The sequence below is a fragment of the Coregonus clupeaformis genome, chromosome 31 (assembly GCF_020615455.1).
Source record: "Coregonus clupeaformis isolate EN_2021a chromosome 31, ASM2061545v1, whole genome shotgun sequence".
Classification (NCBI taxonomy): Eukaryota; Metazoa; Chordata; class Actinopteri; order Salmoniformes; family Salmonidae; genus Coregonus; species Coregonus clupeaformis.
Window position 1 is genome coordinate 5,634,414 of NC_059222.1, and position 144,179 is coordinate 5,778,592.

The following is a 144,179-nucleotide window of genomic DNA, read 5'->3' on the forward strand; positions in this document are numbered from 1 at the left end:
TGGGTTAAATGCGGGAGACACCTTTCGGTTGAATGCATTCAGTTGTGCAACTGACTAGGTATCCCCTTTCCCTTCCCTACATACACACACACTTTAACAGTCATTTAAACATTATGCAAATGTCGGTACATCCCCATTTGTGGTCTGTGATGATTGTGGAGAGATAGATAGCCCAGTTATTCAAATAAGATGTGGTTACCACATTGAGATTAGCCTTGGTGTGTTTGTCTGTCTGTGAGATAAGCGATTGGACTGAAGATGCAGCAGCCAAACTAAAATAAACTACAGAGGGTGCATAACAAGTCACTCTGACCTTACACAGCACCTAGCCCAGGGGTCAGTGTGCTGACAGGGATTTGGGAGACCTGAGTAAGCCAATTCTGGCATGCATTTAAATTTGACACTTGGTGATAACATCAGGTTTTGGTCTAGGGGTCAGTGTGCCAACTGGTTTTGTGAGCCAACTCTGGCATCAATCTCCCCCATTGTAAACATAACCCATACTTTATAACAGCTGCTTTTCCTGGGTCAGGGTTCGGAGGTCAATTTTGGGACTAGTATGAATAGAGTGCATGTACAGTGAGGGAAAAAAGTATTTGATCCCCTGCTGATTTTGTATGTTTGCCCACTGACAAAGAAATGATCAGTCTATAATTTTAATGGTAGGTTTATTTGAACAGTGAGAGACAGAATAACAACAACAAAATCCAGAAAAACGCATGTCAAAAATGTTATAAATGTATTTGCATTTTAATGAGGGAAATAAGTATTTGACCCCCTCTCAATCAGAAAGATTTCTGGCTCCCAGGTGTCTTTTATACAGGTAACGAGCTGAGATTAGGAGTGCTCCTAATCTCAGCTTGTTACCTGTATAAAAGACACCTGTCCACAGAAGCAATCAATCAATCAGATTCCAAACTCTCCACCATGGCCAAGACCAAAGAGCTCTCCAAGGATGTCAGGGACAAGATTGTAGACCTACACAAGGCTGGAATGGGCTACAAGACCATCGCCAAGCAGCTTGGTGAGAAGGTGACAACAGTTGGTGTGATTATTTGCAAATGGAAGAAACACAAAAGCACTGTCAATCTCCCTCGGCCTGGGGCTCCATGCAAGATCTCACCTCGTGGAGTTTCAATGATCATGAGAACGGTGAGGAATCAGCCCAGAACTACACTGGAGGATCTTGTCAATGATCTCAAGGCAGCTGGGACCATAGTCACCAAGAAAACAATTGGTAACACACTACGCCGTGAAGGACTGAAATCCTGCAGCGCCCGCAAGGTCCCCCTGCTCAAGAAAGCACATATACATGCCCGTCGGAAGTTTGCCAATGAACATCTGAAAGATTCAGAGGAGAACTGGGTGAAAGTGTTGTGGTCAGTTGAGACCAAAATGCAGCTCTTTGGCATCAACTCAACTCGCTGTGTTTGGAGGAGGAGGAATGTTACCTATGACCCCAAGAACACCATCCCCACCGTCAAACATGGAGGTGAAAACATTATGCTTTGGGGGTGTTTTTCTGCTAAGGGGACAGGACAACTTCACAGCATCAAAGGGACGATGGACTGGGCCATGTACCGTCAAATCTTGGGTGAGAACCTCCTTCCCTCAGCCAGGGCATTGAACATGGGTCGTGGATGGGTATTCCAGCATGACAATGACCCAAAACACACGGCCAAGGCAACAAAGGAGCGGCTCAAGAAGAAGCACATTAAGGTCCTGGAGTGGCCTAGCCAGTCTCCAGACCTTAATCCCATAGAAAATCTGTGGAGGGAGCTGAAGGTTCGAGTTGCCAAACGTCAGCCTCGAAACCTTAATGACTTGGAGAAGATCTGCAAAGAGGAGTGGGACAAAATCCCTCCTGAGATGTGTGCAAACCTGGTGGCCAACTACAAAAACGTCTGACCTCTGTAATTGCCAACCAAGGGTTTTGCCACCAAGTAATAAGTCATGTTTTGCAGAGGGGTCAAATACTTATTTCCCTCATTAAAATGCAAATCAATTTATAACATTTTTGACATGTGTTTTTCTGGTTTTTTTTTGTTTGTTATTCTGTCTCTCACTGTTCAAATAAACCTACCATTAAAATTATAGACTGATCATTTCTTTGTCAGTGGGCAAACGTACAAAATCAGCAGGGGATCAAATACTTTTTTCCCTCACTGTAGCATACCTAGCCTTTAGCGAAACAGGATAGTATCATATTGAGCAGATGATCCGGGTTTGGAACCCGGTCATTTAGATTCCACATTGGCTCCATATTCTGTTGCCGTTCCGTATTCAGTGCCTGTTATATGAATTTCTCTCTGTCCTAGTAGCTGCTGCTGTTGTTCAGATCTGAAAGATTTGGATGGGTGTAGAGAATATGGTAGTAGCTTCACCTTTGCCCTCTGATAGGGTAGGTGGAATTTTGCCATATTGCTTAAACAATATACATTCCTTTGAGATCTACAAGAGTGCCTAAAGGATAGGGCCTATGGGGTTGTTTCTGAACCAGCCTAGTTTGTGGACCTCTTGTAATTTTCTATGATGCCATAGACATGGAGGCTTACCTTGTAGCTGCTGCTGTAGATGCTGCTGTTCCAGGGCCAGAGTTGACAGGGTGTAAGTGCAGAATTCCAGGTTCTCCAGGGTCTGCAGACAGGCCGTCTCCTCCTCCTCCTCCTCCTCCAGCATGGCCCTCAGCTCCGCGGCTGTGTGAGCGTACGCCTCCATGTCCTTCTCCATCTCCTGCAGCCGCAGCAGCAGCCTGTACTCCTCCTCTTGCTGCATCTCTCTTTGCCTCTCAATCTTGATCTCCCTGTCCATCTCCATCTCAAGGTGCTGCTCTATCTCCTTCTCTTGCTCCAGAGCCAGGTCACCGAAGGCAGGTTCAGACTCTTCTCTCCTCTCATCAGTCTCTGTCGCAGACCCCTCCCCCTCCTCGCGGGTGTAGAAGAGGGGTCCAAAGGGCTGGAGGTTGTTAAGGGGAGGGGATGGTTGCCGGGGGCAGTGTGGGGGTGGGCGAGGCGCAGGGCGTGCCGGTTTGTAGGGAGCTCGAACTGGGGGGTGGAGGATTCTTGGACGAGGGGGAGGGGGGCGAAGGGTCTTGCATCTCTCCAGGGAGGAAGAGGGTTGGAGGAGGGTCAGTTGGGAGTGGGAGGAGCCTCGCATGATGTCGCTCTCGCTACTGAAGTCCAGTATGGAAAAGTGACGGGAGATGTTGGATTGTCGGCTTGCATTATCCCCGGCAGCAGCCCCGACAACATCCCTAGCAGCAGCCCCGACAACATTGGCCCCTCCGTGCCCCGGCAGGCTCTTCTCAAATTGCAAGAGCTGCTGGGATAACTTGGTCTCCAGGTCGCCGGCTGATGTTGCCAGGGAATCCAACGTGAGGGAAGCGGGCAGGAGACCATTGGAGCCCTGTCCCTTCTGCTGGGACAGCGCCCTGCGCTCACCGCGGCAACCCAGTAGCAAGTCGGCGTCGTTGACGCTGGAGTGGCGGGTCAGCTTTTTCTGCCTGTGGCCCTCCACCACTAGACTTAACAATGCCTTGCCCAGACTAGGACCTTTGTCATTTCTAGTGGTGCCCTCTGGTGCTCCGAGGTAGTGGCCATTATCTTTGGACCAGGCAGACTGGGTGCTAGGTGTAGCTAGGCTAAGGGCTCTGTTGAGTAGTGGTGGTAGGGTCGTATCAGGGTGGCTAGTCCTGCTACCATTATTGGTGGCGGTAGGGCTGATGTGATGCCTGTGGCCCAGAGCTGGCACACTAGGCCGAGGGGGAAGCCTGGGCCTTGCCGGAGGGACAGAGCTGGGTCTCTGGGGCCCATGGTGGGCTGTAGGCCTGTGAGTTTGCGGTTCAGCCCTATCTCTTCTCTCCCCCCTGTCCTGGGTCCGCTCCCCTGCACTCTCCTGGGAAAGCATCTCGCTGACAGAGTCCCCCTGCCATCTCCTTTCTTCCGCCCTATCAAAGTAATCCAGGTCCCACACAGTGTGGTCCTCTTGGGGTCTCCACTCAGAACCGTACTTCGTCTTGCTATGGTCCTGTTGACCGGAGCTGCAGTCCAAGGTGTAGCTGCTATACTCCTCCACCCCTTCTCTTTTTACAGCTTCCATGTCTTCCCTCACGTTTTGCCCATCGTCCTCAATCTTGACAAAGCGATGTGGAAAGACACCACATCGCCCTCTCAGCTCGCCCTCCAGCCAACCGTCCTCCAGGGTGTTCAGCACCCGGATACGGTCCCCCACGTCAAATTCCAACTCTCCTGGCTCCATGGCCCGAAAGTCGTGCAGTGCTACCCCATACACCCCATCCTCCTCCTCTTCTTCAACCTCCCCGGAAAACACCTCCTCAATCCCTTCCCCACTACTGTAGGGCTCATAGGTCAAAGGTTCAGTCTTGTAGCTCATGGGGTCAGCCTCTGTATCATGTGGGGACCTCAGGGGCCCCAGAAGCTCCACGAATCCCTCGGGAAACACCCCCCTGCGTCCGACCAGCTCTCCCTGGAACCAGCCAGACTCAGGAAGGCCGATGATTGTGATAAGGTCCCCCTTGCGGAAGTCTAACTCCTCATGGAGCTGTGCGTGGAGGTCCATGAGGGCCCTGGCCTGGCCGAAGGCATATGGGGGGAGCTCGGAAGCCTGGGCCTGGGCGCTGCGCTCCGACAGCTGCCTGGAGCGACCCGACAGGTGGAGCTCTTTCACGCAGGACACAGGGAAGAGGCCACGAGCTCCCCAGGCATTACGCCCCCTCTGCCAGGCTGTCCCTGGGTCCACGCTGCTCTCGGCTGCCACCACATCACCTAACAAGAAAGAGAGGGAGGGGAGAGCAAATGAGAAGAGACGAGAGGAGGAAGATGAAGGTGACAGTAGTAAGACAGAAAGAGAGGGAAGAATGAGGAAGGGCAAGAAGAGGGGAGTCAGATTAGATATTGTATGGCTTGAGAATTTTATCACAGCAGGTGGTGAAAATGTAACTTGACTGGGCCTCATTCATCAATAATGAGCAGCAGAAATGTGAAATTCGTTCATATATGCAAGGTTTTCAAAAACATTTCCAAGGTGTAAGGTACATTTGAATAATCTCTATGTTTCGTGCATGTTTTTTATGAGAACAGATATACATATTTCTATGTACACTGAGTATACCAAACATTAGGAACACCTTCCTAATATTGAGTTGCACCCCCCTCCCCTTTTGTCCTCAGAACAGCCTCAATTTGTTGGGGCATGGACTCTACAAGGTGTCGATAGCGTTCCACAGGGATGCTGGCCCATGTTGACTGCAATGCTTCCCACAGTTGTGTCTAGTTGGCTGGATGTCCTTTGGGTGGTGGACCATTCTTGATACACATGGGAAACTGAGTGTGAAAAACCCAGCAGCGTTGCAGTTCTTGACACAAACCGGTGCGCCTGACATCTACTACCATACCCCATTCAAAGGCACTTAAATAGTTTGTCTTGCCCATTCACCCTCTGAATGGCACACATACAGTCCATGTCTCAATTGTCTCAAGGCTTAAAAATCCTTCTTTAACCTGTCTCCTCCCCTTCATCTACACTGGTTGAAGTGGATTTAACAAGTTACATCAATAAGGGATCATAGCTTTCACCTGGATTCACCTGGTCAGTCTATGTCATTAAAAGAGCAGGTGTTCTTAGTGTTTTGTATACTCAGTGTATATGTTGATAAATTAGGCCCATGAATTATCAATAGAAGAGCCCTGAGTAACTATAATTCGAGGTGCCAGTGCAGTGCTATATTCATTAGTGCAAACCATAGCAAAATGAGCATTTCTTATTGAACAAGTTCAGGGTAGTCCCTGCCTGTTTTGCGCGTGTTTGCTTCTGATTGGTTCCTGGTGAATACACCCCTGGTAATTAAAAGTGTGGTTGCAACACTCACTACCGAGCTCCAAACTGCCTCTGGACGCAATGTCAGCACAATAACTGTTCATTGGGAGCTTCATGGAATGGGTTTCCATGGCCGAGCAGCCGCACACAAGCCTAAGATCAGTATGCGCAATGCCAAGCATCCGCTGGAGTGGTGTAAAGCTCGCCGCCATTGGACTTCATCCGAAGGACGAATCTGGTTTTGACGGATGCCAGGATAACTCTACCTGCCCCAATGCATAGTGCAGACTGTAAAGTTTGGTGGAGGAGGAATAATAGTCTGGGGCTGTTTTTCATGGTTCGGGCTAGACCCCTTAGTTTCAGTGAAGGGAAATCTTAACGCTACAGCATACAATGACATTCTAGACAATTCTGTGCTTCCAACTTTGTGGCAACAGTTTGGGGCAGGCCCTTTCCTGTTTCAGCATGACAATGCCCCTGTGCACAAAGCGAGGTCCATAGAGAAATGGTTTGTCAAATTCGGTGTGGAAGAACTTGACTGGCATGCACAGAGCCCTGACCTCAACCCCATTGAACACCTTTGGGATGAATTGGAACGCCAACTGCGAGCCAGGCCTAATCACCCAACATCATTGCCTGACCTCACTAATGCTCTTGGCAGAATGGAAGCAAGTCCCCACAGCAATGTTCGAACATCTAGTGGAAAGCCTTCCCAGAAGAGTGGAGGCTGTTATAGCAGCAAAGGGGCAACCAACTCCATAGTAATGCCCATGATTTTGGAATGAGATGTTCGACAAGCAGGTGTAACACATACCTTTGGTAATGTAGTGTATCTGTTTCCAAACATTCTGAACTGTCACATTGGCCGTGTCCTGAATGGGCCCCTAGCATCTTTACAGAGTGGTCACTAGTGACATCTAGTGAAGCCCTTGGGGATTGGCCTAAACATTTTCTGGTGGTGGGTTGCTACAGTTCAGTACATAAAATACAGTATGCAGACAGAATCCATTGAACAAGCAATAAGGATTATTCAATTAAACCAATTGTCACAGATAGCTCATGAATAAATGAGCACCATAAAGTCATATGGAGTATGGAAGGGTTGTTCAAATACAATCCTGGAGGTTTACAGCACTTCTAAGTTCATTGAATTTGTACGAAATTATTTTAAGAAAATAAATATAATATATGCCATTTAGGAGACGCTTTTATCCAAAGCGACTTAGTCATACGTGCATACCTTTTTGTTGTTGTATGGGTGGCCCCAGTGGTAATCAAATCCACAATCCTTGGTGTAGCAAGCGCCATGCTCAACCAACTGTGTCACACAGGACCACATAAAATCTTTGCATGAGCAATTGTTATGATTTCAGCATTTACCACTGTTTTAGTAGCTCGAAAACCAAAACAATACAATGAATAATATATAGAAGAGGATAGGCCATCCCACTGTGCCAGGTTCCTATCAAAGTTTCTTCCTAGGTTCCTAGGGAATTTTTTCCTGGCCACTGTGCTTTTGCTTCTGCTTTGCTTGCTCTTTGGGGTGAAGGCCAGGAATATGTAAAGCACTTTGTGAAATATACTTAAGTATCAAAAGTAAAAGTACAAGTATAAATAATTTCAAATTCCTTAAAGTAAGCAAACCAGACGGCACAATTTTCAAGTTTTTTAAATTTATGGATAGCCAGGGGCACGCTCCAACACTCAGACATAATTTACAAATGAAGCATTTGTGTTTAGTGAGTCCTCCAGATCAGAGGCAGTAGGGATGTTCAGGGATGTTCTCTTGATAAGTGCATGAATTGGACCATTTTCCTGTTCTGCTAAGCATTCAAAATGTAACGAGTACTTTTGGGTGTCATGGAAAATGTATGGATTAAAAGTACATAATTTTGTTTAGGAATGTAGTGAAGTAAAAGTAAAAGATGACAAAAATATAAATAGTAAAGTAAAGTACAGATACCCCAAAAAACAACTTAAGTAAAAATTATTTAAAGTACTACTTAAGTACTTTACACCACTGGTGTTGTCCATCCTGCCCTGCTGGATTCCCTTGATGCCTACCATACTACATGCCCTGCCTGGTGTCCTGCATCCCGTGTCTTTCCCATGTTCAGTCTTCCCTTTACCCATTTCTGCCCCATTTGATGACTATTTGCACTGCCCCCCACCCCCACCCCATCTTTTTACGCTGCTGCTACTTTGTTAATGACTTATTACATAGGATAAAGTAATCCTTCTACCCCCCTAAAAAAAAAAAAAAAAAAAAAAAAGATATTGTAAAGTGGTTATCCCACTGGCTATAGGGTGAATGCACCTATTTGTAAGTCGCTCTGGATAAGAGCGTCTGCTAAATGACGTAAATGTAATGTAAATGTTATGCATAGTCAGTTTAACTCTACCCACATGTACATATTACTTCAACTTCCTCAACTAGCCGGTGGCCCCGCACATTGACTCTGCACCGGTACCCCCCTGTATATATAGCCTCCCTACTGTTATTTAGTTTTACTTCTGCTCTTTTTTTCTCAACACTTTTTTTTGTTGTTGTTTTATTTTACTTTTTTTTATAAAAAATAAATGCACTGTTGGTTAAGGGCTGTAAGTAAGCATTTCACTGTAATGTCTGCACCTGTTGTATTCGGCGCATGTGGCCAATACAATTAGATTTGATTTGATAAATGCACTTTAAAATGCTACGCTGAGTGTTACAGTGTTGCTTCTGAACCAGGGACCCTCTGAACACATTGACAACTGTCACCCACAAAGCATCATTCCCTGTCACTCCACAAAAGCTGCGGTCCTTGCGGAGCAAGGGAAACAACTACTTCAAGGTCTTAGAGCGAGTGACGTCACCAATTGAACGCTACTAGCGCACACCGCTAACTAGCTACCAACTGGGCACACCGCGTCACTTCAACGTGGATAATTGGGTAATATTTGGTTGACACGTTGATCAATGAGATTACAATCAGTGTTGGCTCCTCAGAGAGGAAGGAGAGGACCATCCTAATCTCTGAATTTCAGAAGACAAAACAATTGTGGAACACTAAAAAAGTGAACAGATTGTTTTTGCAATGAAAGTCTACAGCAGGGGTACTCAACTTCTATTTGAGAAGGTCCAGTGACACACATTTCCTAGGTGGCAAAGGTCCGGATGGATATTGTCCTTTATTGGCGCTGTGGTACAGCGTAGTAACAAACATAGTCGTTTTCGACTTGGGAAATATGTGGTTATATAAAATGTACATTAAATACATTAAATTAGACTAGGAATTAGAATTAATTACAACTTCTTTCAAATGTAAACGTGCAAAATTGCATAAACATTGCTGAAGAACAAAAGTGGTTGCATAATTGTCTCTGCAAAAAGTGCACTGTGAACCATTGTACATGGCCTTGAATACATGTTTTCTATTTTTTATAAAATAAAGTGCATGTTTTCTGGAGAACAAAGGAGAGTTGAACAAAATTAATAATCTGAATGCACAGAATGTCACTGTGGGCCATGCAATATTCATGTACAAGTCAGTCTGGGCCTTGCCCTGCATTAATGACAAAAATTACACTCTCCTGCCAATGCTTTGAACTTTGGCACAAATGGTGTGAGAGAAACTCTGCAGGCACCATCTTTCCCCAGAAAGTGACAGGGTCACAATCACCAGCCTGCTCCTTCAAAGCCCCATTTTCTTGCAGCTCAATCAACTCCATTTGCAGTGATGCAACATCTTCCCATCTGAAGATCTGTTTTGCTTCTTCTGACAGCTTTGTCACATTAGTGACCAAGAAGGGGTTCTGGATAAGCAGCAGCTGTTCTCTTCCAACAGTGAAGTCATAAAAGCGAGCCTTGAAGTTCTCCATCAGCTTCTGGATGAAATCAACATGGTTGGGAACATCTTTGTCTCCCTGCGTTAGCACCAGAAGATTGGGGAGGTGGACAAGCTCTTCTTGAAAAGCTCCACAATTTCTTCTGGAAAGGCCGGACTGCTGTTATCATATCACATACTGGCGTTGTCCCGTGCCTGCAGCTCACCATTCAGTTGATTAAAGGTGTGATGTAATGTCTGTCAAAAATGCAACTGTTTCCATCTTCTCCTCATCTTCCAAAAACTCAGAAAAAACTGAGTTGCCTTGTCACTCTTTTGCTCTGATAAGAAAGCTTTGATTTCCTCCTGAATGGCCCAAAAGCGTTCAGTTTCAACATCGTTGTCATGACCTCAGAACACTATTTTCCCAGACTGGCACACAGGACAGATTGATGGATGATGCAGTGATATGATGTCAGGGTGGTCCTCTTTCAAACATGCAACCAGTCCCCTCCCTCTTCCTATCATGGCTGGAGCTCCATCTGTGGTGATGGAGACCACTGACTTCAGATCTATCCCCCTTTTTGTCAGCATCCCTTTGATGGCCTCATGGATATCCTCTCCCCTATGTGTGCTTCTAGATTTGTTAAGCCCAACAGCTCCTCACAGAATTCCTTATTTGTTTCGTTATAAAATCTGACAAACACCAGAAGCTGCCCATTATCAGTGTTATCTGTTGATTCATCCACAGCTAATGAAATGCATGATGCATTCTGAATGGCCTCATCAAGTGGATTCTTCTCATTGCTGTGGAATCTGACAGTGGGATCTGTTTGATCTTTTCCTTCAGCTCATCTTTTTGTTTACAATCAAGCAAGGTCTCAGCAACTTCACTCATGCATTCTTTAACCATCTCTGCGTCAGTAAATGGCTTTTTGCGTTTTCCCAAAACCCAAGCTATTCTCAGTGAGTACTCCATTGCACGTTCTTGGGCTTTCAGGGAATGCACAAGAACTTTGGTGGACCTCACAAATTGGGCTTTGAGCTGATTTATCACCTGTGTTTTGGGGATACGTTTGCTCGAAATTACTTTGTTTTGTGTCATAGTGGCATTTCACATTGGCACTTTTCACGAGCGCTACGGACTCTAAGCATATCAGGCACATTGGTTTTGAACTTGTTGCGGGGAGAATGAATGCGTACTTGTCTGTTCACTCGTCTTTGAAAATGTGATTTCCGCTATCAACTTTAATTTTCTTTGAACAAGCCATCCTCACATTCACAATGTCTATCGATGGACATACTTCCGTGTGTGTCTGCCTGCTGCTTGCTCCCAGTCCCAACACAGTCTTTCAGTGTCGAAGATATTTGCATATATTTATGCGATTGGATGAGATGTGTCTCTCTTCATGAGACTAATTTGTATAAATGCACGCGATTGGACAGGACGCGGCCCCAGGCTGGTGTTTCTTCACCACTACTAGAGACAGAGAGAGGCTGCGCTGCACTTGGGAAACGGTGCCCGGTCGATCATGTTTGAAAGCTGTCTGAAATTAATTTACTGACTTCGATATCGTTTGTTGCTGTTCGGTCCGTATTGACCCTTTGCTGGGTCCGGACACGGACCGCGGTCCGTCATTTGAGTATGACTGGTCTACAGTATCCTCAACAGCACTCTCTAGGGTAACACCATGGTATAGCCGGAGGACAGTCATTTTCCATCCTCCTCTGGGTACATTGACTACAATACAAATCCTAGGAGGCTCATGGTTCTCACCCCCTTCCATAGACTTACACAGTAATTATGATGACTACCGGAGGATGTCCTCCAACCTATCAGAGCTCTTACAGCATGAACTGACATGTTGTCCATCCAACCAAAGATTCAGAGAATGGATCTAGTACTGAAAGCATAAGCTACAGCTAGCTAGCATAAAGTGTGGTGAGTAGTTGACTCAAAGAGAGAGGAAGAGAATAATTGAACAGTTTAACATGTATTTATTCCAAAAAATAAGGAGAAGCAGCAGAGAGATAGAGAGCTACCTCTATTACATTTTTGTTTTCCTTCTTCCTAGTTTACCTTTCACTTACTTAGCTAGCTAATGCAGCTAATTTAGCCTACTCAACAATCTGACAGAGAGGAACGCTATTTATGTTAGCTCGCTGGCTAAGGCTATCCAACTCTTCTCAGTCAAGGTGTCACGAATTCTGCCGAGACTGCTCCTCCTCCTTGCTCGGGCAGGCTTCGGCGTTCGTCGTCCCCGGAGTACTAGCTGCCACCGTTGAATGTTTCGATGTTCGTTTGGTTGGGTCTGTCTGTTACACCTGTGTCCGTTTGGGTCTGATTATGTGCCCTATAAGTTTCCTGTGTTGTTTTCGTTAGTTTGTGTGTTATTTTCCGCCTGTCCGTTTGGTGTCACCTGTGCAGTACTCTGGACTTTATTTATTTTGACGCACTGTGTTGCGTTGTCGCTCGCCTCCTGGCTTTGAGGTCCTTTATTTTGTATTTGTTTAAACAGTGAGTAAAGTCTTGTGTGACTCAGCCTATGCGTCCTGCGTCTGACTCCTCAACCGCATCCACATCAACACTGACACAAGGTAAGCTTTTGGTTTTATTAATTTATCACCACCGGGGCCCGCCGGTGAAACTGTTGTCATGACTCTCTCTCCTTGGTGAGGATCAAAGGTGCCAGATCAGCTTGGCAAATGGCTGACAGATAGCCAGAACCCCCCCCACCCTCTCTCCCACAGGAGAGGAGAGGGGGGAGTTGTGACGGTTTTATGACTTAACAGCCGGTCATAAATAGTTTGCAGAAACTCTCCCTCTGGCTCTCTAGTATGGTAAGACTGAAATGTCTTTGTTATAGAGAGACTTTTGCCGTCAAAACCTTTTTCTCCAAAAGATTGGACATTGGAACCCTGTGTATGTTACCAGCCTCGAAAGTGTATTGCTGATTTGTGTATTGCTGATTCATCAATAAGGTTAGGGTACTTGCAGTTTCAAGGATTATGTGACGTTCAGAATGAGACTGATGAGGTAATGATTTAACACGTGACTGTTATCGATATAACATATATATATATATATATACAGTGGGGAAAAAAAGTATTTAGTCAGCCACCAATTGTGCAAGTTCTCCCACTTAAAAAGATGAGAGAGGCCTGTAATTTTCATTATAGGTACACGTCAACTATAACAGACAAAATTAGAAAAAAAATCCAGAAAATCACATTGTAGGATTTTTAATGAATTTATTTGCAAATTATGGTGGAAAATAAGTATTTGGTCAATAACAAAAGTTTCTCAATACTTTGTTATATACCCTTTGTTGGCAATGACACAGGTCAAACGTTTTCTGTAAGTCTTCACAAGGTTTTCACACACTGTTGCTGGTATTTTGGCCCATTCCTCCATGCAGATCTCCTCTAGAGCAGTGATGTTTTGGAGCTGTCGCTGGGCAACACAGACTTTCAACTCCCTCCAAAGATTTTCTATGGGCTTGAGATCTGGAGACTGGCTAGGCCACTCCAGGACCTTGAAATGCTTCTTACGAAGCCACTCCTTCGTTGCCCGGGCGGTGTGTTTGGGATCATTGTCATGCTGAAAGACCCAGCCACGTTTCATCTTCAATGCCCTTGCTGATGGAAGGAGGTTTTCACTCAAAATCTCACGATACATGGCCCCATTCATTCTTTCCTTTACACGGATCAGTCGTCCTGGTCCCTTTGCAGAAAAAAGCCCCAAAGCATGATGTTTCCACCCCCATGCTTCACAGTAGGTATGGTGTTCTTTGAATGCAACTCAGCATTCTTTGTCCTCCAAACACGACGAGTTGAGTTTTTACCAAAAAGTTATATTTTGGTTTCATCTGACCATATGACATTCTCCCAATCCTCTTCTGGATCATCCAAATGCACTCTAGCAAACTTCCGACGGGCCTGGACATGTACTGGCTTAAGCAGGGGGACACATCTGGCACTGCAGGATTTGAGTCCCTGGCGGCGTAGTGTGTTACTGATGGTAGGCTTTGTTACTTTGGTCCCAACTCTCTGCAGGTCATTCACTAGGTCCCCCCGTGTGGCTCTGGGATTTTTGCTCACCGTTCTTGTGATCATTTTGACCCCACGGGGTGAGATCTTGCGTGGAGCCCCAGATCGAGGGAGATTATCAGTGGTCTTGTATGTCTTCCATTTCCTAATAATTGCTCCCACAGTTGATTTCTTCAAACCAAGCTGCTTACCTATTGCATATTCAGTCTTCCCAGCCTGGTGCAGGTCTACAATTTTGTTTCTGGTGTCCTTTGACAGCTCTTTGGTCTTGGCCATAGTGGAGTTTGGAGTGTGACTGTTTGAGGTTGTGGACAGGTGTCTTTTATACTGATAACAAGTTCAAACAGGTGCCATTAATACAGGTAACGAGTGGAGGACAGAGGAGCCTCTTAAAGAAGAAGTTACAGGTCTGTGAGAGCCAGAAATCTTGCTTGTTTGTAGGTGACCAAATACTTATTTTCCACCATAATTTGCAAATAAATTCATTAAAAATCCTACAATGTGATTTTCTGGATTTTGTTTTCTCAATTTGTCTGTCATAGTTGACGTGTACCTATGATGAAAATTACAGGCCTCTCTCATCTTTTTAAGTGGGAGAACTTGCACAATTGGTGGCTGACTAAATACTTTTTTTCCCCACTGTATATATATATCTCTTCTAAGAGTTTAATTTGGGAGATGGTAACTCGTTAAACAACTTCTTCCGTGGTGCCCCAAATTCCTAATGAGTTAATTGCTACATTATTAATTTAATTGTGACAATTAAACATAGTTAGTTGATTCGATAGATAACAGTCATCACATTAATGCAAGTCACGTCACGACATATTGGAGCCCCCGTGCGAGGAATCTAAGACAGAATTAGGCCTTACTGTTGAATTCAGTCTATATGAATTGTGCAGAACTTTACGTTATACACCCAGGTTACGTTATACACCAGTAGAGCCGTAGGCAGGATTTGTTGTTGAGGTGTGTGTGTGTTTCCATTTGAACAAGATACTAGAGGTTGCCTCCGGTGTTGTTTTTCTGACGAAGTCAGCGTGTAGGATGAATTACTGAATGCTACGAGCCAGGACATATGGGCCGGCCGATTTAGGTATTCTGAGAAATAGACTTGGCCAAAACGTAGTACTATTTCTGTCTCTCGCGTTTCAGTAGCAAGTAGACTCGGTCATTATTAATTTCTAGAGCGAGGACATATGGGCCGGCCGATTATAGAAATTTGAGTAGATATATTAGCTTGACCGAAGCGAGTAATTATCTCTCCATCTCTCGCGTTTCAGTAGCGTGAGTAGATCAAGGTGCATTTCTTAATGTTTCCGCACGTTCCGGTAAACATCGCGAAAAATAACGTTGATTAAGGGTGAACGTGAGACGTCATTAGTAAAACCCCATTCCCTTGTTAAAGGGGACTCTGTTGTGCTGGGAAGTGAGATTCCTGTACAGGTAGGGCTAGTTTTGCACTAGATGCTAAGCTAACAAAGGGAGAGCAGCCATTTTTTCTTTGTTCACAGGGCAACAGTCTGTGCCTTGGAAAACGGAAGTTCCGCCTCCTCGGGACTCCCGTTTGATTTCAGCTTTCTGCGATCAGTGGTATCGGCAGTATCTCTCCAATACCGCAGTGCACAGCAGAAGTACAAGCAAGAAATGGTGGATATGAAAGGAAAAGGGGGAGAGAACCAGGAAACTAAGGGAAAAAGCAGAAGAGGACAACATTCTGCTAGCCGAGGAACTGCGTTTGAAAACGGAACAATTAAAAGTAATTGCAAAAACCTATGACTACGAACGAGCACAAACTCTTCAACAAAATAGTATTCTAAAGGAACAACTTAATTTAGCCAAAACTAAATACGACGAAGTTATCTATAAACAGGAGCGCACAATTTGATAACATGCATGCAGTTTTGATGAACGTTACTCAAAGCAATAATGTTCTAGTCCAAATGCTGCACACCAAAGTCGATCAGTTAATGAACACAATGACCAAGTTGGATGACAAATCAGCTAAACTCACTGAAGTCGCTGACCAAATTAATGATGTGAGAACTCAGGTGATGAAGATGGAAATATTGATTTCTAAGCAAGCGGAGGAAATTTCATCACTGAATCTCGCGCTCCGCACTCAAGACCTCAACCTGCAAACCATGACAGATAAGTATGAGTCTAAAATAAGTACTCTAAGTGTACTCTGCTATGCAGCGGAATACCACTCTTAGGTACCATCCGGAGGAATTCCAGAAGAGTCACGCGCTACAGCATGACTACCCAGTCAAGCAACCAAGCTCGCAACCGGAGCTCGGTACACAAAGGAGTGAAGACGACAGAAGGTTTCAGACGTTGCCTCTCTCAGGTGTCCCTCAGTCTTCTCCTCTCGGCCATTCAGCGCAGAGTAATATGGCACCTCCTCGCCAACAAAGCCAAAGCTTGGTTTCTCCTCTTGGCCTTTCAGCCCACAATTCCCCACAGGATGAAGCCAACCCTCTCTGCGCACTTGGCACGGAACACCTTGACAAACTCGTCAAAAACTTCCACACCTTTGACACCGGTCTGGGTAAGCCAAACGACACTGACACGTTCCTAGCAGACATAGAGGACGCCTTGGATGGCTACCCGAACGCTACGGATTCTGACAGGCTTTACCTGTTGAAGCGAACGTCGAATAGACACGTGACAAGGTTCATACGTCTACAACAGCAACACGTGCAAAATGACTACGCTAAACTTGCCACGGCTTTGAAAATAGAAATCAGTGGTTCTGTGACTCACAAACACGACAGCTCGCTGGCTAACACTGTCAAACAAGCTCGGAATGAACACCCACAAGCTTACTATCATAGGCTTCGTTCAGCTTACTTTGGCCTACTCACTGAAACAGGAATGGAAGAGCAATTACCATTCAAACAAATGTTTCTGTCAAACATATATCTCAACTTCATTACCTACTTGTGCCCTACAGCCCACGTTGGTTTGCCAATCTCAGAACTCAGAGAGCTTGCAAGCAGAGCTTTTGAGGCATCAAAAGTGCGCAATGCTAAGAGCCCTGTAATCTCGGGTTTGAAGACACTCCCGAGTGGCGCAGTGGTCTAAGGCACTGCATCGCAGTGCTAGCTGTGCCACTAGAGATCCTGGTTCGAGTCCAGGCTCTGTCGCAGCCGGGAGACCCATGGGCGGCACAATTGGTCCAGCGTCGTCCAAGGTAGGGGAGGGTTTGGCCGGCAGGGATGTGGGTTCGTTTCCCACGGGGACCAGTATGACACAAAAAAAAAAACATACCAATACTCACACGGTCCAAATAACTGTGAAGTATGTTGCCAGAGAAACGACTACCGCTACAATCAACCTGATCGTTACGTTCCTAAACCCAACCCACACAACGTGTCAGAGCACAAGGGTAACCAGGGTAACAAAGGGTTCAACGACGATCAAAACTTAAACAGATTCTCTCTAGAAGTTCTGCTAAGAGAAATACAGAAGCGCAAACATTTTGAGAAAGGAGAAAAAGATAAGTGACTAGAAGTGGATTTGCCGGACAACCAGTCCGCCAAAATGAACACCATTTGCGAGGATGTAAACGATCAACTTACTCCTGCTCTCACTCGAGACTCTATCCAGGTCCCGCTCGATCTAGAAACAAGCCCACAGGCTTTGTCTATAGTCTGTGATACAAATGTTGCGAAGAAAAAACACATTGCAAGAGCCAATTCCACTCGAAACCCGATAAGTCAATCTGTTTCCACCATGAACAGAAATGACACATCACGTCGTTACGAACGACCACTCCACTTCGTGGGGAATATGACCACAAAATGCGACTCAAACAGCCCATACCTGGAAACAGCTAATTGATTCGTGCTCGACAATATCGCTCATCTCTCAAACGTTGTTCAATGATCTCAAAAGGGCTTTGAACCCAGCTTAAATGTTGGTTAAAAACGGAAAGATGCGATACTAAACTTTGAGGTTTCACTCAGACTACCTCGCCTATCACATTGAGACTCATGCTGAAACTACACTTCCAAGACGTATCGCTTGTTCACCCTGTGTATGTTACCAGCCTCGAAAGTGAACCCCTGCTACTCGGAGCAGACTTGATGGATCGTTTGATCCCACTGATGGATTGGAAAACCAACCAAGTATGGTCACAGGTAACTGTGCGGTCTCCACTGACCACACTGTCTTCTCTGATCGTTAACTGAAAAACAGTCATCCAACGAGGGGTACCTATCGAAAGAACCCCTTGGGAAACAGACGTTTCGACACCTCTTGGGGCAGAATCTGACCCAAGGAGATATTACGATATCTCGTAACATTCAATCAGCAAACCTGATTGACCATTCTTTTCATGATTTCGAGCCAGCAGTCTCTGTGAGTGAGCAACTTCCCTCCTCCTTGGAGTCATGCGATACTGTAGCTGAGATTAACTTATCTTGTCCTTCTGACACTTCTGCAAGCACTGCGGCTGTCTCAGGAATAAAAGCATTGACGTGCAGAGTATACTCTGCTTCCGATGTTACATTTTCCGCTTTGAAGGGGACTGAAACCCCTTACAATGAATCTAACAGCGTCAGTCTCGCAACTGACCCGATGATTCCCACTGGTGAAACGCTGTGCCATATCGCAGAAAGATATCTTTGTCTCAGCTCGCAGGTACTGGAACGTCGCCACACGCAGATGCTGTGGTGACTGACAGGTCACGACAACCACTGAGCGTTTTTCAAGCACAAACGCCAGGAGATTTGGTTGAATGGTTACAGCCAATCTACTAACTACGGGGCTGCTGACAACTCGTACAAAGGGTCCGACCATTTCGTTTGTGCCTCGGACACCAACACCCACCACTGGATGACACAAAGGGAGGGAGAATACTAGCCCAGACCCATGATGAGCCTCGTCGAGGCCGGTGGTGGGGGGGGGGGGTTGAGACTACGTGCAACACTGTACGAGACCGCCAGAGCAGGGAACAAATCTAGTTCTAAACTTCCCCATGAGAACAGAGAGGAGCGGACAAGCCCCTCAATGGGGATAACCTTAAAACACATCTGAGATTTTTTATTTTTTTATTATTATTATTTTTTATTTATTTCACCTTTATTTAACCAGGTAAACCAGTTGAGAACAAGTTCTCATTTACAACTGCGACCTGGCCAAGATAAAGCAAAGCAGTGCGATAAAAACAACAACACAGAGTTACATATGGGGTAAAACAAAACAAAGTCAAAAATACAACAGAAATACATATATATACAGTGTGTGCAAATGTAGCAAGTTATGGAGGTAAGGCAATAAATAGGCTATAGTGCAAAATAATTACAATTAGTATTAACACTGGAATGATAGATGTGCAAGAGATGATGTGCAAATAGAGATACTGGGGTACAAATGAGCAAAATAAATAACAATATAGGGATGAGGTAGTTGGGTGGGCTAATTTCAGATGGGCTGTGTACAGGTGCAGTGATCGGTAAGGTGCTCTGACAACTGATGCTTAAAGTTAGTGAGGGAGATAAGTGTCTCCAGCTTCAGAGATTTTTGCAATTTGTTCCAGTCATTGGCAGCAGAGAACTGGAAGGAATTGCGGCCAAAGGAGGTGTTGGCTTTGGGGATGACCAGTGAGATATACCTGCTGGAGCGCAGACTACGGGTGGGTGTTGCTATGGTGACCAATGAGCTAAGATAAGGCGGGGATTTGCTGATAAGGCGGGAGATATAACTGATGTGTACCACACTGGTCGTAAAAGAAGTCCAGTGGACTTTCCACCTCCAAAACAAATGGCAACGATAATCATTCCTTTCCATGTGTAGTTTCAACTACAATGCAACTAGTAAAATGCTCTAAATCAGGTATTCCGGTAGGATAACATTTCAGAATACATCAGCTGGTCCCCTTGAGTACCAGCACCAATGCCAGCAACAGTCAGTCCAGCCACACTCAGTAAGAAGGTTAGAGACCTAACAAGTCAAATTGCCCTTGATAACAGCGATAGAGGAGTTAGTAGTCACTCAGATTGCAACATGTGGAAGGGAATCTCCAAAGCGCTCTTCTGACGGTTAACACACATGCCACTAATAAATAGAACCCTCCATTCAGGAGGAACGTTATTAGAAGTCATGAGCCATGATCACACTGCGTACGACTGGTTCAGTGCTTATAGAGTACTTCCGTCGTGAGGTTAGCTCCTCTGTGGATAACATAGCTATGAAATAGACTCCTTCATACCTATCGCCACTAAAATGGTGTAAGACACATTTGTCCTCTTGGCATATAGCTTGAGGTCGTCACCGATTCTTACTGACCTCCAGTTATTGACATGGAAATTATCTGATGACGTCAGACTCATTCTGAAAAGGTTGCAGCCTACCAGGATACTTGTTTTTCTTTCCCTTGGCATGTGCGCTTGTGTAAGCATAAACCCACATGTACAACGGAACATTTAATGAGGATTTATGCTAGGATCACTTAAGGGTCCGAGCAAAATACCAGCCTTGGTAAAGTTGAACATTTACCCTGAGGCCTTTGACTCCACAGCTACAGCACTCACCAGTTTCTCCCCAGAGGTCCATAGGTCATCCCTGTAGACTGTCCGAAGCTAGTGCCTTACAGCTGTAGACTTATCATGTAGTTATCAACTTAGAATAGTGCCCAAAGCAACACACCGCTAAGTAGGAACGCTCTAGATATAACTTTGACAATGCCATGATAAGGTCGTTTAGCCAAGACCGTGGACATATATAGAATACAGTCCAATTAGATGATTAAGGTGTGGTAACTGTTTTGTATATATTTTGCTTATGCTTTTATTCATTTTCTTTGACACTTAGGAAGTGATAAAGCCAGAAACAAGTTCCCCATACAACCATCAGTTAGTGCCACAGCGCAGCTCATTTGGGAAAGACATGTAATTATGTATTTTGTGAGTGTTGTGCGTTGTTAACATCTGCCTAAGTTACTGCCTAGATCTACCAGACTGGACAACCGGACGACTGGTCCGGGAACGGCAATCCCCAACCATAATAAAATATTATTCTGTATCTTAGTCCATGCCGCTCTGTCATTGCTTGTCCATATACAGTGGGGAAAAAAAGTATTTAGTCAGCCACCAATTGTGCAAGTTCTCCCACTTAAAAAGATGAGAGATGCCTGTAATTTTCATCATAGGTACACGTCAACTATGACAGACAAATTGAGGAAAAAAAATCCAGAAAATCACATCGTAGGATTTTTTACGAATTTATTTGCAAATTATGGTGGAAAATAAGTATTTGGTCACCTACAAACAAGCAAGATTTCTGGCTCTCACAGACCTGTAACTTCTTCTTTAATAGGCTCCTCTGTCCTCCACTCGTTACCTGTATTAATGGCACCTGTTTGAACTTGTTATCAGTATAAAATACACCTGTCCACAACCTCAAACAGTCACACTCCAAACTCCACTATGGCCAAGACCAAAGAGCTGTCAAAGGACACCAGAAACAAAATTGTAGACCTGCACCAGGCTGGGAAGACTGAATCTGCAATAGGTAAGCAGCTTGGTTTGAAGAAATCAACTGTGGGAGCAATTATTAGGAAATGGAAGACATACAAGACCACTGATAATCTCCCTCGATCTGGGGCTCCACGCAAAATCTCACCCCGTGGGGTCAAAATGATCACAAGAATGGTGAGCAAAAATCCCAGAACCACACGGGGGGACCTAGTGAATGACCTGCAGAGAGCTGGGACCAAAGTAACAAAGCCTACCATCAGTAACACACTACGCCGCCAGGGACTCAAATCCTGCAGTGCAAGACGTGTCCCCCTGCTTAAGCCAGTACATGTCCAGGCCTGTCTGAAGTGCATTTGGATGATCCAGAAGAGGATTGGGAGAATGTCATATGGTCAGATGAAACCAAAATATAACTTTTTGGTAAAAACTCATCTCATCATGTTTGGAGGACAAAGAATGCTGAGTTGCATCCAAAGAACACCATACCTACTGTGAAGCATGGGGGGTGGAAACATCATGCTTTGGGGCTGTTTTTCTGCAAAGGGACCAGGACGACTGATCCGTGTAAAGGAAAGAATGAATGGGGCCATGTATCGTGAGATTTTGAGTGAAAACCTCCTTCCATCAGCAAGGGCATTGAAGATGAAATGTGGCTGAGTCTTTCAGCATGACAATGATCCCAAACACACCGCCCGGGCAACGAAGGAGTGGCTTCGTAAGAAGCATTTCAAGGTCCTGGAGTGGCCTAGCCAGTCTCCAGATCTCAACCCCATAGAAAATCTTTGGAGGGAGTTGAAAGTCCGTGTTGCCCAGCGACAGCCTCAAAACATCACTGCTCTAGAGGAGATCTGCATGGAGGAATGGGCCAAAATACCAGAAACAGTGTGTGAAAACCTTGTGAAGACTTACAGAAAACGTTTGACCTGTGTCATTGCCAACAAAGGGTATATAACAAAGTATTGAGAAACTTTTGTTATTGACCAAATACTTATTTTCCACCATCATTTGCCAATAAATTCATAAAAAATCCTACAATGTGATTTTCTGGATTATTTTTTCTCATTTTGTCTGTCATAGTTGACGTGTACCTATGATGAAAATTACAGGCCTCTCTCATCTTTTTAAGTGGGAGAACTTGCACAATTGGTGGCTGACTAAATACTTTTTTTCCCCACTGTATGTCTATATTCTTAAATCCCATTCCTTACTTTTTTGTGTGTATTGGGTATATGTTGTGAAATTGTTAGATATTACTTGTTAGATATTACTGCACTGTCGGAGCTAGAAGCACAAGCATTTCGCTACACTTTTTATTTTATTTATTTATTTTATTTCACCTTTATTTAACCAGGTAAGCCAGTTGAGAACAGGTTCTCATTTACAACTGCGACCTGGCCAAGATCAAGCAAAGTAGTGCAATAAAAAACAACACAGAGTTACATATGGGGTAAAAAACATAAAGTCAGAAATACAACAGAAAATATATATACAGTGTGTGCAAATGTAGCAAGTTATGGAGGTATGGCAATAAATAGGCTATAGTGCAGAATAATTACAATAGTATTAACACTGGAATGCTAGATGTGCAAGAGATTATGTGCAAATAGAGATACTGGGGTGCAAAAGAGCAAAATAAATAACAATATAGGGATGAGGTAGTTGGGTGGGCTAATTTCAGATGGGCTGTGTACAGGTGCAGTGATCGGTAAGGTGCTCTGACAACTGATGCTTAAAGTTATTGAGGGAGATAAGAGTCTCCAGCTTCAGAGATTTTTGCAATTCGTTCCAGTCATTGGCAGCAGAGAACTGGAAGGAATGGCGGCCAAAGGAGGTGTTGGCTTTGGGAATGACCAGTGAGATATACCTGCTGGAGCGCAGACTACGGGTGGGTGCTGCTATGGTGACCAATGAGCTAAGATAAGGCGGGGATTTGCCTAGCAGTGATTTATAGATGGCCTGGAGCCAGTGGGTTTGACGACGAACATGTAGTGAGGACCAGCCAACAAGAGCGTACAGGTCACAGTGGTGGGTAGTGTATGGGGCTTTGGAGACAAAACGGATGGCACTGTGATAGACTACATCCAATTTGCTGAGTAGAGTGTTGGAGGCTATTTTGTAAATGACATCGCCGAAGTCAAGGATCGGTAGGATAGTCAGTTTTACGAGGGCATGTTTGGCAGCATGAGTGAAGGAGGCTTTGTTGCGAAATAGGAAGCCGATTCTAGATTTAACTTTGGATTGGAGATTCTTTATGTGAGTCTGGAAGTTGAGTTTACAGTCTAACCAGACACCTAGGTATTTGTAGTTGTCCACATACTCTAGGTCAGACCCGTCGAGAGTGGTGATTCTAGTCGGGTGGGCGGGTGTCAGCAGCGTTCACCCGCTACAACATCTGCTAAACACGTGTATGTGACAAATACAATTTGATTTGATTTGATAGAAACATTCTGTAGGATTGTTGAAAATGATGTAGGAGACAAAACACAAATCCTATGATAACCTGAATAGAGACGAGAGAATGGCTCTTAAGGACTTATAGTGGCTTGCGAAAGTATTCACCCCCCTTGGCATTTTTCCTATTTTGTTGCCTTACAACCTGGAATTGAAATGGATTATTTGGGGGCTTGTATCATTTGATTTACACAACATGCCTACCACTTTGAAGATGCAAAATATTTTTTTGGGGTGAAACAAACAAGACAAAAAAACAGAACACTTGAGCGTGCATAACTATTCACCCCCCCCAAAGTCAATACTTTGTAGAGCCACCTTTTGCAGCAATTACAGCTGCAAGTCTCTTGGGGTATGTCTCTATAAACTAATTAATCTTTGAGTCAGACTTTTTCCTTCAAATTCGGGGTGTAGCCATGGGCTCCCCCTTTGCCCCCAACTAAGCAAACCTGTATGTGGGACAATTTGAGGAAGCACTCATTTACAAAACAGAGACACACCCCCTACTTTCTAAAATCCTCCTATGGCAGAGATACATAGATGATGTCTTTGTGCTCTGGGAAGGAAGTCAGCAGGAACTAAAGAATTCCTAACTCTGCTAAACGAGAGCTCTGAATATCTCAAATTCACCATGAAGACTGATGAGAGAAAAATAATCTACCTGGATTTATGGATCATCAAAGAAAATGATGCATTACATACAGACTTATACACAAAGCCCACAGACCGCAATACCTTGCTACGTGCGGATAGTATGCATCCCCTTCCCCTCAAGAATGCAGGGTTAAACGAATCTGTGGCCGCCAGTCATATTTTGACAGCAATGCTAAGAAAATGACAGATACATACAAAATGAGAGGCTACAAGGACAAAACTGTTGATGCTGCAATGATGAAAATATCTCAAAAACCAAGAGAGGAATTGCTAAAAACTAAACCAAAGAAGAAAAACAACGCAACAGACTTTTGCACTACGTACGTCAAGTGTTCGGCGAAAATCAAATCATATTAAATGTATTGGTCACATACACATGGTTAGCAGAAGTTATTGCGAGTGTAGCGAAATGCTTGTGCTTCTAGTTCCGACAGTGCAGCAATATCTAGCAAGTAATATCTAACAGTTCAACAACAAAAACTTAATACACACAAACCTAAGTAAAGGAATGGAATAAGAATATATAAATATATGGATGAGCAATGTCATTATCAGAGTGGCATAGGCTAAGATGCAATAGATAGTATAGAATACAGTATATACATATGAGATGGGTAATTCAAGATATGTAAACATTATTAAAAAGTGGCATTATTAAAGTAGCCAGTGATTTTCAAGTCTGTCTGTAGGCAGCAGCCTCTCTGTGCTAGTGATGGCTGTTTAACAGTCTGATGGCCTTGAGATAGAAGCTGTTTTTCAGTCTCTCGGTCCCAGCTTTGATGCACCTGTACTGACCTCGCCTTCTGGATGATAGCGGGGTGAACAGGCAGTGGCTTGGGTGGTAGTTGTCCTATTATATTATATGTTTGGCCTTCCTGTGACATCGGGTGCTGTAGGTGTACTGGAGGGCAGGTAGTTTGCCCCCGGTGATGCGTTGTGCAGACCACACCACCCTCTGGAGAGCCCTGCGGTTGTGGGTGGTGCAGTTGCTGTACCAGGCGGTGATCCAGCCCGACAGGATGCTCTCAATTGTGCATCTGTAAAGGTTTGTGAGGGTTTTAGGTGACACGCCACATTTCTTCAGCCTCCTGAGGTGATACAGCCCGGCGGTGATACAGCCCGACAGGATGCTCTCAATTGTGCATCTGTAAAAGTTTGTGAGGGTTTTAGGTGACAGGCCAAACTTCTTCAGCCTCCTGAGGTTGAAGAGACGCTGTTGCGCCTTCTTCACCGCACTGTCTGTGTGGGTGGACCATTTCAGTTTGTCAGTGATATGTACGCCGAGGAACTTAAAACGTTCTACCTTCTCCACTGCTGTCCCGTCGATGTGTATAGGGGGTACTCCCTCTGCTTTTTCCTGAAGTCCACAATCATCTCCTTTGGGATTTTTTTACTTTTGAATGAGAGGTTATTTTCCTGACACCACACTCCAAGAACCCTCACCTCCTCCCTGTAGGCTGTCTCATCGTTGTTGGTCATCAAGCCTACCACTGTTGTGTTGTCTGTAAACTTGATGATTGAGTTGGAGGCGTGCTTGGCTACGCAGTCATAGGTGAACAGGGAGTACAGGAGGGGCTGAGCACACACCATTGTGGGCCCCAGTGTTGAGGATCAGCGAAGTGGAGATGTTGTTTCCTACCTTCACCACCTGGGGGCGGCCCGTCAGGGAGTCCAGGACCAATTGCACAGGGCGGGGTTGAGACCCAGGGCCTCAAGCTTGATGATGAGCTTGGAGGGTACTATGGTGTCGAATGCTGAGCTATAGTCAATGAACAGCTTTCTTACATAGGTATTCCTCTTGTCCAGATGGGATTGGGCAGTGTGATGGCAATTGCATCGTCTGTGGACCTATTGGGGCGGTATGCAAATTGAAGTGGGTCTAGGATGACAAGTAAGGTGGAGGTGATATGATCCTTGACTAGTCGTGGGTGATCCAAGATGGCGTAGTAGTGCAGTCCTGTTTTTGTCGTGTGTCTGTAAATAGCCTGTAAATACCCTGTTTTTTTTGTATTTTTCGTCCATATTTTCCTATCAGACTTTTCATCCTTCTACAAAATATACTTTCCTGCAACCCGCCTCACTCAATGTGGAACGGATTCTATTATTGACTTACCTTTTATCAAGAATCTCCAGTTGAAACTAGCTAGCCAGCTAACTAGCTACTTGTGGTCCTCTGTAGCTCAGCTGGTAGAGCACAGCGCTTGTAACGCCAAGGTAGTGGGTTCGATCCCCGGGACCACCCATACACAAAAATGTATGCACACATGACTGTAAGTCGCTTTGGATAAAAGCGTCTGCTAAATGGCATATTATTATTATTATTTACTTGCTATTAGCCATAGTTAGCGGTATTTCACCCAGAACATTGGATTTTTCTGCCGGAATAATTTAACCACTGGACATTAATCACCGGATCGCAACTAGCTAGCCGCAACCGAATGGATGTTGCTGTTTGGCTAATCACCACCGCCCCCGATGCAAGCACCAGTTAGCCTCGAGCTAGCCTAGAGCCAGGCTCATATCCCGGCTATCTACCGGACGGGAGTAGCCAGCTAACTAGCTACTTGCTATCAGCTACCGTTAGCGGTTTTTCACCATTGTCCGTGGCCTGCACCACCTACCAGCCAGCTCTAGTCTGGACTATTATTCGGCCAGTCTGCACTGTCTGCACAGCGCGTTATCGACCCAGAACATATCAGTTTTTCTGACAGAATCACTGAATCACTGGACCTTTAACTCCGGATTCATCGCTACCAGCTAGCTGCAACAAAATGGACGTTGTGGTCTGGCTAATCATCCTGAGCTAGGCCCATCTCCCATCTCCCGGCTATCTACCTCTCTGTCAACCGGACGGGACCACCTAGTGTTGACACGGAGCCCCGCCGATTCTACACGACTGGTCTGCCGACGAAATCGTCTGATGTGGTTACAACAGGCTTCCCGTTACGACGTCGACCACGAAGATTCCATCTGCTAGCCCCGGCCCGCTAGCACACGCTAGCCGTGGCCTCTTGCTCGCTAGTGCTTTAGCAGCCCCCGAACTACCTCCGAACTATCCTATTGCTGTTCACCGGACCTTATGATAACTCAGCTATACAGCTGATGTCTGCTGGACTGTTCCTTTTTACAGTACTGCATCCTGTTTATGTTTAGCCTCAGTCCAAACTGTGTCGTCATTACCAGCTGTTGTTTTAGCTCTCTCAAATTACACCTGTGATTGCTTTATGCCTCTCTCCCTTGTCAATATGGTTAGCTTATTGTTGTTTTGGTTATTTCTAATTGTACTATTTCACTGTAGATCCCCCAGCCCAGCTAAACCTGCCTTAGATAGCTCCTTTGTCCCACCCCCATACACGCGGAGACCAACTCAATTGGTGCCTCCAGTGATGCTATCTCTTTCATTGTTACCCAACGCTTAGGTTTACCTCCACTTTACTCAAATTGCTTTTATTTCAAAAACAAGGACATTTAAGTGAACCCAAACTTTTGAATGGTAGTATATACAGTTGAAGTCAGAAGTATACCTTAGCCAAATACATTTAAACTCAGTTTCACAATTCCTGACATTTAATCCTAGTAAAAATTCCCTGTCTTAGGTCAGTTAGGATCACCACTGTATTTTAAGAATGTGAAATGTCAGAATAATAGTAGAAAGAATGATTTATTTAAGCTTTTATTTCTTTTATCACATTCCCAGTGGGTCAGAAGTTTACATACACTCAATTAGTATTTGGTAGCATTGCCTTTAAATTGTTTAACTTGGGTCAAACGTTTCGGGTAGCCTTCCACAAGCTTCCCACAATAAGTTGGGTGAATTTTGGCCCATTCCTCCTGACAGAGCTGGTGTAACTGAGTCAGGTTTGTAGTCCTCCTTGCTCGCACACGCTTTTTCAGTTCTGCCCACAAATGTTCTATAGGATTGAGCTCAGGGCTTTGTGTTGGCCAGTCCCTCCTGAAGCAAAGCCCCCCCAAGAGCATGATGCTGCCACCCCTGTGCTTCACGGTTGGGATGGTGTTCTTCGGCTTGCAAGCTACCCCCTCCAAATATAACGATGGTCATTATGGCCAAACAGTTCTATTTTTGTTTCATCAGACCAGAGGACATTTCTCCAATAAGTAAGATCTTTGTCCCTTGTGCAGTTGCAAACCATAGTCTGGCTTTTTTATGGTGGTTTTGGAGAAGTGGCTTCTTCCTTGCTGAGCGGCCTTTCAGGTTATGTCGATATAGGACTAGTTTTACTGTGGATATACAGTGGGGAGAACAAGTATTTGATACACTACCGATTTTGCAGGTTTTCCTACTTACAAAGCATGTAGAGGTCTGTAATTTTTATCATAGGTACACTTCAACTGTGAGAGACGGAATCTCAAACAAAAATCCAGAAAATCACATTGTATGATTTTTAAGTAATTAATTTGCATTTTATTGCATGACATAAGTATTTGATACATCAGAAAAGCAGAACTTAATATTTGGTACAGAAACCTTTGTTTGCAATTACAGAGATCATACGTTTCCTGTAGGTCTTGACCAGGTTTGCACACACTGCAGCAGGGATTTTGGCCCACTCCTCCATACAGACCTTCTCCAGATCCTTCAGGTTTCGGGGCTGTCGCTGGGCAATACGGACTTTCAGCTCCATCCAAAGATTTTCTATTGGGTTCAGGTCTGGAGACTGGCTAGGCCACTCCAGGACCTTGACATTTTTTGACATTTTAGTCATTTAGCAGACGCTCTTATCCAGAGCGACTTACATGAGCAATTAGGGTTAAGTGCCTTGCTCAAGGGCACATCGACAGATTTTCCACCTAGTTGGCTCTGGGATTAGAACCAGCGACCTTTCGGTTACTGGCACAATGCTCTTAAACACTAAGCTACCTGCCGCCCACCTTGAGATGCTTCTTACGGAGCCACTCCTTAGTTGCCCTGGCTGTGTGTTTTGGGTCGTTGTCAGGCTGGAAGACCCAGCCACGACCCATCTTCAATGCTCTTACTGAGGGAAGGAGGTTGTTGGCCAAGATCTCGCGATACATAGCCCCATCCATCCTCCCCTCAATACGGTGCAGTCGTCCTGTCCCCTTTACAGAAAAGCATCCCCAAAGAATGATGTTTCCACCTCCATGCTTCACGGTTGGGATGGTGTTCTTGGGGTTGTACTCATCCTTTTTCTTCCTCCAAACACGGCGAGTGGAGTTTAGACCAAAAAGCTCTATTTTTGTCTCATCAGACCACATGACCTTCTCCCATTCCTCCTCTGGATCATCCAGATGGTCATTGGCAAACTTCAGACAGGCCTGGACATGTGCTGGCTTGAGCAGGGGGACTTTGCGTGCGCTGCAGGATTTTAATCCATGACGGCGTAGTGTGTTACTAATGGTTTTCTTTGAGACTGTGGTCCCAGCTCTCTTCAGGTCATTGACCAGGTCCTGCCGTGTAGTTCTGGGCTGATCCCTCACCTTCCTCATGATCATTGATGCCCCACGAGGTGAGATCTTGCATGGAGCCCCAGACCGAGGGTGATTGACCGTCATCTTGAACTTCTTCCATTTTCTAATAATTGCGCCAACAGTTGTTGCCTTCTCACCAAGCTGCTTGCCTATTGTCCTGTAGCCCATCCCAGCCTTGTGCAGGTCTACAATTGTATCCCTGATGTCCTTACACAGCTCTCTGGTCTTGGCCATTGTGGAGAGGTTGGAGTCTGTTTGATTGAGTGTGTGGACAGGTGTCTTTTATACAGGTAACGAGTTCAAACAGGTGCAGTTAATACAGGTAATGAGTGGAGAACAGGAGGGCTTCTTAAAGAAAAACTAACAGGTCTGTGAGAGCTGGAATTCTTACTGGTTGGTAGGTGATCAAATACTTATGTCATGCAATAAAATGCAAATTAATTACTTAAAAATCATACAATGTGATTTTCTGGATTTTGGTTTTAGATTCCGTCTCTCACAGTTGAAGTGTACCTATGATAAAAATGACAGACCTCTACATGCTTTGTAAGTAGGAAAACCTGCAAAATCGGCAGTGTATCAAATACTTGTTCTCCCCACTGTATAAATATATATAAATAAATATGCGAGAAAAAAAAAACATGGGGGATTGGAAGTGATGCAGATAATTACATTGATGGAAGTTACAATCTATCCACAATATTAAAGCTGATATACCCCCTTAGAAAAAAAGAAAAAAAAAGAAAAGTAAAACAAGAGCGAGATATAGGCTTTTGGCAGAAGACGTGTACGTACACGTCGGCCATCACCGGCGAGTGAGCTGCGCATCATTGTGTGAGTCAGTGAAACTGAAAAGCATGTTTAGGACTTTAATTTATTCCTCATATTGTAGCCTACAATATGTGTCGCAACACACCTAGGCCTATGCTATTGATGGATTCAAGGTCATTTTTATTGATCTCAGTTTATCAGTGTCAAAGTCCCTGTCATTTCGATCATTTATGCGGTATTAAAAAATATTCTGCCAAAGTATCCAGTCATGTCTGATGTAGAATTGTATTTATGCGTTCCGGTACCCCAAAGTTCCCCAGGTAACCCCCCTCTCGCGCTCACTTTTTTTTCTGGCACCTCCCAATTTACAAATGAAGCACTGTCTATAAGGAACCTTTTTTTCCCTAAGAGTGCAGAGGAAATTGTTTATATAGTATAGGAGTTATAAAGTATGGTCCCATTTCATTTGCACTGTTAAACCTACCCTTTGGAATGACTTTTGATAACAGTGAATCTATTCAGTTTTAAGATGAGATCTCTCAACAATCATTCTCACGATAGCACATTGGTAATAGTCAGTGACAAATATCATAGCTAGGCTTGGTTAAAATGCTCTATGGGAGACCAAAGGGTAACTAAAGATAGATCAATTCTGAAGTAGGAGGTGCTGCCAGCCTACAGTTTTTTTTCTGATAGTGGATAGAACATTGAAGATCTGACGTTGTTTTAAATGTACAAATTCAACATATTTCATAAAAAGGTTTGTCTATGTTGAAATGTGGTTACCATGATGACATAATGCTGTGGTTGAAATTTTACTCTCAAAACAAGTTTTGTAAATCCAATGCATTTTCCACGTAGATTCCATGTCACAATACGTTGACAAATTACGCTGAAACAACGTTGATTCAACCAGTTTGTGCCCAGTGGATAGCCAGTTCACATCGTCTACACTCACCCCCCTTTGACCTCCTCATTCTCCACAGCAAGCAACCTCAACAGTCAGGCACAACCCAACTGAGTGATCCGGGTAAACAGCACCAATGTCACAGTGTAGCTTCCGTCCCTCTCCTTGCCCCATCCTGGGCTTGAACCAGGGACCCTCAACACATCGACACGTCACCTACAAAGCATCGATAGTAGATGGAAATCCATACCAACCTGGAAATTATATCCGGAGAGTGCTTCATAGTTGATCAATTGATGGACTAAATCAAAACCAGTACCGGTACATTTTTCTATAAGCAAAGATGTATTTCAACCAATCTTGCTCAGTGGGAAAACATAAGTAGGAGGTGCTGCCAGCATACAGTTTTTTTTCTGATAGTGGATAGAACATTGAAGATCTGACGTGGTTTTAAATGTACAAATTCAACATATTTTATACAAGGTTTGTCTGTTGAAATGTGGTTACCATGATGACATAATGCTGTGGTTGAAATCTTACCCTCAAAACAAGAGTTTTTGCAAATCCAATGCATTTTCCACATAGATTCCATGTCACAATACGTTGACAAATTACGTTGAAACAACATTGATTCAACCAGTTTGTGCCCAGTGGGTAACGGAATCGGCTAGATTGCACGCACGGTGAAAACAAAGGCAAGGGGGCAATTTTGTGAACTCTCTGAGATTTGGATCACTTTTGAGGATGTTCCAGTGTTTCAATTCAATGGATTTGACGCGACTGGCACATGGGCTGTACGCCGTGGAAAAACGTTTTGTCCTGGTTCAGTCTCCTCTCTAGCATGGGTATAGGCCTGTTCAATTTTTATTTTATTTTTTATTTCACCTTTATTTAACCAGGTAGGCCAGTTGAGAACAAGTTCTCATTTACAACTGCGACCTGGCCAAGATAAAGCAAAGCAGTGCGATAAAAACAACAACACAGAGTTACATATGGGGTAAAACAAAAAATACAACAGAAAATATATATACAGTGTGTGCAAATGTAGCAAGTTATGGAGGTAAGGCAATAAATAGGCCATAGTGCAAATAAATTACAATTAGTATTAACACTGGAATGATAGATGTGAAAGAGATGATGTGCAAATAGAGATACTGGGGTGCAAATGGGCAAAATAAATAACAATATAGGGATGAGGTAGTTGGGTGGGCTAATTTCAGATGGGCTGTGTATAGGTGCAGTGATCGGTAAGGTGCTTTGACAACTGATGCTTAAAGTTAGTGAGGGACATAAGAGTCTCCAGCTTCAGAGATTTTTGCAATTCGTTCCAGTCATTGGCAGCAGAGAACTGGAAGGAATGGCGGCCAAAGGAAGTGTTGGCTTTGGGGATGACCAGTGAGATATACCTGCTGGAGCGCATACTACGGATGGGTGTTGCTATGGTGACCAATGAGCTAAGATAAGGCGGGGATTTGCCTAGCAGTGATTTATAGATGGCCTGGAGCCAGTGGGTTTGGCGACGAACATGTAGTGAGGACAAGCCAACAAGAGTGTACAGGTCACAGTGGTGGGTAGTATATTGGGCTTTGGTGACAAAACGGATGGCACTGTGATAGACTACATCCAATTTGCTGAGTAGAGTGTTGGAGGCTATTTTGTAAATGACATCGCCAAAGTCAAGGATTGGTAGGATAGTCAGTTTTACGAGGGCATGTTTGGCAGCATGAGTGAAGGAGGCTTTGTTGCGAAATAGGAAGCCGATTCTAGATTTAACTTTGGATTGGAGATGCTTAATGTGATTCTGGAAGGAGAGTTTACAGTCTAACCAGACACCTAGGTATTTGTAGTTGTCCACATACTCTAGGTCAGACCCGTCGAGAGTAGTGATTCTAGTCGGGTGGGCGGGTGCCAGCAGCGTTCGATTGAAGAGCATGCATTTAGTTTTACTAGTGTTTAAGAGCAGTTGGAGGCTACTGAAGGAGTGTTGTATGGCATTGAAGCTCGTTTGGAGGTTTGTTAACACAGTGTCCAATGAAGGGCCAGATGAATACAAAATGGTGTCGTCTGCGTAGAGGTGGATCTGAGAGTCACCAGCAGCAAGCGCGACATCATTGATATACACGGAGAAAAGAGTCGGCCCAAGAATTGAACCCTGTGGTACCCCCATAGAGACTGCCATAGGTCCAGACAACAGGCCCTCCGATTTGACACATTGAACTCTATCTGAGAAGTAGTTGGTGAACCAGGCGAGGCAGTCATTTGAGAAACCAAGGCTATTTAGTCTGCCAATAAGAATGCGGTGGTTGACAGAGTCGAAAGCCTTGGCCAGGTTGATGAAGACGGCTGCACAGTACTGTCTATTATCGATTGCGGTTATAATATCGTTTAGGACCTTGAGCGTGGCTGAGGTGCACCCATGACCAGCTCGGAATAGAATATTTTTGCCAGGCTTTTTTTTCCATACTCTACTTTGAGTGGGTTCTTCCTGTCTTGCGCCCCCTCGGGTTCGTGTGGTGGGGGAGATCTTTGTGGGCTATACTCCGCCACTTGTATCAGGGTAGTAAGTTGGTGGTCTGTTGATATCCCTCTGGTGGTGTGGGGGCTGTGCTTTGGCAAAGTGAGTGGGGTTATATCCTGCCTGGTTGGCCCTGTCCGGGGGTATCGTCTGACGGGGCCACAGTGTCCCTCGACACCCCGTCTCAGTCCACAGTATCTATGCTGTAATAGTATATGTGCCGGGGGGTTAGGGTCAGCCTGTCCTATCTGGTGTCCTGTGTGATCTTAAGTATGCTCCCTCTAATTCCCCAATCTCTCTCTCCTTCACTCTCTCTCTCCCCTCCCGGAGGACCTGATCCCTAGGACCATGCCTCAGGTCTACCTGGCCTGATGACTCCTGGTTTTCCACGCCCCCAGTCCCCCTGGTCATGCTGCTGATCCAGTTTCTGCTGTTCTGACTGCGGCTATGGAACCCCGGACGTGCTACCCAATCTGAATGCTTGGCTATGAAAAGCCAACTGAGGTGCTGACCAGTTGCACCCGCTATAACCACTGTGATTATTATTTGACCAGGATAGGGTAGCCGCCTCGTTCCCCTCAGGAGGCTAAATAGTTAACCAAATAGCTACCCGGAATATCTGCATTGAAGCCCTTTGTACTAACAACAATCGCTGCTGCTGCTGCTTATTATCTATCCTGTTGCCTAGTCACTTTACCCCTACCTACACGGAGTATAAAAACATTAAGAACACCTGCTCTTTCCATGACATAGACTGACCAGGTGAATCCAGTTGAAAGCTATGATCCCTTATTAATGTCACTTGTTAAAGCCACTTCAATCAGTGTAGATGAAGGGGAGGAGACAGGTTAAATAAATATTTCTAAGCCTTGAGACAATTGAGACATGGATTGTGTATGTGTGTCATTCAGAGGGTGAATGGGCAAGAAAAAAGATTTCAGTGCCTTTGGAAGGGGTATGGTAGTTGGTGCCAGGTGTACCGGTTTGTGTCAAGAACTGCAATGCTGCTGGGTTTTTCACACTCAACAGTTTCCCGTGTGTATCAAGAATGGTCCACCACCCAAAGGGCATCCAGCCAACTTGACAAAACTGTGGGAAGCACTGCCGCCTGTAGTACGCTTTCGACACCTTGTAGAGTCCATGCCCCGACAAATTGAGGCAGTTCTGAAGGCAAAAGGGGGGGTGCAACTCAATATTAGGAAGGTGTTCCTAATGTTTGGTATACTCAGTGTATATGTACACACCAAGTATTGATGCTAAATTGTGTGTTAATGGATGCTAGCTTGCAGGTTAGCTACGGCGTCATAGCTAAGCATCGTGGGTTGTTGTGGGTAGTTACTGTGTCCTGGCAGTGCCGGCTGTAGCACGAAGCGAGCTACCTAGCCGTTTTTTCGAACTGAGTTAGAGTCAACACAATAGCCATTGTGTGCCGGGTGTAGCACGAAGCTAGCCAGCTAGCCGTTCTTCAAACAAAGTCAACACAGTGGCCATTGCTAGCTGGATTAGCTACTACCAGCTTAACTGTACGGTAGTAGCTAAATACAATATACTTGTCCTAGCTAGCCAATGTCTAATCATTGCTGTGTCATGAAAGGAACTTGACACAGACACGAATGATCTGTTTAGTGTGTTATCACACTATTGGTGGTTTGTTGTGACCAAGTGTTGGTGCTATACGGTGTGTTATTGTTATTGGATGCTAGCTTGCTAGTTAGCTATGGTGTCATAGTTGAATAAAGTGGGTTGAGTCTATTCCTTTAAACATTGAACCGCTGTGGTTCACAACAATTCTGATTTCTAAAGGTGGAAGTTGGGAGAGTTTTTGTTCGGGTGGTTCAGTGAAACAATTTTAGTTTCTGAGGTAGAAGTTTTGGTGAGGGAGGTCCTGCTCTCTCCGCTCCCAGATGCTCAGCTCATTTCATTCCGATCTCCTCTGCATTTTTGTAGCCATTTGCTACAGCCTGTCAACTATGCCTCTGCCTATCCCTGTTCTCTCCTCTCTGCACAGGCTACACAAACGCACCACACCGCGTGGCTGCTGCCTCTCTAACCTGGTGGTCCCTGCACGCACCACCCACGTGGAGTTCCAGGTCGCAGGCAGCCTCTGGAACTGCCGTTCTGCTGCCAACAAAGCTGACTTCATCCCAGCCTATGCCAACCTCCAGTCCCTCGACTTCCTGGCGCTGACGGAAACATGGATCACCACTGAAAACACTGCTACTCCTACTGCTCTCTCCTCGTCTGACCATGTGTTCTCACATACCCCGAGAGCATCTGGTCAGAGGGGTGGTGGTACAGGAATCCTCATCTCTCCCAAGTGGACATTCTCAATTTTTCCCCTAACCCATCTGTCTATCTCCTCATTTGAATTCCATGCTGTCACAGTCACTAGCCCATTTAAGCTTAATATCCTTGTCATCTATCGCCCTCCAGGTTCCCTTGGAGAGTTCATCAATGAGCTTGACGCCTTGATAAGTTCCTTCCCTGAGGATGGCTCACCCCTCACAGTTTTGGGGGATTTCAACCTCCCTATGTCCACATTTGACTCATTTCTCTCTGCCTCCTTCTTTCCACTCCTCTCCTCTTTTGACCTCACCCTCTCACCGTCCCCCTACTCACAAGGCAGGCAATACGCTTGACCTCATCTTCACTAGATGCTGCTCCTCTACTAATCTCACTGCAACTCCCCTCCAAGTCTCTGACCACTACTTTGTTTCCTTTTCTCTCTCGCTCTCCTCCCACACTACTCACTCTGCCCCTACACAGATGGTAATGCGCCGCCGCAACCTTCGCTCTCTCTCTCCCACTACTCTCTCCTCTTCCATCCTATCATCTCTTCCCTCTGCTCAATCCTTCTCCCTCCAATCTCCTGATTCTGCCTCCTCAACCCTCCTCTCCTCCCTTTCTGCATCCTTTGACTCTCTGTGTCCCCTATCCTCCCGGCCGGCTCGGCCCTCCCCTCCAGCTCCGTGGCTTGATGACTCATTGCGAGCTCACAGAACAGAGCTCCGGGCAGCGGAGCGGAAATGGAAGAAAACTAAACTCCCTGCCGACCTGGCTTCTTTTCACTCCCTCCTCTCTACATTTTCTTCATCTGTTTCTGCTGCTAAGGCCACCTTCTACCACTCTAAATTCCAAGCATCTGCCTCTAACCCTAGGAAGCTCTTTGCCACATTTTCCTCCCTCCTGAATCCTCCTCCCCCCCTCCTCTCTCTCTGTGGATGACTTCGTCAACCACTTTGAAAAGAAGGTTGACGACATCCGATCCTCGTTTGTTAAGTCTAATGACACTGTTGGTCCTGCTCACACTGCCCTACCCTATGCTCTGACTTCTTTCTCCCCTCTCTCTCCAGATAAAATCCTGCGACTTGTGACTGCAGGCCGCCCAACAACCTGCCCGCTTGACCCCATCCCCTCCTCTCTTCTCCAGACCATCTCCGGTGACCTTCTCCCCTACCTCACCTCGCTGATCAACTCATCCTTGACCGCTGGTCATGTCCCTTCCGTCTTCAAGAGAGCGAGAGTTGCTCCCCTTCTCAAAAAACCAACACTCGACCCCACTGATGTCAACAACTACAGACCAGTATCCCTTCTTTCTTTTCTTTCCAAAACTATTGAGCGTGCCGTCTTTAGCCAACTCTCTTGCTATCTCTCTCAGAATGACCTTCTTGATCCAAACCAATCAGGTTTCAGGACTGGTCATTCAACTGAGACTGCTCTTCTCTGTGTCACGGAGACTCTCCGCACTGCTAAAGCTAACTCTCTCTCCTCTGCTCTTGTCCTTCTAGACCTGTCTGCTGCCTTTGATACTGTGAACCATCAGATCCTCCCTCTCCACCCTCTCCGAGCTGGGCATCTCCGGCGCGGCTCACTCCTGGATTGCGTCCTACCTGACCGGTCGCTCCTACCAAGTGGCGTGGCGAGAAGCTGTCTCCGCACCACGCGCTCTCACCACTGGTGTCCCCCAGGGCTCAGTTCTAGGCCCTCTCCTTTTCTCCCTATACACCAAGTCACTTGGCTCTGTCATATCCTCACATGGCCTTTCATATCATTGCTACGCTGACGATACACAACTAATCTTCTCCTTTCCCCCTTCTGATAACCAGGTGGCGAATCGCATCTCTGCATGTCTGGCAGACATATCAGTATGGATGACGGATCACCACCTCAAGCTGAACCCTGGCAAGACGGAGCTGCTCTTCCTCCCGGGGAAGGACTGCCCGTTCCATGATCTCGCCATCACGGTTGACAACTCCGCTGTGTCCTCCTCCCAGAGTGCGAAGAGCCTAGGCGTGACCCTGGACAACACCCTGTCGTTCTCCGCCAACATCAAGGCGGTGACCCGCTCCTGCAGGTTCATGCTCTACAACATTCGGAGAGTACGACCCTGCCTTACACAAGAAGCGGCACAGGTCCTAATCCAGGCACTTGTCATCTCCCCGTCTGGACTACTGCAACTCGCTGTTGGCTGGCCTCCCTGCCTGTGCCATTAAACCCCTACAACTCATCCAGAATGCCGCAGCCCGTCTGGTGTTCAACCTTCCCAAGTTCTCTCACGTCACCCCCCTCCTCCGCACACTCCACTGGCTTCCAGTTGAAGCTCGCATCCGCTACAAGACCATGGTGCTTGCCTATGGAGCAGTGAGGGGAACGGCACCTCTGTACCTTCAGGCTCTGATCAGTCCCTACACCCAAACGAGGGCATTGCGTTCATCCACCTCTGGCCTGCTGGCTCCCTTCCTCTGCGGAAGCATAGCTCCCCCTCAGCCCAGTCAAAACTGTTCGCTGCTCTGGCACCCCAATGGTGGAACAAGCTCCCCTCACGACGCCAGGACAGCGGAGTCACTCACCACCTTCCGGAGACATTTGAAACCCCACCTCTTTAAGGAATACCTGGGATAGGATAAAGTAATCCTTCTAACCCCCCCCAAATTGTAAAGTGGTTATCCCACTGGCTATAGGGTGAACGTACCAATTTGTGAGTCGCTCTGGCTAAGAGCGTCTGCTAAATGACGTTAATGTGCCCTTGAGCAAGGCACTTGACCCTAATTGCTCCTGTAAGTCGCTCTGGTTAAGAGCGTCTGCTAAATGACTAAAATGTAAATGTAAAATGTACATATCTACCTCAATTACCTCGTAACCCTGCACATCGACTCAGTACTGGTACCCGTGTATATAGCCAAGTTATCATTACTCATTGTGTATTTATTCCTTGTGTTATTATTTTTATATTCTTTTTAAATGTTTCACACATTGTTGGGAAGTAAGCATTTCACCGTTAGTCTACACCGGTTGTTTACGAAGCATGTGACAAATACAATTGTATTTTATTTGAAGGCCTGTTTTAGCATAGGCAGTGACATTGAGGACTTTCACCATTTAGAAGTAATCATCTGGGTGGGACTTACTAAGTTTACCAGGACTCAGGAGAAATCAGCCAATGAATTATATTCCTGAGCAAATATTCCATAACTTCAGGTGGCAGTAAATCACCAACCTTGGCTTTATACCTGTTCAGACAACACCCTCCAGGTGGCAGTATGCACCCTTTCAGTTTGTTTACAGATTCATAGAAGTAGTTCAAGAAGAAATAGACTTCTTTAAATTGTAGAAAGCCTGTTTCCTAAAAAGCACCGCAATGGTGGGTTGTGGGAAAAGTCTAATGAGTCACAAGATTTTTCTAGTAATGGTGGGTCACTAAGACAATCTGAAATGCATTAGGTGGGTTAGAACACTATTATGGAGCGTAAAGTGTATGTAACGCTTACCTACAGTATTTGAGTAGCAACACTAACATCAACAAGACAGAAATGACTATCACTAACTCTGACCATCTATTTATAGAGTGTACTAGTAAAGAGGTGTGTGCTTGCACATACCTCTCTGCAGGGGTAGGTTCCCTGGCTTTGCAGTACTGAAGTCGTTGATACACACATACAGTTTATCCTCTGGTTTGGTGCTGGGGATGGTGACTGCTTCCACAAAAGTGCTGGGAAACTGGCCTGGAGAGGGAGATGGAGCAAAAAACTGAGATGAGAAAGAGGAGTAAGGAGGAGACAAAATAAGTCAGAGGCGAAAAGGAGAGATACAGTGGGGAAAAAAAGTATTTAGTCAGCCACCAATTGTGCAAGTTCTCCCACTTAAAAAGATGAGAGAGGCCTGTAATTCTCATCATAGGTACACGTCAACTATGACAGACAAAATTAGGAAAAAAAATCCAGAAAATCACATTGTAGGATTTTTAATGAATTTATTTGCAAATTATGGTGGAAAATAAGTATTTGGTCAATAACAAAAGTTTCTCAATACTTTGTTATATACCCTTTGTTGGCAATGACACAGGTCAAACGTTTTCTGTAAGTCTTCACAAGGTTTTCACACACTGTTGCTGGTATTTTGGCCCATTCCTCCATGCAGATCTCCTCTAGAGCAGTGATGTTTTGGGGCTGTCGCTGGGCAACACAGACTTTCAACTCCCTCCAAAGATTTTCTATGGGGTTGAGATCTGTAGAATGGCTAGGCCACTCCAGGACCTTGAAATGCTTCTTACGAAGCCACTCCTTCGTTGCCCGGGCGGTGTGTTTGGGATCATTGTCATGCTGAAAGACCTAGCCACGTTTCATCTTCAATGCTCTTGCTGATGGAAGGAGGTTTTCACTCAAAATCTCACGATACATGACCCCATTAATTCTTTCCTTTACACGGATCAGTCGTCCTGGTCCCTTTGCAGAAAAACAGCCCCAAAGCATGATGTTTCCACCCCCATGCTTCACAGTAGGTATGGTGTTCTTTGGATGCAACACAGCATTCTTTGTCCTCCAAACACGACGAGTTGAGTTTTTACCAAAAGGTTCTATTTTGGTTTAATTTGACCATATGACATTAACCCAATCCTCTTCTGGATCATCCAAATGCACTCTAGCAAACTTCAGACGGGCCTGGACATGTACTGGCTTAAGCAGGGGGACACGTCTGGCACTGCAGGATTTGAGTCCCTGGCGGCGTAGTGTGTTACTGATGGTAGGCTTTGTTACTTTGGTCCCAGCTCTCTGCAGGTCATTCACTAGGTCCCCCCGTGTGGTTCTGGGATTTTTGCTCACCGTTCTTGTGATCATTTTGACCCCACGGGGTGAGATCTTGCGTGGAGCCCCAGATCGAGGGAGATTATCAGTGGTCTTGTATGTCTTCTATTTCCTAATAATTGCTCCAACAGTTGATTTCTTCAAACCAAGCTGCTTACCTATTGCAGATGCAGTCTTCCCAGCCTGGTGCAGGTCTACAATTTTGTTTCTGGTGTCCTTTGACAGCTCTTTGGTCTTGGCCATAGTGGAGTTTGGAGTGTGACTGTTTGAGGTTGTGGACAGGTGTCTTTTATACTGATAACAAGTTCAAACAGGTGCCATTAATACAGGTAACAAGTGGAGGACAGAGGAGCCTTTTAAAGAATACGTTACAGGTCTGTGAGAGCCAGAAATCTTGCTTGTTTGTAGGTGACCAAATACTTATTTTCCACCATAAATTGCAAATAAATTCATTAAAAATCCTACAATGTGATTTTCTGGAGAAAATTTTTCTCAATTTGTCTGTCATAGTTGACGTGTACCTATGATGAAAATTACAGGCCTCTCTCATCTTTTTAAGTGGGAGAACTTGCACAATGGGTGGCTGACTAAATACTTTTTTTCCCCACTGTCCATGATGCGATTCCTTAATCTGGGCAGAGATGATCTTTTGCGACCTCTAAACTCAAACCCTGACCCCCACCTGTGACTCCGTCCTTGTTGCCGAGCAACCAGAACTCATCCACCACGTTGAGCACCTCGATGACATCGCCAGTGAAGAGGGGCAGCTCCTCAGAGACGCTGGGCAGGAACTCAAACACGGCACGGACCACCGAACCCGGCTCCATCACTCATCGCCTGAACAGAGAGAGAATGATGGATAGTAATTAAGCATATTTTACCATGCGTTGACGCTGAACACTGTCATTTATAGCAACAACTTAGGCAATAGCTGCAGGAGGAATAGAGGGGCTGAATGACCCAACTGGAAGCTGAGGATGATTATGCACTGACTAAGTTGCAAAGAGCATCTGCTATATGACTAAAATGTAAAATGGCCATGATGAGGGGCAAGTTGGGAATTTAAGCCAGGACACCCTTACTCTTGAAATATGTGCTCATGGATCTTTAATGACAACAGAGTCAGAACCTTTGTTTAATATTATTGTATAGCTTGGGATTGCATTTTCCCTGCATATTGCAACAAATAGAGGATGAGGTAAAGGGAGACTATTAGGATCATATCTGGGCAAAAGGACTGTATCTGGCAAATTATTTACAAAGTCGACATACTGCATTAACTCTCTCCCGCATGCACACTTCTTCTGTCGCTGTACTACTCTATTGTTACCACTAGGTGTCTCAATAAACCAGCGATGCTATACTACAACCCTTGATCACCTGGGGCCTCATTTATATAAATGTTGCATTCATACAAAATCCAATTTTATTTGTCACATGCGCCAAATACAACAGGTGTAGACCTTACCATGAAATGCTTACTTACAAGCCCTTAACCAACAATGCAGTTCAATAAATAGTTAAGAAAATATTTACTAAATAAATTAAATAAAAAGTAACAATAAAATAACAATAACGAGGATATATACATGGGGTACCGGTACCAAGTCAATGTATGGTGGTACAGGTTAGTCGAGGTAATATGTACATGTAGGTAGGGATAAAGTGACTATAGATAATAAACAGCGAGTAGCAGCAGTGTAAAAACAAAGGGTTGGGGGGGTCAATGTAAATAGTCCGGGTGGCCATTTGATTATTTGTTCAGCAGTCTTATGGCTTAGGGGTAGAAGCTGTTAAGGAGCCTTTTGGACCTAGACTTGGTGCTCCGGTACCGCTTGCCGTGCGGTAGCAGAGAGAACAGTATGACTTGGGTGACTGGAGTCTTTGACCATTTTTTGGGCCTTCCTCTGACACCACCTAGTATATAGGTCCTGGATGTACTGGGCCGTACGCACTACCCTCTGTAGCGCCTTACGGTCAGATGCCGAGCAGTTGCCATACCAGGTGGTGATGCAACCAGTCACGATGCTCCCGATGGTGCAGCTTTTTGAGGATCTGGGGACCCGTGCCAAATATTTTCAGTCTCCTAAGGGGGAAAAGGTGTTGTCGTTCCCTTTTCATGACTGTTTTGGTGTGTTTGGACCATGATAGTTTGTTGGTGATGTGGACACCAAGGAACTTGATGTCCACAAACTCTTCAGCCCTCCTTTTCCTGTAGTCCAAGATCAGCTCATTTGTCTTGCTCACATTGAGGGAGAGGATGTTGTCCTCACTGCCAGGTCTCTGAACTCCTCCCTATAGGCTGTCTCATCATTGTCGGTGATCAGGCCTACCACTATTGTGTCGGCAGCAAACGTAATGATGGTGTTGGAGTCGTGCTTGGCCACGCAGTCGTGGGTGAACAGGGAGTAGAGGAGGGGACTAAGCACGTACCCCTGAGGGGCCCCAGTGTTGAGCGTGGCAGATATGTTGTTACATTTTAATCATTTAGCAGACGCTCTTATCCAGAGCGACTTACAGTTAGTGAGTGCATACATTTTTTGTCATACTGGCCCCCCGTGGGAATTGAACCCACAACCCTGGTGTTGCAAACGCCATGCTCTACCAACTAAGCTACACAGGACTACATGTTACCTACCCTTACCACCTGGGGGCGGCCCATCAATAAGTCCAGGATCCAGTTGTAGAGGGAGGTGTTTAGTCCCAGGGTCCTTAGCTTAGTGATGAGCTTTGTGGGCACTATGGTGTTGAACGCTGAGCTGTAGTCAATGAACAACATTCTCACATAGGTGTTCCTTTTGTCCAGGTGGGAAAGGGCAGTGTGGAGTGCGATTGAGTCATCTGTGGTTCTGTTGGGGTGGTATGTGAATTGTAGTGGGTCTAGGGTTTCCGGGATGATGGTGTTGATGTGAGTCAAGACCAGCCTTTCAAAGCACTTCATGGCTACCGACATGAGTGCTACGGGGCTGTAGTCATTTAGGCAGGTTACCTTCGCTTTCTTGGGCACATGGACTATGGTGGTCTACTTGAAACATGTAGGTATTACAGATTCGGTCAGGGTGAGGTTGAAAATGTCAGTGAAGACACTTGCCAGTTGGTCCGTGCATGCTCGGAGTACACGTGCTGGTAATCCGTCTTGCCCTGCGGCCTTGTGAATGTTGACCTGTTTAAAGGTCTTGCTCACATCGGCTACGGTGAGAGTGTTCACACAGTCGTCCGGAACAGCTGGTGCTCTCATGCATGCTTCACTGTTGCTTGCCTCAAAGCGATCATAAAAGGCATTTAGCTTATTTGGTAGGCTCGCGTCACTGGGCAGCTCGCCGCTGGGTTTCCCTTCGTAGTCCGTAATAGTTTGCAAGCCCTGCCACATCCGACGAGCATCAGAGCTGTTTGCTGAAGGTGCAAGTGTGCCTCTCCCTGATCAGGTTTTCACCTCCCAACCTCGTTCATTCAGCAGCCATGTGGCCTTAGAGGATTCCTGTAGAACTAACGATGAAGGAAATGATCACTAAGAACCATTTGCCTTTAGAACAGAACACTCAGATTCTTACGAGAGCCTCCTGTTTGATGGTTAGTCTGAAGGCATAGCGGGATTTCTTATAAGCGTCCGAAATAGTGTCCCGCTCCTTCATAGTGGCAGCTCTAGCCTTTAGCTCTGTGAGGATGTTGCCTGTAATCCATGGCTTCTGGTTGGGATAAGTACGCACTGTGGGGATGACGTCGTCGATGCACTTATTGATGAAGCCGGTGACTGAGGTGGTATACTCCTCAATGCCATTGGATGAATCCCAGAACATATTCCAGTCTGTGCTAGCAAAACAGTCCTGTAACGTAGCATCCGCGTCATCTGACCACTTCCATATTGAGCGAGTCACTGGTACTTCCTGCTTTAGTTTTTACTTGTAAGCAGGAATCAGGAGGATAGAATTATGGTCAGATTTGCCAAATGGAGGGCGAGGGAGAGCTTTGTATGCGATTCTATGTGTGGAGTAAAGGTGGTCTAGAGTTGTTGTTTTTTCTTTGGTTGCACATGTGACATGTTGTTAGAAATTAGGTAAAACTATTTTGCCTGCATTAAAGTCCCCGGCCACTAGGAGCGGCGCTTCTGGATGAGCATTTTTTTATTTTTTATTTTTTTATTATTATTATTATAATTTTATTTTTTTAGGGGGTAGATCAGCTTTAATATTGCAGATAGATTGTAACTTTCATCAATATAATTGTCTGCATCACTTCCAATTAACCATATGTTTTTTTTTTCTCGCAAAATACAGTGATGGAAAAAAGTATTTGATTCCCTGCTGATATTGTACGTTTGCCCACTGACAAAGACATGATCAGTCTATAATTTTAATGGTAGGTTTATTTGAACAGTGAGAGACAGAATAACAACAAAATAATCCAGAAAAACGCATGTCAAAAATGTTATAAATTGATTTGCATTTTAATGAGGGAAGTAAGTATTTGACCCCTCTGCAAAACATGACTTAGTACTTGGTGGCAAAACCCTTGTTGGCAATCACAGAGGTCAGACGTTTCTTGTAGTTGGCCACCAGGTTTGCACACATCTCAGGAGGGATTTTGTTCCACTCCTCTTTGCAGATCTTCTCCAAGTCATTAAGGTTTCGAGACTGACGTTTGGCAACTCGAAACTTCAGCTCCCAAAGGGAAAGAGGTTCTCACCCAAGATTGGACGGTACTTGGCCCCGTCCATCGTCCCTTTGATGCGGTGAAGTTGTCCTGTCCCCTTAGCAAAAAAACAAAAACACCCCCAAAGCATTATGTTTCCACCTCCATGTTTGACGGTGGGGATGGTGTTCCTCTACATGCTTTGTAAGTAGGAAAACCTGCAAAATCGCTGTATATATATATATATATATATATGTATATATATATATATGTATATATATGTATATATATATATATATATATATATATATATATATATATATATATATATATATATATATATATATATATATATATATATATATATATATATATATATATACACTGAGGGAAAAAAGTATTTGATCCCCTGCTGATTTTGTACGTTTGCCCACTGACAAAGAAATGATAAGTCTATAATTTTAATGGTAGGTTTATTTGAACAGTGAGAAACAGAATAACTACAAAAAAAATCCAGAAAAACGTATGTCAAAAATGTTATAAATGTATTTGCATTTTAATGAGGGAAATCAGTATTTGACCCCCTCTCAATCAGAAAGATTTCTGGCTCACAGGTGTCTTTTGTACAGGTAACGAGGTGAGATTAGGAGCACACTCTTAAAGGGAGTGCTCCTAATCTCAGTTTGTTACCTGTATATAATATAATATGCCATTTAGCAGACACTTTTATGCAAAACGACTTACAGTCATGTGTGCATACATTTTTACGTATGGGTGGTCCCGGGGATCGAACCCACTACCCTGGCGTTATAAGCGCCATGCTCTACCAATTGAGCTACAGAGCTACAGAGGTGTATAAAAGACACCTGTCCACAGAAGCAATCAATCAATCAGATTCCGAACTCTCCACCATGGCCAAGACCAAAGAGCTCTCCAAGGATGTCAGGGACAAGATTGTAGACCTACACAAGGCTGGAATGGGCTACAAGACCATCGCCAAGCAGCTTGGGGAGAAGGTGACAACAGTTGATGCGATTATTCGCAAATGGAAGAAACACAAAAGAACTGTCAATCTCCCTCGGCCTGGGGCTCCATGCAAGATCTCACCTCGTGGAGTTGCAATGATCATGAGAACGGTGAGGAATCAGCCCAGAACTACACGGGAGGATCTTGTCAATGATGTCAAGGCAGCTGGGACCATAGTCACCAAGAAAACAATTGGTAACACACTACGCCGTGAAGGACTGAAATCCTGCAGCGCCCGCAAGGTCCCCCTACTCAAGAAAGCACATAAACATGCCCGTCTGAAGTTTGCCAATGAACATCTGAATGATTCAGAGGAGAACTGGGTGAAAGTGTTGTGGTCAGATGAGACCAAAATTAAGCTCTTTGGCATCAACTCAACTCGCCGTGTTTGGAGGAGGAGGAATGCTGCCTATGACCCCAAGAACACCATCCCCACCGTCAATCATGGAGGTGGAAACATTATGCTTTGGGGGTGTTTTTCTGCTAAGGGGACAGGACAACTACACCGCATCACAGGGACGATGGACGGGGCCATGTACCGTCAAATCTTGGCTGAGAACCTCCTTCCCTCAGCCAGGGCATTGAAAATGGGTCGTGGATGGGTATTCCAGCATGACAATGACCCAAAACACACGGCCAAGGCAACAAAGGAGTGGCTCAAGAAGAAGCACATTAAGGTTCTGGAGTGGCCTAGCCAGTCTCCAGACCTTAATCCCATAGAAAATCTGTGGAGGGAGCTGAAGGTTCGAGTTGCCAAACGTCAGCCTCGAAACCGTAATGACTTGGAGAAGATCTGCAAAGAGGAGTGGGACAAAATCCCTCCTGAGATGTGTGCAAACCTGGTGGCCAACTACAAGAAACGTCTGACCTCTGTGATTGTCAACAAGGGTTTTGCCACCAAGTACTAAGTCATGTTTTGCAGAGGGGTCAAATACTTATTTCTCTCATTAAAATGCAAATCAATTTATAACATTTTTGACATGCGTTTTTCTGGATTTTTTTGTTGTTATTCTGTCTCTCACTGTTCAAATAAACCTACCATTAAAATTATAGACTGATCATGTCTTTGTCAGTGGGCAAACGTACAAAATCAGCAGGGGATCAAATACTTTTTTCCCTCACTGTATATACACACACACACACACACACACATACACCATACAGTGGGGGAAAAAAGTATTTAGTCAGCCACCAATTGTGCAAGTTCTCCCACTTAAAAAGATGAGCGAGGCCTGTAGTTTTCATCATAGGTACACGTCAACTATGACAGAAAATGAGAAGATAAAAAAATCCAGAACATCACATTGTAGGATTTTTTATTACATTTACATTTTAGTCATTTAGCAGACGCTCTTATCCAGAGCGACTTACAGTTAGTGATTTTTTTTATTTATCTTTTTATACTGGCCCCCCGTGGGAATCGAACCCACAACCCTGGCGTTGCAAACACCATGCTCTATCAACAGAGCTACATCCCTGCCGGCCATTCCCTCCCCTACCCTGGACGACGCTGGGCCAATTGTGCGCCGCCCATGAGTCTCCCGGTGGCGGCCGGCTGCGACAGAGCCTGGATTCGAACCAGGATCTCTAGTGGCACAGTTAGCACTGCGATGCAGTGCCTTAGACCACTGCGCCACTCAGGAGTCTAAATTATGAATTTATTTGCAAATTATGGTGGAAAATAAGTATTTGGTCAATAACAAAAGTTTCTCAATACTTTGTTATATACCCTTTGTTGGTAATGACACAGGTCAAACGTTTTCTGTAAGTCTTCACAAGGTTTTCACACACTGTTGCTGGTATTTTGGCCCATTCCTCCATGCAGATCTCCTCTAGAGCAGTGATGTTTTGGGGCTGTCGCTGGGCAACACGGACTTTCAACTCCCTCCAAAGATTTTCTATGGGGTTGAGATCTGGAGACTGGCTAGGCCACTCCAGGACCTTGAAATGCTTCTTACGAAGCCACTCCTTCGTTTCCCGGGCGATGTGTTTGGGATCATTGTCATGCTGAAAGACCCAGCCACGTTTCATCTTCAATGCCCTTGCTGATGGAAGGAGGTTTTCACTCAAAATCTCACGATACATGGCCCCATTCATTCTTTCCTTTACACGGATCAGTCGTCCTGGTCCCTTTGCAGAAAAACAGCCCCAAAGCATGATGTTTCCACCCCCATGCTTCACATTAGCTATGGTGTTCTTTGGATGCAACTCAGCATTCTTTGTCCTCCAAACACGACGAGTTGAGTTTTTACCAAAAAGTTCTATTTTGGTTTCATCTGACCATATGACATTCTCCCAATCCTCTTCTGGATCATCCAAATGCACTCTAGCAAACTTCAGACGGGCCTGGACATGTACTGGCATAAGCAGGGGGACACGTCTGGCACTGCAGGATTTGAGTCCCTGGCGGCGTAGTGTGTTACTGATGGTAGGCTTTGTTACTTTGGTCCCAGCTCTCTGCAGGTCATTCACTAGGTGGTTCTGGGATTTTTGCTCACCGTTCTTGTGATCATTTTGACCCCACGGGGTGAGATACTTTTTTCCCCCACTGTATATACAGAAGTATGTGCACACCCTTTCAAATTAGTGGATTTGGCTATTGCTGACAGGCGTATAAAATCGAGCACACAGCCATGCAATCTCCATAGACAAACATTGGCAGTAGAATAGCCCATACTGAAGTGCTCAGTGACTTTCAACGTGGCACCATCATAGGATGCCACCTTCTAACTAACAAGTCAGTTCGTCACATTTCTGCCATGCTAGAGCAGCCTCGGTCAACTGTAAGTGCTGTTATTGTGAAGTGGAAACATCTAGGAGAAACAACGGCTCAGTCACGAAGTGGTAGGCCACACAAGCTCACAGGACGGGACTGCCAAGTGCTGAAGCCCATCTCGCACAAAAATAGTCTGTCCTCGGTTGCAACACTCACTACCGAGTTCCAAACTGCCTCGAAGCAACGTCAGCACAAGAACTGTTAGTCGGGAGCTTCTTGAAATGTGTTTCCATGGCCGAGCAGCCGCACACAAGCCTAAGATCACCATGCGCAATGCCAAGCGGCTGCAGTGGTGTAAAGCTTGCCGCCATTGGAGTGATGAATCACGCATCACCATCTGGCAATCCGACGGATGAATCTGGGTTTGGCGGATGCCAGGAAAACACTACCTGCCCCAATGCAGAGTGCCAACTGTAAAGTTTGGTGGAGGAGGAATAACGGTCTGAGCTGTTTTTCATGGTTCGGGCTAGGCCCCTTATTTCCAGTGAAGGGAAATCTTAACGCTACATATGACATTGTAGACGATTCTGTGCTTCCAACTTTGTGGTAACAGTTTGGGGAAGGCCCTTTCCTGTTTCAGCATGAAAATGACCCCGTGCAACAAGCGAGGTCCATACAGAAATGGTTTGTCGAGACCAGGGTGAAAGAACTTGACTGGGCTGCACAGAGCGCTGACCTCAACCCCATTGAACACCTTTGGGATGAATTGGAATGCCGACTGCGAGCCAGGCCTAATCCCCCAACATCAGTGCCCGACCTCACTAATGCTTGAGGCTGAATGGAAGCAAGTCACCGCAGCAATGTTCCAACATCTACTAGAAAAAGCCTTCCTAGAAGAGTGGAGGCTGTTATAGCAGACTCCATATTAATGACCATGATTTTGGAATGAGATGTTCGACGAGCAGGTGTCCACATTTTATTTAACCTTTATTTAACCAGGTAAGACCCATTGAGGTTAAAATCCTCTTTTGCGAGGGCGACTTGGCAAGAAGGCAAAAGTGAAATAGCAGCGTGTACAGTACATAAAATATTACAGAAAAATACAAAATACACAGCTTTTCATCTAACCAAATCCCAAGATACTTATAGGAGGTGACCCTATCAATTTGCTGGCCTTTTATAGTTAACATCTGCAAGTGACTCCTTCTGTTTACTTTCAGGGAAGAGACAACCATACATTTTGTTTTCCTTGCATTAAGCACAAGTTTAAATTCAAAAAGCTGCCTTTGAATAACATCAAAAGCCAACTGTAAGTCCTGAAAAGCTTTCTCAATATTAGATGCGCTAGAATAAATAATTGTGTCATCAGCATACAGATGGAGATTTGCAGTCAGTCTTCCCTATATCATTTATATACAGTGTAAAAAGGGTTGGACCTAAAATTGAGCCCTGGGGAACTCCTTTTGTAAGCCTTCGAAACACAGATTTCATACCCTCCTGTGCTAAACACTGTTCTGTCAGAAAGGTAGTTTTGGAACCAATCCAATGCATGAAAACTTAAACCAACCTTTTTCAGTCTATACAACAGCAGGGCATGGTCAACAGTGTCTAAGGCCTGTTGACCTGACCATCTAGAATATCACATACTTTTGGTCGTGTAGTGTATAATAACCATCATATCGAAGTAAACTTGGAGTCACGCAATGATATGGTATGTGGTCCTCCCACTACGACTCGGGAAACCATGTAGTTTATTAGGCTATACATGAAATAAGTTATGAACTTTACAGGGTGGTGAAAATGCACGGTGATCTTGACGTTCCTTTCCAATAAATATCGAGGGTCTTATTCTGGTGACATAATGATCAATGCTTGACTGCCGTTTACAAATAAAAAATATTCTCTCTTATCCATAATAATCTCATGTAGACTAGCCTACCCACACTGTATCTGCCAGCTGTTGGCTACAGCACATGTGCCAAGACCAGAGTAGACACATTTGCTATTTAATGCAATAGTTTGTGACAAACATCGTTTGAGTTGAAAACACATTGAACTTTAGCGAAAAAGTAAATTGTGTGCGCACTGTCATCACGCACACATTTTTTCTCCGCAACAAGTCAGTTTGGTGGAAAATGCGCACATTTTCTTTATGCAGATTCTAGAATATTCGCATGAAAATCTGTCGCCAATTGGATCAAATCAAATCAAATTCTATTGGCCACATGCGCCGAATACAACAGGTGCAGACATTACAGTGAAATGCTTACTTACAGCCCTTAACCAACAGTGCATTTATTTTAAATAAAAAAGTAAAATAAAACAACAACAAAAAAGTGTTGAGAAAAAAAAGAGCAGAAGTAAAATATAATAACAGTAGGGAGGCTATATATACAGGGGGGTACCGGTGCAGAGTCAATGTGCGGGGGCACCGGCTAGTTGAGGTAGTTGAAGTAATATGTACATGTGGGTAGAGTTAAACTGACTATGCATAAATAATTAACAGAGTAGCAGCAGCGTAAAAAGATGGGGTGGGGGGCAGTGCAAATAGTCTGGGTAGCCATGATTAGCTGTTCAGGAGTCTTATGGCTTGGGGGTAGAAGCTGTTGAGAAGTTTTTTGGACCTAGACTTGGCACTCCGGTACCGCTTGCCATGCGGTAGCAGAGAGAACAGTCTATGACTAGGGTGGCTGGAGTCTTTGACAATTTTGAGGGCCTTCCTCTGACACCGCCTAGTATAGAGGTCCTGGATGGCAGGAAGCTTGGCCCCAGTGATGTACTGGGCCGTACGCACTACCCTCTGTAGTGCCTTGTGGTCGGAGGCCAAGCAGTTGCCATACCAGGCGGTGATGCAACCAGTCACATGCTCTCGATGGTGCAGCTGTAGAATATTTTGAGGATCTGAGGACCCATGTCAAAACTTTTCAGTCTCCTGAGGGGGAATAGGCTTTGCCATGCCCTCTTCACGACTGTCTTGGTGTGTTTGGACCATGATAGTTCGTTGGTGATGTGGACACCAAGGAACTTGAAGCTCTCAACCTGTTCCACTACAGCCCCGTCGATGAGAATGGGGACGTGCTCAGTCCTCTTTTTTTTCCTGTAGTCCACAATCATCTCCTTTGTCTTGGTCACGTTGAGGGAGAGGTTGTTATCCTGGCACCACACGGCCAGGTCTCTGACCTCCTCCCTATAGGTTGTCTCATTGTTGTCGGTGATCAGGCCTACCACTGTTGTGTCGTCGGCAAACTTAATGATGGTGTTGGAGTCGTGCCTGGCCATGCAGTCATGGGTGAACAGGGAGTACAGGAGGGGACTGAGCACGCACCCGAGGGGCCCCCGTGTTGAGGATCAGTGTGGCAGATGTGTTGTTACCTACCCTTACCACCTGGGGGCGGCCCGTCACGATGTCCAGGATCCAGTTGCAGAGGGAGGTGTTTAGTCCCAGGATCCTTAGCTTAGTGATGAGCTTTGAGGGCACTATGGTGTTGAATGCTGAGCTGTAGTCAATGAATAGCATTCTCACGTAGGTGTTCCTCTTGTCCAGGTGGGAAATGGCAGTGTGGAGTGCAATAGAGATTGCATCATCTGTGGATCTGTTGGGGCGGTATGCAAATTGGAGTGGGTCTAGGGTTTCTGGGATAATGGTGTTGATGTGAGCCATGACCAGCCTTTCAAAGCACTTCATGGCTACAGACGTCAGTGCTACGGGTTGGTAGTCATTTAGGCAGGTTATCTTAGAGTCCTTGGACACGGGGACTATGGTGGTCTGCTTGAAGCATGTTGGTTTTACAGACTCAGTCAGGGACATGTTGAAAATGTCAGTGAAGACACTTGCCAGTTGGTCAGCACATGCTCGGAGTACACGTCCTGGTAATCCGTCTGGCCCTGCGGCCTTGTGAATGTTGACCTGCTTAAAAGTCTTACTCACATCGGCTACGGAGAGCGTGATCAAATAGTCATCCGGAACAGCTGGTGCTCTCATGCATGCTTCAGTGTTGCTTGCCTCGAAGCGAGCATAGAAGTGGTTTAGCTCGTCTGGAAGTATTGTGTCACTGGGCAGCTTGCGGCTGTGCTTCCCTTTGTAGTCTGTAATAGTTTTCAAGCCCTGCCACATCCGACGAGCGTCAGAGCCGGTGTAGTACGATTCAATCTTAGTCCTGTATTGACTCTTTGCCTGTTTGATGGTTCGTCGGAGGGCATAGCGGGATTTCTTATAAGCGTCCAGGTTAGAGTCCCGCTCCTTGAAAGTGGCAGATCTACCCTTTAGCTCAGTGCGGATGTTTCCTGTAATCCATGGCTTCTGGTTGGGGTATGTACGTACGGTCACTGTGGGGACGACATCATCGATGCACGTATTGATGAAGCCACTGACTGATGTGGTGTACTCCTCAATGCTATCTGAAGAATCCCGGAACATGTTCCAGTCTGTGCTAGCAAAACAGTCCTGTAGCTTAGCATCTGCGTCATCTGACCACTTTTTTATGAGTCACTGGTGCTTCCTGCTTTAGTTTTTGCTTATAAGCAGGAATCAGGAGGATAGAGTTATGGTCAGATTTGCCAAATGGAGGGCGAGGGAGAGCTTTGTATGTGTCTCTGTGTGTGGAGTAAAGGTGGTCTAGAGTTTTTTTTTCCTCTGGTTGCACATTTAACATGATGGTAGAAATTAGGTAGAACGGATTTAAGTTTCCCTGTATTAAAGTCCCCGGCCACTAGGAGCGCTGCCTCTGGATGAGCTTTTTCCTGTTGACTTATGGCCTTATACAGCTCATTCAGTGCAATCTTAATGCCAGCATTGGTTTGTGGTGGTAAATAGACAGCTATGAAAAATATAGATGAAAACTCTCTTGGTAAATAGTGTGGTCTACCGCTTATCATAAGATACTCTACCTCAGGCGAGCAAAACCAGGAGACTTCCTTAGTATTTGATTTTGTGCACCAGCTGTTGTTTACAAATATACACAGACCGCCACCCCTTGTGTTACCGGAGTCAGCCGTTCTATCCTGCCGATGTAGCGTATGTTAGCTGTATGTTGTCCATGTCGTCGTTCAGCCACGACTCGGTGAAACATAAGATATTACAGTTTTTAATGTCCCGTTGGTAGGATAACCGTAATCTTAGGTCATCCAATTTATTCTCCAATGATTGAAGATTGGCTAATAGGATTGATGGGAGCGGCAGTTTACTCGCTCGCCGTCGGATCCTTACAAGGCACCCCGACCTACGTCCATGATATCTCCGTCTCTTCCTCATGCGAATGACAGGGATTTGGGCCTTGTCGCGTGTCTGTAGGATATCCTTCGCGGCCGCCTCGTTGAAGAAAAAATATTAGTCCAATACGAGGTGAGTAATCGCTGTCCTGATATCCAGAAGCTCTTTTTGGTTATAAGAGACGATGGCAGAAACATTATGTACAAAATAAATTACAAATAGCGTGGAAAAACACACATAATAGTACAATTGATTAGAGGGCTGTAAAACGGCAGCCATCTTCTCCGGCGCCATGTAAACCTAGCTAGTGATGGTTTGTATAAACCGTATAAAACCTAGCCTGTCCAACCTTGGAAACAATGTTTCACTTTTGATCAATCTCAGGGCCTCCCAAGTGGCGCAGCGTTGTAAGGCACTGCAGTGCTTGAGGCGTTACTACAGATCCGGGTTCGATCCGCGACCGGGAGACCCATGAGGCGACGCACATTTGGCCCAGCGTTGTCCGGGTTAGGGGAGGGCTTGGCTGGCCGGGATGTCCTTGTCCCATTGCGCTCTAGCGACTCCTGTGGCGGGCTGGGCGCATGCACGGTGACACGGTCGCCAGTTGTACGGGTGTTTCCTCCGACACATTGGTGCGGCTGGCTTCCGGGTTAAGTGAGCAGTGTGTCAAGAAGCAGTGCTGCTTGTATGGGTGCTTCAGAGGACGCATGGCTCTCGACCTTCGCCTCTCCCGAGTCCGTACGGGAGTTGCAGCGATGGGACAAGACTAACTACTAATTGGATATAACGAAATTGGGGAGAAAAAGGGGTTAAAAAAGTATTTACAAAATACAATAAAAATCGATCTCGCACCTGTACAGAGAATGCTGTGAATGAACGAGACAAGCTTTTCTGATCCTAAGAGAAATCATGCAACAATATTATCAAATGTCAATAGAAAAGCTATGAAAACAGACAAAAATGGAGCAGTCGCTGCCCTTCTAGCTGTAGAGTTTGTAACTTTAGCTGGCTAAGTGAGAAGTTAGCCAGCCTGCATAGCAACCATTTTTGTTAGGCATCGCAACCAATGTTTTTGCACGGATTAAAGTATGTTGTTTTTTGTCCTCAGATGGAAGGATGCAATAGTATGAATTTACTTATCAAAATAATGTGCAGAATGCATTACAGTCATCACAAACAGATGTAAATTAAGGGACAGTGCAGCTTTTGTGATTGGACAATGAGCATTCTAGGCGTTGTTCTTAAACCCGTTTCACACTGGCTATTTTGGCACCATGTTTCTGGGGCTAACCCCGAAAAGCTGGTGCAACCCTGTTCCGGAGCAGGGCCAGCTATCCCTGGGCTTAGGTTGGTGCTAGCCCACTTTAGAATGTGCAAGTGTGAACACTAAGAAGGCTCTTAGCCCTGGGCTAAGGTGCAGCATGAGCGTGACTATTGTGTACTGTAGTCAGGATTTTGATTCTTTCATTAGCTTAACGCTACAGTCTGCGATTGGTGCATCATTATTTGGGATATGTACAGCCATTGATTCTTACACATGGTTAAAACTTCTAAATGATTTTGATCTCATGGATGGTCAGTCTATTAATCTATGAATTTTAGTGGGGTTTCATTTCTTAATGTTTAATATTTCCATTATGATTGCCCAAGTTCAGCCTTTTCTTTACTAACAGGCCTGAAGGATAATCCACACAATCTTCTAACAAGCCTGAAGGATAATCCACACAAATCCTATACATTTGCTTTGCTTGTAACTTCAAGTAGATTCAAATTAAACTCTTGACTTGACTTGTGTGTCCCCCTGGGGGCAGAGGTGCCCTGAGGGAAGGGGTTCCCCTCTCCTTCCAGTGGGTCCCTCTTCCCACTGATCCCCCTCCAGGACTTCAAGAACATCCTGCTGTCATCCAAACAGTTGTGATTAAATAAAATAAAACATTTTAAGGGACATTTCTAGATCTTCAGCACAACCCAAACATCAACATATGTGAACATTGTACATTTCTATGTTTTGTAGTAAAGAAGATAGAGGGAGATGTGTTTCCAATGACATCAATGTGCAACGTGTCATTTTAACCAATTGTTTGTATTTATTATGGTATTTACGGATTTCACAATACATTGTGTGTGCCCTCCGGCCACTACTCTACTACAACACACAATCAATTGCCTCCTAATTGGTTGATGATGTATTGTATTGTGAAATCTGTTGTAAAATGTATTTTAATGTTTAAAAATGGTGTTATAATGTATATTCCTGCCAGGAAGAGTAGCTGCTGCCTTGGCAGCAGCTAATGGGGATCCATAATAAATAAAAAATAATTGGTTAAAATGACACGATGCACACCGATGTCATTGGAAACACATCTCCCTCTATCTTGTTTACTACAAAACATAGAAATGCGCCATTTTCACATGGGGTGGTGCTGGAGATGATGAATATGAAGTACAAATCTTTTGAAATGTCCCTTTAAAACGTCATAAATGCCATGGGTCTTCTGTACTCTAGTATGGGTCTCCCGAGTGGCGCAGTGGTCTAAGGCACTGCATCGCAGTGCTAGCTGTGCCACTAGAGATCCTGGTTCGTATCCAGGCTCTGCTGTAGCCGGCCGCAACCGGGAGACCAATGGGGCGGCGCACAATTGGCCCAGCGTCGTCCAGGGTAGGGGAGGGAATGGCTGGCAGGGAGGTAGCTCAGTTGGTAGAGCATGGCGTTTGCAACGCCAGGGTTGTGGGTTCGATTCCAACGGGGGGCCAGTATGAAAAAAAAAGAAGGAAAAAAAATAATGTATGCACTAACTGTAAGTCGCTCTGGATAAGAGCGTCTGCTAAATGACGTAAATGTAATTTTTTAAAAATGTATTACAGTTTTCATTTACTGTGGTATTCTAGTAGGAGAGTGTATAAAAGTGTAGTAGTCCGAGTGTAGTTATTTCTGATGAAATGTGTGATCTACCTGCCCCACAATCCAAAGTTATAAGATTGATATAGTAGTTTATCAAAGTAATCAGAACAATTATTTTACTAAATTTAACTTTTGACTATATTTAACTGCTTCGCTTAAGTAAAACATTTTAAACTTCTTCCACTGCCACAAAAATTATTTTGAAAGAGTTAAAACAAGTCCTAACATTTTTCTTCAAGGAAAATGTACATCTACTTAATCCTTGGTCATTTATTAACCTAAAATGATCTGACAAATGAAAATCAGAAAGCATGTCATATCTTTAGCCATGTACACTCAGAGCACATGGCTAGCCATGCTATATGAGCTCATTTGACAACTGCTGCTCAGACAGAACTCCCTATCACATGTGCTGAAAGACAAGTTGAAAAGAAAAGGACAAATGGCCTCTGTTAATGTCTAGAATGATCCACTGGCCTGCCTGTTTGGCACATTGCTTTTAACTGAATACATTCTAGTGGATGCAGCACTCTGGAAGGCCGCATTGGCCTGAAGTACAATGAGCAGTCAGTAAACAACCTATTAGAAATAAAAAGGCTACAACTGCACCATGCCCAGTCTAGAGGGTTCTACCGCTTGGTGTGTGTGTGTGTGTGTGTGTGTGTGTGTGTGTGTGTGTGTGTGTGTGTGTGTGTGTGTGTTGCTATTGTTCGGTTGGGCAGGGAGAGAGAGTGGCAGAGGCCTCATTGTTGGCATGAGATGGACCCAGTTCAATAAATAACGTGGCCAGTCAGCAGATCAGCTGGCACCCACACTCCACCTCTAGCGCATCAATTGGACACAAACATACACGCCTCAGCAACTACAACTACCACCTCCCACAGAGTTTCATCTCTTGAACTTGCAATATAAAAAAATTACACAAAAAAAAAAAAGGTTTTTGGCAAGTAAGTACTTGTATTGCCCTTTCAAATGTGGCCTTTGCAATACACTATGATGTGTTGACATTATTTTGATTCAGGTTAAGATGTTACTTACATTTTCATGTGTCCTTATTGATCCGCTGACTTTGAACAAACGTATTGCAAATTGAGAAATCATGTGACAAAACTGAATAAAAATAAGAAGAAACAACACTATGAAACAAGCATAAATTACATAAAGAATGATAGTAAAAAGCTTTGGAGCACCTTAAATGAAATTTTTGAGAAAAAGGCAAACTCAGCTCCATCATTCATTGAATCAGATGGCTCATTCATCACAAAACCCACTGATATTACCAACTACTTTAATCATTTTTTCATTGGCAAGATTAGCAAACTTAGGCATGGCATGGCAGCAACAATTGCTGACACTACACATCCAAGTATATCTGACCAAATTATGAAAGACAAGCATTGTAATTTTGAATTCCGTAAAGTGAGTGTGTATTTGAAGAATCTCAAATATAAAATATATTTTGATTCGTTTAACACTTTTTTGGTAACTACATGATTCCATATGTTTTATAGAAAATGTTTTAAAAAATAAAGAAAAACACTTGAATGAGTAGGTGTGTCCAAACATTTGACTGGTACAGGGTCCCCTGTAGCTCAGTTGGTAGAGCATGGCGCTTGCAACGCCAGGATTGTGGGTTCGTTTCCCACAGGGGGCCAGTATGAAAATGTATGCACTCACTAACTGTAAGACGCTCTGGATAAGAGCGTCTGCTAAATGACTAAAATGTAAATGTAAAATGGTACTGTATATTAGCAGAACAGTGCTAATATATAGAAAACTGTATTATGTGAAGGATGGTTTATTCAACATGGAACTGTTACACTTGAAAGTTATCAAAACACTGTTTAATATCTACATAAGTTCAGCAATTGCATTCTTCTCATATTAATCTGTAGGCTCATATTACTCTGTAGGCTACACCGATGGCTTTCCATCTGACTTCTACAAAAAATGTGATCCCCAACTTGCTCCTATTTTGCATGCAATTTACTTCAAATAATTTGAAAACAAATTAGTTCCTCCATCAATGAACCATCCCACTGGGCAGAAACTGGTTGAATCAACGTTGTTTCCACATCGTTTCAACCCAAAAAAAATAAATGTGATGACGTTGAATCAATGTGAAAACCAGATTGTGTTTGCAAACATTCATCAACGTAAGGGTATGTCGTATTTTTTTCACCCAACTTTTAACCTAAATCCAATGGCATAGTGACATTTGTTGTGGATTTCACATTTCATTCACATTAGTTGACAACTCAACCAAATGTACAGTGCATTCGGAAAGTACTCAGACCCCTTCCCTTTATCCACAATGTTACATTACAGCATTATTAAAAAATGTATTAAATAAAACATTTTCCACAATCTACACACAATACCCCATAATGACAAAGTGAAAACAGGTGGAGATATTTTTGCAAATGTATTCAAAATAAAAAACATACCTTATTTACATAAGTATTCAGACCCTTTGCTATGAGACTCGAAATTGAGTTCAGGTGCATTCTGTTTCCATTGATCATCCTTGAGATGTTTCTTCAACTTGATTGGAGTCCACCTGTGGTCAATTAAATTTATTGGACATGATTTGGAAAGGCACACACATGTGGTCCCACAGTTGACAGTGCATGTCAGAGCAAAAACCAAGCCATGAGCTCGAAGACAGGATTGTGTCGAGGCACAGATCTGGGGAAGGGTACTAAAACTTTTTTTGCAGCATTGAAAGTCCCCAAGAACACAGTGGCCACCATCGTTCTTAAAATGGAAGAAGTTTGAACCACCAAGACTCTTCCTAGAGCTGGCCGCCGGGCCAAACTGAGCAATCGGGGGAGAAGGTGACCAAGAACCCGATGGTCACTCTGACAGAGCTCCAGTTACTCTGTGGAGATGGGAGAACCTTCCAGAAGGACAACCATCTCTGCAGCACTCTACCAATCAGGCCATTATGGTAGAGTGGCCAGACGGAAGCCACTCCTCAGTAAACGGCACATGACAGCCCGCTTGGAGTTCGCCAAAAGGCACCTAAAGGACTCTGACCATGAGAAACAAGATTCTGTGGTCTGATGTAACCAAGATTGAACTCTATGGCCTCAATGCCAAGCGTCACAGCTGGAGGAAACCTGCCACCATCCCTATGGTGAAGCATGTTGGTGGCAGAATCATGCTGTGGGGATGTTTGTCAGTGGCAGGGACTGGGAGACTAGTCAGGATCGAGGGAAAGATGAACGGAGCAAAGTACAGAGAGATCCTTGATGAAAACCTGCTCACGACCTCAGACTGGGGCAAAGGTTCACCTTCCAACAGGACAACAACCCCAAGCACACAAGCAAGACAACGCAGGAGTGGCTTCGGGACAAGTCTCTGAATATCCTTGAGTGTCCCAACCAGAGCCCAATCGAACATCTCTGGAGAGACCTGAAAATAGCTGTGCAGCGACTCTCCCCATCCAACCTGGCAGAGCTTGAGAGGATCTGCAGAGAAGAATGGGAGAATCTCCCCAAATACAGGTGTGCCAAGCTTGTAGCATCATACCCAAGAAGACTCGAGGCTGTAATCGCTGCCAAAGGTGCTTCAACAAAGTACTGAGTAAAGGGTCTGAATACTTATGTAAATGCTCTATCCGTTTTTTTTTTTATACATTTGTAAAAATAAAACATAAAACTGTTTTTGCTTTGTCATTATGTGGTATTGTGTGTAGATTGATGAGAAAAAATAAATAAATGTAATCCATTTTAGAATAAGGCTGTAACGTAACAAAATGTGGAAAAAGTCAAGTGGTCTGAATACTTTCCGAATGCACTGTAAATCAAAACTAGACGTTGAACTGACGTCTGTGCCCAGTGGGAAGCATGTGGAAATAAAGACCCACTTGAATGTAGTTGTTATCGCCCCATTTTCTTAATTAAGTTGGACGTAAAGGTCTTAGCTAAAGTCCTATCCCAGCAGTTGGAAACAATTATTCCACAGATAATACCATGGAGCAAACTGGATTTATGCAAAATCGCATGTCTTCCTTCAATCGTAGATGGCTATTTAACCTCAAGTCATATACAGTGGGGGAAAAAAGTATTTAGTCAGCCACCAATTGTGCAAGTTCTCCCACTTAAAAAGATGAGAGAGGCCTGTAATACACGTCAACTATGACAGACAAATTGAGAAAAAAAAATCCAGAACGATTTTTTATGAATTTATTTGCAAATTATGGTGGAAAATAAGTATTTGGTCACCTACAAACAAGCAAGATTTCTGGCTCTCACAGACCTGTAACTTCTCTTTGTGGTCCTCTGTAGCTCAGCTGGTAGAGCACGGCGCTTGTAACGCCAAGGTAGTGGGTTCGATCCCCGGGACCACCCATACACAAAAATGTATGCACGCATGACTGTAAGTCGCTTTGGATAAAAGCGTCTGCTAAATGGCATATTATTATTATTATTATTATTATTCTTTAAGAGGCTCCTCTGTCCTCCACTCGTTACCTGTATTAATGGCACCTGTTTGAACTTGTTATCAGTATAAAAGACACCTGTCCACAACCTCAAACAGTCACACTCCAAACTCCACTATGGCCAAGACCAAAGAGCTGTCAAAGGACACCAGAAACAAAATTGTAGACCTGCACCAGGCTGGGAAGACTGAATCTGCAATAGGTAAGCAGCTTGGTTTGAAGAAATCAACTGTGGGAGCAATTATTAGGAAATGGAAGACATACAAGACCACTGATAATCTCCCTCGATCTGGGGCTCCACGCAAGATCTCACCCCGTGGAGTCAAAATGATCACAAGAACGGTGAGCAAAAATCCCAGAACCACCTAGTGAATGACCTGCAGAGAGCTGGGACCAAAGTAACAAAGCCTACCATCAGTAACACACTACGCCGCCAGGGACTCAAATCCTGCAGTGCCAGATGTGTCCCCCTGCTTAAGCCAGTACATGTCCAGGCCCGTCTGAAGTTTGCTAGAGTGCATTTGGATGATCCAGAAGAGGATTGGGAGAATGTCATATGGTCAGATGAAACCAAAATATAACTTTTTGGTAAAAACTCAACTCGTCATGTTTGGAGGACAAAGAATGCTGAGTTGCATCCAAAGAACACCATACCTACTGTGAAGCATGGGGGTGGAAACATCATGCTTTGGGGCTGTTTTTCTGCAAAGGGACCAGGACGACTGATCCGTGTAAAGGAAAGAATGAATGGGGCCATGTATCGTGAGATTTTGAGTGAAAACCTCCTTCCATCAGCAAGGGCATTGAAGATGAAACGTGGCTGGGTCTTTCAGCATGACAATGATCCCAAACACACCACCCGGGCAACAAAGGAGTGGCTTCGTAAGAAGCATTTCAAGGTCCTGGAGTGGCCTAGCCAGTCTCCAGATCTCACCCCATAGAAAATCTTTGGAGGGAGTTGAAAGTCTGTGTTGCCCAGCGACAGCCCCAAAACATCACTGCTCTAGAGGAGATCTGCATGGAGGAATGGGCCAAAATACCAGCAACAGTGTGTGAAAACCTTGTGAAGACTTACAGAAAACGTTTGACCTGTGTCATTGCCAACAAAGGGTATATAACAAAGTATTGAGAAACTTTTGTTATTGACCAAATACTTATTTTCCACCATAATTTGCAAATAAATTCATTAAAAATCCTACAATGTGATTTTCTGGATTTTTTTTCCTCATTTTGTCTGTCATAGTTGACGTGTACCTATGATGAAAATTACAGGCCTCTCTCATCTTTTTTAAGTGGGAGAACTTGCACAATTGGTGGCTGACTAAATACTTTTTTTTCCCCACTGTAGGTGTTTGGACGACTAACCCCTTTTAAACATTGTGTGCTTGAGTTTCGGACTTGGATTTGTCCATTTCTTCTGCATCTACTGATACCAACCATTAGTATGTGTGATTAACGGGGGCTGATTTAGAGCAGTTTTTGTGAGACAAGGGCGGATCCCGAAGGGGTCTGGGGGCAGTTCGTTTCACAAAAACGTCTGTAGAGTCCGAATGGTTTGAGCAACAAACTATGAAACCATATGAAATGATTAAACAATCTATGAAAATCTGAGACTCTCACGAACATATACAGTGGTTCCTCAATTAAAAGTTTCGAGCTTATGCCGCGACCGTTTGTGGTAGATGGTGGCAGATTGTGGTAAATTGCATAATTCCGTCGTTGCCCCACACTATCACAAGGGGGAGTTGATTATGCTTTTGGTTTCTCTCCCTCTAAAAACAGAAAGAATTCTAAATAACAAACTGGTTTTCTATTTATTATGGATCCCCATTAGCTGCTGCCAAGGCAGCAACTACTCTTCCTGGGGTCCAGCAAAATTAAGGCAGTTATATATTTTAAAAACATGACAATACATTCATAACAGATTTCACAACATATTAAGTGTGTGCCCTCAGGACTCTACTCCACTAACACAAATCTATAACACAAAATCCATGTGTACATGTGTGTATAGTGCGTATGTTATCACGTTTTTGTATGCATGTGTCTATGTTTGTGTTGCTTCACAGTCCCCACTGTTCCATAAGGTGTATTTTTATCTGTTTTTTAAATCAAAAATTTTACTGCTGGCATGAGTTACTTGATGTGGAATAGAGTTCCATGTAGTCATGGCTCTATGTAGTACTGTGCGCCTCCCATAGTCTGTTCTTGACTTGGGTCCTGTGAAGAGACCTCTGGTGGTATGTCTTGTGGGGTATGCAATGGGTGTCCGAGCTGTGTGCCTGTAGTTCAAACAGACAGCTCGGTGCATTCAACATGTCGTTATGATGCATAGGCTTCCATTAAAGAACACCCTCTGTGTTCTGTTAGGCAGGTAACTCTTTATCCAGAATATAGCAAGGGGTGTAAAGCTATAACACATAGATTTTCCCAGCAACAGACTATGATCGATAATGTCAAAAGCCACACTGAAGTCTAACAGCCCCCACAATCTTTGTATCATAAATTTCTCTCAGCCAATCAGTAATTTGTGTAAGTGCTGTGCTTGTTGAATGTCCTTCCCTATAATCGTGCTGAAAGTAAGTGTTCAATTAGTTTACTGTAAAATAGCATTTTATCTGGTCAAACACAATTTTTTCCAAAAGTTTACTAAGGGTTGGTAACAGGCTGATTGGTCGGCTATTTGAGCCAGTAAAGAGGGCTTTACTATTCTTAGGTAGCGGAATTACATTTGCTTCCCTCCAGGCCTGAGGGCAAACACTTTCTCATAGGCTTAAATTGGCAAATAGGAGTGGCAATATCGTCCACTATTATCCTCAGCAATTTTCCATCCAAGTTGTCAGACCCCAGTGGCTTGTCATTGTTGATACACAACAATCATTTTTTCACCTCTTCCACACTTACTTTACGGAATTCAAAATTACAATGCTTGTCTTTCATAATTTGGTCAGATATACTTGGATGTGTAGTGTCACAGTTTGTTGCTGCCATGTCATGCCTAAGTCTGCTAATCTTGCCAATGAAAAAATAATTAAAAGTAGGTGGCAATATCAGTGGGTTTTGTGATGAATGAGCCATCTGATTCAATGAATGATGGAGTGGAGTTTGCCTTTTTGCCTAAAATTTAATTTAAGGTGCTCCAAAGCTTTTTACTATCATTCTTTATGTCATTTATCTTTGTTTCATAGTGTAGTTTCTTCTTTTTATTCAGTTTTGTCACATGATTTCTCACTTTGCAGTACGTTTGCCAATCGGTTGTACAGCCAGACCTATTTGCCATTTATTTTACCTCATCCCTGTCAACTATACAATTACTCATCAATCCACAGGTTTTACAGTCATTTTATTAATGAGTGCATGCTTATTAGTAACTGGGATAAGCAATTGTATAAATGTGTCAAGTGCAGCGTCTGGTTGCTCGTCATTGCACACCACTACAAAACGTATTGTTTGACCTCTTATACACAATATTAGGCCCAGCCTTTGGAACTTTGGTTTTCCTAGATATGGCTACTATATTGTGATCACTACATCTGATGGATACTGCTTTCAAACTAATTTCTGCAGCATTAGTAAAGATATGATCAATACATGTTGATGATTTAATTCCTGTACTGTTTGTGACAATATACCTCTGTTGATATCACATATATTATGAAGCATTTCACACATGTTATCCAGATACTGACTTTTAGCACTTGGTGGTCTGTAGCAGCTTCCCACCAGAATGGGCTTTAGATAAGGCAGATTAACCTGTAGCCATATTACTTCAACAGTATTTAACATGAGATCCTCTCTAAACTTTACAGGAATGTGGTCATCTGTTACTAGCAAATTAACTTGTTTCTTATGCTACATATGTTAACATGAGCACTTTACTGGGAAGCTTAGCAGAAGTAGATATCCTTATGTTATTTATGTTAGTGTAGGGTGAGCTGCACACAGTGGACTTCCTACTAGGGCACACCGCCTCAGTGCTAACAGTATAAATCTGCTTCATAGGCACATGATTACTGCATACAATAGCTGTAGGATCATCAGAGGCATTCAGGGTGTCTACCAATGCCCCTGATAACTCAGCGTCACAACGGTATGGATTAACTGAGCTGGGCTTGGGTCATTGATAAGTAATTGTCTCAACGCAGCCTTATAATGCTGTGAAATGATCCAGGAAACCAAATGATTAGGGTGGATCCCATCCTCCTTATAAAACGTGTTTTGTTTCCAAAAGGTATCGAAATTGTCAAAAGTTACACCCATTGAGCTGCAATAATCACATAGCCACTTGTGAAGAGAAAGAATCCTGCTAAAGCGTTCAATGCCACGATTCAGAGAGGGCACAGGGCCAGATATGATGGGTCTTTTTACCTGGGGACCTCCGGAGGTGGAGGTTGTGTTTTCTCTAGCAGGAGGTAAGCTTGAGGTAAGCTTGGCTTCTTATATGGTGTTGAGTAAAGCTTAAACCATGCATTTGATCGTAGGTAGGTAGTTGTAGTTAGGTATTGTAGGTAGTTTATTTAGGTAGTTATTGTAGGTTTCCGTAGGTAATTATTGTAGGTAAGTATTGTTTACGGCTGAGCCCGGAGAAAGCACGAGGCTAGCTAGCTAGCGGGTAGCTACTGGTAACGTTTAACAACGGTGGAGAGTTGTTTCCAATGTTAATGTGCTAGCTAGCCAACGTTTAATTTTTGCTGCGTTATGAAAGGAACTAGACACGGACACGAATTATCTGTTTAGTGTGTTAACACACTATTGGTAGTTTGTTGTAACCAAGTATTGGTGCTAAACTGTGTGTTATTGGATGCTAGCATGCTAGTTAGCTATGGCGTCATAGTTAGGCATCGTGGGCTGTTGTGGGTAGTTACTGTAGGTTAGCATTGTTTTTCGGCGGTGCCGGGTCTAGCACGAAGCTAGCTAGCTAGCCGTTCTTCAAACAAAGTCAACACAGTGGCCATTGCTAGCTAGCCAACACGACCAGCTAACTGTACTGTAGTAGCTAAATACAATATACTTATGCTAGCTAGCCAACGTTTAATTATTGCTGCGTTATGAAAGGAACTAGACACGGACACGAATTATCTGTTTAGTGTGTTAACACACTATTGGTAGTCTGTTGTAACCAAGTATTGGTGCTAAACTGTGTGTTATTGGATGCTAGCATGCTAGTTAGCTATGGTGTCATAGTTAGGCATCGTGGGCTGTTGTGGCTAGTTACTGTAGGTTGGCATTGTCTTCGGTGTAGCACGAAGCTAGCTAGCTAGCCGTTTTTCGAACAGAGTCAACACAGTAGCCATTGTGTGCTGTACTGTGGCAGCTAAATACAATATATTTGTGCTAAGCTAGCCAACGTTTAATTATTGCTGCGTTATGAAAGGAACTAGACACGGACACTAATTATCTGCTTAGTGTGTTAACACACTATTGGTGGTTTGTTGTGACCAAGTGTTGGTGCTAAACTGTGTGTTATTGGATGCTAGCATGCTAGTTAGCTATGGTGTCATAGTTAGCTAGCTGAATAAAGTGGGTTGAGTCTACTCCTTTAAACATTGAACCGCTGTGGTTCACAACAATTCTGATTTCTAAAGGTGGAAGTTGGGAGAGTTTTTGTTCGGGTGGTTCAGTGAAACAATTATAGTTTCTGAGGTGGAAGTTTTGGTGAGGGAGGCCCTGCTCTCTCCTCTTCCAGATGTTTAGTTCATTTCATTCCGATCTCCTCTGCATTATTGTAGCCATTTGCTACAGCCTGTCAACTATGCCTCTGCCTATCCCTGTTCTCTCCTCTCTGCACAGGCTACACAAACGCCTCACACCGCGTGGCTGCTGCCTCTCTAACCTGGTGGTCCCTGCACGCACCCCACACCTGGAGTTCCAGGTCTCAGGCAGCCTCTGGAACTGCCGTTCTGCTGCCAACAAAGCTGACTTCATCCCAGCCTATGCTAACCTCCAGTCCCTCGACTTCCTGGCGCTGACGGAAACATAGATTACCACTGAAAACACTGCTACTCCTACTGCTCTCTCCTCGTCTGACCATGTGTTCTCGCATACCCCGAGAGCATCTGGTCAGAGGGGTGGTGGCACAGGAATCCTCATCTCTCCCAAGTGGACATTCTCAATTTTTCCCCTAACCCACCTGTCTATCTCCTCATTTGAATTCCATGCTGTCACAGTCACTAGCCCATTTAAGCTTAATATCCTTGTCATCTATCGCCCTCCAGGTTCCCTTGGAGAGTTCATCAATGAGCTTGACCCCTTGATAAGTTCCTTTCCTGAGGATGGCTCACCCCTCACAGTTTTGGGGGATTTCAACCTCCCTATGTCCACATTTGACTCATTTCTCTCTGCCTCCTTCTTTCCACTCCTCTCCTCTTTTGACCTCACCCTCTCACCGTCCCCCTACTCACAAGGCAGGCAATACGCTTGACCTCATCTTTACTAGATGCTGCTCTTCTACTAATCTCACTGCAACTCCCCTCCATGTCTCCGACCACTACTTTGTTTCCTTTTCTCTCTCGCTCTCCTCCAACACTACTCACTCTGCCCCTACACAGATGGTAATGCGCCGCCGCAACCTTCGCTCTCTCTCTCCCACTACTCTCTCCTCTTCCATCCTATCATCTCTTCCCTCTGCTCAATCCTTCTCCCTCCAATCTCCTGATTCTGCCTCCTCAACCCTCCTCTCCTCCCTTTCTGCATCCTTTGACTCTCTGTGTCCCCTATCCTCCCGGCCGGCTCGGTCCTCCCCTCCAGCTCCGTGGCTTGATGACTCATTGCGAGCTCACAGAACAGAGCTCCGGGCAGCAGAGCGGAAATGGAAGAAAACTAAACTCCCTGCCGACCTGGCATCTTTTCACTCCCTCCTCTCTACATTTTCTTCATCTGTTTCTGCTGCTAAGGCCACTTTCTACCACTCTAAATTCCAAGCATCTGCCTCTAACCCTAGGAAGCTCTTTGCCACATTTTCCTCCCTCCTGAATCCTCCCCCCCTCCCCCCCCACTCCTCTCTCTCTGTGGATGACTTCGTCAACCACTTTGAAAAGAAGGTTGACGACATCCGATCCTCGTTTGTTAAGTCTAATGACACTGCTGGTCCTACTCACACTGCCCTACCCTATGCTTTGACTTCTTTCTCCCCTCTCTCTCCAGATAAAATCCTGCAACTTGTGACTGCAGGCCGCCCAACAACCTGCCCGCTTGACCCCATCCCCTCCTCTCTTCTCCAGACCATCTCCGGTGACCTTCTCCCCTACCTCACCTCGCTGATCAACTCATCCTTGACCGCTGGCCATGTCCCTTCCGTCTTCAAGAGAGCGAGAGTTGCTCCCCTTCTCAAAAAACCAACACTCGATCCCACTGATGTCAACAACTACAGACCAGTATCCCTTCTTTCTTTTCTTTCCAAAACTATTGAGCGTGCCGTCTTTAGCCAACTCTCTTGCTATCTCTCTCAGAATGACCTTCTTGATCCAAACCAGTCAGGTTTCAGGACTGGTCATTTAACTGAGACTGCTCTTCTCTGTGTCACGGAGGCTCTCCGCACTGCTAAAGCTAACTCTCTCTCCTCTGCTCTTGTCCTTCTAGACCTGTCTGCTGCCTTTGATACTGTGAACCATCAGATCCTCCTCTCCACCCTCTCCGAGCTGGGCATCTCCGGCGCGGCTCACTCCTGGATTGCGTCCTACCTGACCGGTTGCTCCTACCAAGTGGCGTGGCGAGAAGCTGTCTCCGCACCACGTGCTCTCACCACTGGTGTCCCCCAGGGCTCAGTTCTAGGCCCTCTCCTTTTCTCCCTATACACCAAGTCACTTGGCTCTGTCATATCCTCACATGGCCTCTCCTATCATTGCTACGCTGACGATACACAACTAATCTTCTCCTTTCCCCCTTCTGATAACCAGGTGGTGAATCGCATCTCTGCATGTCTGGCAGACATATCAGTATGGATGACGGATCACCACCTCAAGCTGAACCCTGGCAAGACGGAGCTGCTCTTCCTCCCGGGGAAGGACTGCCCGTTCCATGATCTCGCCATCACGGTTGACAACTCCGTTGTGTCCTCCTCCCAGAGTGCGAAGAGCCTTGGCGTGACCCTGGACAACACCCTGTCGTTCTCCGCTAACATCAAGGCGGTGACCCGCTCCTGCAGGTTTATGCTCTACAACATTCGGAGAGTACGACCCTGCCTTACACAGGAAGCGGCACAGGTCCTAATCCAGGCACTTGTCATCTCCCGTCTGGATTACTGCAACTCGCTGTTGGCTGGCCTCCCTGCCTGTGCCATTAAACCCCTACAACTCATCCAGAACGCCGCAGCCCGTCTGTTGTTCAACCTTCCCAAGTTCTCTCACGTCACCCCCCTCCTCCGCACACTCCACTGGCTTCCAGTTGAAGCTCGCATCCGTTACAAGACCATGGTGCTTGCCTATGGAGCAGTGTGGGGAACGGCACCTCTGTACCTTCGGGCTCTGATCAGTCCCTACACCCAAACGAGGGCATTGCGTTCATCCACCTCTGGCCTGCTGGCTCCCCTTCCTCTGCGGAAGCATAGTTCCCGCTCAGCCCAGTCAAAACTGTTCGCTACTCTGGCACCCCAATGGTGGAACAAGCTCCCTCACGACGCCAGGACAGCGGAGTCACTCACCACCTTCCGGAGACATTTGAAACCCCACCTCTTTAAGGAATACCTGGGATAGGATAAAGTATCCCCCCCAAAAAAAAATTTGTAAAGTGGTTATCCCACTGGCTATAGGGTGAATGCACCAATTTGTGAGTCGCTCTGGATAAGAGCGTCTGCTAAATGACGTAAATGTGCCCTTGAGCAAGGCACTTAACCCTAATTGCTCCTGTAAGTCGCTCTGGATAAGAGCGTCTGCTAAATGACTAAAATGTAAATGTAAATGTTTTATTATTGTCTAGCAGAGTCAATCAGCTCTTTGAAATCCAGTTTCAACTGTTCAGAGCTGCCCTTCACAATGTCATTAAAACCCACATGGACTACGATAGAATCGATTTCCATATCCTGACATAGTACATTCGGGAGAAGCTTAGTAATGTCATTTACTCGAGCTCAGGGATAGGACATTGTTTTTGCACCAGGAACGATCACATTTCTTACCATGGAGCTGCCCAAAATCACAAAATTGAACAAGTTGAGGTGACTAAACTGTTTGGAGTAATCCTGGATTGTAAACTGTCATGGTCAAAACATGTTGATACTACACTAGCTAAGATGGGGAAAAGTCTGTCCATAATGAAGCACTGCTCTGCCTTTTTAACAACACTATCAACAAGGCAGGTCCTACAGGCCCTGGTTGTCACACCTGGACTACTTTTCAGTTGTGTGGTCAGGTGCCACAAAGAGTGACCTCTGAAAAGTACAATTGGCTCAGAACATGGCAGCCAGTACATGGGGAGCTAACATTAATGATATGCATGTCAATCTCTCATGGATCAAAGTGGAGGAGAGATTGACTTCATCACTACTTGTGTTGACGGGCTGAATGTACCGAGCTGTCTGTTTAAACTACTAGCACACAGCTCGGACACCCATGCATACCCCACAAGACATGCCACCAGAGGTCTCTTCACAATCCCTAAGTCCAAAACATACTATGGGAGGTACACAGTACTACATAGAGCCAGGACTACATGGAAAAGTATTCCACATCAGGTAACTGATGCAAGCAGTAGAATCAGATAAATAAATACATAAAAAATACACCTTATGGAACAGCGAGGACTGTGAAGAGACACACACACACACACACACACACAAGCATACGCACACACACACACACACACACGCTAGAACACGCGTTCTACACACACTTACATACATTGTAATATTGTTGTATGGTGGTATTATACATTTTGTATTGTAGATATGTAGTGGTGTAATAATGTTATATAATTTTGTTTTATGTGTGATGTAAGTGCCTCAATGTGTTTGGATCCAAGGAAGAATAGCTGCTGCCTTAGAAGCAGCTAATGGGGATCCCTAATAAATACAAAATACAAATGAGCAGCTCTTTTTGTCTTTTATTAATCGAGGAATATTTCAATTTCTCTGGTCATAGGAACATGAATTTGTGCTTGAGGCAGATGCGGAGCAACTCGAATTTCACCAGAGAGTCTCCTCTCTGGTCAGTCTCACCGGTGGAAAGGAAGGAGAGAGCAGGGACCGTGAGAGGCTGACTCTCTGCTGCGCTCTCCCTTGCTCCGCTGAGACTAATGCTGTGTTCAAAACAACTCGGAACGTTGATATCTCCGACTTCAATACATTCAAGACAATTGGGAATTCTAAATAAAATGAGGTCCGATTGGGAAAAAACTTTTTGAACAGTCACCCAACTCGGAATTCCAAGTTGGAAACTCAGGCATCTTTCCGACCTGAACATCACTGACGTCGTGATTTTAGCTAGTTTCTTTTCCAAGTTCCCAGTTGTCTTGAAAGCACCATGACCATCAGATGCAGGTACCATCAGTCCAGTAAAATAAAAAAGCAAATTATTTGCAAATTATATTCAGCTGTGCCTCGCAGGTGCTACACCAACTGATGATCTAGTTTGTTATCAAAGCTCGAGTTTTCAAATATAATATGGTCTGAGAATAACAATATTGGCAGGACAGGCATATAGCCAATACGCTGTGATAATGTATTAGGCCGGCCTACTGCACGAACCTCATTCCTACAGAACTGTTTTCATTCGGTTAATGTTACATTTTTTAAGTCATGTTAAAAAAAAGAAACTGAGCGGTAGATCTCGACTTCCTTTGACTGCGAAAGTGATCTTTACTCAGAAAAGGTTGGTGACCACTGCTGTAAAACACACAATAAACACCAAAATTCAAGTGTTCAATACATTTTATTAGTAGAGTGCCTTTGTTACAATTACGAAACAGAATTCGTGCGTTGGAACGCGGTAACAGCATCTTTTAATAAACGACACAAAAATACCCCACCCACGGTCAGCAAGACGCACAGTCAAATTATGAAAACATCAGTAGCCTAAACATCATAAGAGCCAAGTGTGCATGATAAATAGTGAACATCAGCACAAAAGCAATACATGGCATTATAATGAATATAAGTGTTGATATGACAGCAGTAAAAAAACTGTCAATTATTTATACATATTTTTCATCAAATTGGAGGTAACGCATGATCTCTCTGATGCGATCCCGTGACATGGTTTCTCCAAAGAAAAGTATCCCGTACATGTCTGATCTAAAGCTCTCCCTATACAGTGCCATCAGAAAGTATTCAGACCCCTTTACTTTTTCCACATTTTGTTAGGTTACAGCCTTATTCTTAAATTGATTCAATTGTTTTCTTTTTTTCCCCTCATTAATCTACACACAATACCCCATAATGAAAAAGCAAAAACATGTTCAGAAATCTTTGCAAATGTATTAAAAATAAAAAAAACTGAAATATCACATTTACATAAGTATTCAGACCCTTTACTCAGTACTTTGTTGAAGCACCTTTGGCAGCAATTACAGCCTCGAGTCTTCTTGGGTATGACGCTACAAGCTTCGCACACCTGTATTTGGGGAGTTTCCATTTTAGAATAAGGCTGTCTCCCAGCAGGGAATGGGAGACTAGTCAGGATCGAGGCAAAGATGAACGGAGCAAAGTACAGAGAGATCATTGATGAAAACCTGTTCCAGTGTGCTCAGGACCTCACACTGGGGCAATGGTTCACCTTCCAACAGGACAATTTTTTTTTTTTTTTTTTTTTACCTTTATTTAACCAGGTAAGCCAATTGAGAACAAGTTCTCATTTACAACTGCGACCTGGCCAAGATAATGACAATGACCCCAAGCACACAGCCAGAGCCCAGACTTGAACCCGATCTAACGCCTCTGGAGACCTGAAAATAACAGTGCAGCGACGCTCCCCATCCAACCTGACAGAGCTTGAGAGGATCTGCAGAGAAGAATGGGAGAAACTTCCCAAATACAGGTGTGCCAACTTTGTAGCGTCATACCAAAGAAGACTCGAGGCTGTAATCGCTCGAGGCTGTAAGGTGCTTCAACAAAGTACTGAGTAAAGGGTCTGAATACTTGCGTAAATGTGATATCCGTTTTTTTATTTTCAATAAATGTGCAAAAATGTCTAAAAAACTGTTTTTTCTTTGTCAGTATGGGGTATTGTGTGTAGATTGATGGGGGAAAACTATTTAATCCATTTTAGAATAAGGCTGTAACATAATAAAATGTGGAAAAAGTCAAGGGGTCTGAATACTTTCCGAATGCATTGTATGCACACACACACACACACACACACACACACACACAAACGTGTGATGGATGTATAGACATTATGGACAGTATGTGGATAAAATATGCAGTATAGAAGAGTATATGTACAGCAATAGTTGAATAGGATGGACTTAACTAGAACACAGTATATACAGTTGAAGTCAGAAGTTTACATACACTTAGGTTGGAGTCATTAAAACTTGTTTTTCAACCACTCCACAAATTTCTTGTTAACAAACTATAGTTTTGGCAAGTTGACAAGTAATTTTTCCAACAATTGTTTACAGATAGATTATTTCACTTATAATTCACTGTATCATAATTCCAGTGGGTCAGAAGTTTACATACACTAAGTTGACTGTGCCTTTAAACAGCGTGGAAAATTCCAGAAAATGATGTCATGGCTTTAGCAGCTTCTGATAGGCTAATTGACATCATTTGAGTCAATTGGAGGTGTACCTGTGGATGTATTTCAAGGCCTACCTTCAAACTCAGTGTCTCTTTGCTTGACATCTTGGGAAAATCAAAAGAAATCAGCCAAGACCACAGAAAAAAAAAACATATTTGGGAGCAATTTCCAAACGCCTGAAGGTACCACGTTCATCTGTACAAACAATAGTACGCAAGTATAAACACCATGGGACCACACAGCCGTCATACCGCTCAGGAAGGAGACGCGTTCTGTCTCTTAGAGATTAACGTACTTTGGTGCGAAAAGTGCAAATAAATCCCAGAACAATAGCAAAGGACCTTTTGAAGATGCTGGAGGAAACCGGTACAAAAGTATCTATATCCACAGTAAAACAAGTCCTATATCGACATAACCTGAAAGGCAGCTCAGCAAGGAAGAAGCCACTGCTCCAAAACCACCATAAAAAAGCCAGATAACGGTTTGCAACTGCACATGGGGACAAAGATCGTACTTTTTGGAGAAATGTCCTCTATTCTGATGAAACAAAAATAGAACTGTTTGGCCATATTGACCATCGTTATGTTTGGAGGAAAAAGGGGATAGCTTGCGAGCCGAAGAACACCATCCCAACCGTGAAGCACAGGGGTGGCAGCATCATCCTGTGGGGGTGCTTTGCTGCAGGAGGGACTGGTGCACTTCACAAAATAGATGGCATCATAAGGAAGGAAAATTATGTGGATATATTGAAGCAACATCACAAGACATCGGTCAGGAAGTTAAAGCTTGGTCGCAAATGGGTCTTCCAAATGGACAATGACCCCAAGCATACTTCCAAAGTTGTGGCAAAATGGCTTAAGGACAACAAAGTCAAGGTATTGGAGTGGCCATCACAAAGCCCTGACCTCAATCCTATAGAAAATATGTGGGCAGAGCTGAAAAAGCGTGTGCGAGCAAGGAGGACTACAAACCTGACTCAGTTACACCAGCTCTGTCAGGAGGAATGTGCCAAAATTCACCCAACTTATTGTGGGAAGCTTGTGGAAGGCTAACCGAAATGTTTGACCCAAGTTAAACAATTTAAAGGCAATGCTACCAAATACTAATTGAGTGTACAGTGAGGGAAAAAAGTATGTGATCCCCTGCTGATTTTGTACGTTTGCCCACTGACAAAGAAATGATCAGTCTATAATTTGAATGGTAGGTTTATTTGAACAGTGAGAGACAGAATAACAACAAAAAAATCCAGAACAACGCAGGTCAAAAATTTTATAAATTGATTTGCATTTTAATGAGGGAAATAAGTGTTTGACCCCCTCTCAATCAGAAATATTTCTGGTTCCCAGGTGTCTTTTATACAGGTAACGAGCTGAGATTAGGAGCACACTCTTAAACCAAAGAGCTCTCCAAGGATGTCAGGGACAAGATTGTAGACCTACACAAGGCTGGAATGGGCTACAAGACCATCACCAAGCAGCTTGGTGAGAAGGTGACAACAGTTGGTGCGATTATTCGCAAATGGAAGAAACACAAAAGTGTCAATCTCCCTCGGCCTGGGGCTCCATGCAAGATCTCACCTCGTGGAGTTGCAATGATCATGAGAACGGTGAGGAATCAGCCCAGAACTATAACATTTTTTTGTTGTGTTTTTCTGGATGTTTTTGTTGTTATTCTGTCTCTCACTGTTCAAATAAACCTACCATTCAAATTATAGACTGATAATTTCTTTGTCAGTGGGCAAACGTACAAAATCAGCAGGGGATCAAATACTTTTTTCCCCTCACTGTATGTAAACTTCTGACCCACTGGGAATGTGATGAAAGAAATAAAAAGCTGAAATAAATCATTCTCTCTGGTGTATGTAAACTTCCGACTTCAACTGTATGAAACGGGTAAAACAGTACGTAAACATTATTAATGACCAGTGTTCCATGTCTATGTACATAGGGCAGCAGCCTCTAAGGTGCAGGGTTGAGTAACCAGGTGGTAGCCGGCTAGTGAGAGTGACTAAGTTCAGGACAGGGTACTGGGTGGAGGCCGGCTAGTGATGGCTATTTAACAGTCTGATGGCCTTGAGATAGAAGCTGTTTTCCAGTCTCTCAGTCCCAGCTTTGATGCTCGTGTACTGACCTCGCCTTCTGGATGATAGCGGGGTGAACAGGCCGTGGCTTGGGTGGCTGAGGTCCTTGATGATCTTCTTGGCCTTCCTGTGACTCTGGGTGCTGTAGATGTCCTGGAGGGCAGGCAGTGTGCCCCCGGTGATGCATTTGGCAGACCGCACCACCCTCTGGAGAGCCCTGCGGTTGCGGACGTTGCAGTTGCCGTACCAGACGGTGAAACAGCGCGACAGGATGCCGTCAATGGTGCATTTGTAAAAGTTTGTGAGGGTCTTAAGGGCCAAGACAAAGTTCTTCAGCCTCCTGAGGTTGAAGAGGCCCTGTTGCGCCTTCTTCACCAGACTGTCTGTGTAGGTGGAACATTTCAAATTGTCAGTGATGTTTACGGCGAGGAACTTGAAGCTTTTAACCTTCTCCACTGCGGCCCTGTCAATGTGGATGGGGGCGTGCTCCCTCTGCTGTCTCCTGAAGTCCATGATCAGCTCCTTTGTTTTGTTGACGTTGAGGTTATTTTCTTGGCACCACTCTGCCAGGGCCCTCACCTCCTCCCTGTAGGTTGTCTCGTCATTGTTGGTAATCAGGCCTACCACTGTCGTGTCGTATGCAAACTTGATGATTGAGTTGGAGGCGTGCTTGGCCACGCAGTCATGGGTGAACAGGGAGTACAGGAGGGGGCTGAGAACGCACCATTGTGGGACCCCTGGGGCAGCCCATCAGGAAGTCCAGGACCCAGTTGCAGAGGGTGGGGTTCAGACCTAGGGCCCCGAGCTTAATGATGAGCTTGGAGGGTACTATGGTGTTGAAAGCTGAGCTGTAGTCAATGAACAGCATTCTTACAAATTGCAGTGGATCTAGGGTGTCGGGTAAGTTGGAGGTGATATGATCCTTAACTAGCCTCTCAAAGCACTTTATGATGGCAGAAGTGAGTGCAACGAGGCGATAGTCATTTAGTTCAATTACCTTCGCTTTCCTGGGTACAGGAACAATGGTGGCCCTCTTGAAGCAAGTGGGGACATCTTGAAGCAAAACACTCCAGCCAGCTGGTCTGCGCATGCTCTGAGGACGCGGCTAGGGATGCAGTCTAGGCTGGCAGCCTTGCGAGGGTTAACACGTTTAATAGTCTTACGTCGGCCATGGAGAAAGAGAGCACACAGTCCTCGGGATCGGCCCACACTGTGTTATCCTCAAAGCGGGCTAAGGTGTTTAGCTTGTCCGGGAGTAAGACGTCGGTGTCCGCGACGTGGCTGGTTTTCCCTTTGTAATCCGTGATTGTCTGGAGTCCCTGCCACATACGTCTCGTGCCTGAGCCATTGAATTGCGACTCCACTTTGTCTATGTACTGACCAAAAAGACAGTGAATGTTCCTGAGTGGCCGAGTTATAGTTTTGACTTAAATCTGCTTGAGAATCTATGGCAAGACCTGAAAATTGTTGTCTAGCAATGATCAACAACCAATTTGACAGAGCGTGAATAATTTTGAAAAGTATAAATGGGCAAATGTTGCACAATCCAGGTGTGGAAAGCTCTTAAAAACGTACCCAGAAAGACTCACAGCTGCCAAAGGTAATTCCAACATGTATTGACTCGGGGGGTTGACTACTTATCTTATCAAGATTTGTTTTATTTTTCATATTATTATTTTTTACAAATGTTAGAATTTTTGTTCCACTTTGACAGAGTTTTGTGTAGATCATTGACAAAAAATGACATACATTTTTATCCCACTTTGTAACAAAAGAATGTGGAAAAGTCAAGGGGTGTTAATACTTTCTGAAGGCACTGTAGAAGGTGGCTAAATTCAATTAGAATGGTACCACAGAGCACATGTCATCAAATGCTTTATAAATTGTGTATTTGTGTTTCATAAATTACAGTAATCATCTTCAATAAACTGTCATCATGGATTCCGAGTATAGTCTTCACATTTTGCTGCCTTAAATCAAAAAGGGAATCAATTGGATTTGTTTCCTATCGATGTACACAACCTACTCCACATTTTCACAGTGAATGAAAAATTATAGAACATTTTCCAAATTAATAAGAAATGAACATGTATTGATTGCGTATGTCTTCATACCCCAGAGTTAATACTTGGTAGAATCTTATTAAAAATGTTTCACAGCTATAATGGCTGCCAAAGGTGCTTCCACCAACCTTGCACAACTCTTAGGGCAACATATATCCATCATTGTTGTCAAAATTGCTCAAGCTCAGTACAATTAGTTGGGAATCATTGATGGATAGAAAATTCAAACCTTGTCCCTGATTTTCAAGCAGACTTAAGTCAGGAAGAATCAAAACTTCTTGGGGAAAACCATTCTGGTGTGTCTTTGGCATGAACATTTGTGTAATTGTCCCACTGAAAAATACAACTCTATCCCAGGATTTGGTTTTCAGAAGGCTACCGCGGGTTTCCCCTCAACTTTTTACCTGTGCTTTGCTCCTTTCATATTTATTTTTATCCTGACAAAGTCCCCAGTCCCTGCCGGTGACAAGCATACCCATAACATGATGCTGCCACAACAATAATTGAAAATACAGAGGATCAACAACATTGCATTCACTCCACATTACTGGCCTGTACGACAAAGTGAAAATAAGGAAGCCTGTGTAAAAAATAATAATAATCTAATAATGTTGGCCTAAATTAAAAACTACAGGTTTGAGTCAAATCCAATACAACAACACAGACTGAAACCCCCTGTATTTTCAAGTATTGTGGAACGCCACACACACTCTCCTGGGTTACAGTATGTTTGATCAGTCACACATAAAGAGTGACTTTCAGGGCACATTCCCCCAGTCTCAGACACTGTTGTTGCTTTATATCCATCAGCTGTGAGGTGCTCTCTGGGCTGTGTGTGTGTGTGTGCGTACGTGTGTGCATGTGAGAGAGAGAGACTGCTGTTAAACTTAGCCGTCTGTCGTAATGCTGCTACTTTCACCAGGATGGTGCCAAGTGGCACACACCCTTACACTCACTCTCGCTAAGTCCATCCATCGCTCTCTTCTCTCATTCTCTTTCTTAGTATTAGTCATTTTCTCAGCTGATGTGCTAACTGAGTGTGTGTTCTGTAGGCCATTGAGTAAATTACGATAGGCAGAACAAAAAAAACAATTTATACAGCCGTTTTGGCCTCTAAAATGTGTTTATTATGATCAAATCTGATCCCCACATTGATTTATTTTAAAGACGCACTATGCAGAAATCGCTCCACCATTTCTGGTTGCTCAAATTCTAATAGTTAGCGTAATTTCGGTTCGTGACAAAAGCAGTCATTGTGTAGAGAATCATTGTACCATCCAAACTGCTGTGTAATATATTTTCCATAAACAAAAATATTGTATATTCAGCTGTTTGAAGCTGGTATACAAAACCGAAAGTAAAAGACATTTAATCCTAGTAAAAATTCAGTCTTCGGTCAGTTAGAATCACCACTTTATTTTAAGAATGTGAAATGTCAGAATAATAGCAGAGAGAATGATTTATTTCAGCTTTTATTTCTTTCATCACATTCCCACTGGGTCAGAAGTTTACATACACTCAATTAGTATTTGGTAGCATTGCCTTTAAAATTGTTTAACTTGGGTCAAACATTTTGGGTAGCCTTCCACAAGCTTCCCACAATAAGGTGGGTGAATTTTGGCCGATTCCTCCTGACAGAGCTGGTGTAACTGAGTCAGGTTTGTAGGCCTCCTTGCTCGCACACACTTTCAGTTCTGCCCACAAATGTTCTATAGGATTGAGGTCAGGGCTTTGTGATGGCCACTCCAATACCTTGACTTTGTTGTCCTTAAGCCATTTTGCCACAACTTTGGAAGTATGCTTGGGGTCATTGTCCATTTGGAAGACCCATTTGTGACCAAGCTTTAACTTCCTGACTGATGTCTTGAGATGTTGCTTCAATATATCCACATAATTTTCCTTCCTCATGATGCCATCTATTTTGTGAAGTGCACCAGTCCCTCCTGCAGCAAAGCACCCCCACAACATGATGCTGCCATCCCCGTGCTTCACGGTTGGGATGGTGGTCTTCGGCTTGCAAGCAGCCCCCTTTTTCCTCCAAACATAACGATGGTCATTATGGCCAAACAGTTTTATTTTTGTTTCATCAGACCAGAGGACATTTCTCCAAAAAGTACGATCTTTGTCCCTTGTGCAGTTGCAAACCGTTATCTGGCTTTTTTATGGCGGTTTTGGAGTAGTGGCATCTTCCTTGCTAAGCGGCCTTTCAGGTTATGTCGATATAGGACTCGTTTTACTGTGGATATAGATACTTTTGTACCTGTTTCATCCAGCATCCAAGGTCCTTTGCTGTTGTTCTGGGATTGATTTGCACCAAAGTACCTTAATCTCTAGTCTCCTTCCTGAGCAATATGACGGCTGCGTGGTCCCATGGTGTTTATACTTGCGTACTATTGTTTGTACAGATGAACGTGTTACCTTCAGGCTTTGGAAATTTCTCCCAAGGATGAACCAGACTTGTTGAGGTCTACAATTTTATCTCTTGGCTGATATCTTTTGATTTTCCCATGATGTCAAGCAAAGAGGCACTGAGTTTGAAGGTAGGCCTTGAAATACATCCTCCAATTGACTCAAATTATGTCAATTAGCCTATCAGAAGCTTCTAAAGCCATGACATCATTTTCTGGAATTTTCCAAGCTGTTTAAAGGCACAGTCAACTTAGTGTATGTAAACTTCTGACCCACTGGAATTGTGATACAATTAATTATAAGTGAAATAATCTGTAAACAATTGTTGGAAAAATTACTTGTGTCATTCACAAAGTATATGTCCTAACAGACTTGCCAAAACTATAGTTTGTTAACAAGAAATGTGTGGAGTGGTTGAAAAACGAGTTTTAATGACTCCAACCTAAGTGTATGTAAACTTCCGACTTCAACTGTATACTTGATACCTAGTCGTATGGATAGAGTGCACGTAATTTCAATGCGTAGGCTACTACTTGTCAATTTGAAATGAGAAGAGAACACATAAATAAGTCCCCTCTTTAGCTCTCTCTCCCTCCCTAAGGTGTGACACAATCCTTCAGAACTTAACTGACCGCTACACCTTCACACACCATCTGACTGGGGCCACCTTTGCAGACTATACCAAGGCCTTCCCGACTGAAGCGTTGAAGACAACAGTGGAGGCCTATCCCATGTTGAACTACAGAAAGAGCTCTCTCTGATCTATGACAACCCTGACTTCAGATGCTCCAAGAGTGCACTACCTCTGTTCAAGTTCATCCTTGATAAAAATCTACAGGAGGTGTTCTGAGACTTTGGCGCTGCTCCGCATTCTCCTTACCACACCTATGACAACTGCAGAGACCGAGCAATATTTCTCCACCCTCAAAATAATAAAATACCTTTCTAAAAGAACACCATGTCGCAGGACAGACTGAATGCCCTGGCAATACTGTCTATGGAAAAGAAAAGCACTTGAGAAATAGCCGAATTTAACAAAAAAGTCAGAAGTTTGCACTCCTCAAAAACCAAAGAGCTAAGTTTCTGTACAAGTGAGTAGACCAGCTAGAAGCATATTATTGTATGGTTATTATTTGTTCCTTAATATTGGTTATTATTATTAATATTTTAGTCTGGAGTTGTGTTGTTCCAATCCATAGGCTAATCAGTACTTTAGCTATATCAGGCCTGTGAGTAGATGTGCTGAATTTGCGATGTGAGAGATTTCCTGTGACTGACTATTTGCCAATTATCTTCGCCTTAGATCCTAATTTACTACAACTTTCGTTTCCCTCCATCTTTTCAAAATCGAAATAATTATCAATACCTAAATTAAAAACGTCAATGTTTATTTGTCCTTAAATAATTGTTTTACTTCGCCTAGGGAGAGCATTTAATTAGGCAGCCTAATATGGCCGCGTTATTTGATGTCATGTTAATCAGGTGAGGCCTTTTGATTTTAACATTTGGAATGTTTTGGTTTTGTAGGCTAGGCTACCAATTTAAATATTGAATTCATGGATCAAGCCTTCTTTTAATAAGGAGTAATTATGTTCTTGTTCCCAATGATCAGTGCTTTAGTTTATTATGTGGCTGTCCAGCGGTCCCGGTTATGAATTTGCAATGCAAACGACTGTCCACGTTTTTCTGTGAAATATCCTTTTGATTTGAAAAGTTTTGGTGTGTACTAGGCTATATGATTTAATTTATGGATGTTACAGCACTTTGGTTTCACTAATAAATATGTTGAAATTACAGCTGACCCCATTTGGTCGACTGGTCGATTGTTTGGTCGATAGGCTGTTTGTTGGTCAAGCAAGATTTTTTTGGTAGCGCAGTAGCAAATATACAGTGGGGAGAACAAGTATTTGATACAATGCCGATTTTGCAGGTTTTCCTACTTACAAAGCATGTAGAGGTCTGTAATTTTTTATCATAGGTACACTTCAACTGTGAGCGACGGAATCTAAAACAAAAATCCAGAAAATCACATTGTATGATTTTCAAGTAATTCATTTGCATTTTATTGCATGGCATAAGTATTTGATACATCAGAAAAGCAGAACTTAATATTTGGTACAGAAACCTTTGTTTGCAATTACAGAGATCATACGTTTCCTGTAGGTCTTGACCAGGTTTGCACACACTGCAGCAGGGATTTTGGCCCACTCCTCCATACAGACCTTCTCCAGATCCTTCAGGTTTCGGGGCTGTCGCTGGGCAATACGGACTTTCAGCTCCCTCCAAAGATTTTCTATTGGGTTCAGGTCTGGAGACTGGCTAGGCCACTCCAGGACCTTGAGATGCTTCTTACGGAGCCACTCCTTAGTTGCCCTGGCTGTGTGTTTCGGGTCGTTGTCATGCTGGAAGACCCAGCCACGACCCATCTTCAATGCTCTTACTGAGGGAAGGAGGTTGTTGGCCAAGATCTCGCGATACATGGCCCCTTCCATCCTCCCCTCAATACGGTGCAGTCGTCCTGTTCCCTTTGCAGAAAAGCATCCCCAAAGAATGTTGTTTCCACCTCCATGCTTCACGGTTGGGATGGTGTTCTTGGGGTTGTACTCATCCTTTTTCTTCCTACAAACACGGCGAGTGGAGTTTAGACCAAAAAGCTATATTTATGTCTCATCAGACCACATGACCTTCTCCCATTCCTCCTCTGGATCATCCAGATGGTCATTGGCAAACTTCAGACGGGCCTGGACATGCGCTGGCTTGAGCAGGGGGACCTTGCGTGCGCTGCAGGATTTTAATCCATGACGGCGTAGTGTGTTACTAATGGTTTTCTTTGAGACTGTGGTCCCAGCTCTCTTCAGGTCATTGACCAGGTCCTGCCGTGTAGTTCTGGGCTGATCCCTCACCTTCCTCATGATCATTGATGCCCCACGAGGTGAGATCTTGCATGGAGCCCCAGACCGAGGGTGATTGACCGTCATCTTGAACTTCTTCCATTTTCTAATAATTGCGCCAACAGTTGTCGCCTTCTCACCAAGCTGCTTGCCTATTGTCCTGTAGCCCATTCCAGCCTTGTGCAGGTCTACAATTTTAACCCTGATGTCCTTACACAGCGCTCTGGTCTTGGCCATTGTGGAGAGGTTGGAGTCTGTTTGATTGAGTGTGTGGACAGGTGTCTTTTATACAGGTAACGAGTTCAAACAGATGCAGTTAATACAGGTAATGAGTGGAGAACAGGAGGGCTTCTTAAAGACAAACTAACAGGTCTGTGAGAGCCGGAATTCTTACTGGTTGGTAGGTGATCAAATACTTATGTCATGCAATAAAATGCAAATTAATTACTTAAAAATCATACAATGTGATTTTCTGGATTTTTGTTTTAGATTCCGTCTCTCACAGTTTAAGTGTACCTATGATAAAGATTACAGACCTCTACATGCTTTGTAAGTAGGAAAACCTGCAAAATCGGCAGTGTATCAAATACTTGTTCTCCCCACTGTATTTTTCACCAGACACGTTGGCGGGTGGTCAGGGCTCCACAGTGCGAGCATTTCACTCGCATTTGTGAATAAAAAGTCAAGTATGATCACATTTATAGTGAATATCAATGCTGCAGTAGCTGTTTTAAAGCATTTCTGCAGTTTTGTTTCATAGCTGGTAAATTAATCGCACAAAGTCAAAGAACTATGAATCCTCTATAGCCTATTCCACCTCGTGTTGCAACTCGCCCTGGCTGGGGGCTGTGTGCACGTGAAGAGCTGAGTGAAAGATACATTTTTAGAAGTGCTGCACACAGTGCTGCACACACTAATTTACTAAAGTCTACTGAAGTGAGACTTTGTCCTTGTGTTTCTTGGCTACTTATATTGTTTTGTTCACAATCTAGGTTGTTTTTCTATGTTTGAGTTTCAACTGCTAGGGAAGAGAAGTAAACGCTTCTACTAGTCAGACTCAATCTCACAGGCACAAACATGACTCGAGTTGCATTACCACGGTAACGTCCAGCCCTTAAAGGGCCAGGTGAACATTTGTCTCATCTATGATATTTTGGTAAAAGACAGGTCACAAAAAATGAAATTAAACAATATACCACATTACTTCTTACTACTAATACATGTATTGTTATAGAAACATTACAAAGCATGCAAAAAAAATTGTGTTTTGTTGGTGTAATTTTTGCAGCTAAAAAATATTTTTGCTGGTAAAAGAATCTGAGTGGCTGGTGGACCAAAAATAAAATGTAATGCCCTGTAAAGTTTGTGTATATTTTAGAGTGTGCATGTTGTTTATATTGTATAAGTGCCAGCACTGTCTTAATTGCATGAGTATTTGCACAGTAGATTATATTGTTTAGAGATGGTTAGTTGTATGAGCACACTACCACTGCGCTTTCATAGTTCACGCAACTGTTGTGCCATGGTGAGTTCTAGAACCTGCTAGAAGTCTTGGAGACAGTCCTCTGAGCTCTGCATGCACAGTAAGATTTACGACTCTGTGGCACCAGAAACAGATCAGATCTCCACCAAGTTGGAGAGAGAGAGGGCCATAGATCTAGCCCAGGGATGGGCAACCGGTGGCCCGCGGGCCGGCACCCCCTTTTGTCGGCCCACGGACCAATTTTCGTTGATGTGTATATGCTGCTATGTGAATATACTTTTCATTCCTGTTGTATATTACTATTGCATGTACAACTATATTAATACTGTCATATGTACAGTCAGGGAAAAAAGTATTTGATCTCCTGCTGATTTTGTACGTTTGCCCACTGACAAAGAAATGATCAGACTATAATTTTAATGGTAGGTTTATTTGAACAGTGAGAGACAGAATAACAACAAAAAAATCCAGAAAAACGCATGTCAAAAATGTTATAAATTGATTTGCATTTTAATGAGGGAAATAAGTATTTGACCCCCTCTCAATCAGAAAGATTTCTGGCTCCCAGGTGTCTTTTATACAGGTAACAAGCTGAGATTAGGCGCACACTCTTAAAGGGAGTGCTCCTAATCTCAGCTTGTTACCTGTATAAAAGACACCTGTCCACAGAAGCAATCAATCAATCAGATTCCAAACTCTCCACCATGGCCAAGACCAAAGAGCTCTCCAAGGATGTCAGGGACAAGATTGTAGACCTACACAAGGCTGGAATGGGCTACAAGACCATCGCCAAGCAGCTTGGTGAGAAGGTGACAACAGTTGGTGCGATTATTCGCAAATGGAAGAAACACAAAAGACTGTCAATCTCCCTCGGCCTGGGGCGCCATGCAAGATCTCACCTTGTGGAGTTGCAATGATCGTGAGAACGGTGAGGAATCTGCCCAGAACTACATGGGAGGATCTTGTCAATGATCTCAAGGCAGCTGGGACCATAGTCACCAAGAAAACAATTGGTAACACACTACGCCGTGAAGGACTGAAATCCTGCAGCGCCCGCAAGAAAGCACATATACATGCCCATCTGAAGATTGCCAATGAACATCTGAATGATTCAGAGGAGAACTGGGTGAAAGTGTTGTGGTCAGATGAGACTAAAATCGAGCTCTTTGGCATCAACTCAACTCGCTGTGTTTGGAGGAGGAGGAATGCTGCCTATGACCCCAAGAACACCATCCCCACCGTCAAACATGGAGGTGGAATCATTATGCTTTGGGGGTGTTTTTCTGCTAAGGGGACAGGACAACTTCACCGCATCAAAGGGACGATGGACGGGGCCATGTACCGTCAAATCATGGGTGAGAACCTCCTTCCCTCAGCCAGGGCAGTGAAATGGGTCGTGGATGGGTATTCCAGCATGACAATGAACCAAAACACACGGCCAAGGCAACAAAGGAGTGGCTCAAGAAGAAGCACATTAAGGTCCTGGAGTGGCCTAGCCAGTCTCCAGACCTTAATCCCATAGAAAATCTGTGGAGGGAGCTGAAGGTTCGAGTTGCCAAACGTCAGCCTCGAAACCTTAATGACTTGGAGAAGATCTGCAAAGAGGAGTGGGACAAAATCCCTCCTAAGATGTGTGCAAACCTGGTGGCCAACTACAAGAAACGTCTGACCTCTGTTATTGCCAACAAGGGTTTTGCCACCAAGTACTAAGTCATGTTTTTCAGAGGGGTCAAATACTTATTTCCCTCATTAAAATGCAAATCAATTCATAACATTGTTGACATGCGTTTTCTGGATTTTTTTGTTGTTATTCTGTCTCTCACTGTTCAAATAAACCTACCATTAAAATTATAGACTGATCATGTCTTTGTCAGTGGGCAAACGTACAAAATCAGCAGGGGATCAAATACTTTTTTCCCTCACTGTATATGTTTATTCCCTTTAGAACCACAAGTCCATCCTATGTATACTAAATATTTCTGTGTGAGTGTGAATACTATGGTGTGTGGTAGTGGAGAAGATAATAAAAGTCCTGGACTGAGAAGCATCCATACTGTTCTTGCTGGACAGCCTGTAGCGTGTCAGAACGAAGTATATCAGCATTCAGTCACTAACGGGTAAGAGCTCAAAAGCCAAGCGCTCAGACGACAACAGCAAGCAGTTTTTACACTGACACTGCCATTCCAAAATGGCTGCAGTGGCTAATGCTAGCTAGCATGAGGACGAAAAGGGCAGTTTTCTAGAAAAACTTGCAGTATTTCAATCTTCTCGATGTATCAGTGTGGATAAAGGTAAAATGTGAAGTACAGTGGCATATCCCATCCCTGCATTGAGGTATGTTTTCCGACCCATATCTCACGCCGGCTCCACAGTGTCTTAATGTAACCATGATTGCATTCCGACCCCAGTGCAGCTTAGGCTGTTTCACAATTGGTGCCTTTCAGGCCATTTTTGTGAACTCAGTGCGGTTCGCTTAATTTCTTGTGCAGTGTGAACACGCCAAAGGAACTCAGACCCCTCAAAAGATTCCCCCCGAGCGAACCAAACTGAGACCATCTCGAGAGGTGGTCCGAGTTTAGTTCACTTAAATTCCGCGGTCCGGTTCCCTTTTTTAGGGCAATGTGAACTAGTGCTGAGCGATTAACAGAAATGTTAGTATTTATTTTGGTTATTAAACAACTAATTGACCTACGTAGGTTCAATTACTTTAATTCCATTTAGTTTGTTTTCTGTGAGCCCGATTCACCATTTCTCTAGAGAGAAATCAAATCATTCACGAGATAAATCAAGTCAAGAACTATGGGCTGAAGGGAGTTGTAGTTTTCTTAAAGCAAATATTAAACCTAGTTCAGTGCAGAAACGTGGTAATTACCTACAATGACCATAATCCATTGCGCCTGTTTTTTCCATCTCAGATAGAGATAGATACACTTACGCCTGCTACGTTAGGTTAGATACCCACAGACCGCATAGACCGAATGAGACAGGAATGTACACAACACAACTATGAGAGAGGGATAGTATGCCTTATCTACTTTGAATAACTAGTAAAATGATTTCGTCAGACAGCTCTGCAGCATGCTTAGGCAGGCTAGCCTAGCTAAATAGGATGACTAAAGACAATATGGGGATCACAGAGATTGTTGTCTGGCTTTTTGCCTGCTACTGCCTGAGTGGAGATGAGATGATGACTAAGGAATGAAAAATAAAGTCATCAAATAAAAACTAAGTAATATACACAACTGAAATATTTTAGAAATAAAGAAAGAAACGGAAATGTTTCATAATTGAACTGAAACTGAACCGACCTCAAAAAGCACTAATGTGAACAAAGCTCCCCAGGTTCGCATGTCATTTTTCCCGCACCACACAAACTTGACTACTGCAACACTGTTTCCCCCTTACATTGGCGCCACAAGAGAGAAGATGATGGAAGTGCAGGTTTGCGGAAAAACGTCTGCTGTTTTTGGATATTGATTAGCGATTGTCAAGGATGCACAGAAATTCCGAAATATGTTTTTAGTTCAATATTATTTGTTTGCAATACGTGATCTATAGGCTAAGATCTTCATATGCCGTTTATTCGATTGTGGGGTTTGAATAGTGTGAGAAGAAAACATATTTGGTAAGAATCACAACAAAGTGTTCAAAATCAATTCTAACTCTGTACAATTTTCAATTACAGCATTATTTAGTACGGAGATAGTTATTACTTTGCTATTTGTTCAGTTACCAATAATATTTACATGTTAATATTATCTTCTGATGAATTATCATGTCTCATATTTTAATGCAATCTATTAACTTCCAAAATGTAAATTGGTATATCTAGCTGTCCGATAACACCATTCTGATAGAATGGCTTGTCCTGCACTTTGTAAAAACCCAGAGTGCATTGAGTGAATGTTGGAAAAAGATATTGGGTGCTTTCTAAACATAGCAATGTGAATGCAAAGAGGATTCAGACCACAAAATAGGTGAAGTACACTGGCAAAATAATTGAGACCTCATTAAAATGCAAGGGCGGTGTGAATACAAAGAGCTGAGCTTTAGCTCCCCCCATGGGTTATTCCAACGTTACCCCGCAGGCCTAGGTTTCAGCCTAGGCCTGCGGGCATCATATTTTGTCAATGTTTTCTCTAGCCTCACACACCTTGACACCCTGACAACGACAAGGCTACGTGTGTCAGGTAGACTGGCAATGTGATCCACTGACTAGTTCTCAACCTATACGCATCAGTCCTGCTAGTGGTACACAACCATCATCTATAATTTAGGTATTCCGTTCACGTCCCTCCAGGCGATTAAGTAGCCCTAATAACTTTTGTGTTCTGTTGCCGTGGTTGAGTAGCCTATAGTCCTACAATATGTATAGTTGGGAAGAGTAATTGATAGCTTTTCATATATTAAGCAATAATATAAAACCTGTTAATTGTACATGCGTTTTGTAGAACGCATAAACAATTTGCAACAGGTTTCATGATCACTTATGGGAGATGAAATACATATGTAGAGGTAACAATATCGCCTTAGCTGCAACACTTAAAATACAATGTAGCAGCCTATATTCGTGGTAAGTGTGTGACTGTTACAAAGTAGCCTACAAAGTGACTCAACTCATCGGCTTTGTATGGACATATGTCGCTCATCATGTGATCGTTGATGCGTTCTGCTTGCATGATGAGAAAATAGATCTGCTGTAAAAGCATAATAAAAGCAAAATGTGCCTCCTGATAGCTTACCTGTAGCAGCCGTGATGAAGTTACCGAAGTGGTCAAATCAAGTCGTTACATTTCAGTCTGGCAAGTTATTTAATTTTCGGTCCGTGTTGTTGCCTTTCGTTTTTATACCCAGGCGATAAATGTTGTGGCCACATCCACCGCCTACTGCAAGTAAGATGAAAGGTCCTTTACAAAACAGACATTCACGGTCTACAAATCACTTCAAAGCTAATTGATTACACACACTACAAAAAGTCGCTTGCCAACATTCGTGTCATAGTCTTGAAATCAGCTGTCAGGGTTGTTCCCCGTTCACTTAGAAAAATATATAATGACGAGATGCTCATGTCTCCACCCTAACAATGGGAGTCGTTGTCCCAAAGGCGGGAAGGCAGGCGACAAGCTTAGGTCAAAAACAAGCCCATAGAAACGCATTGGGTTTATTTTGGCAGATTTTGTCGAGAGTGAAACCTCTCACTTCGCCTCTTCCTCTCTGACATCAAAATGACCTCCCCTTTCATGAGAGGGACCTAATGGCTACCCTTGCAATGCCTGAATGAAAATAAGGCAGGTTTTTACTATTGCAGAATGCTGTGGAAGATACCTAGAATAGGGGTTAAGCGTCCATTTAGCGATAATAAAGCGGTAATAACAGACATATGCACAAGTGCTTCAATTCCGCAATTATGTTTTTGTTAAAGGTGCTACACATAGGAATTTGTATTAGTTTTGCTTTGTAATTTCAGAAAATGTCCATACTATATGTGCAGTAATAGTGGAATGATAGTGTTTCACAGTATTACCTACCCGCCAGTGTTGTGATATTCGCCTGTTGATTTCTCCCGCTGGAGCAGCATCTGTTGTCAAAATTGGAAAGCTGTTCTGATTTTGTGGCTGTGTTGTCTAGTGGACATCGCTGTCATTTCATGGTTGCAAAGATTCTACACTGTTTGCTCAATTTCAGTTTATGTACCCTCTAAATCACTGTAAAATATATTTTCTATAGACCAAAACCGCTGGTTGAAGCTGGTGGACCAAAAGCAAAAGTAACTTGTAACTTTCAGTTTTGGTCCACCAACTTCAAAACAGCTGTAAAAAGCGATTTAGATGGTACAATGATTCCCTTGTTCCCTCACATAACCTGAAATTGAGCGAACAGATTGTAGAATTTTAGCAACCAGGAAAAGACAGAGCTATTTCCACTAGATAACACAGCCACAAAGTCAGAACATTTTGACAACATGCCTCTGGCTGAAGAAATCAACAAGCGAATATCACAGTCAATCACAACACTGGCGGGTAAGCAATACTGTGAAACACTATCATTCCATTATTAGCACCAGATATATTATGAAAATGTTCTGAAATTGCAATGCAAAAATAAAAATACATCCTATGTGTAGCACCTTTAAATAACAAAGCGGTAAACAGCAGAGGGATGGTGCTGGATAATAGTAGCCAAGCTCAAATTCACAGAAGGAGCTAGGACTGACCATCCATGACATGAATTGTTTTAGCCCATGGGCCAGACCGAAAATCGGTACCACCTGAGGTTGCAAAGGTTTGATGGTATTAAATTGTAGTCCACAAAGGCCAGATTAAATTGATATATGATAACCTCTAATAAAAAAAATAGGCTAGCTTTCTATGTTTTTCACACCTTTATATCTTTCTGTTTTGGACTCTATGCAATAGAATGTTCACTGGCTGATAAAGGAATTTTGAGGCAATGTTACATGCTCATTGAAAATGACTGTATCAAACAATAATTGAACACTATTGGGTTGATCTCCTCTTTAAATCCATGGGCCAATTGCAACCATCGATGACCATTATCGCCAGCTGATCGCTCTGTAAACCATCAATATGTGCTAAAATCACCCTTCACAGCTGATCTCCATTGCATCCAAATAGGCCACCGATTGATTTACCTCTCCCTAGTAATAGACCAGCCAACCTGGAAAAAGTGCTTAAATGTTAAAGGCTGTCCATTTGACGATTTACATGCTATAAAATCATGTTTGAGTCTATTTCCATAAACCTCGTACAGGACTGGTAGGAGATGTCTGTTAAAATGAAAGAAGACACTAGTTTGTGTGTACCAACCATGAAATATATTTTAAAATATTAAAAAATGTACCTGATATAAAATCATGTTTGAGTCAATTTCTACCATAAAACTCCCTGCGAAGGTAAGGGTGTTGTAAAGCCTCCTCTTACCCACAGAAGTAACATGCCTACTAGGGAGACCTAACAGCAAAGAAACTGGGTCCAATTCTAGGCCGACCACTAGGATTTTTTCAATTTCTTGAAGAACATTAGACCAGTATCTTTGTAATTTGGAACGTGACCGTAAACAATGTGTTTGGGTGCCTGTCTCTGTTTTACATTTAAGACACAGAGGAGAGGAGGAGGAGGAGGAGGAGGAGAAGGAGGGACTAAAAGCATGTCTGCAATTTGGGGATATATGCAATCTGTGTATTATTCTGAACTGGATTGCTCCAGTACGATTACAGGTAGATATGTCCTCCCACATCTCCTCGTCAATAGTAACAGACAATTCTTTCCCCCACACTCGCTTGACCCTCTGTGTTTCAACAGTAGAATATGACCTCAAAGCATCATAAAATAAACGTACAGACATTTTCCTTTGTGAGAAAAAAAGCATTATTTCAATGACAGACACATCAGGGTTTCCAATCAAGGTGTTGCTCTTCAAAATAGAATGTCTTAGTTGTAGAAAGTGGAAAAAGTCCTGCTTTGGGAGTCGATATTTCTCCACCATCTGCTCAAATGACAATACAATTTTATCATTCAATCTCCAATGTCTTGATGGATTGGGTGCCAATTTGAGTTTATGTTCAGGATCACCTCAGCATGATCAGATATGACTATGCTTCCTATATTAGCAGATAAAACAGACTGCAAAGACATCCTGGGCATAAAAAGGTAATCTATTCTTGTCTGACACCCATGAGGTGCAGAGAAAAAGGTGAACTCTCTGTTGGAGGGATTAAAGGTTCTCCAGACATCAGCATACCCCAGATCATCACAAATAGCTTTAAGCGACCTAGCTTGAGGAGAGGGTGAAGCTATGCCGCTGGGAAACTTGTCAATAAGGGGGTTCAAAAAACAATTACATCTCCTCCAACCACTGCAGTGTCTGAGTTTAATTCTGAGAAGTCTAGAAATACATTAGTGATGAAATCAGGGTTGTGGACAGGGGGAAGTAAATATTCATTATGGAAATGTTCTGCCTTTGTAAAGTACCTTAAATTATAACAAAATGACCAAATGTATGTTTCACACAATTTAACGCCTTAAGTGGTAGGTTCTTTTTCACAAGAATTGCCACACCTCTACTTCTGGAAGTAAAATATGAAAATAACACTTGACCAAACCCCCCTTGTTGCAATTTCAGATGCTCCTAATCATCCAAATGAGTTTCTTGCAACAGAGCAACATAAAGATTGTATTTTTTCAAAAAAGATAGTACTCTTTTCCTTTTAATGGGGTTATGGCTCCATCTAATGTTCCATGTACATAAACGCAGTCTGTTACCTGCCGTTGCTCTTTGACCAACCAATATGCAGACTGAATCCTACTGTAAATATATGTTGGTACCTTTCCCCATGTGTTGACCTCTCCCCATGTTGAACTCTCCACATTCTCACAGTGCCTAAACAAACCATATAAACCCTGAACCCAAACTATTCTACACCCGAAAAATAAACATGTAAAGTTCCAAAAGGGTTTTTTCCCGCTATCTAACATGCAGGGGATTTCAACTCTCCAATGTAGACTCTTAAGTCTGCATTATAACTCTATAGCATTGTCACCTAAAACCAAGTCTGGGCACCAATATAGATTCTGTAACGATCCCGGCAGTCTGAGTCGGGTCCTGTCTGTGGACTAGTTTTTCGGCTCGTGATCTCCAGTTTCCCAAGGGTTCTGGAACGCTCCGGGGAGCTCTCTTGATTTCCGCACCTGCATCCCATCAGCAATCTGCACACCTGGTCCTGATCATCACCCTTCTTAGGCTCTGGCCTAACATCCATTCCCTGCCGGATCGTTAGCCATGAACATCACTCGTCCGAACCTTCATCCAACCTCTGCCTGGTGGTCGGCGGCTGCCGAGCCATGATTGGATCAACCACTGCACCCCCAACAACTAATCAACGCCGCCCGCTCTGTTCCCTGGATTATTCAGCATCACTCTTGAACTTGTAAATAAACACTCACCTTCGTTTCAACTTACCTTGTCCTGGTCTGCTTCTGGGTTCTGGCTTTGTAACTCGTGACAGAACGATCCGGCCAGTAATGAACCCAGCGGACCTGGACTCTGTTCGCCATGCCATTACCCATCAGGAGAAGATGTTGGGCCATCATAGCACGGAGCTACAGGAGATCGCGTTGGCAGTTCGGAACCTTTCTACCGGTCTGACGGAGGTCCAGAACCAGCGCGAGTTTCCGGTGGAGGATCCACTACCGGTTTCACCCATCTCGCCTGCCGCGTCTGGAGCGGTGTCCTTCCGTGAGCCCAAGGTTCCGACGCCGGATAAATATGAGGGGGAGCTGGGAAGATGCCGTTCTTTCCTTATGCAGTGTGGGTTAGTGTTCGATCTACAGCCCTACTCTTATGCCACAGACAAGGCTAGGATAGCCTTTGTGATTGAGTTGCTGCGTGGTCGAGCGCTGGAGTGGGCTTCAGCCGTTTGGGAACGACAAGACCCCTGCATGGCTTCATACCCGGGGTTCACGGCCGAGCTGAGGAAGCTTTTCGACCATTCCGTCCGAGGGAGGGACGCAGCTAGGCGCCTGTTTTCGCTTCACCAAGGAACTCGCAGCGTGGCCGACTTCGTGATCGAGTTCAAGACGTTGGCTGTGGAGAGTGGGTGGAATGAGGAGTCTCTGCAAGCGGCCTTCTACCAGGGTCTGTCGGAGCAGCTCAAGGATGAGTTGATCTCCTATCCGGAGCCTAGTGACCTGGACAGCTTGGTAGCCTTGTCTATTCGGGTGGATAATCGAGTCCGAGAGCGAAGGAGGGAGAAGCAATGGGGTCCGTCCAATCGATCAGCTTCTCAGGTTTCAGTCGGGTCGGGGATTGGACCAGAATACGTCGATCATCGTCCACCACACAGGATTAGTGGAGAGGTCCTGTCTCCCGATTCGGAACCAATGCAAGTAGGGCGGCACGGGTTAACCAAGGAGGAACGCCAACTCAGACGTAGGACTAACTGTTGCCTCTACTGTGGTGGTTCGGGACATTACCTCGCCACCTGTTCCCGGCGGTCGTCAAACTGCGCGGCTCGCTAAAGCTGGGAGGACTTTTAGCGAGCCAGTTTCGACCTCTCAATACCTCTGTCAGACCCCGTTTCCCGGCTACCCTTGTGAACAGGAATCAGAGCTTAGCGATTAACGCTTTTATCGATTCAGGTGCCGATGGAAGCTTTCTTGATGCCGAGTTGGTGGAACAGCTGGGGCTTTCCAAGGAGCAATTGCCGGAAGCCATTGAAGCGACCACTCTGAACGGCAGTAGGCTGGCACGTATCACGATGAGGACTGAACCGGTTAAGATGCTGTTGTCGGGGAATCATTCGGAGATGATTTCATTCTTCATTCTGCCGTCTTCCCATGTTCCTCTGGTCCTTGGATACCCCTGGCTGAAGGAACACAATCCCACGTTCGATTGGGTGACGGGCAAGGTAACGAGTTGGAGCCTTGATTGTCATGCTAACTGTCTCAAGACTGCCTGTCCCCATTCGGTTCCCAGTCAGGTGATTGAGGCTAAACCCCCAGATTTGTCCCTGGTTCCCGAGACATATCACGATTTGGGGGAAGTGTTCAGTAAGCAGAAGGCTCTGTCACTCCCTCCCCACCGACCATATGATTGTGCCATCAACCTGTTCCCTGGAGCTGTCTACCCCAAGGGAAGGTTATACAGTATCTCCCGCCCTGAACGTGAGGCTTTGGAGACCTACATCAAGGAGTCCCTAGCTGCTGGTCTCGTTCGTCCCTCGTCATCACCCCTGGGGGCAGGATTCTTCTTTGTGGGTAAGAAGGATGGCTCTCTTCGACCGTGTATTGATTATCGGGGTTGAATGACATCACGGTCAAGAACAAGTATCCCCTGCCCTTGATGAGTTCTGCCTTCGACTCCTTACAGGGTGCTACGGTGTTCACCAAGCTAGACCTACGCAATGCGTATCACATGGTCCGGATCAGAGAGGGAGACGAGTGGTTGACGGGTTTCAATACACCGATGGGTCACTTGAGTATCAGGTGATGCCGTTTGGACTGACCAATGCTCCAGCGGTATTCCAGAGTATGGTGAACGACGTCCTGAGAGATATGATCGGTCTCTTTGTGTTTGTTTATCTGGATGACATTCTGATCTTCTCGAAGGAACCTTCCGACCACGTCCAGCATGTCCGGCAGGTTCTGCAGCGATTGTTGGAGAATCGCCTGTTCGTGAAGGCCGAGAATTGCGAGTTTCACGCCCACACGACATCCTTTCTCGGGTACATCATCTCCAGGGGAGAGATTAGGATGGACCAGGAGAAGGTTAGAGCGGTTCTGGAATGGGCCCAGCCCGGTACGAGATTGCAGCTCCAGAGATTTTTGGGGTTTGCGAATTTCTACCGCAGATTCATCCGGGATTACAGCCGTGTGGCCGCTCCGTTAACTGCCTTGACTTCCAGTATCAGGAGCTTCAAGTGGAATCCGGAGGCGGATCGAGCGTTTCTGGATTTGAAGAGGCGATTCACCAACGCACCGATTCTCTCTCAACCGGACACGGCCCGTCAGTTCGTCGTTGAAGTGGACCGCGTCTGATGTGGGAGTTGGCGCCATCCTGTCGCAGCGATGCTCCACGGACAGTAAACTCCATCCCTGCGCCTACTACTCTCGTCGCCTTTCGCCTGCGGAGAGGAATTACGATGTGGGTAACCGGGAGCTTCTCGCGGTGAAACTTGCCTTGGAGGAGTGGCGCCACTGGTTGGAGGGGGCGGAGCAACCGTTTATTGTCTGGACTGACCACAAGAATCTTGCTTACGTGCAATCGGCTAGACGTCTCAACTCCCGTCAGGCCAGGTGGTCGTTGTTTTTCGGACGATTCAATTTTTCCCTGACGTTCCGACCTGGATCTAAGAACGGCAAGGCGGACGCCTTGTCTCGGATGTTCTCCAAGACGGAGGAGAGTGGGTCCAAGACCGAGACAATTCTCCCCCGGAACTGCGTCGTGGGAGCTGTTAGGTGGAAGATTGAGGAGGAGGTGATGGCGGCCCTTCGGACGCAGCCCGGTCCCGGTAACGGTCCACCCGGTCGGTTGTTTGTGCCTGAGTCGGTTCGTCCCTGCGGTCCTCAAATGGTCCCACGCCAGCAAGATGGCTTGTCACCCTGGCGTGGCTCGGACGATGGCGCTTCTTCGCAGACGTTTTTGGTGGCCTGCCATGGCCGAGGATACTCGGGGTTATGTTGCTGCCTGTCCAGTGTGTGCGCAGAATAAGAGTACCAATCGGTCCAGCTCTGGACTACTTCACCCCCTTCCTATTCCCCGGCGACCATGGTCGCATCTGGCCCTGGACTTTGTCACTGGGTTGCCCGCTTCTGAGGGGAACACGGTCGTTCTGACTATCGTGGACAGATTCAGCAAGTTCGCCCACTTTGTGCCAATTGCCAAGCTTCCCTCTGCCTCGGAGACGTCCGAGATCCTGGTTAGGGAGGTTTTCAGGGTCCACGGTTTGCCCAGTGATATCGTTTCCGACCGTGGCCCTCAGTTTACCTCTGCTGTCTGGAAGTCCTTCTGTTTGGCCATTGGAGCTACAGTCAGTCTCACATCTGGTTTTCACCCCCAATCTAATGGTCAGGTGGAGAGAGCCAACCAGAAGATGGAATCCACGCTACGCTGCCTGGCCTCTTCCAACCCCACCTCCTGGGTCTCTCAGTTGCCTTGGGTTGAGTATGCCCACAATACTCTCCCTACATCTGCCACTGGGATGTCTCCCTTCCAGTGCCTGTATGGCTACCAACCTCCCTTGTTCCCTTCTCAGGAGAAGGAGCTCTCAGTGCCTTCTGTTCAGGCCCATATTCGTCGTTGCCACCGGACCTGGCATCGGGCCAGAAAGGCACTCCTTAGAGTTTCGGACCGGTATCAGCTCCAGGCGAATCGTCGCCGGATCCCCGCTCCCACCTATACCATCGGAGATAGGGTCTGGTTGGCCACACGGGATCTTCCTTTACGGACTGAGTCTAGGAAGTTGTTACCGAAGTTCATTGGTCCGTTTGTGGTGGAGAAGGTGATCAATCCGGTGGCAGTTCGACTCAAACTCCCGAGGACGCTCAGAGTCCATCCCACCTTTCATGTCTCCTGCCTCAAGCCTGTTTTCCTCAGTCCTCTGTTGCCTCCTCCGCCTCCTCCTCCTCCTCCTCGGATGATCGGAGGTGGTCCTGCCTACACGGTGCGACGCATCATGGATTCCAGACGGCGGGGCCGGGGTTTCCAGTATCTCGTGGACTGGGAGGGGTATGGTCCTGAAGAGAGGAGTTGGATTCCGCGGCGACAGATCCTAGATGTTGACCTCATCCGTGACTTCTACCGCCTCCATCCTGGCGCTCCGGGAGTCCGCCCGGTGGCGTTCGTCGGAGGGGGGTACTGTAACGATCCCGGCAGTCTGAGTCGGGTCCTGTCTGTGGACTAGTTTTTCGGCTCGTGATCTCCAGTTTCCCGAGGGTTCTGGAACGCTCCGGGGAGCTCTCTTGATTTCCGCACCTGCATCCCATCAGCAATCTGCACACCTGGTCCTGATCATCACCCTTCTTAGGCTCTGGCCTAACATCCATTCCCTGCCGGATCGTTAGCCATGAACATCACTCGTCCGGAACCTTCATCCAACCTCTGCCTGGTGGTCGGCGGCTGCCGAGCCATGATTGGATCAACCACTGCACCCCCAACAACTAATCAACGCCGCCCGCTCTGTTCCCTGGATTATTCAGCATCACTCTTGAACTTGTAAATAAACACTCACCTTCGTTTCAACTTACCTTGTCCTGGTCTGCTTCTGGGTTCTGGCTTTGTAACTCGTGACAGATTCACACAGATCTCAGTCTGAGCTACGGTGGCAGTTACTGTAGAAAAAAAATATATATAAAAAAAATGTTACTGAACAAGAGCACTTGAGAACTCGCATCACGGCTCTGTCGTAGCTGGCCGTGACCGGGAGACCCATGGGGCGGCGCACAATTGGCCCAGCGTCGTCCAGGGTAGACGAGGGAATGGCCGGCAGGGATGTAGCTCAGTTGGTAGAGCATGGCGTTTGCAACGCCAGGGTTGTGGGTTCGATTCCCATGGGGGGCCAGTATGAAAAAATAAAAAAATAATGAATGCACTCACAAACTGTAAGTCGCTCTGGATAAGAGCGTCTGCTAAATGACTAAAATGTAAAAAAAATGTAATGACCAGATTTGAATAAAAAGGTTATCCAATGCTGCAAAGCGTGTAAAGCTTCTTAGGTGTTCCATTGACCATAATCTTCAATTTGGCCTGGTACAGCAGTGCATAGTCCATCTTCATTCTCTTGAGTCGAGCCTTCACCTCATCAAACGCCTTGCGTCTTCGTATAACCGCCGTGGAGTAATCATTGAAGAATGAGACCCTTGGACCTTGGCGTTGAATACCGTCAGATCCGATGCGTCTGGCCGCATCCATGACATGCTGCTTTTTGGTGAAGTTGTGGAACTTTATAACCACTGGCCGTGGGCGCTTGCTGGGACCAGGTATCGATGTTTGAGAGCGATAGGCTCTATCCAGCTTCACACGTCCAGCCTTAGTATCCATTTGTAGGCAGCCAGGAATCCATTCCTCAAAGAATTTAACTGAACGTGTCCCTTCAGTATTTTCCGGGAGTCCCACCACATGGATATTACATCTACGTCCTCGATTATCCAAGTCATCAATGTGCTCCGCCATTTAGCGCACCTGTTTCTCAAGTGTCTTTATCTTAGCGTCCATTGATGTAGTTGAAGTTTCCACGGTAGCAATTATTCCTTCTGCCTCATCAACCCGCTTGACAACCTTCTGTAGTTTGGTTTATGGCCTGCTATTGCTTCCAAGACCGTTCCTATCTTGACATCGATCACTTTACTAATGTTGTCAGTCACCAGGCAAATTCCACCACTTTTTCTAGCAAAAAAATTAATATAAAGCGAGAAATTGACGGATGCCACTGGAGCTCTTTGAAACACAGTGTTTTCTCTACAGTGCCATTTTGTCCCCGGTTGCCCTTAGTTTGAAGATGTAATCCGGAGACAGGTGTTTTATACAACAGCCTTCTATGTGTGCTCTTTTCGACTCCCACAGCATATTTGCAGTCAAACACCAGAATTTTATCCAGCTATCATACTCTAATTCCACAGATTTCAAAATTCGGTCCTCCAGAAAGTGGAGAGCAACACTTATGCACTTCTACTACGTGATATCTTTCAAAAAAGCCGCTTTCGAAAGGATTACCTACACATACTGACCAGCTCATGTTATAGACAGAAGTGCGCTACATGGCAAACCAATCCGAATGTCCAGCCCACTCATTATCTCAGCCAACTAGGCTCCTAATTTAACAATAGTATTTGTATTTACAGATGGCATTAAAGTACAGTGGGGAAAAAAAGTATTTAGTCAGCCACCAATTGTGCAAGTTCTCCCACTTAAAAAGATGAGAGAGGCCTGTAATTTTCATCATAGGTACACGTCAACTATGACAGACAAATTGAGAGAAAAAAATCCAGAAAATCACATTGTAGGATTTTTAATGAATTTATTTGCAAATTATGGTGGAAAAGGTAGGTATGGTGTTCTTTGGATGCAACTCAGCATTCTTTGTCCTCCAAACACGACGAGTTGAGTTTTTACCAAAAAGTTCTATTTTGGTTTCATCTGACCATATGATATTCTCCCAATCCTCTTCTGGATCATCCAAATGCACTCTAGCAAACTTCAGACGGGCCTGGACATGTACTGGCTTAGGCAGGGGGACACGTCTGGCAATGCAGGATTTGAGTCCCTGGCGGCGTAGTGTGTTACTGATGGTAGGCTTTGTTACTTTGGTCCCAGCTCTCTGCAGGTCATTCATTAGGTCCCCCCGTGTGGTTCTTGTGATCATTTTGACCCCACGGGGTGAGATCTTGCGTGGAGCCCCAGATCGAGGGAGATTATCAGTGGTCTTGTATGTCTTCCATTTCCTAATAATTGCTCCCACAGTTGATTTCTTCAAACCAAGCTGCTTACCTATTGCAGATTCAGTCTTCCCAGCCTGGTGCAGGTCTACAATTTTGTTTCTGGTGTCCTTTGACAGCTCTTTGGTCTTGGCCATAGTGGAGTTTGGAGTGTGACTGTTTGAGGTTGTGGATAGGTGTCTTTTATACTGATAACAAGTTCAAACAGGTGCCATTAATACAGGTAACGAGTGGAGGACAGAGGAGCCTGTCACGGTTTCGGCCGAGGCGGCTCCTTCTCCTTGTTCGGGCAGGCTTCGGCGGTCGTCGTCTCCGGAGTACTAGCTGCCACCGTTCGATGTTTCATGTTTGATTGGTTTTGTCTGTTTGTTACACCTGTTCATTGTTAAGTGTTCATTAGGCACCCTATTTAGTTCTCGTGTGTTTGGTCAGGTGTTGTGTGTAATTGTTCGATGTCACGTGTAGATGTTGGTCCGCTGTTCTGTGCTCTCTGTATTTTCGTATTGTTTGAGAGAATCCTGCACGTTGTGCACATTTACTTTGGACAGTCCAGTGTACGCTTGTTTCGCCTGTGGCCTGTTGCCGTGTTGGCTTGTACTGTCGGACTTCACTAAAGACATCTGTTTTTTGAATCTCTGTGTCCTGCGTGTGATTACACGTTCCCTCTACACTCAACCCTGACAGAGCCTCTTAAAGAAGAAGTCACAGGTCTGTGAGAGCCAGAAATCTTGATTGTTTGTAGGTGACCAAATACTTATTTTCCACCATAATTTGCAAATAAATTCATTAAAAATCCTGCAATGGGATTTTTTCCCCCTCAATTTGTCTGTCATAGTTGACGTGTACCTATGATGAAAATTACAGGCCTCTCTCATCTTTTTAAGTGGGAGAACTTGCACAATTGGTGGCTGACTAAATACTTTTTTTCCCCACTGTAGATATATATATATATATAGAGGTGAAAGCATTGGAAATGCTTTTGGCGGTTAATCTGCTTCTGTTTTGTGGGTGGCACTGAGTGCTGTTTTCGATGGATGGGTCCTGGCCTCTCTGGGCCTTAGGGATCTGGAGGGATGTGGGTGGGATGCTGATCACTGGGATGACGGCTCAACTTGGGATGGGGAGGGGCTTTAGCAGGGGAATTAGTGGAGAACAATTGAAGGGTTACTCCGTAGCAATGCAAATATCACGGTACAGCTATATGGACACTCAATCATTACGGTATTTTTTATTGGTAAATTTACAAACATATATATAATGATAAATAGACTTGAAACTTGTATCTCATTATGGTGTATGGTGAAATAAGTATAGCCAGTTATAATTGTAATGGCTTAGCTGATAATAACAAAAGAAGAACAATATTTACATGGCTCAAAGAGAAGGAATATAATATCTATTGTATACAGGAAACTCATTCAACAATTTGAGATGAAGTAGCGTGGAAAAAATAATGGGGGGATATACTTCTCCCATGGGCAAAGAAATTCAAAAGGGGTGATGATATTAATTAATAGTAATTTCGATCCGAATGTGCAAATTGTCCAAATAGATACGCAAGGTAGATGGATTATTTTAAATATGTTATTGGACCATAAACAGATATGGCTCATTAACCTTTACGGACCAAATAATGATGATCCACAATTCTTTGACAATATATATAATAAATTATCAAGCCTGCAAGCAACTCAAGACAATATTATTATGGTGGGGGATTATAATACTGTTTTAAATAGCTAAATGGACCGTAAAGGAAATCACACCACAAACAATCACCCACATGCTCTTAAGGAAATTGTGAATGTCATGGATACATTAGAACTAGTAGATATATGGAGGCTTAAATATACTGATCTAGTGAGATATACATGGCGGAGACTGAATCAAGCTAGTCGTCTTGACTTCTTTCTTATCTCATTCTCGTTGGCACCAAAAGTAAAAAAAAGTGTTGATAGGGGACAGAATGCGGTCGACCATCATATAATAGGCATATACATTACTCTTACTGAATTTCCACGTGGGCGAGGATATTGGAAATGTAATCAAAGCCTATTGGATGATAATTTATTTATAATTAGAACAAAGGAATTTATAACTGACTTTTTCCAACGTAACATAGGTACAGCGAATCCCCTTATTGTATGGGACACCTTTAAATGTGCCTTTAGAGGCCATGCAATTCAGTACTCATCTCGAAAACAAAAGCAATTTAGGTCAAAAGAGTTTATACTAAGAAAGGAAATAGAAAGTCTAACAGAACAGATAGATGGCAATAAAAACTGTAACATAGAGGCTCAGAATAAATGAGAGGAAAAACAAAAAGAAATAGAGAAACTTATTCAAGAAAGATCAAGTGTAATGTATTATAAAAATAAAGCAAACTGGATGGAATATGGGGAAAAATGCACAAAATTCTTTTTTAATCTTCAACATAGGAATGCTACCAAAAAGAACTTAATGAAACTGGTTACAATTGACGGAGTCACCCATAATTCACCAAATGATATTTTGAAGGAAGAAACAAAGTACTTTAAGCATATGTTTTCTTTTCAGTCGCCTCCATCTCCTCTAACTGAAGCTAATTGTAGAGATTTTTTTTCTATTGATAATGTCAAATTAACAGCCACGCAGAAAGACTCATGTGAAGGTGAAATTACAGAGGAGGAACTTCTGGATGCAATTAAAGACTTTAAGTCCGGGAAAACTCCAGGGTTGGATGGCATACCAGTCGAGGTATACCAAACCTTTTTTGATATACTAAGAGGACCGTTATTAGCATGTTTTAACCACTCCTATGTAAATGGTAGATTATCTGACACTCAAGAAGAAGGTCTGATCTCATTATTACTGAAACAGGATACAAGTGGAAAATATAAAGATCCAGTCCATTTACAAAATTGGAGGCCCCTTACACTTCAGTGTTGTGATGCAAAAATCCTAGCAAAATGTATAGCGCATAGAATTAAAAAGGTATTGTCGGATATTATTCATTCTAATCAGACAGGTTTTTTACACGGAAGATACATTGGAGATAATATAAGGCAAGTATTGGAAACAATAGAACACTATGGAAAATATGGGAAACCAGGCCTGCTATTCATAGCAGACTTCGAAAAGGCATTTGATAAAGTTCGACTGGGGTTTATATATAAATGCCTGGAGCATTTCAATTTTGGAGAATCTCTTATAAAATGGGTCAAAATCATGTATAATAACCCTAGGTGTAAAATAGTAAATAATGACTATTTCTCAGAAAGTTTTAAACTATCAAGAGGAGTGAAACAAGGTTGTCCACTATCGGCATATCTATTTATTGTGGCCATCGAGATGTTAGCTATTAAAATCAGATCCAATAATAATATCAGAGGATTAGAAATACAGGGCTTAAAAACAAAGGTGTCATTGTTTTCTTTTAAATCCACAACTAGAATCCCTCCACAGCCTCATAGAGGATCTAGATACATTTTCTAACCTCTCTGGATTACAACCAAATTATGACAAATGTACTATATTACGTATTGGATCACTAAAAAATAAAAATTTCACATTACCATGTAGTTTACCAATAAAATGGTCTGATGGTGATGTGGATATACTCGGAATACCTATCCCAAAGGAAATAAATGATCTCACTTCAATAAATTTTAATAGAAAGTTAGCAAAAATATATAAGATCTTACTACCATGGAAAGGAAAATACCTGTCAATTTGTGGAAAAATCACCCTGATTAACTCTTTAGTATTATCCCAGTTTACCTATTTGCTTGTGGTCTTGCCTACGCCTAGCGAACAGTTTTTTAAATTATATGAGAAAAAAATATTCAATTTTATTTGGAACGGCAAGTTAGACAAAATTAAAAGGGCATATTTATATAATGAATATGAATTCGGAGGACAGAAATTATTAAATATTAAAGCATTAGACCTATCACTAAAAGCTTCAGTCATACAAAAGTTATACTTAAATCCAAACTGGTTCTCAAGCAAATTAGTAAGATTGTCTCACCCAATGTTCAAGAAAGGCCTTTTTCCCTTTATTCAGATTACAACCTCTCACTTTCAGTTATTTGAAAAGGAAATAATCTCCCAAATATCACTATTTCTAAAACAAGCCATAGAAAGTTGGTTGCAATTTCAATTTAATCCTCCAGAAACGACAGAACAAATAATGCAACAAATATTGTGGTTAAATTCAAATATACTAATTGACAAAAAACCTTTATTTTTTGACAGAATGTTTAAAAAAGGTATAATCTTCGTAAATGATATCATCGGTAGGACTGGTGGAGTTATGTCGCACATGCAGCTAACAACAACATATGGAAATGTCTGCTCTACCCAAAATTACAACCAAATAATTGCAGCCTTACCGCAAAAGTGGAAGAGGAAAGTGGAAGGGTCCTGTAAGTCGCTCTGGATAAGAGTGTCTGCTAAATGACTAAAATGTAAATGTAAAATGAAGGGGGAGAAAGTAAGGAACTTGTCTGTCGGCCTTGCATTAAAGAACATAATTGGTTAAGGAAAACTGTGATAAATAAAACAGTATATCAGTTTCACTTAAGGACCAAAGGATTGACAGCCGTCCCATATAGATTGCAAAATTGTTGGGAAGAGATCTTTGACGTACCGATCCCATGGCATAGTGTTTATGAACTGACGCGCAAAACGACACCGGATTCAAAAATTAGAATCTTTCAATTTAAATGATTATATAAAATTCTTGCTACCAATAGAATGTTATTTATATGGGGGATACAATCTTCCCAGCTCTGCATATTTTGCTGTGAAGAGACAGAATCATTAGATCATTTGTTTTGGTTCTGTCCATTTGTAGCTTGTTTTTGGACACAGGTCCAGGAATGGCTAAAGGATTACAATATTTACCTGGAGCTAACCTTGCAGATAGCATTACTGGGTGATCTGAAAAGTCATAGTCAATCAATCAATAATATAATAATACTTTTAGCAAAAATGTTTATTTTTAATTCACAATATGTAGAAGCAATGAGAATAGAAAGGTTCAGAACTTTTGTAAAACATCACAGTACGGTTGAAATATATATGGCAAATAGAAATCCTATATGGATGGTGTTAAGAGATTTAAAAATAAAAAATAAAAATAAAAATTATATCTTAGTTTCATCAGACCAGAGAATCTTGTTTCTCATATAATATATAATATGCCATTTAGCAGACGCTTTTATCCAAAGCGACTTACAGTCATGCGTGCATACATTTTTGTGTATGGGTGGTCCCGGGGATCGAACCCACTACCTTGGCGTTACAAGCGCCGTGCTCTACCAGCTGAGCTACAGAGGACCTCATGATCTGAGAGTCCTTTAGGTGCCTTTTGGCAAACTCCAAGTGGGCTGTCATGTGCCTTTTACTGAAGAGTGGCTTCCGTCTGGCCACTCTACCATAAAAAGGCCTGATTGGTGGAGTGCTGCAGAGATTGAAGAACCTTCCAGAAAGACAACCATCTCCACAGAGGAACTCTTGAGCTCTGTCAGAGTGAACATTGGGTTCTTGGTCACCTCCCTGACCAAGACCCTTCTCCCACGATTGCTCAGTTTGGCCGGGCGGCCAGCTCTAGGATGAGTCTTGGTGGTTCCAAACTTCTTCCCTTTAAGAATGATGGAGGCAACTGTGTTCTTGGTGACCTTCAATGCTGCAAAAAGTTTTTGGTACCCTTCCCCAGATCTGCGCCTCCACACAATCCTGTCTCGGAGCTCTACGAACAATTCCTTCAAACTCATGGCTTGGTTGTTGCTCTCACATGCATGGTCAACTGTGGGACCTTATATAGACAGGTGTGTGCGCCTTTCCAAATCATGTCCAACCAATTTAATTTACCACAGGTGGACTCCAATCAAGTTGAAGAAACATCAAGGATGATCAATGGAAACAGGAGTCACCTGAGCTCAATTTCATGTCTCATAGCAAAGGTTCTGAATACTTATGTAAATAAGGTATCTGTTTATTATTTTTTACATTTTGCAAAAATATCTAAAAATCTGTTTTTACTATGTCATTATGGGCTATTGTGTGTAGATTAATGAGGATTTTAAAAATACATTTTAGAATAAGGCTGTAACGTAATATAATGTTTTAAAAGTCTACGAAGATCTCCACCGCACGAGCCCGAGGGGGTGCAAAACCGGACAAGAAGATCACGTCTGTGACTCAACCCACTCAAGTGACACACCCCTCCTAAGGACGGCATGGAAGAGCACTAGTAAGCCAGGGACTCAGCCCCTGTAATAGGGTCAGAGGCAGAGATTCCCAGTGGAGACTGGGGAGCCGGCCAGGCAAAGACAGCAAGGGCAGTTCGTCACTCCAGCGTCTTGCCGTTCACCTTCGCACTCCTGGGCCAGACTACACTACAATTCTAGGGACAATAAGGAGGCCTGCGTCTTGTGACTGTAATGTATGTGTAAGTATGTGCGGCAGGACCAAAGCGGAGTTATACACTACCGTTCAAAAGTTTGGGGTCACTTAGAAATGTCCTTGTTTTTGAAAGAAAAGCAATATTTTCTCCATTAAAATAACATCAAATTGATCAGAAATACTGTGTAGACATTGTTAATGTTGTAAATGGTTATTGTAGCTGGAAACTGCTGATTTTTTATTGAATATTCATAACAGGTTTCACAACACACTAAGTGTGTGCCCTCAGACCCCTACTCCACTACCACATTTCTACAACACAAAATCCATGTGTACATGTGTGTATAGTACGTATGTTATCGTGTATGCATGTGTTTATGTTTGTGTTGTTTCACAGTCCCCACTGTTCCATAAGGTCTATCTGTTTTTTAATGTCTGATTCTACTGCTTGCATCTGTTACCTGATGTGGAATAGAGTTCCATGTATTCATGGCTCTATGTAGTACTGTTTGCATCCCATAGTCTGTTCTGGACTTGGGGACTGTGAAGAGACATGTGTCTGAGCTGTGTGCTAGTCGTTTAAACAGACAGCTCGGTGCTTTCAACATGTCAATACTTTGCACTAATACAAATAATGATTAAGTTAATCTCTCCTCCACTTTGAGCCAGGAGAGATTGACATGTAAATGATTAATGTTTGCTCTCTCTGTACATCCAAGCGCCAGCCGTGCTGCCCTGTTCGGAGCCCGTTGCAATTTTCCTTAGTCCCTCTTTGTGGCACCTGACCACACGACTGAACAGTAGTCCAGGTGCAACAAAACAAGACCTGTACGACCTGCCTTGTTGATAGTGCTGTTAAGAAGGTAGAGCAGCTTTTTATTATGGACAGACTTCTCCCCATCTTAGCTACTGTTGTATCAATATGATGTTTTGACCATGACAGTTTACAATCCAGGGTTACTCCAAGCAGTTTAGTCACCTCAACTTGCTCAATTGACACATTATTTATTACAAGATTTAGTTTGTGAATGATTGCTCCCAGATTCAATGCTTTTAGTTTTTGAAATATTTCAGACTAACTCATTATTTGACACCCATTCTGAACCTAACTGCAGCTCTTTGTTTAGTGTTGTAGTCATTTCAGTCGCTGTAGTAGCTGATGTGTATGGTGTTGAGTCATCCACATACATAGACACACTGGCTTTACTGAAAGCCAGTTGCATGTCATTAGTAAAGATTGGAAAAAGTAAGAGGCCTAGACATCTGCCCTGAGGAATTCCTGATTCTATCTAGAATATGTTAGAGGCTTCCATTAAAGAACATCCTCTGTGTTCTGTTAGACAGGTAAACTCTTTATCCACAATATAGCAGGGGATATAAAACCATAAAACTTTTTTCCAGCAGCAGATTATGATCGATAATGTCAAAAGCCGCACTGAAGTGTAACAAAACATCCCCCACAATCTTTTAATGTTCCATTTCTCTCAGCCAGTCAGTCATTTGTGTTAGTGCTGTGCTTGTTGAATGTCCTTCCCTATAAGCGTGCTTAAAGTCTGTTTACTGTGAAATAGCATTGTATCTGGTCAAACACCATTTTTACCAACATTTTACTAAGGGCTGGTAACAGACTGATTGGTTGGCTATTTGAGCCAGTAAAGGGGTGTCGTGGAAATTCTAACCAAAAGGAAGAGAGAGACTGTAGATTCCTCAAACAGCAACTTTATCATTAGATTGGCAAAAAAAATGGAGCAATCAACAAATCACTCAAATAGTGCAGAGTTAAAAAGCCAACGAACAGAGTTGGCTTTCTGCTTTTATAGAAAATACAACCTCTGTCTTTGTGGCAGTTTAGCAGATGTGTGGGGAAAAGGGTGGAACATAGTGTATAAAAGGCGATTGGTTTGTCTTTGCAGATTAAGAGCCCGAGGTTGATAGCATGAGGGCTCAACCGTCTAACTGCGTTTTGTCACAGTTCACACTATAATGTGCTCCTTCCTGCAAGTTTCCATACAGCAAACTTCCTGCAGATAGTAAAACCATGGGATGTCTCCCATGCTGCGGTCGCACCCAAATGGATCTTACCTATACGCCCAGTCTTATGACTAAGTCACACAAAGACAAGTTTATATCAGGTTAGAAAAAAACACTAGCATATAACAAGAGGCAATTCTTTAAGTAGTAAAACACGGGATAGCATGACTAATTTGGTAATTTTCCCCCGCAGGGGGCTTTACTATTCCTAGGTAGATGATTTTTGCTTCCCTCCAGGCCTGAGAGGCACTTTCTAGTAGGCTTAAATTGAAGATATGGCAAATAGGAGTGGCAATATCGTCCGCTATTATCTGCATTAATTTACCATCCAAGTTGTCAGACCCTGGTCGGTTGTCATTGTTGATAGACAACAAAACAATATCACCTCTTCCAAACTCTTTTTATGGAATTCAAAATTACAATTCTTGTCATTCATAATTTGGTCAGATATAGGTGGATTTTTAGTGTCAGTGTTTGTTGCTGGAATGCAATATCCTGTCGGTTTTGTGATGAATGAGGCTTCTTACTGAATTTATGATGGAGCTGAGTTTGCCCTTTTTCCCAAAATGTCATTGAAGGTACTCCAAAGCTTTTTACTATCATTCTTTGTCATTTATTTAATAATGTAGTTTTATTTTTATTCAATTTAGTCACATGATTTCTCAATTTGCAGTACGTTTTCCAATCGGTTCTACAGCCAAAATTATTTGCCATTCCTTTTGCCTGATCCCTCGCATTCATAGAATTTATCAATTCCTCATCAATCCATGGGGATTTAACAGTTTTTACAGTGATTTTCTCAATAGGTACATGCTTATTAGTAACTGGGATAAGCAATTTCATAAATGTGTCAAGTGCAACGTCCGTTTGCTCCTCATTACACACCACGGACTAACATTATTTACATCAACATAGGAATCACTACAAAACGTATTGTATGAGCTCCAGCCTTTGGAACTTTTGTTTTCCTAGAAATGGCTATATTGTAATCACTACATCTGATGGATCTGGACACTGCTTTCAAGCACATTTCTGCAGCATTAGTAAAGATGTGATTGTGCTTTTCTAATAATCAATTTTGGTTTTCATGCAAGTGACTGACTGAATGAATCCTCACTATCAGTATCTGCAATTTGGCAGTACGCCCAGAACCTTGTTTAGAGAAAGGGATCACTCAGTTTCAAGGTCTCAGCTTAGAGAGAAGAAGCCTCTTGAGGTATTGGTCTGTCACGTGAATGAAGCAAACATTAATTATGATTGATGAATAAGCTCAACCATGCAAATATAACTTGTCAGTATATAAAGGGAAGTAATGGGACTGGCCTGGTAGAGCTGCTAATTGACATGTGTACTTGGTGCATTGAGTTTGTTGGAACCTCTTCAGTGCGTTGACAATAAATAATGATTGATTTAAGATTCACTTTGAGTGTCCCTGTGTAAGAATTTCCACAACATGATCAATTAGCAGCTCTACCAGGCCGATCCCCGGGACCACCCATACACAAAAAATTTATGCACGTATGACTGTAAGTCGCTTTGGATAAAAGCGTCTGCTAAATGGTATATTATTATTATTATTATTATCAATACAGGTTGATGATTTCATTCCGGTGCTGTTTTTAACTACCCTGGTAGGTTGACTGATAACCTGAACCAGGTTGCAGGCACTGGGTACAGTTTGAAGCTTTTTTTTGAGTGGGCAGCTTGGTGAAAGCCAGTCAATATTTAAGTCACCCAGAAAATATACCTCTTTTGAGATCATATACATTAGCAAGCATTTCACAGATGTTATTCAGATACTGACTGTTAGCACTTGGGGGTCTATAGCAGATTCCCACAAAGAATGGGCTTTAGGTGAGGCAGGTAAACCTGTAGCCATATTACTTCAACAGTATTGCGACTGCGCAAAGTCAACACTTTCAAAGTCGATCTGCGGAATCCCATTCCACGACCACCTGAACAATGCTTTGGACAGCCAGGCACATTTGGCAAAGTGCGTTGCCATTCCTTTGGGAGGCTTATGTGTCTCCCTGATATTAAAAAGACATGAGAAATAATGCATTGCTAAAAGTTAGATCAATAGATTAAAGAACATCATAAAATGATAATTTGTTATCTATCATCTCCATAAACTAAACAATCATTATGATAATGTATTAGATATAATTTAGAAGTTACTAGGTTGAAACTTCTGAGGAGACATGAGCATCCTTATTGTTCCGTCAAGGTTCTGGGAAGGGCATGGTTTTTCAACCAGCAATAACCTGAGTGAGGATGTTGAGGACCTCTGGAACCAGTTGTCACCTGTTTTTGCCATTGCTGGGTGCTGGAGGATATCTGGCACCAGGGGTGCGTTCAGTTAGATGAAATGTTTGCTACGTTGCGTAATACTTTGTACTGAGTGACACATTTTCCCAAAAAATTTTCCCAAAGTTCTTTAACAGACTTTGAGGTATGTTTCTCTGTTTGGTGGGTGTGGTGTGGTTTGAAGTAATGAATGTTGTATTTAAAGAGTCATGCTTGCAGCACTCCCCAACCCACAAACCAGGCCGTCCCTGTTTTTCAACCGGTCCTCCAAAACAGCACTATATCCATATAATTGAGTGACGCAGTATGTTTTTTTTGTACTGAATGTAGCCCAGAAAGTTGGTTCCTAGTTAATTTTCTCAGAATGTAAATGAACAACCAAAATTTGAGTGAATTCCCTTAGTATCTGAACATGTCATGACTACAACCCATTGAAAGTTACAAACTGATTTTGCTTATTATTCCCACTATATTATTTTAACTACACCCAATAGGAACTAATACAACCTTTGAACATACTGTAGTTCTGCAGCATTAGTGAAGAGGTGGGTATATGCAAGTATATATAGGTCCAGCATGGTTAGCGCTGCTTCATTCCAATCTCCATCAAATACCTAAACAGCAATGAGTAAGGATGAGTGCTGTTAGCATACCAATGTTGCTATGTGATAAGGGATAATGTCTGATGTATGTATTATGTTGTGTGTATTGTTGAGTGTGTAATGTACAGTGTCAACGCTTTATAAAATCAGTACTTTGCGTCTAAGATCATTTTACCCTCGGGGACATTAAAGTTTGATCCTATCCTAGTACAAACTTTAGTAGTTTTAGGCAATGTGAGATTACATTTTTTTTTTATTTTTTTTTTATTTCACCTTTATTTAACCAGGTAAGCCAGTTGAGAACAGGTTCTCATTTACAACTGCGACCTGGCCAAGACAAAGCAAAGTAGTGCAACAAAAACAACACAGAGTTACATATGGGGTAAAAAAAAAACATAAAGTCAGAGATACAACAGAAAATATATATACAGTGTGTGCAAATGTAGCAAGTTATGGAGGTAAGGCAATAAATAGGCTATAGTGCAGAATAATTACAATAGTATTAACACTGGAATGCTAGATGTGCAAGAGATTATGTGCAAATAGAGATACTGGGGTGCAAAAGAGCAAATTAAATAACAATATAGGGATGAGGTAGTTGGGTGGGCTAATTTCAGATGGGCTGTGTACAGGTGCAGTGATCGGTAAGGTTGGTAAGGTGGTTAGTGATACATTGTCTTGGGAGGAATCATATTTGAAATATTGTCAATGTTTGGGTGAAACTGGGAGCAAGAGGGATGAACGTTTGATAGATTTGTGACATTTGTATTGAAGCTGAAAAGGATTGTTGAGAAATTGAAGTTGGAATGATGGTGACATTTTCTCTCTCTCTAATGTTTACTTTGTGTGAAGGAGTTATAAAGCAAGTTCTAACAATACATGTGTTAATAAAGTCTACCTAACCTTAATCACTACATGGGTAGTGTAGGTTTGTGGTTTAATTTCCAACAAATGTTGATGGTTTCCCTGCCTTGAAGCCTAAGTCTTTCATATAAATGGGACAAATTCGAACTAATTGCAAATGTTCTATAACTAGGCCTAACACCGCCAAACAGTAATAGGTCGTCACCAATAAACCCGGATCTGACTGATCATTCTGTACCACACAAATTGATTTAATTATTTATTTACTGACTAATTAAAAATCATAACACAAGATACAAACACATACACGGTATAGGTAGGGATTTGAAACTTAATACAATGAAAACGGGTCCCTAGCGGACTAACACAATATGACACTAGTTACAAAAGATGGTCAGTTAGAGAGAGAGAGAGAAAACACCTGGATACACATGGACCTACGCTCATAGTAATCCTAATAATTGACCGAGAACTGCTGCCCTTTTGTTAAGAAGTAAAGCAGGTATTTACGCGTTAGTCTTTGTCGTCTCTGTTGGACCCAGGGCTTCGTGGGAAGGGTCGATCGGGTGTTCTCTTTTCTGATGGCCTTTTAGATGTAAGGCTCAGACATAAGGCTCAGATTGTCCACAAGAGGTCAAAATGTCCTTCTTCTTGGTCGTCTGTTTACTTTCACTCATTCTGGAAGTGGTCTTCTGAGGATGGCTAATCAGCTGTGTCGACGATCCCCTGTGGGGTGATGAGAGCAGTGTAGTAGACAACGGTTTGAAGAGAGTAACTGGATGGTCCTACTTAAAATCACCTTCTTAGATACAGTACTTAGAACAGCTACTCAGCCGTAACATTGATTGTTAGCGGAGGCAACTTTGTCGTCTTCACCTCGTGTTGATTTTCAGGTCGGGACCAATATGGACAACAGCTGCAGATTGAGGTCCCTCTATTCTAATCTGATAATTCTTATCTCAGTCTTTTATTCACTCTGGTAAAGATGTGCGAAAGTATTATTATCTATATGATTTTGTTAGAAAGCTAAAATCACATGTTTGTCTTCACGAAAACATTGTCTTCCTCCTTGATATTTTCTACACAAGGTAAAGGATGTATACCTGATATACACAGTGTAAAAGCTCTTCAAGTTGAAATGTTTTCATTATAACGCCTTTATGCAATTTTTAATGACATCACAAAATAGACATTCATTTTCCATTTCTCATCATTTCCAACATTAGGATGTTGAAATATTTTCCCAATGGTAATTGTTGGATGTAGAAGTCTTTGGGTTGCAAAAGTGTCTGAAACAAAGGACATTCCTTTCACCGTCCTAGAGGGCCAGAGATAGCTTCTCCCATCTCTAATTTACGGTAGTATAAGGTGTCAAGACCGGCACAGCCCCACGTAGGTAAGAGGGTCTGGTTATTGTCTGCCATTTGCCAAGCTGATATGAGGCCTTTGATCCTCACCCAGGGAGAGTCATGACACCAACATACCACGGCTAAGGGCTGCGTCCAGGCATTCCGCGATGCGTCGTGCCTAAGAACAGCCCTTAGCCGTGGTATATTTGCCACATACCACACCCCCTCGTGCTTTGTTGCTTAAATAAACTGAGGTAGATAAATCAAATACATTTTACCTAAGATCTGAAACTATAGGACTTATATCTTTGTTTTCACCTGCTATTTGTAAGCTGCAGCCGTAACTTACAACAAGCATACCTTTCAATGCAGACCAGTAATTTTGATATAAAAAATTTAGACGCATATGACACAGCTCCCATATTTGTTTTTATATTATCTCGGCCGTTCATATTTCATTTTAGTATCATTTATAATGATCAAACGTAGAATGATTTGTGTTGCAGTCACAATCTCTTGTCATAGACCAGAGTATTATATTGACAATGAAAACATGTATACTGAGGGCAGGTTGAATAGAGTCCATCAAGAAAATCTAGACTAAAGCCATAAATATCAACCAATTGGCAAGTAAAGCAGTACATTCTTATAATAATAATAATATGCCATTTAGCAGACGCTTTTATCCAAAGCGACTTACAGTCATGCGTGCATACATTTTTTGTGTATGGGTGGTCCCGGGGATCGAACCCACTACCTTGGCGTTACAAGCGCCGTGCTCTACCAGCTGAGCTACAGAGGACCACCTTACAGGTACCTCTTGTGAGTGCCCTGCAAAGCTACCATATGCCCATTAAAAAGTTAAGCAGCAAACTGTTAATATTTCAGTTCAACTCGTTATATACTTTTATGCAAGATTGTGATGAGAAAGCATAATGTGCAAGCATTTGTGTTTAAGTGTAAACTAATATTGCCCTAGTTATTCACGGACTGCAGTTAACTGCTGTCATAAATCTCGGGTAATGTAATCATTCAGGTGTAAGTTCAACTACAAAATCAAAGTATTGTAGGACAAATACAAATCTATTGATTTAATGGGAAGAAGTATAATATTTTAAATGCATAGCTCTGATAAGATAGGAACATGGGTAATAATCAGCTGAGCTCATAGTGAAGTCCACAGACTTTAAACATTCACCTAGAAATCAGTGTGGGTATGGCAAGCTATGTGAAAATGTATTTCAATTGCATTTGGAGTGTTTTTGAATTATATGTCATAATACTTACCATGGCAACAAGGCACTTTAACAGTCTTGATACATGCCATTGATTGATATGCGGTTACCAGATTTTGAGGGTAGCCTTGGGTGTACAAAGTGGATTTCACCAAAAAAGAAACAGTTACATGGTGTCAATAGTATATTCCATACAATAGTTAGCCAACAGTGTTTAAAAGGCATTAATGCGAAGGCCATTTTATCCATTATTTATAGGTCAGGCTCCTTGAAGACAATCCATGTCAATTACAGTTTATACTAAGTAGCGAGTGAATAAGAATGATAAACATATGAGGCATCATAGTTGATTTAATGCGTTTGAGAAATAACCTACCATACTGCGCTATAGCTACCCAGCGATGTGTGTTTGCTGTTGAGGAGGCGTTTTATTAGGAAGTGCACTTGTGAAGTAACATCCAGCCCTTTCATGCAAATTACTTGCAGGTGTTCACACCACTGTGTGTAGTTGTGTCAATTCATATGAAATGGTAATGCGGTTATATTAAAAAGGATGCAATCATTAGTTAACTCACTGGAGTGTAAAAGTCAAACATAAGTCTTCACTGCAGGCTTCAACCATTTGCACTCTATAATTATAATAAATAAGAGCTGTGTTTACACAGGCAGGCCAAACCTGATCTTTTGTTTGTCACTAATTGATATTTTCATCAATCAGCTCAGCGTTGAAAAAGATGTGATGTGTTGAATGCCATATTAAATAGGTTTTCATTTCGTGTCCTACCTGAATGATAGCTTTATTCCTGAAACTGAATAACAACGCTCTGTCACGATCGCTCGACGGAGTAGACCAAGGCGCAGCGTGATGAACGAACATACTTTATTTAATGAGAGTAAACACTCGAACAAAACAACAAACGATACGTGCAGTCCTACGGTACAAACCAAAAAGGAACAAACCAACTGGAACAAGATCCCACAACTATTGTGGGAAAACAGCCTCTATAAATATGGCTCCCAATCAGAGACAACCAGCAACAGCTGACACTCGTTGCCTCTGATTGGGAACCACTCTGGCCAACACAGAAATACAATACATAGAATATACACACCCTGGCTCAACATATAGAGTCCCAGAGCCAGGGTGTGACAGTACCCCCCCCCTAAAGGCGCGGACTGCGACCGCGCCTAAACATAAACAAACCAGGGGAGGGCTGGGTGGGCATTCCTCCTCGGTGGCGGTTCCGGCTCCGGGCTTGCCCACCACCCTCCAATAATCCCCCCGTAGCGCCCCTGGTCCGGTCTGGCCCCGCTGGCTGGAGCTGGACTGGACATCGTAGGAGCGGATTGCTTAAGCTCCGGTGTGGAGCAGTCGACCGGTACCTGACCAGGCACCGGTGACCCAGGCACGGGTTGTGCCGGACTGACGACGCGCACTCCTGGCTTGGTGCGTGGAGCCGGAACGGGCCGGACCGGGCTGACGATGCGCACCCCTGGCTTAGTGCGTGGAGCAGGAACGGGCCGGACCGGGCTGACGATGCGCACCCCTGGCTTGGTGCGTGGAGCAGGAACGGGCCGGACCGGGCTGACGATGCGCACCCCTGGCTTGGTGCGTGGAGCAGGAACGGGCCGGACCGGGCTGACGATGCGCACCCCTGGCTTGGTGCGTGGAGCAGGAACAGGCCGGGCCGGACTGGCGACGCGCACCGTAGGCTTGGTGCGAGTGGCAGGAACAGGCCGGGCCGGGCTGACGACGCGCACCTTAGGCTTGGTGCGAGGAGCAGGAACAGGCCGGGCCGGGCTGGCGACGCACACCGTAGGCTTGGTGCGAGGAACAGGAACAGGCCGGACCGTACTGGGAACACACACCACTGGCCTTAAACGGGGATCAGGAACGGGCCGGACTGGACTGGCAATACACCTCAGTACCTCTCGCCGTGCCTCTTCAACTTCCTTCCCTCCTCTCGCCAATGGCTCCCGTAACCCGGTGGCCTTCTCTCCTCGTCTCCCATTTCGCCCTGTGGCAGCCTCCTGCTGCCCAGTCGCCCATGCCGTGTGCCCCCCCCCTAAAAATGTTCTGGGGTTGCCTCTCGTCCGTCCGACGACGACACTGTTGACGCCGTTGCTCCTCTTTCGCCAGGGCCTTAATCTTAGCCCATGGCCCTTTGCCCCCGAGCATGTCCTCCCAGGACCACGATTTGCCCAAATGGGCCATCGCCAACCTCTCCAGCTCCTTTCCCGGCGCTTCCTCCCATGTCCAGGCCGCCTGCTCCTGGACACGCTGCTTGGTCCTGGTATGGTGGGATCTTCTGTCTCGATCGTTCGACGGAGTAGACCAAGGCGCAGCGTGATGAACGAACATACTTTATTTAATGAGAGTAAACACTCGAACAAAACAACAAACGATACGTGCAGTCCTACGGTACAAACCAAAAAGGAACAAACCAACTGGAACAAGATCCCACAACTATTGTGGGAAAACAGCCTCTATAAATATGGCTCCCAATCAGAGACAACCAGCAACAGCTGACACTCGTTGCCTCTGATTGGGAACCACTCTGGCCAACACAGAAATACAATACATAGAATATACACACCCTGGCTCAACATATAGAGTCCCAGAGCCAGGGTGTGACACGCTCTTACATTTCACAGAGACATATTTGGAAAATCTTGCCCTAATGCGCAGCTCCAAAAGATGATTATCATGAAGAGTAATTAGTAAATACAATTTGAACCAAAACAGCCACCTGTTGCATGCCTTCACTGTGTGGAGTTGTTAATTACTGTGAAATGGTAGGCTAATCATGTTAGAAAAGGTGCTTACATCATGGGGTATATAAAGAAAATTGCATTCCTCAAATGTGATAGCGAAGTCCATGTGTGTTAGCCAATTCATGTTAGCGTACTATTTTCTAAGCATTTGTTCTGTTCAGCCAGGTTGTTTAGTGTTGGGATTGTTTAATTCTGGTGTTATGTCAATGGTGAAAACAGGTTTCAGTGGTAATGCTCACTTTATCTCGTTAGGAATTATCTCAAGTGATTGAAGGCAGATTAGGGAAAGGTTGGTGCTATCTGAAATCCTTTGGATCTCACTACCTTTACCATAACCATTTTAAATGTCCACTTCAATTGGGTAGGGATTGTCCCAAGGATTTAGAATAGCATCTACCATTAGCTTAAGGAGTAGGCTAACCTAGCGTCACTAAAACACTATAGGAAGCATAAAGGTAACATGACAAACAGACAAGGTTCGATTATTTCATTGTATACTGAAGAATCAGACAGTAGTTGTTACAACCGCATCTAGGTTTACATGGTAACCAAACATTCACAAAAGCATTAGCACATAGGATAAATTGTTCAAACAGCCAGTTTGTAGCAAGTATAACAAATGAAATACACTGCTCAAAAAAATAAAGGGAACACTTAAACAACACAATGTAACTCCAAGTCAATCACACTTCTGTGAAATCAAACTGTCCACTTAGGAAGCAACACTGATTGACAATAAATTTCACATGCTGTTGTGCAAATGGAATAGACAACAGGTGGAAATTATAGGCAATTAGCAAGACAGCCCCAATAAAGAAGTGGTTCTGCAGGTGGTGACCACAGACCACTTCTCAGTTCCTATGCTTCCTGGCTGATGTTTTGGTCACTTTTGAATGCTGGCGGTGCTTTCACTCTAGTGGTAGCATGAGACAGAGTCTACAACCCACACAAGTGGCTCAGGTAGTGCAGCTCATCCAGGATGGCACATCAGTGCGAGCTGTGGCAAGAAGGTTTGCTGTGTCTGTCAGCGTAGTGTCCAGAGCATGGAGGCGCTACCAGGAGACAGGCCAGTACATCAGGAGACGTGGAGGAGGCCGTAGGAGGGCAACAACCCAGCAGCAGGACCGCTAACTCCACCTTTGTGCAAGGAGGAGCAGGAGGAGCACTGCCAGAGCCCTGCAAAATGACCTCCAGCAGGCCACAAATGTGCATGTGTCTGCTCAAACGGTCAGAAACAGACTCCATGAGGGTGGTATGAGGGCCCGACGTCCACAGGTGGGGGTTGTGCTTACAGCCCAACACCGTGCAGGCCGTTTGAACGTTCTGCTGCCTGCAACATCCTCCAGCATGACCAGTTTGGCAGTGGGTCAGTCATGGTGTTGGGTGGCATTTCTTTGGGGGGCCTCACAGCCCTCCTTGAGCTCGCCAGAGGTAGCCTGACTGCCATTAGGTACCGAGATGAGATCCTCAGACCCCTTGTGAGACCATATGCTGGTGCGGTTGGCCCTGGGTTCCTCCTAATGCAAGACAATGCTAGACCTCATGTGGCTGGAGTGTGTCAGCAGTTCCTGCAAGAGGAAGGCATTGATGCTATGGACTGGCCCGCCCGTTCCCCAGACCTGAATCCAATTGAGCACATCTGGGACATCATGTCTCGCTCCATCCACCAACGCCACGTTGCACCACAGACTGTCCAGGAGTTGGCGGATGCTTTAGTCCAGGTCTGGGAGGAGATCCCTCAGGAGACCATCTGCCACCTCATCAGGAGCATGCCCAGGCGTTGTAGGGAGGTCATACAGGCAAGTGGAGGCCACACACACTGCTGAGCCTCATTTTGACTTGTTTTAAGGACATTACATCAAAGTTGGATCAGCCTGTAGTGTGGTTTTCCACTCCAAATCCAGACCTCCATGGGTTGATAAATTTGATTTCCATTGATAATTTTTGTGTGATTTTGTTGTCAGCACATTCAACTATGTAAAGAAAAAAGTATTTCATAAGATTATTTCATTCATTCAGATCTAGGATGTGTTGTTTAAGTGTTCCCTTTATTTTTTTGAGCAGTGTATATACTCCATCCCCCAAAAAAAAATAATAATAATCAAATTAACTAGCATCAGACAGGATTAATATACGCCAGGGGTATTAAACTCGTAACCTATGATATCTTGATGCTGCTGATTTGTGGTTCTACCTGATAATGTTCCAGGGCTAAATTAGTCCATGAATGGTGGGGGGTAAAGAAAAAAAGCAGTTGAACTTGCTTTGATTGCCAGAGTTGCATTAAAGGGGTATAGGTTAAGAGTTGGTCCCAATAGGTAACAATTGATAGGGAAACACAGAAGCAGAAGCCAAAGGGAAGAAAGTAATATCCAATATGTCTATTAGTGGTCACTTTGGTGTTTGGTCTTGCTCAGGAGTTGTTCCACCTGTAGGAAAAGACAAAAGACGTGTATAGGGGAGTTTCAATGAGAACACAAATCCCTTCATGTTTTATACTGGGTAGGTGAAGGCAATATTTGTTAGGTGGCCTCAGGTCAATTTGCCAGAATGACATATAGGAGTGGAGAAAAGCTCAACTTATGTGGCTTTTCTTTAAGATTGGCATAGGTTTGTTCCCTTCTCGCCTGCCTTCCTCGCTTGACTCCGCAGCGTGACTCGGCTCGGTCTTTGTGTCTGGCTGGCGCCCCATGGGCTATGGCGCGTTGATATAGGCCTAGAGGGAGTCTCTCTGATTTCCACAGTGTAATTGACAGACTGTAGCATGTTACATTCAAAGAGCAATTTAGAAACATTTGTTTTGCTATTAGATTCATAATGGTCACCTGGGACAAGTAATTAGTGAAAACCAGAGTTCAGTGGTTGGCATTAAAGCGATAGAACCAAGTCATCCTAATAGGCTAGTATTAGCCTAAAGCAGGGTTTCCCAAACTCGGGCCACGTTTTGGGAGTTTTTGCCCTAGCACTACACAGCTGATTCAAATAATCAACTCATCATCAAGCTGGGAGTATTAGAATCAGCTGTGGAGTGCTAGGGCAAAACGCGCACCCCTTGGCGACCCCAGAACCGCGTTTGGGAAATGCTGGGCTAAAGAGCTAATACTAAAAGGGACTCCCCATGATGTGCGCACACATGGGCAGTACCCGAGTTGAACCACAAGATGTCCTCCGGGCTCCACTGTAAAGTTTTGGCCTCTGCATGAGTCTCTCAGCAGCACTGCAACATGGGACTTACAAAGTCAGTTGGCATGCATTGTTTTTTCTTGACTGCATGCAAGGCTATTACACAAAACTAATAGTGTCAATTATTCATCTGAACACAATTCTTGTTACTATTCGGCCTATATTATCACTCGTTTCTTTTTCCCCTCCTTTGTAAAGCATTTTACTGTGCTACTATAGTCCAAAGGAAGTGGATGATGCCAGATTGTTGTATATACACACACAAACATTGAAGCTAGACTTCAGGCAACTAAAAGGTGCAATACGTAGCTTTTAGACGTGTTAGTGAACAACATACATGGTGGGTAATGCAGAGGTGCGTGTATACATGGAACAATTACAGGACATCTATTTTGTAATTATCTGAGGAATACATGGACTTTTTCCGTCAATGATTGTTGTCACATGCCTTCAATGACGACACAGGGGATAAAAAAGATGGAAATGTGATTTCCACAGTGTAATTGACAGACTGTAGCATGTTACATTCAAAGAGAAATTTAGAAACATTTGTTTAGCTATTAGATTCATAATGGTCACCTGGGACAAGTAATTAGTGAAAACAGAGTTCAGCGGTTGGCATTAAAGCGATAGAACCAAGTCATCCTAATAGGCTAGTATTAGCCTAAAGCAGGGTTTCCCAAACTCGGGCCACGTTTTGGGAGTTTTTGCCCTAGCACTACACATATACTACACAGCTGTTTCAAATAATCAACTCATCATCAAGCTGGGAGTATAATAATCAGCTGTGGAGTGCTAGGGCAAAACGCGCACCCCTTGGAGACCCCAGGACCGCGTTTGGGAAACACTGGGCTAAAGAGCTAATACTAAAAGGGACTCCCCATGATGTGCGCACACATGGGCAGTACCCGAGTTGAACCACAAGATGTCCTCCGTGCTCCACTGTAAAGATTTGGCCTCTGCATGAGTCTCTCAGCAGCAATGCAACATGGGACTTTCAAAGTCAGTTGGCATGCAAGGTTTTTTCTTGACTGCATGCAAGGCTATTACACACAACTAATAGTGTCAATTATTCATCTGAACACAATTCTTGTTACTATTCGGCCTATATTATCACTCGTTTCGTTTTCCCCTCCTTTGTAAAGCATTTTACTGTGCTACTATTGTCCAAAGGAAGTGGATGAAGCCAGATGGTTGTATATACACACACAAACATTGAAGCTAGACTTCAGGCAACTAAAAGGTGCAATACGTAGATTTTAGACGTGTTAGTGAACAACATACATGGTGGGTAATGTAGAGGTGCGTGTATACATGGAACAATTACAGGACATCTATGTTGTAATTATCTGAGGAATACATGGACTTTTTCCGTCAATGATTGTGACATGTCTTCAATGACGACACAGGGGATAAGAAAGATGGAAATGTGATTTCCACAGTGTAATTGACAGACTGTAGCATGTTACATTCAAAGAGCAATTTAGAAACATTTGTTTTGCTATTAGATTCATAATGGTCACCTGGGACAAGTAATTAGTGAAAACCAGAGTTCAGCGGTTGGCATTAAAGCGATCGAACCAAGTCATCATAATAGGCTAGTATTAGCCTAAAGCAGGGTTTCCCAAACTCGGGCCACGTTTTGGGAGTTTTTGCCCTAGCACTACACAGCTGTTTCAAATAACCAACTCATCATCAAGCTGGGAGTATTAGAATCAGCTGTGGAGTGCTAGGGCAAAACGCGCACCCCTTGGGGACCCCAGGACCGCGTTTGGGAAACGCTGGACTAAAGAGCTAATTCTAAAAGGGACTCCCCATGATGTGCGCACACATGGGCAGTACCCGAGTTGAACCACAAGATGTCCTCCTGCTCCACTGTAAAGTTTTGGCCTCTGCATGAGTCTCTCAGCAGCACTGCAACATGGGACTTTCAAAATCAGTTGGCATGCAATGTTTTTTCTTGACTGCATGCAAGGCTATTACAAACAACTAATAGTGTCAATTATTCATCTGAACACAATTCTTGTTACTATTCGGCCTATATTATCACTCGTTTCTTTTTCCCCTTCTTTGTAAAGCATTTTACTGTGCTACTATAGTCCAAAGGAAGTGGATGATGCCAGATGGTTGTATATACACACACAAACATTGAAGCTAGACTTCAGGCAACTAAAAGGTGCAATACGTAGCTTTTAGACATGTTAGTGAACAACATACATGGTGGGTAATGTAGAGGTGCGTGTATACATGGAACAATTACAGGACATCTATGTTTTAATTATCTGAGGAATACATGGACTTTTTCCGTCAATGATTGTGACATGTCTTCAATGACGACACAGGGGATAAGAAAGATGGAAATGTGATTTCCACAGTGTTATTGACAGACTGGAGCATGTTACATTTAAAGAGCATTTTAGAAACATTTGTTTTGCTATTAGATTCATAATGGTCACCTGGGACAAGTAATTAGTGAAAACCAGAGGTCAGCGGTTGGCATTAAAGCAATAGAACCAAGTCATCCTAATAGGCTAGTATTAGCCTAAAGCAGGGTTTCCCAAACTTGGGCCACGTTTTGGGAGTTTTTGCCCTAGCACTACACAGCTGTTTCAAATAATCAACTCATCATCAAGCTGGGAGTATTAGAATCAGCTTTGGAGTGCTAGGGCAAAACGCGCACCCCTTGGGGACCCCAGGACCGCGTTTGGGAAACGCTGGGCCAAAGAGCTAATACTAAAAGGGACTCCCCATGATGTGCGCACACATGGGCAGTACCCGAGTTGAACCACAAGATGTCCTCCGTGCTCCACTGTAAAGTTTTGGCCTCTGCATGAGTCTCTCAGCAGCACTGCAACATGGGACTTTCAAAATCAGTTGGCATGCAATGTTTTTTCTTGACTGCATGCAAGGCTATTACAAACAACTAATAGTGTCAATTATTCATCTGAACACAATTCTTGTTACTATTCGGCCTATATTATCACTCGTTTCTTTTTCCCCTTCTTTGTAAAGCATTTTACTGTGCTACTATAGTCCAAAGGAAGTGGATGATGCCAGATGGTTGTATATACACACACAAACATTGAAGCTAGACTTCAGGCAACTAAAAGGTGCAATACGTAGCTTTTAGACATGTTAGTGAACAACATACATGGTGGGTAATGTAGAGGTGCGTGTATACATGGAACAATTACAGGACATCTATGTTGTAATTATCTGAGGAATACATGGACTTTTTCCGTCAATGATTGTGACATGTCTTCAATGACAACACAGGGGATAAGAAAGATGGAAATGTGATTTCCACAGTGTAATTGACAGACTGTAGCATATTACATTCAAAGAGCAATTTAGAAACATTAGTTTTGCTATTAGATTCATAATAGTCACCTGGGACAAGTAATTAGTGAAAACCAGAGTTCAGCAGTTGGCATTAAAGTGATAGAACCAAGTCATCCTAATAGGCTAGTATTAGCCTAAAGCAGGGTTTCCCAAACTCGGGCCACGTTTTGGGAGTTTTTGCCCTAGCACTACACAGCTGATTCAAATAATCAACTCATTCAAGATGGGAGTATTAGAATCAGCTGTGGAGTGCTAGGGCAAAACGCGCACCCCTTTGGACCCCAGGACCGCGTTTGGGAAACGCTGGGCTAAAGAGATAATACTAAAAGGGACTCCCCATGATGTGCGCACACATGGGCAGTACCCGAGTTGAACCACAAGATGTCCTCCATGCTCCACTGTAAAGTTTTGGCCTCTGCATGAGTCTCTCAGCAGCACTGCAACATGGGACTTTCAAAGTCAGTTGGCATGCATTGTTTTGTCTTGACTGCATGCAAGGCTATTACACACAACTAATAGTGTCAATTATACATCTGAACACAATTATTTTAACTATTCGGCCTATATTATCACTCGTTTCTTTTTCCCCTCCTTTGTAAAGCATTTTACTGTGCTACTATTGTCCAAAGGAAGTGGATGATGCCAGATGGTTGTATATAAACACACAAGCATTGAAGCTAGACTTCAGGCAACTAAAAGGTGCAATACGTAGCTTTTAAATGTGTTAGTGAACAACATACATGGTGGGTAATGTAGAGGTGCGTGTATACATGGAACAATTACAGGACATCTATGTTTTAATTATCTGAGGAATACATGGACTTTTTCCGTCAATGATTGTGACATGTCTTCAATGACGACACAGGGGATAAGAAAGATGGAAATGTGATTTCCACAGTGTAATTGACAGACTGTAGCATGTTACATTCAAAGAGCAATTTAGAAACATTTGTTTTGCTATTAGATTCATAATGGTCACCTGGGACAAGTAATTAGTGAAAACCAGAGTTCAGCGGTTGGCATTAAAGCGATAGAACCAAGTCATCCTAATAGGCTAGTATTAGCCTAAAGCAGGGTTTCCCAAACTCGGGCCACGTTTTGGGAGTTTTTTGCCCTAGCACTACACAGCTGATTCAAATAATCAACTCATCATCAAGCTGGGAGTATTAGAATCAGCTTTGGAGTGCTAGGGCAAAACGCGCACCCTTTGGGGACCCCAGGACCGCGTTTGGGAAACGCTGGGCTAAAGAGCTAATACTAAAAGGGACTCCCCATGATGTGCGCACACATGGGCAGTACCCGAGTTGAACCACAAGATGTCCTCCGTGCTCCACTGTAAAGTTTTGGCCTCTGCATGAGTCTCTCAGCATCACTGCAACATGGGACTTTCAAAGTCAGTTGGCATGCAATGTTTTTTCTTGACTGCATGCAAGGCTATTACACACAACTAATAGTGTCAATTATTCATCTGAACACAATTCTTGTTACTATTCGGCCTATATTATCACTGGTTTCTTTTCCCCCTCCTTTGTAAAGCATTTTACTGTGCTACTATAGTCCAAAGGAAGTGGATGATACCGGATGGTTGTATATACACACACAAACATTGAAGCTAGACTTCAGGCAACTAAAAGGTGCAATACATAGCTTTTAGACGTGTTAGTGAACAACATACATGGTGGGTAATGTAGAGGTGCGTGTATACATGGAACAATTACAGGACATCTATGTTGTAATTATCTGAGGAATACATGGACTTTTTCCGTCAATGATTGTGACATGTCTTCAATGACGACACAGGGGATAAGAAAATCGAAATGTGATTTCCACAGTGTAATTGACAGACTGTAGCATATTACATTCAAAGAGCAATTTAGAAACATTTGTTTTGCTATTAGATTCATAATGGTCACCTGGGACAAGTAATTAGTGAAAACCAGAGTTCAGCAGTTGGCATTAAAGTGATAGAACCAAGTCATCCTAATAGGCTAGTATTAGCCTAAAGCAGGGTTTCCCAAACTCGGGCCACGTTTTGGGAGTTTTTGCCCTAGCACTACACAGCTGATTCAAATAATCAACTCATTCAAGATGGGAGTATTAGAATCAGCTGTGGAGTGCTAGGGCAAAACGCGCACCCCTTGGGGTCCCCAGGACCGCGTTTGGGAAACGCTGGGCTAAAGAGATAATACTAAAAGGGACTCCCCATGATGTGCGCACACATGGGCAGTACCCGAGTTGAACCACAAGATGTCCTCCATGCTCCACTGTAAAGTTTTGGCCTCTGCATGAGTCTCTCAGCAGCACTGCAACATGGGACTTTCAAAGTCAGTTGGCATGCATTGTTTTGTCTTGACTGCATGCAAGGCTATTACACACAACTAATAGTGTCAATTATTCATCTGAACACAATTCTTGTTACTATTCGGCCTATATTATCACTGGTTTCTTTTCCCCCTCCTTTGTAAAGCATTTTACTGTGCTACTATAGTCCAAAGGAAGTGGATGATACCGGATGGTTGTATATACACACACAAACATTGAAGCTAGACTTCAGGCAACTAAAAGGTGCAATACGTAGCTTTTAGACGTGTTAGTGAACAACATACATGGTGGGTAATGTAGAGGTGCGTGTATACATGGAACAATTACAGGACATCTATGTTGTAATTATCTGAGGAATACATGGACTTTTTCCGTCAATGATTGTGACATGTCTTCAATGACGACACAGGGGATAAGAAAATCGAAATGTGATTTCCACAGTGTAATTGACAGACTGTAGCATATTACATTCAAAGAGCAATTTAGAAACATTTGTTTTGCTATTAGATTCATAATGGTCACCTGGGACAAGTAATTAGTGAAAACCAGAGTTCAGCAGTTGGCATTAAAGTGATAGAACCAAGTCATCCTAATAGGCTAGTATTAGCCTAAAGCAGGGTTTCCCAAACTCGGGCCACGTTTTGGGAGTTTTTGCCCTAGCACTACACAGCTGATTCAAATAATCAACTCATTCAAGATGGGAGTATTAGAATCAGCTGTGGAGTGCTAGGGCAAAACGCGCACCCCTTGGGGTCCCCAGGACCGCGTTTGGGAAACGCTGGGCTAAAGAGATAATACTAAAAGGGACTCCCCATGATGTGCGCACACATGGGCAGTACCCGAGTTGAACCACAAGATGTCCTCCATGCTCCACTGTAAAGTTTTGGCCTCTGCATGAGTCTCTCAGCAGCACTGCAACATGGGACTTTCAAAGTCAGTTGGCATGCATTGTTTTGTCTTGACTGCATGCAAGGCTATTACACACAACTAATAGTGTCAATTATACATCTGAACACAATTATTTTAACTATTCGGCCTATATTATCACTCGTTTCTTTTTCCCCTCCTTTGTAAAGCATTTTACTGTGCTACTATAGTCCAAAGGAAGTGGATGATGCCAGATGGTTGTATATAAACACACAAGCATTGAAGCTAGACTTCAGGCAACTAAAAGGTGCAATACGTAGCTTTTAAATGTGTTAGTGAACAACATACATGGTGGGTAATGTAGAGTGCGTGTATACATGGAACAATTACAGGACATCTATGTTTTAATTATCTGAGGAATACATGGACTTTTTCCGTCAATGATTGTGACATGTCTTCAATGACGACACAGGGGATAAGAAAGATGGAAATGTGATTTCCACAGTGTAATTGACAGACTGTAGCATGTTACATTCAAAGAGCAATTTAGAAACATTTGTTTTGCTATTAGATTCATAATGGTCACCTGGGACAAGTAATCAGTGAAAACCAGAGGTCAGCGGTTGGCATTAAAGCGATAGAACCAAGTCATCCTAATAGGCTAGTATTAGCCTAAAGCAGGGTTTCCCAAACTCGGGCCACGTTTTGGGAGTTTTTGCCCTAGCACTACACAGCTGATTCAAATAATCAACTCATCATCAAGCTGGGAGTATTAGAATCAGCTTTGGAGTGCTAGGGCAAAACGCGCACCCTTTGGGGACCCCAGGACCGCGTTTGGGAAACGCTGGGCTAAAGAGCTAATACTAAAAGGGACTCCCCATGATGTGCGCACACATGGGCAGTACCCGAGTTGAACCACAAGATGTCCTCCGTGCTCCACTGTAAAGTTTTGGCCTCTGCATGAGTCTCTCAGCATCACTGCAACATGGGACTTTCAAAGTCAGTTGGCATGCTATGTTTTTTCTTGACTGCATGCAAGGCTATTACACACAACTAATAGTGTCAATTATTCATCTGAACACAATTCTTGTTACTATTCGGCCTATATTATCACTGGTTTCTTTTCCCCCTCCTTTGTAAAGCATTTTACTGTGCTACTATAGTCCAAAGGAAGTGGATGATACCGGATGGTTGTATATACACACACAAACATTGAAGCTAGACTTCAGGCAACTAAAAGGTGCAATACATAGCTTTTAGACGTGTTAGTGAACAACATACATGGTGGGTAATGTAGAGGTGCGTGTATACATGGAACAATTACAGGATATCTATGTTGTAATTATCTGAGGAATACATGGACTTTTTCCGTCAATGATTGTGACATGTCTTCAATGACGACACAGGGGATAAGAAAATGGAAATGTGATTTCCACAGTGTAATTGACAGACTGTAGCATATTACATTCAAAGAGCAATTTAGAAACATTTGTTTTGCTATTAGATTCATAATGGTCACCTGGGACAAGTAATTAGTGAAAACCAGAGTTCAGCGGTTGGTATTAAAGCGATAGAACCAAGTCATCCTAATAGGCTAGTATTAGCCTAAAGCAGGGTTTCCCAAACTCGGGCCACGTTTTGGGAGTTTTTGCCCTAGCACTACACAGCTGATTCAAATAATCAACTCATTCAAGATGGGAGTATTAGAATCAGCTGTGGAGTGCTAGGGCAAAACGCGCACCCCTTGGGGACCCCAGGACCGCGTTTGGGAAACGCTGGGCTAAAGAGATGATACTAAAAGGGACTCCCCATGATGTGCGCACACATGGGCAGTACCCGAGTTGAACCACAAGATGTCCTCGGTGCTCCACTGTAAAGTTTTGGCCTCTGCATGAGTCTCTCAGCAGCACTGCAACATGGGACTTTCAAAGTCAGTTGGCATGCATTGTTTTTTCTTGACTGCATGCAAGGCTATTACACACAACTAATAGTGTCAATTATACATCTGAACACAATTATTTTAACTATTCGGCCTATATTATCACTCGTTTCTTTTTCCCCTCCTTTGTAAAGCATTTTACTGTGCTACTATAGTCCAAAGGAAGTGGATGATGCCAGATGGTTGTATATAAACACACAAGCATTGAAGCTAGACTTCAGGCAACTAAAAGGTGCAATACGTAGCTTTTAAATGTGTTAGTGAACAACATACATGATGGGTAATGTAGAGGTGCGTGTAGACATGGAACAATTACAGGACATCTATGTTGTAATTATCTGAGGAATACATGGACTTTTTCCGTCAATGATTGTGACATGTCTTCAATGACGACACAGGGGATAAGAAAGATGGAAATGTGATTTCCACAGTGTAATTGACAGACTGTAGCATGTTACATTCAAAGAGCAATTTAGAAACATTTGTTTTGCTATTAGATTCATAATGGTCACAAGTAATTAGTGAAAACCAGAGGTCAGCGGTTGGCATTAAAGCGATAGAACCAAGTCATCCTAATAGGCTAGTATTATCCTAAAGCAGGGTTTCCCAAACTCGGGCCACGTTTTGGGAGTTTTTGCCCTAGCACTACACAACTGATTCAAATAATCAACTCATTCAAGATGGGAGTATTAGAATCAGCTGTGGAGTGCTAGGGCAAAACGCGCACCCCTTGGGGACCCCAGGACCGCGTTTGGGAAACGCTGGGCTAAAGAGATAATACTAAAAGGGACTCCCCATGATGTGCGCACACATGGGCAGTACCCGAGTTGAACCACAAGATGTCCCCCGTGCTCCACTGTAAAGTTTTGGCCTCTGCATGAGTCTCTCAGCAGCACTGCAACATGGGACTTTCAAAGTCAGTTGGCATGCAATGTTTTTTCTTGACTGCATGCAAGGCTATTACACACAACTAATAGTGTCAATTATACATCTGAACACAATTCTTTTAACTATTCGGCCTATATTATCACTCGTTTCTTTTTCCCCTCCTTTGTAAAGCATTTTACTGTGCTACTATCGTCCAAAGGAAGTGGATGATGCCAGATGGTTGTATATACACACACAAACATTGAAGCTAGACTTCAGGCAACTAAAAGGTGCAATACGTAGCTTTTAGACGTGTTAGTGAACAACATACATGGTGGGTAATACTAGAAGGACATATGTAGAATTCAACATACAAGGGTTTTCAAATGTGATTAAAAAAAATATTAAATTAATATTTTCTAAAATCATGTTTTAGGCAAAATCCACAATGCAACTAGTTCGGCATATGAAGGGATACAATTTTTTTTATAACAAACGTGAAAAATATTTTTTATACATTTTGCATGAAAAGGGTCTAAAATATTTTTTTGACGTTCAGCACTTGAAGGACAGACGTAGAATACAATTTAGAAGGGTTTTCAAATGTGATTTTTTAAAAAGCTTTTTTTAATGAATATTGTCTAAAATCATGTTTTAGGCAAAATCCACAAAAAAACTAGTTCGGCATATGAAGGGATAAAATGTTTTTTTATAAAAAAAACGTGAAAAATAGTTTTTATACATTTTGCATGAAAAGGGTCTAAAATATTTTTTTTACGTTCAGCACTAGAAGGACAGACGTAGAATACAATTTAGAAGGGTTTTCAAATGTGATTTTTTAAAAAGCTTTTTCAATTAATATTGTCTAAAATCATGTTTTAGGCAAAATCCACAAAAAAACGAGTTCGGCATATGAAGGGATACAAAGTTTTTTAAATAAAAAACGTTAAACATATTTTTTATAAATGTTGCAATAAAAGGGTCTAAAATATTTTTTAACGTTCAGCACTAGAAGGACATATGTAGAATATAACATACAAGGGTTTTCAAATGTGATTTAAAAAAATGTTTTCAATTAACATTTTCTAAAATCTTGTTTTAGGCAAAATCCACAATGCAACTAGTTCGGCATATGAAGGGATACAATTTTTTTTATAACAAACGTGAAAAATATTTTTTATACATTTTGCATGAAAAGGGTCTAAAATATTTTTTTACGTTCAGCACTAGAAGGACATATGTAGAATTCAACATACAAGGGTTTTCAAATGTGATAAAAAAAATTTTAATGAATATTTTCTAAAATCATGTTTTAGGCAAAATCCACAATGCAACTAGTTCGACATATGAAGGTATACAATTTTTTTATAACAAACATGAAAAATATTTTTTATACATTTTGCATGAAAAGGGTCTAAAATATTTTTTAAACGTTCAGCACTAGAAGGACAGATGTAGAATTCAACATACAAAGGTTTTCAAATGTGATTTTTTAAAAAGCTTTTTTCAATGAATATTATCTAAAATCATGTTTTAGGCAAAATCCTCAAAAAAACTAGTTCGGTATATGAAGGGATACAAAGTTTTTTTTATTAAAAATGTGATAAATATTTTTTTTATAAATTTTGCATGAAAAGGGTCTAAAATATTTTTTTAATGTTCAGCACTAGAAGGACATATGTAGAATTCAACATACAAGGGTTTTCAAATGTGATAAAAAAAAATGTTTTCAATTAACATTTTCTAAAATCTTGTTTTAGGCAAAATCCACAATGCAACTAGTTCGGCATATGAAGGGATACAATTTTTTAAAATATTTTTTATACATTTTGCATGAAAAGGGTCTAAAATATTTTTTTACGTTCAGCACTTGAAGCACAGACGTAGAATACAATTTAGAAGGGTTTTCAAATGTGATTTTTTTTAAAAAGCTTTTTCAATGAATATTGTCTAAAATCATGTTTTATGCAAAATCCACAAAAAAACGAGTTCGGCATATGAAGGGATACAAAGTTTTTTAAATAAAAAACGTTAAACATATTTTTTATAAATGTTGCAATAAAAGGGTCTAAAATATTTTTTAACGTTCAGCACTAGAAGGACATATGTAGAATATAACATACAAGGGTTTTCAAATGTGATTAAAAAAAATGTTTTCAATTAACATTTTCTAAAATCTTGTTTTAGGCAAAATCCACAATGCAACTAGTTCGGCATATGAAGGGATACAATTTTTTAAAATATTTTTTATACATTTTGCATGAAAAGGGTCTAAAATATTTTTTTTACGTTCAGCACTAGAAGGACAGACGTAGAATACAATTTAGAAGGGTTTTCAAATGTGATTTTTTAAAACCTTTTTTCAATGAATATTGTCTAAAATCATATTTTAGGCAAAATCCACAACAAAACGAGTTCGGCATATGAAGGGATGCAAAGTTTTTTTATAAAAAAATTGAAAAATATTTTTTATAAATTTGTCATGAAAAGGGTCTAAAATATTTTTTTACGTTCAGCACTAGAAGGACATATGTAGAATATAACATACAAGGGTTTTCAAATGTGATTCAAAAATTTTTTTATTCTATGAATATTTTCTAAAATCAAGTTTTAGGCAAAATCCACAATGTAACTAGTTCGGCATATGAAGGGATACCATTTTTTAAAATATTTTTTATACATTTCGCATGAAAAGGGTCTAAAATATTTTTTTTACGTTCAGCACTAGAAGGACAGACGTAGAATACAATTTAGAAGGGTTTTCAAATGTGATTTATTAAAAAGCTTTTTTCAATGAATATTGTCTAAAATCATATTTTAGGCAAAATCCACAACAAAACTAGTTCGGCATATGAAGGGATACAAAGTTTTTTTATAAAAAAAGTGAAAAATATTTTTTATAAATTTGTCATGAAAAGGGTCTAAAATATTTTTTTACGTTCAGCACTAGAAGGACATATGTAGAATATAACATACAAGGGTTTTCAAATGTGGTTCAAAAAAATAAATATTCTATGAATATTTTCTAAAATTAAGTTTTAGGCAAAATCCACAATGTAACTAGTTCGGCATATGAAGGGATACCATTTTTTTAATAACAAACGTGAAAAATATTTTTTATACATTTTGCAAGAAAAGGGTCTAAATTTTTTTTTTACGTTCAGCACTAGATGAACATATGTAGAATACAACATACAAGGGTTTTCAAATGTGATTTTTATGTTTTTTATACATTTTGCATGAAAAGGGTCTAAAATATTTTTTTTACGTTCAGCACTAGAAGGACTGATGTAGAATACAACATACAAGGGTTTTCAAATGTGATAAAAAAAAAATTTCAATTAATATTTTCTAAAATCATGTTTTAGGCAAAATCCACAATGCAACTAGTTCGGCATATGAAGGGATACAATTTTTTTTATAACAAACGTGAAAAATATTTTTTATAAATTTGTCATGAAAAGGGTCTAAAATATTTTTTTACGTTCAGCACTAGAAGGACATATGTAGAATATAACATACAAGGGTTTTCAAATGTGATTCAAAAAAAAATTTATTCTATGAACATTTTCTAAAATCAGGTTTTAGGCAAAATCCACAATGCAACTAGTTCGGCATATGAAGGGATACAATTTTTTTTATAACAAACGTGAAAAATATTTTTTATACATTTTGCATGAAAAGGGTCTAAGATATGTTTTTTACGTTCAGCACTAGAAGGACAGACGTAGAATACAATTTAGAAGGGTTTTCAAATGTGATATTTTAAAAGCTTTTTTCAATGAATATTGTCTAAAATCATATTTTAGGCAAAATCCACAACAAAACTAGTTCGGCATATGAAGGGATACAAAGTTTTTTTATAAAAAAAGTGAAAAATATTTTTTATACATTTGTCATGAAAAGTGTCTAAAATATTTTTTATGTTCAGCACTAGAAGGACATATGTAGAATATAACATACAAGGGTTTTCAAATGTGATTCAAAAAAAAATTTATTCTATGAATATTTTCTAAAATCAGGTTTTAGGCAAAATCCACAATGCAACTAGTTCGGCATATGAAGGGATACAATTTTTTTTTATAACAAACGTGAAAAATATTTTTTATACATTTTGCATGAAAAGGGTCTAAGATATGTTTTTTACGTTCAGCACTAGAAGGACAGACGTAGAATACAATTTAGAAGGGTTTTCAAATGTGATTTTTTAAAAGCTTTTTTCAATGAATATTGTCTAAAATCATATTTTAGGCAAAATCCTCAACAAAACTAGTTCGGCATATGAAAGGATACAAAGTTTTTTTATAAAAAAAAGTGAAAAATATTTTTTATACATTTGTCATGAAAAGGGTCTAAAATATTTTTTTTACGTTCAGCACTAGAAGAACATATGTAGAATACAACATACAAGGGTTTTCAAATGTGATTTTTATATTTTTTATACATTTTGCATGAAAAGGGTCTAAAATATTTTTTTATGTTCAGCACTAGATGAACATATGTAGAATACAACATACAAGGGTTTTCAAATGTGATTTTTATGTTTTTTATACATTTTGCATGAAAAGGGTCTAAAATATTTTTTTTACTTTCAGCACTAGAAGGACTGATGTAGAATACAATATACAAGGGTTTTCAAATGTGATTTAAAAAAAAATGTTTTCAATTAACATTTTCTAAAATCTTGTTTTAGGCAAAATCCACAATGCAACTAGTTCGGCATATGAAGGGATAATTTTTGTTAAATAACAAACATGAATTTTTTTTAATACATTTTGCATGAAAAGGGTCTAAAATATTTTTTTAACGTTCAGCACTAGAAGGACATATGTAGAATTCAACATACAAGGGTTTTCAAATGTGATTAAAAAAATTTTTCAATGAATATTTTCTAAAATCATGTTTTAGGCAAAATCCACAATGCAACTAGTTCGGCATATGAAGGGATACAATTTTTTTTATAACAAACGTGAAAAATATTTTTTATAAATTTGTCATGAAAAGGGTCTAAAATATTTTTTTACGTTCAGCACTAGAAGGACATATGTAGAATATAACATACAAGGGTTTTCAAATGTGATTCAAAAAAAAATTTATTCTATGAATATTTTCTAAAATCAGGTTTTAGGCAAAATCCACAATGCAACTAGTTCGGCATATGAAGGGATACAATTTTTTTTATAACAAACGTGAAAAATATCTTTTATACATTTTGCATGAAAAGGGTCTAAAATATTTTTTTACGTTCAGCACTAGAAGGACATATGTAGAATTCAACATACAAGGGTTTTCAAATGTGATAAAAAAAAATTTAATGAATATTTTCTAAAATCATGTTTTAGGCAAAATCCACAATGCAACTAGTTCGACATATGAAGGGATACAATTTTTTTATAACAAACATGAAAAATATTTTTTATACATTTTGCATGAAAAGGGTCTAAAATATTTTTTAAACGTTCAGCACTAGAAGGACAGATGTAGAATTCAACATACAAAGGTTTTCAAATGTGATTTTTTAAAAAGCTTTTTTCAATGAATATTATCTAAAATCATGTTTTAGGCAAAATCCTCAAAAAAACTAGTTCGGTATATGAAGGGATACAAAGTTTTTTTATTAAAAATGTGATAAATATTTTTTTTTATAAATTTTGCATGAAAAGGGTCTAAAATATTTTTTTAATGTTCAGCACTAGAAGGACATATGTAGAATTCAACATACAAGGGTTTTCAAATGTGATAAAAAAAAATGTTTTCAATTAACATTTTCTAAAATCTTGTTTTAGGCAAAATCCACAATGCAACTAGTTCGGCATATGAAGGGATACAATTTTTTAAAATATTTTTTATACATTTTGCATGAAAAGGGTCTAAAATATTTTTTTTACGTTCAGCACTTGAAGCACAGACGTAGAATACAATTTAGAAGGGTTTTCAAATGTGATTTTTTAAAAAGCTTTTTCAATGAATATTGTCTAAAATCATGTTTTATGCAAAATCCACAAAAAAACGAGTTCGGCATATGAAGGGATACAAAGTTTTTAAAATAAAAAACGTTAAACATATTTTTTATAAATGTTGCAATAAAAGGGTCTAAAATATTTTTTAACGTTCAGCACTAGAAGGACATATGTAGAATATAACATACAAGGGTTTTCAAATGTGATTAAAAAAAATGTTTTCAATTAACATTTTCTAAAATCTTGTTTTAGGCAAAATCCACAATGCAACTAGTTCGGCATATGAAGGGATACAATTTTTTAAATAACAAACGTGAAAAATATTTTTTATACATTTTGCATGAAAAGGGTCTAAAATATTTTTTTTACGTTCAGCACTAGAAGGACAGACGTAGAATACAATTTAGAAGGGTTTTCAAATGTGATTTTTTAAAACCTTTTTTCAATGAATATTGTCTAAAATCATATTTTAGGCAAAATCCACAACAAAACTAGTTAGGCATATGAAGGGATGCAAAGTTTTTTTATAAAAAAATTGAAAAATATTTTTTATAAATTTGTCATGAAAAGGGTCTAAAATATTTTTTTACGTTCAGCACTAGAAGGACATATGTAGAATATAACATACAAGGGTTTTCAAATGTGATTCAAAAATTTTTTTATTCTATGAATATTTTCTAAAATCAAGTTTTAGGCAAAATCCACAATGTAACTAGTTCGGCATATGAAGGGATACCATTTTTTTAAAATATTTTTTTATACATTTCGCATGAAAAGGGTCTAAAATATTTTTTTACGTTCAGCACTAGAAGGACAGACGTAGAATACAATTTAGAAGGGTTTTCAAATGTGATTTATTAAAAAGCTTTTTTCAATGAATATTGTCTAAAATCATATTTTAGGCAAAATCCACAACAAAACTAGTTCGGCATATGAAGGGATACAAAGTTTTTTTATAAAAAAAGTGAAAAATATTTTTTATAAATTTGTCATGAAAAGGGTCTAAAATATTTTTTTACGTTCAGCACTAGAAGGACATATGTAGAATATAACATACAAGGGTTTTCAAATGTGGTTCAAAAAAATAAATATTCTATGAATATTTTCTAAAATTAAGTTTTAGGCAAAATCCACAATGTAACTAGTTCGGCATATGAAGGGATACCATTTTTTTAATAACAAACGTGAAAAATATTTTTTATACATTTTGCAAGAAAAGGGTCTAAAATATTTTTTTTACGTTCAGCACTAGATGAACATATGTAGAATACAACATACAAGGGTTTTCAAATGTGATTTTTATGTTTTTTATACATTTTGCATGAAAAGGGTCTAAAATATTTTTTTTACGTTCAGCACTAGAAGGACTGATGTAGAATACAATATACAAGGGTTTTCAAATGTGATTTAAAAAAAAATGTTTTCAATTAACATTTTCTAAAATCTTGTTTTAGGCAAAATCCACAATGCAACTAGTTCGGCATATGAAGGGATAATTTTTGTTAAATAACAAACATGAATTTTTTTTAATACATTTTGCATGAAAAGGGTCTAAAATATTTTTTTAACGTTCAGCACTAGAAGGACATATGTAGAATTCAACATACAAGGGTTTTCAAATGTGATTAAAAAAAAATTTCAATTAATATTTTCTAAAATCATGTTTTAGGCAAAATCCACAATGCAACTAGTTCGGCATATGAAGGGATACAATTTTTTTTATAACAAACGTGAAAAATATTTTTTATAAATTTGTCATGAAAAGGGTCTAAAATATTTTTTTACGTTCAGCACTAGAAGGACATATGTAGAATATAACATACAAGGGTTTTCAAATGTGATTCAAAAAAAAATTATTCTATGAACATTTTCTAAAATCAGGTTTTAGGCAAAATCCACAATGCAACTAGTTCGGCATATGAAGGGATACAATTTTTTTTATAACAAACGTGAAAAATATTTTTTATACATTTTGCATGAAAAGGGTCTAAGATATGTTTTTTACGTTCAGCACTAGAAGGACAGACGTAGAATACAATTTAGAAGGGTTTTCAAATGTGATATTTTAAAAGCTTTTTTCAATGAATATTGTCTAAAATCATATTTTAGGCAAAATCCACAACAAAACTAGTTCGGCATATGAAGGGATACAAAGTTTTTTTATAAAAAAAGTGAAAAATATTTTTTATACATTTGTCATGAAAAGTGTCTAAAATATTTTTTATGTTCAGCACTAGAAGGACATATGTAGAATATAACATACAAGGGTTTTCAAATGTGATTAAAAAAAAAAATTATTCTATGAATATTTTCTAAAATCAGGTTTTAGGCAAAATCCACAATGCAACTAGTTCGGCATATGAAGGGATACAATTTTTTTTATAACAAACGTGAAAAATATTTTTTATACATTTTGCATGAAAAGGGTCTAAGATATGTTTTTTACGTTCAGCACTAGAAGGACAGACGTAGAATACAATTTAGAAGGGTTTTCAAATGTGATTTTTTAAAAAGCTTTTTTCAATGAATATTGTCTAAAATCATATTTTAGGCAAAATCCACAACAAAACTAGTTCGGCATATGAAAGGATACAAAGTTTTTTTATAAAAAAGTGACAAATATTTTTATAAATTTGTCATGAAAAGGGTCTAAAATATTTTTTTACGTTCAGCACTAGAAGAACATATGTAGAATACAACATACAAGGGTTTTCAAATGTGATTTTTATATTTTTTTATACATTTTGCATGAAAAGGGTCTAAAATATTTTTTATGTTCAGCACTAGATGAACATATGTAGAATACAACATACAAGGGTTTTCAAATGTGATTTTTATGTTTTTATACATTTTGCATGAAAAGGGTCTAAAATATTTTTTTACTTTCAGCACTAGAAGGACTGATGTAGAATACAATATACAAGGGTTTTCAAATGTGATTTAAAAAAAATGTTTTCAATTAACATTTTCTAAAATCTTGTTTTAGGCAAAATCCACAATGCAACTAGTTCGGCATATGAAGGGATAATTTTTTTTAAATAACAAACATGAATTTTTTTAATACATTTTGCATGAAAAGGGTCTAAAATATTTTTTTAACATTCAGCACTAGAAGGACATATGTAGAATTCAACATACAAGGGTTTTCAAATGTGATTAAAAAAAATTTTCAATGAATATTTTCTAAAATCATGTTTTAGGCAAAATCCACAATGCAACTAGTTCGGCATATGAAGGGATACAATTTTTTTTATAACAAACGTGAAAAATATTTTTTATAAATTTGTCATGAAAAGGGTCTAAAATATTTTTTTACGTTCAGCACTAGAAGGACATATGTAGAATATAACATACAAGGGTTTTCAAATGTGATTCAAAAAAAATTTTATTCTATGAATATTTTCTAAAATCAGGTTTTAGGCAAAATCCACAATGCAACTAGTTCGGCATATGAAGGGATACAATTTTTTTTATAACAAACGTGAAAAATATTTTTTATACATTTTGCATGAAAAGGGTCTAAGATATGTTTTTTACGTTCAGCACTAGAAGGACAGACGTAGAATACAATTTAGAAGGGTTTTCAAATGTGATTTTTTAAAAGCTTTTTTCAATGAATATTGTCTAAAATCATATTTTAGGCAAAATCCACAACAAAACTAGTTCGGCATATGAAGGGATACAAAGTTTTTTTATAAAAAAAGTGAAAAATATTTTTATACATTTGTCATGAAAAGTGTCTAAAATATTTTTTTATGTTCAGCACTAGAAGGACATATGTAGAATATAACATACAAGGGTTTTCAAATGTGATTCAAAAAAAATTTATTCTATGAATATTTTCTAAAATCAGGTTTTAGGCAAAATCCACAATGCAACTAGTTCGGCATATGAAGGGATACAATTTTTTTATAACAAACGTGAAAAATATTTTTTATACATTTTGCATGAAAAGGGTCTAAGATATGTTTTTTACGTTCAGCACTAGAAGGACAGACGTAGAATACAATTTAGAAGGGTTTTCAAATGTGATTTTTTAAAAGCTTTTTTCAATGAATATTGTCTAAAATCATATTTTAGGCAAAATCCACAACAAAACTAGTTCGGCATATGAAAGGATACAAAGTTTTTTTATAAAAAAAGTGACAAATATTTTTTATAAATTTGTCATGAAAAGGGTCTAAAATATTTTTTTTACGTTCAGCACTAGAAGAACATATGTAGAATACAACATACAAGGGTTTTCAAATGTGATTTTTATATTTTTTATACATTTTGCATGAAAAGGGTCTAAAATATTTTTTTATGTTCAGCACTAGATGAACATATGTAGAATACAACATACAAGGGTTTTCAAACGTGATTTTTTATGTTTTTATACATTTTGCATGAAAAGGGTCTAAAATATTTTTTTTACTTTCAGCACTAGAAGGACTGATGTAGAATACAATATACAAGGGTTTTCAAATGTGATTTAAAAAAAAATGTTTTCAATTAACATTTTCTAAAATCTTGTTTTAGGCAAAATCCACAATGCAACTAGTTCGGCATATGAAGGGATAATTTTTGTTAAATAACAAACATGAATTTTTTTTAATACATTTTGCATGAAAAGGGTCTAAAATATTTTTTTAACGTTCAGCACTAGAAGGACATATGTAGAATTCAACATACAAGGGTTTTCAAATGTGATTAAAAAAAAAATTTCAATGAATATTTTCTAAAATCATGTTTTAGGCAAAATCCACAATGCAACTAGTTCGGCATATGAAGGGATACAATTTTTTTATAACAAACGTGAAAAATATTTTTTATAAATTTGTCATGAAAAGGGTCTAAAATATTTTTTACGTTCAGCACTAGAAGGACATATGTAGAATATAACATACAAGGGTTTTCAAATGTGATTCAAAAAAAATTTATTCTATGAATATTTTCTAAAATCAGGTTTTAGGCAAAATCCACAATGCAACTAGTTCGGCATATGAAGGGATACAATTTTTTTTTATAACAAACGTGAAAAATATTTTTTATACATTTTGCATGAAAAGGGTCTAAGATATGTTTTTTTACGTTCAGCACTAGAAGGACAGACGTAGAATACAATTTAGAAGGGTTTTCAAATGTGATTTTTTAAAAGCTTTTTTCAATGAATATTGTCTAAAATCATATTTTAGGCAAAATCCACAACAAAACTAGTTCGGCATATGAAGGGATACAAAGTTTTTTTATAAAAAAAGTGAAAAATATTTTTTATACATTTGTCATGAAAAGGGTCTAAAATATTTTTTATGTTCAGCACTAGAAGGACATATGTAGAATATAACATACAAGGGTTTTCAAATGTGATTCAAAAAAAAATTTATTCTATGAATATTTTCTAAAATCAGGTTTTAGGCAAAATCCACAATGCAACTAGTTCGGCATATGAAGGGATACAATTTTTTTTATAACAAACGTGAAAAATATTTTTTATACATTTTGCATGAAAAGGGTCTAAGATATGTTTTTTACGTTCAGCACTAGAAGGACAGACGTAGAATACAATTTAGAAGGGTTTTCAAATGTGATTTTTTAAAAGCTTTTTTCAATGAATATTGTCTAAAATCATATTTTAGGCAAAATCCACAACAAAACTAGTTCGGCATATGAAGGGATACAAAGTTTTTTTATAAAAAAAGTGACAAATATTTTTTATAAATTTGTCATGAAAAGGGTCTAAAATATTTTTTTACGTTCAGCACTAGAAGAACATATGTAGAATACAACATACAAGGGTTTTCAAATGTGATTTTTATATTTTTTATACATTTTGCATGAAAAGGGTCTAAAATATTTTTTTATGTTCAGCACTAGATGAACATATGTAGAATACAACATACAAGGGTTTTCAAATGTGATTTTTATATTTTTTATACATTTTGCATGAAAAGGGTCTAAAATATTTTTTTTACGTTCAGCACTAGAAGGACTGATGTAGAATACAATATACAAGGGTTTTCAAATGTGATTTTAAAAAAAATGTTTTCAATTAACATTTTCTAAAATCTTGTTTTAGGCAAAATCCACAATACAACTAGTTCGGCATATGAAGGGATAATTTTTGTTAAATAACAAACATGAATTTTTTTTTATACATTTTGCATGAAAAGGGTCTAAAATATTTTTTTAACGTTCAGCACTAGAAGGACATATGTAGAATTCAACATACAAGGGTTTTCAAATGTGATTAAAAAAAATGTTCAATGAATATTTTCTAAAATCATGTTTTAGGCAAAATCCACAATGCAACTAGTTCGGCATATGAAGGGATACATTTTTTTTATAACAAACGTGAAAAATATTTTTTATACATTTTGCATGAAAAGGGTCTAAGATATGTTTTTTACGTTCAGCACTAGAAGGACAGACGTAGAATACAATTTAGAAGGGTTTTCAAATGTGATTTTTTAAAAGCTTTTTTCAATGAATATTGTCTAAAATCATATTTTAGGCAAAATCCACAACAAAACTAGTTCGGCATATGAAGGGATACAAAGTTTTTTTATAAAAAAAGTGACAAATATTTTTTATAAATTTGTCATGAAAAGGGTCTAAAATATTTTTTTACGTTCAGCACTAGAAGAACATATGTAGAATACAACATACAAGGGTTTTCAAATGT

General features: G+C 42.2%; 1 protein-coding gene across 1 annotated transcript; it reads right to left on the bottom strand.

The window, feature by feature from the left end:
- Positions 1-2,314: 2,314 nt before the first annotated feature.
- LOC121547149 (dynamin-binding protein-like) lies at positions 2,315-90,621 on the bottom strand. The gene is made up of 5 exons (XM_041858266.2): positions 90,275-90,621; positions 41,686-41,840; positions 39,801-39,923; positions 2,556-4,784; positions 2,315-2,340 (listed from the first exon to the last, which is right to left on the bottom strand). Exons 2-5 carry the CDS (start codon positions 41,828-41,830, stop codon positions 2,315-2,317), a joined length of 2,523 nt encoding a protein of 840 aa, XP_041714200.2. The 5' UTR covers positions 41,831-41,840; positions 90,275-90,621.
- Positions 90,622-144,179: the final 53,558 nt, after the last annotated feature.

Bases quoted from the DNA above. Each gene is read 5' to 3' on its own strand.
- LOC121547149 (XM_041858266.2), bottom strand. From the start codon at position 41,830: ATGGAGCCGGGTTCGGTGGTCCGTGCCGTGTTTGAGTTCCTGCCCAGC. The intron at 39,924-41,685 runs GTGGGGGTCAGG...CTCCCTCTCCAG, and splicing joins CAACAAGGACGGAGTCACAG to GCCAGTTTCCCAGCACTTTT. The intron at 4,785-39,800 runs GTATGTGCAAGC...CTTTCTTGTTAG, and splicing joins GAACCTACCCCTGCAGAGAG to GTGATGTGGTGGCAGCCGAG.